Source organism: Cibotium barometz, chromosome 44 (assembly GCF_041138505.1).
Source record: "Cibotium barometz isolate CiBa-2024 chromosome 44, ASM4113850v1, whole genome shotgun sequence".
Taxonomy (NCBI): Eukaryota; Viridiplantae; Streptophyta; class Polypodiopsida; order Cyatheales; family Cibotiaceae; genus Cibotium; species Cibotium barometz.
Window position 1 is genome coordinate 47,474,278 of NC_141089.1, and position 144,179 is coordinate 47,618,456.

Here is a 144,179-nt window from a genome sequence, read left to right on the forward strand (position 1 = left end):
CAACAAATCAAGTGTACCATATGATGGTAGAAGATAAGCGCTGGATCACTAAGAAGGCTAATAGGGTATATGGAACATCAGGAAGAGTAGGGCCTGGTGGAAAGAAGTAATCTTATAAGGCTGGTGGTCTAAGATTCCATATCAAGGGAAGGTGTTTCTATGGTGCATGCTAGTTGGAGGTCTACCATTGGGGGACCAATTATGAAAGCGACGAAATGCTTCCAGTAATTGTGTGTTTTGTACTACATGCTTGGAAACGTGCCCGCATCTTTTCATTTCATGTCCGGTGGCAAAGAAGGTGTGGGTTTTCCTTTCTCGCATATGGACTCCGTTGATAGATAGGCCGGTACAGGTTAAAGACTGGATTTTTGGCAAGATTCTAAAATGGGCCAGATAACCTAGAACATTTAGTTTTCTTTCATTTTTTCAGGTGGACAGGTTTGTGGGGGCATATCTAGTTAACTAGGAATGCCTTCATATTTGATGCAAAAGTTGATATTGCAGCTCAAATAGGTCGTATAAAAGGGCTACTATTGTGGCAAGTCTCTTCCTTTTGCAGACACAGCTCCTTTGGTTGACACAGCTATAAATTGGATGAGGGTACTCTGAGCTAAGCTTGTGGTTCAGAGTAATTAGTGAGGGAAACCTAGTACATCACATGGTGGTCATGTGGCCATTTGTAAAGTAATTTTGGTAGTATATCTTCTATTACGAGAGAGAGAGAGAGAGAGAGAGAGAGAGAGAGAGAGAGAGAGAGAGAGAGAGAGAGAGAGAGAGAGAGAGAGAGAAATGAAATGATATATTAACGTCTTTAGAAGGCCAAAATGACCTATGAGACCAAAAAGGTTACAACAATTGGTGGATCTGATACAATGTCTGTGTAAGAAAAGCTAAAAACAACTAAACAACTAACTGAAACTGAAACAACTATGAAGAAAAGTACGGTACTAGGAGCTCCTAATGGATAACATTTGGGAGGAAAACTCCAGCAACAAAGGTAAGCCTCATACACATCACTATCCAAAGATGTCTCTCATCGGTCGATGGCGGATATCCTCAATGTCCTTTATGGTGAGTACTTTGACTGGACGTCTCCCATGCCGTGCTAGTATGGTCCTGATCCTCTATTGTAGTCTCCGCCGATATCAAGATGGGCCTCTCATCTTGGGGCGCCTGGACCGCCCCAGCTCTATCCTCTGGGGCTATCTGCAATGCCTGCTGGCCTGACTGCTCAATCTGTGGTCGAAAGAAGTCTGTAATCTACCTCAGTAGGTGTCTCTCCCTCTCTGATCCCCTCCCTCTCAAGAGACCCTCTCTATGTCTATGAAGCTCCAGCAAGTATAATCCGAGGCATCTCTGATCCTGGTATCTCATGACTCTAGAAAGTGGTCCGAAACCCTCTCTAAACAGGCAATGAAAACTCTCATAATATACTGGACAGTGACATATGTAATGTAACTCTGTCTCTGGTTCCATCTGGCACATCTGACCAATAGCACACCGTACCCCATGAGAAAGATGAGTATCCATGTAGCTGGGTCTAATCACAAACCCATCCTGCGTGAGCTGGAGAAGATGATCTCTATAGAAAGCCATCTTCGTACCAAGCTCGTGTGTCGGCTGTATCCATGTCCTAGTGTCCAGCTGAATCAAGTCCTGCCTGATAAGTCTGGTAATCTTTGCCCATGTGAGAGAGAGGGAGGGTGCATCCAGGGAGTACTGAAATGGAGGTAGCTTGTCCATACTAAAGCCATGCAGCTGGAACCAAGTTGTCATCTGTGCATAGCAACATGATCCATCTCCCTCCTGTGATGCCAACTGTCGTGAAGACTCCAGGGCTAACCGAGCATATCTGTCTCTAGGGAGAGCCCAAGTGCTATGCATAAAGGAGACTGATCGAGTGAGTGCCTCTACTACCAATGGGGGGGCAGCCATCTTTGCACGGATAATATCATGTGGTACAGAGGCCTTGGCCCTAATCATCCGAGAAATCATAGAAACCAAGGGCCTCTCCATACGTCTCCATCCATCAGTGCTACACTTGAACATGCCCCAGAACAGTTGGTATGATGAAGAGAGATGAGGATCAAATTACAGAGAGAGGTGCTCATGGGTGTTACCACTCACAGACAGTCGCGGATTACCTTCCGGCACCTAGTGCGACGGAAGAAGAGGGCTTATCTTGTTCAGTTAGAGAGGGATTTGTATCAGTTATTTATGAGTCAGGACTCAGGCAAGGCATGGAGACTATTCCATGAGCATTCACCATCACCAGCCCATTACCTCCACAGAGATTTGGGGTGAGTATGCAGCATCCCTGTACACAACACCAGGACAGCCACCCCTGCCAGACCCATCGGAGCCATACATGTGCTTTCTTTACTGCTGAGATGGTAAGGAAAGCTATTGACAGGATGAGGACTGGGAGAGCATATGATCATGATGGTTTGGTAGCAGAGCACTTTATTCATGCTAGAGATATGCTTGCAGAGCTTATTGCTATGATGTTTAACCGAGCCATGTGTGAGGGTTTTCCTGAGACTTGGAATATGTCCACGATTGTGCCTATCTTCAAGTCAGGGGATCCCATGCTTCCTGGGAATTATCATACCATCATGATTGGTCACACATTGGCTAGATTATATGCATCTATTCTTGAGCAAGAGTTGAGTAGATGGGCAGAGAGAGAGGGCAAACGTGTGCATCAGGGCAGGCAGGGTTCAGGAGAGGTTTCTCCACTCTTGACCATATCTTGATGCTCGGAGCTATTATTGAGGAGGATAGATTATATGGCAGGAGGATTTATTGTTGCTTTGTGGATTTCTGCAAAGCTTTTGACACAGTACCGACTGATGCGCAGACTACAGGAGATGGGAGTGCCCACAGAGCTGATTTGGGGAATCATGGCCTTATAGAGGACAGTTGTGGGGCAGGTACGTACTACTCAGGGTATATCTAAGATGGTTCACTCCACTATTGGGGTGAAACAGGGCTACCCCCTTTCTCCCACCTTATTTGGGATGTATGTGGATGAGATTTCGGACTATGTAGAGCAGGAGGGTGACAGAGGAGCACAGCTAGCAGGGACATGGATTCCGCTGTTATTGTATGCTGATGATATTGTGCTGATCTCAGATTCTCCAGAGGGGATCATTTGGATGCATTGTAGGAGGGTGACAGAGGGCCACAGCTAGCAGGGACATGGATTCCGCTGTTATTGTATACTGATGATATTGTGTTGATCTCAGATTCTCCAGAGGGAATGCAGCATCATTTGGATGCATTGCACACGTTTGCATTGGATAGTGGATTGTCTGTTAACCTTGGTAAAACCAAGGTGATGGTGTTTAACACCACAGCACAGTGGGTTAGGAGGTTAGTACCCACCTTTAGATATGGTCAAGAGACAGTGGAGTATACAGATGCATATACTTACCTTGGTGTGGTTTTTAGTGGCACACTATTTTCCTTGAGGAGAGTAGCGGAGACCAGATTGACCAGAGCTTATGCAGCATTGGGGAGACTAGAGAGTTTTAGACCGGACACTCGTACATGTAAGGCCCGGGTCTTCCTTTCCCTTTCCCTTTCTTGGCGACCTCGATCCATTTCTCCGCCTCGTCCATCTTCTTTTGTGTCTTTGTGATCACCTCCGCCCATAAAGATGTCTTCTCTTTATGTTGCTTCTCCTCCTCTCGAATGATCCTCATTTGTTCCTTGATGGTATTCAACTCTTCAATAAAGGAGGGCTGAAATTTTCCATCCTCAAGCTTGCTTTTTGAAGTGGCTTCCAACTCCTTTTTGAGGGCTGAGATTTCAGCCGCTTGACTTTTAGCATGCAATTTGACCTCCACTAGTTCCTCCTTTAACGTTGAAATCTCAGCCTCTTGCTTGGATGTTCTCTCTTTGGGCTCTTGGATTTTGTCAAATCCCTTCTCGAGTTTGGAGAGGCGGTTTATGATTGCGGTAACTTAGGAGTCGACCATCTTCTTGTTTTCTTTGATAATTGTGCCGACCACTAGTTCCTCCTTTAAGGCTGAAATTTTCCATCCTCAAGCTTGCTTTCTGAAGTGGCTTCCAACTCCTTTTTGAGGGCTGAGATTTCAGCCGCTTGACTTTTAGCATGCAATTTGGCCTCCCCACTAGTTCCTCCTTTAAGGCTGAAATCTTAGCCTCTTGCTTGGAAGATCTCTCTTCGAGCTCTTGGATTTTGTCAAATCCCTTCTCGAGTTTGGAGAGGCGGTTTATGATTGCGGTAACAGAAGAGTCGACTATCTTCTTGTTTTCTTTGATAATTGTGCCGAGCTTGTCCTCCACCTTCACGAGCTCCTCTTTAAACCCGGTCTTGGCCATAACTTTTTGCAGAACTTCCCACAGCCAATGGACTGAAAATTAATCCATGACACCAGCGCGAAATAGCAGCAACAACAGGGAGGGGGGGTTTCAAGTCATGCAGGGGAAAGGGAAAGAGAGGAGATTCAGCAGAGAGAGAGAGTTATGTTGCCGCCTTGGGGGCTTGAGGAAGGGTGGGTGGGAAAAGGGAAGACGAGGAGGCGGAGGGCAGGCAGCGGGAGAGAGAGCGAAGGGGGGCGCAGGTAGACAGGCAGCGAGGGGGGGCGAAGGGCAGGCAGTGAAGGGAGGACGAGGAGGCGAAGGCAGGCAGCGAAGGGAGGACGAGGAGGCGGAGGCAGGCAGCGGGAGAGAGAGCGAAGGGGGGCGTAGGAGACACGCAGCGAAGGGGGGGCGAAGGGCAGGCAGCGGGGACAGGACGAGGAGACGGAGGCAGGCAGCGGGAGAGAGAGAGAGAAGGGGGGCGCAGGTAGACAGGCAGTGAAGGGGGGCGAAGGGCAGGCAGCAGGGAGGACGAAGGGGGGGCGAAGGACAGGCAGTGAAGGGAGGACGAGGAGGCGGAGCCAGGCAGCGGGAGAGAGAGCGAAGGGGGGTGCAGGTAGACAGGCAGCGAAGGGGGGGCGAAGGGCAGCAGCAGCAGCGGGGACAGGACGAGGAGGCGGAGGCAGGCAGCGCGAGAGAGAGCGAAGGGGGGGAGGACGAGGAGGCGGAGGCAGGCAGTGGGAGAGAGAGCGAAGGGGGGGAGGACGAGGAGGCGGAGAGAGAGAGAGAGAGTCTCAGAGGACCCTAGCATGGATGAATGTGATGACCAAAAAAGACACCAACATGCATGAATGGCATGGCCAATGAAAATTATGGGAACATGAAAGGAAAATATATTTATTTTTAAATCTCAAAGGTTTAAAGCTCAATATAATTGAAAACTAAAGTTACAAGCTTATAACCGGATCTCCAACAAGCAATTATTGCACATCCACCAAATACAGATTTGGAAGGTACTGTGGCACTGGTTTCACTTTCAACGATAGTTAGTTATTGCCAATTAAAGGCTCATATTACAATGTTTCATTAGGAGAGCTTGATCCATAATTTCAACATACAATAGCCTGTAGTAGATGATTCCAGAAGTCACGTCAACAATTTGCTAGCCTAGCCAAAACGATCCAATTCCAAGGGTTAGATTGGGCGATTCTACTTCTAGGATTGAAATGATCCGACTCGATATGCCCGATTTCACTTTACATCGACTGTTTTCCTTGTATTTTCTTGGCTCTTTGGTACCTAGCTTACTAATGGTTTCAAAATGGTTATTCTACCGTGCAAACATCAAAATGAATAATAATCGGGGATTTATTGAAAGAATGGGCTAATTTTTACGCTTTGAACATAGTGAGAAAGTTCCTAGTTTATCCTTGGTCCAGTCTCTGTTGGCCTAGTAGAAGGGTGAGGTGCATCCACTCAGATAGCATGGTGAGGTCAAATGAAGCTTATTAGAACTCAACATTCACTCGATGTTATTAATTAATTAATGCAAAAAAACATTTTGGGTGTCCATAATAGCTAAAATCTAACTTGGGTGCCTAAGATGCTTGCTTCACACGTGCATTAATTAATGCCTAAAGATAGACGTTAGCCATGTGGCTTTCCTAAGGTTGACATAAAATGTGTCCACATTTTATGTGTCTATCCGTGTCTTTGCTAAGGTAGACATAAAATGTTTGAACCTTTCAATCTCACAAGTGGCAACACAACTCTTCTCCTCTTATGTCATCACCCTCCCTACCTCAACCCTCTCACACCTTGCTCATGTGCTTAGCTTGCCTATGCCTGCATCATCAAGCTCATTGCCATGCTTCCTCCATCCACCACTGCAAGGTTGTTGCAACCTACTCCTCACCTCCTCCTCTGTTCTCTTGTATGGAAAATGAAAGAGAGGCAACTAAAATACTTTTTACACACTCTTCGCTACATTCCCAAGCTTATACTTAGCTCTACATTGTACTAAAACCAAAGAGAGAGAGAGAGAGAGAGAGAGAGAGAGAGAGAGAGAGAGAGAGAGAGAGAGAGGAATGTGGTGCATTGACGACAAAGAGATGACATAGGTGACCTACTTGCAAGGATGTGAGCTATGATTTTCCCCAGTAACCCTCACACTCATACACAAATATGAGAGACACAGAGTTCCATACTCTTGTTGTGCACGCCAACCATTGGAGTCTCTACGCTAGGCTCCTTTGTAGAGAAAGAGAGAGAGAGAGACATACATACAACGATAAGAGAGAGAGTCAAGTTGCATGGATGAATGTCTTGGTTTATCTCATGGTGAGATTACTTCCCTACCATTTCCAATTTTAAGCATGGTTATTACACAATAATCTTCTTCTTACTACTTTCCTATGGATTTTGAAAGAGGACTATAACGTTTCCCATTCCTAACATGTCCAATATTGCAAAAAAGGAGTGGGTTTTATTCTAAAAAAAATTGTGTGCTTGAAATATACTCTTCTAATTAATTGAGGAAACAACATTTCTTTTTCGATAAAATTTCATTTTGCACTTTGATCGCTGAGGGGAAGTATGAATCCAGCGGGACGTAGGAGAAGATGAGGGTGAAGCTCAGGAAGTTTGGATGCAACCCGGCAATCGGGCTTTCTCTTGCCATCTCCATCTGCGGCCTCCTGCTCTTCCTCGCCATCCTCACACTCCCAAGGCCAGCGATCCGTATGGGTAAATATCATTTTTTTTTGAATGGCCTGTATGTATATAACACACACATACGCGCATTTATGCATATTGTATATATGTGTATGTATGCATGGTCTCATTGCATGCGCCTACATCGTTTTGCTGTTTATTCCCTCTACCGTCCTCCCTTTTCACATGGCAACCTTTGAAGGAATCATTGGGCAACAAAAGGACTTTTCTCAGCCTTGGAAATGTTCAAGGCTTTAATGGGTTTGATCTTGATCCATGAAAGCTGGGGGTGTCCCCGTGTGCAAGCCCAGCTTGAGAATTGTGTGCCCTCGCTGTGCGAATTGTAGTCTGAAGTGTTGTCCTCTGCAATGGACCTCTTGGAAAGATGTGTTAGAGCTTGGACCTATCCCTCCACGAGGCGTTGTCAACAAGTCAGGCTGTTTTGGGAACTCTAAGTGGGTGGCAAATTCCATCAGGGGCGAAATAGACTTCAAAGCACTTATAGATGATGCAGCTTTTATCATGCACCTTTAGAGTGTGAAGAAGACATGTAGCTACTGCGTCAGGTGTTTGGTCACCACATAGTTCTCTTCTAGTAGTATACTATTACAAAGTACGCCAATACAGTGCAGAAGAGTTCTTTTATCTTTCATCTATAGCCACAGTCCAGCCCCTTGACCAAGCTGCATCCAACTTGAAGGAAAAAGAGTGGATGACAGTTACATAACTGTTGAACACACTCTGCTTTATGCAAGTTGGAGTCTCTCTCTTTCAACATATTATCCCTTGCACCTCTACATCTCATTCTACTGATGCAATTCGGATTTACTCTATGTGCCATTAATACGCTCTAATCTAAGAAGGGACCATAAAAAGCTGTGTGTGAATGCAGGTAACACAAAATGCAAGTTACTAACACAAATTTTGTGGTTCAAAATACTTTAAAGAATCTCACATTCGTTAGTGTTATCGTGACAAAGAAGCATGGCTCATGACACGAATAGCTGACCTCACTTCATTTAGGATAGAGAGTCAATTACTGTAATCAATTCCTTCTCTCTCAGAGGTCAGAAAAACGAGTGTGGCTCCTTACAGGTACCAAGATGCTTGGTCTTAAACAAGCACCAAGACACGCCACCTCATGCTTTGTGCTAAACAAGCACCAAGACTCTTTTCTTGCTTGGCACCAAGGCTATATTTTTCATGCAAACAGCTCTACATGCATCCATTTTTGGGAGTCATGTTTGCTCTTTTATAGTGGATCATGTGTTTTGGTGAGTTGTGACTTCCTAAATTAATTTCTCACCTTATGGGTTGAGTGGAAGCTCATCAATCTTCTAAAAGTGATTTCTCACAATTTGGTTCTTAAGAGCACACATCAAACTCTTATCATTATCTGATGTCACAAAAGTATCTCCAAATAAAGAAATCCTGAATAGTTATGAGTATAATTATGATATATCAAAAGAGTGTTCTTTTGCATTGGCTTGATTTGCTCATTCAATGAATATTCAAGAGAAAATCTCCATTCTTGACTTAAAAGACATCCATAAATTTCATTCATTGAGAGACATTTGGCCTCCCTTAGTCACGTTCTTTGACTATTCTAGTGCCATAAGAGTCGCAAAAGATTAAGCAATTTGCAGAAGCTTAGTCTTGCAAGGAAAGCAATGAACTATTTATGGCGTGGGCAGTTGTATGTGGTTGATATTTTTGGGCAGAGAGCTGAACATGAGTTGATGTTACATGCATTATCTACATTCATTTAATGTATGGGTCATGCTAGCCCTACTAGTTAGGGTTGGGGCTTTGTACCTTGTTGTGAGAGGGACAAAAGCGGCTGTGAGTGTGAGGTAAATTGCCCATAATGGGTAATAGTGGGTTGTCTACCAAATTGCAAATACACAAACTAAAGCAAAATGGAAGTTGGCCTACTTTTTGGAGGCCTATATATTGAATCCTTTATCACTTGACACATCGTCTATTAGATCCGAGTCTGCATTGCCTCCTTGGAGGATCTTCCACCAGTCATTGTGCCCCCGAGCCTCCAAGTCAACCCGAATCTTTAGTGGGTAGAGTACTCCGGTCTCCTTGGCTACAAGGCAAATGGGCCATCTTGCTCGATCCTGCCCTCGGCGACGAGCCCCCAAAGGAGTGCCTGCCATGTGCAAGACATGCACTGGCTGAACTTAGAGCTAATCCTGAGGAGAGCAACCAGATAAAGACAGATCAGAACTAGGTTTTTGGAGCATGTGATGCTGATTTGGCAGGGAATATTTGATGGAGTTTCCCTGGGTTGCTGTCGGCTAGTTATGAATGAGAAGATCCCTGCTGGCTGTAGTACAAGAAGGGAATTTTGTCTAGGACCTAGTCGGCCGGTCCATCAAGCCATTTCTAGCCTATAAAAGGCAAATATTGCTCATTGTTTTAGTCATTCAGCCCTTGCTTGGGGGCTGGGTCTAGACATAGGCTTAGAGTAGGTGTTATACCTTTTATGGAAGGCAGCCAAAGTGTCACGTGCATCCCACACTTGGATGCCATGTAGACATCTGCAGAGAAGGTGCAGGACCTGGGATGGAAAACTGGTTCCATGTGAGCGCAGTCTGGGACGAGTCAGCTAGGGTTCCATTTCAGTCGTCTGAGGTCAAGTGTGTATTGTCCTACACATGCGTCCAAGGTCAGGTGTGCATTGTCCTGCATATGAAACAGTGCCAGTTCGTGAAACCGGCCTTCAACAACTTGACGGGCGGTGAACACACTTAATCACACTTTAATCACTTTACGAACTAGAATAATAAATTTGAAAGAAGAAGAAAATAAACAAGTGGAGCTAGAGTGCTCCTGCACAAAAGACCAATTGGCCCCAAAGCGTGGCGTCCCTGCAGGTATTTATTTATAACTTAAGGTCGGCGTAGCCCTTGTACAATTCTCGAGAAGATGCCTCCTTGATCCACGGGGAGGAGATCTCCTCCTAGCTTTCACCCAAGATGTGTTGTGGGATACAAGAGCCTTGGTCCCTTATTTATACAAGTTTGGGGAAAAAAGCATAGGGGGGAAAAAGCTATGCTTTTTCTTCTTAGAAAAATCTACTAGAAGAGCTTTTCTCAAAAACTATCGAATAGATCTTTATTTTCTTCTTAAAAAAATAAAATAAAAAATAAAATAAAATAATAAACATGGGGCCTAGCATTTTCTTCTTTTCGAAAATCCCACGCTGCTTCTCTTTTCGTGTTTTGGGCTGTCGGCGCTTTTCTCTTGCGCCTTTTTTTTCCCTACGCGTCTTGCTGGCCGGCGACGCTTCGCTGCTGCCCACGCTGTATGCGCTTGTCCACCTGCGTGGCAGCTAGCCGCCAGCGCTTGAGCCAGCCGCCATCGTTGCTGCCCACCTTGCACTTGTTGCACAGCTTCACTTCTCTTTGCCTTTGCTACCCTGCTATAGACATGGTAGCGCTTCCTTCTCACTCAAGCTTGTGCGCCTGCCTGCCTACGTGGCAGTACCTGCAGCCGCCTAAGCTCTTGAGCAGCTAGCCAGCCAGCCTGAAACCGATCCCGTCAAGTGGGAATAGATTCCGTTGGACGCCCACACGCGTAATAGCACAACTTAAATATCACAATTTGAATGGACAACTTAATAACAACTAAAAACTGAAATGAAATGAAATGTTGATCAATGGACACCAGCACTGGGGCCGGAACGGGCCGACCCCCCCCTCAATATATGATATATTATTGGGAGTATTTAAAAGATACAATGCTCCATGGGTTCAACGAACCAGATGATGTCCATGTACTACTGAAATGAATACAGTTACCAAACAAGGGACTTGGAGTAGTCGTTTGAAGGAGAGCGATCCACTTGAAGAAGTCTAGTCTCTACGGTCCCGTGCCTTCACTGGAATTCGCAGAGCGCGCTCCACTGGTGTTCCAGGACCACGCACAAACAGGCGCTCCCGTACTAACGCCTGGCTCTCTCGATCTCAGCACCCATGGACCGTGGTTCTCTAGAAGCTTGGACTACCCGGCACCGAACGGGTGTTAGCAGCAGAGAGTATCCCTTATCAGATTTACATCAGAGTCCTTTGCTTAAATCTTAATCCACTTACTGCTAGAGATGGACACCAGGGCGCAGCAGCCTACTGGCAAGAGGGAAGAGTGCGCAGCCGCCTGGAGATCTGAGCGCAGCTGTCAGCAAGTGGAGAGGTGTCTGGGCACAGCCGCCTGCAGAGTGGAGAGGAGTCTAGGCGCAACTGCCTGCTATCTAGGCGCAGCCGCTTGTAGAGTGGAGAGGAGGCCTGGGCGCAGCTGCCCGAGAGTGGAGAGGAGGCCTGTGGGCGCAGCCGCCTACTGTCTGGGCGCAGCCGCCTGCAGAGTGGAGAGGAGGCCTGGACGCAGCCCACCAGCGTGCAGCAACCCGAGGGCAAGCGGAGAAGAGGCTTGTGCGCAGTCCACCAGTGTGCAGCTGTATCTAGCAAGATGATAAGAGGCCTGTGCGCAGCTGATTATAAGCAAGAGGAGGTTCACTCCTAAGCGATGGAAGGGGGTGCATGATAAACAGCTGGCCGGCCCACCACAGTTGCATGGAGGCGGCCAATTCCAAAGTCTCAAGGTGAGGGGTGGGTAGGTGGTCATGCACCCACCCCCACACATAAGATTAAGTGGGGTTTCCCTCCCCACCTTGACCCATACGTGGGTGCCCATAATGGGTGCCCATCCTACCAAGGACATCATGAAATATTTGGGAGGGTGCCCACTCTTTAATGAATGTGAACTTGCAACGTTATAAAAAATAAAGCTTAGAAAGAAAGCTATAAAATAAACAATTGCAATACACTTACCACCTGTTCACACGCAACAAAACTCGTCAGAAGACAGAGCAAACTTCATCAGGCGTCCCAGCTCAGTAAGTGGCACGTCAAACAAGCAAACACAAAAATACAAGTCATGCGAAAAAAGTTCCAAACATGCAAAACATGGAATGCATGTGCAAACAGTATCATGGACATATCCCCCGTTCATGGAACAAGTACTAAACATTTCTGTCGGGCACAATGATGGCACGACAGAAAACATAAATCCCGGTCTTCCTATGGAGTGAGTCCCATAGGTACGACACAAATCCAGGCACGAGCCTCCCTATGGAGTGATAGTCCCATAGGCAAGACACGGCACAAATACTGGCTCTTCCATGGCGTGACAATCCCATGGATAGAACACAGTCCAGGTCATACACGGGTGGCACCAGTCTGGCTCCCGTCCATGTTGTGCAAAAATATTGGCCCCTTCACATGAGACACCGGCTTGGCCTCAAGTGAACGAGACAAATTTGGAGATGGACCAAATGGTCGGCCAATTGGTGACACAGCCAGCCAGCCAGCCACACGTGCAGTCTAGCCTATGTGGCCAACCGTACGTGCATACATGTCAGCTGCCACGCTCTCGTATGCTTAGTACTATTATATGCAAATTCTAACATAGGAAGATAATCCTCCCATGAACTTTGTCTTTTAGAGACATGTGCTCGAAGCATATTCTCCGAAATTTGATTCACTCTTTCAGTCTGGCCATCAGATTGAGGATGATCTAAGGAACTCAAATTCAAAGTTGTTTCCAACTTCTCAAAAACAAGCCTCCAAAAGTCACTTGTAAACTTAGAGTTCCTATCATTGACTATGTCCTGTGGAAACCCGTACTGTTTAAACAATTGCTCGATAAACTGGCTTGCTAATTGCGTAGCTGTAATGGTCTTCCGTATCGGTAAAAATCCAGCCATTTTTGTCAAGCGATCCACCACAACCCAAATAGAATCGTGGCCTTGACGTGTTCTTGGCAATCCAATAATAAAATCCATGGAAATACTTTCCCATTTATTACCTGGGATTTGCAAAGGATGCAACAGTCCAGCCTGTCTAAAGCGTTCAACTTTATTTGCTTGACAAACTTCACACTCGAGAACATAATCTTCTACATACCCTTTTATCTTTGGCCAATAAAAAGTGTGTTTCACTAACGATAATGTCCTGTGTACCCCAAGGTGTCTAGCATAAGGAGCGTCGTGACACTCCTTAAGAATCTTGGACCTAATGTCCGGGATTTGTGGTACACAAATTTTGTCATTACGGAATAGTAAACCATTCCGAATCATCCACTGACCTAGCCTGAATGGTAGGCTGCTCAATCATTGAGTCTTGGTCAATGAATGAGCTCCCGTCTTGGATCTTCTATCAAAATGGACCAAAATAACTATCAGTCCTGCAAAGCCCTCTCAATGACTGAAATAAGTCAGTAGAAGTCTGGGTAAACGACAAAGTATTCACCTCTCTAATTCGACTAAGCGCATTTGTGACACTATTCATGGACCCTTTTCGATAATGAATCTCAAAAACAAAATCTTGCATTAACTCAACCCATCGAGCTTTCCTTCCTCTCAAATCATCTGCATCACGCACATACTTGATTGACTAATACCACAAACTTGGAGCCATATAAATAATGTCTCCAAACTTTGAGAGCGTGAATGATAGCATAAAGCTCCTTCTCAAGGGTTGGCCAACGAGATTCAGTGTCGTCTAGCTTTTTACTCTCGAAAGCAACAGGTCTACCATCTTGGAATAGAACAGCCCCGATTGCATAGTCATTGGCATCAGTCTCAAGAACATAAGGCCTACTAGGATCGGGTAGTGCTAAGATAGGTGCTTCCTTGACTTTATCTTTTAAAAGTCTGAAGGCCATATCTAGATCGTTATTCCAAGTGATAAGCTGATTCGACTTACGTCCACGACCTTTCAACAAGTCGGTCATTGGTAGTGTGAGCTGAGAGTACTTCCGCACAAATTTTTGAAGAAAAACATCAAAACCGAGAAAAGAACGAAGTTGTTTCATAGTCTGCGCGGTATAGGCCAGGCCAGAACCTTTTGAACTCGGTGATAGTTAATGCTCAACCCGTCTCTAGTGATCTTGTATCCCAAGCAAATGATTTCTGTCATAAAAAACTCACATTTACTTAATTTAGCATATAGTCGATTATGTCTTAAAATAGTTAAGATAGTCGTGAGGTGTCTAACGTGATCCTCAAGAGTACGACTATATATTAAAATATCATCCAAGAACACAATCATAAATTTTCCCAAATGTTCACGAAAAAGATCGTTCATTATTTGCTGGAAGGTGGCTGGAGCATGTTCTTTCGACATGCCTTTCATGAATACGTATCTGGTGATAGCCAGTACGTAAATCTATCTTTGTGAAATACTTCGCTTCGGGTAACCGGTCAATCAGGTCATTTGATCTAGGGAGAGGATAACGGTTCTTAATTGTTAGCTTGTTCAATCTCTTGTAATCTATACACATTCTCTAGGTGTTGTCCTTTCTTCTCCTGAGTAACACAGGTGCACCCCAAGGTGATTTACTTGGACGGATCTGGCTCATCCTCAAATAATCTTCGAGTTGTTTTGCCAACTCATCTTTCTCAGCTTGGCTCATCTTGTAAGGTGGAATACTAACAGGGTGAGCACCAGGGAGCAGGTTGATACGATGATCTACTGCCCTTTCAGGTGGTAAGCCTGATGGCAGTTCCTTAGGAAATACATCTTGAAATAAATTAAGTATCTTCTTTAATTCGTTGCTTTCAAACACACTTAATTCGTTAACATCCATTGTAGGTATGAGAAATGAAGAAAGTGGAATCAAGACACAATGGAAAGCATTATACAAAGAAGAATCCATTATATTTCTAAAATCAACTGTAATTACAAGAGGTCCATGAGAGGGATGTATACAATCACCTAAGATACTATACTGGGTGTTCCTATGTTCAAAAGAAAAAGTGTAACTAGACCAATCTATCTGGACTTGAAGAGTCTTAAACCACTCAATCCCTAATAACAAGTCTACATGCTCTAGATGCATAATATAGCATTCCAGAGTATCTTCGTATTCTTGAATTCAGATCGGTAGATTCTCCACCTTTCGATCCCATACTTGCCGACCTGCAGGTAGGCGTACCTCACAGGTATGATTGCTAGGTGTTGTGTTAAGACTCAATTTCTGCATAAGTTTGTAATTAACAAAGTTGTGTGATGTCGCATGCGGAAGCCTCTATGGCCAGATCATCACTCATAAGAAAACGCAGTACTCCCACTGGATGCTTGATGCACAAACAACTGGATAAAAACACAAGAGAGGAAGCAGTAACCTAACCTACTCAAAATCTTATTCATATACCTGTCTGTTACAATGCCATGTTGCACTTCTAACTAATGACCCAAGTCCCAAGTGGGAACTTGAATGAATGACTAAGAGACCTGGCCCTCTTTATATAGCCCCTTGCAAAACTGGCCGATTGGACCAAATCTGGCCGACCAACATTTAATGCTGCCGACCAGCACAATTCTGGCGTTTTCCTTTTGTCGGGTTGCTGCTGGCTACCTATCGACTGCTGGCTGCACTAATGAAAGCTCCACTTCACAGCCTTGTGAGGCTGCCGCCTGGTCCATGCCTTCTCATCCTGTGTTGCTGCAGCCCTCTTGGTCCCACTCAGCCCTAAAAAGGTTTCTGACTCTGTCCAGATCAAGGCGGAAGCATGTCCATGTGGCATGCACGTGACATCCCCCCTGCTAAATTTGATGGCGGGGATCCAACCTACCTCTTTGGATGACTGTCATCGTCCCTCATTCCTTGCCATGTCTCCTCACTATCATCCTTGGACATCTGGCAACTTGACTTCACCTAGAAAACATTGCTATCCTCCGAGATGGCTCCACTTGAAGAACTTGCATCCTGATCCACTGAGTCCCCTTGCCTTCATGCCCTGTCCCTTGAACACGAGGTCTTGGTGTCCTTCCTTGAGGCTGATCACTGGCATCTTCGCTCCACCCTTGGATGACTATTATCCCTTGGAACCAGTATTCCTATGGGCTCACCAGTATGCCCTTTGGCATCCACCCACGGATTGCCTTTTCCCTATGGCTTTGCTGAACACCGACCATCCTCCTTGGAGATCTACCCTTAGCTGTGTTCCTTGCCTCGGACTATGCACCTTCTCTTGGGACTGCTCTTGGAGCACTGGAAATCCTGCTGAGTGCTGGCGCTCTGATACCAATGTCACATGCGGAACTCTCTGTGGCCAGATCATCACTCATAAGAAAACGCAGCACTCCCATTGGATGCTTGATGCACAAACAACTGGATAAAAACACAAGAGAGGAAGCAGTAACCTAACCTACTCAAAATCTTATTCATATACATGTCTGTTACAATGCCATGTTGGAAGCTGAGCTTCCCTTGAAAAGGTTCTTGCACTTCTAACTAATGACCCAAGTCCCAAGTGGGAACTTGAATGAATGACTAAGAGACCTGGCCCTCTTTATATACGCCCTTGCAAAACTGGCCGATTGGACCCAAACTGGGATGACTGGACCAAATGTGGCCGACCAGCATTTAATGCTGCCGACCAGCACAATTTTGGCGTTTTCCTCCTGTCGGGTTGCTGCTTGGGCTGCTGTCCGCTGCCTATCCGCTGCCTATCGACTGCTGCCTGCACTAATGAAAGCTCCACGTTGCCCTTCACAGGCTTGTGAGGCTGCCGCTTGGTCCACGTGTCACCAGCCTGGACATTTCCCAGTATGAAAGGGGTCTGGTGGACTCCAGGATGTCTAAATATTTGGAAAGTACAAGCTTTGGAAATGGGAGATTATCCTAGAATACAAAGGACCACACTCCTAAAATTTAGGAGAGTTGCTATTTTTGGCCTGACTCCGATGGAAATTCTGTTCGTGTCATTACATCTGGAATTGAGCAGATACCAAGAGTTGGCAAAGTGCCTATGACAGAATGTCTACCAGTTGAGATATTTTTAGAGATAAAGTTTATGGAAGGACCCATCTCTTAGATTGGGACATGTGGCAAGAAAGTGGACCAAAGTGAGACAAGTGGCCTGACACTTGTTAGAAAGTGGATCAAAGTGAGACAAGTGGGCTCACACTTGTCACTTCAGCTATTGTGTGGTTCTCCACTTGTCATTGTAGTCTTCTCTTGCAATTTCAGCTCATGGGAGGCCCAAATCTATAAATTGGAGCCCTCTCTCTTCATTAATGGAGGCTCTCTTGCTGCACACTAGCCTCTACCACCGTTACAGGCTGCCCTAATGATGGCTACTCTCTTTCTCTCTCTCTTGAAGGCTGCTCATGAAGAATACCGGCTGTTGGGGACTATTTTGGAGGCTTCCATCGCGAAGAAATACTGAAGGCAAGGGTATTTAATCATTTATTATGATTTCTAGCCATTGTACTTGTTGTACCAACCTTTGTACGTGCTCACTGCTGTACCAGCCATTGTACTGGTTGTACTAGTTATTGTACCACCCATTGTACCGGCTATACTAGCTTTTGTACTTAGGAAGAAGAGTCCATAGTCTTAAGGGCTGAACTTACTCGTATGCAAGCTCTTCTCCATGCACAACAAGAAGAATTGAATCTCTACCGCCGCGAGGATCCATTGGTACATGACCGTTTGAAGGCCAAGAAAGCTGAATCTTATATGGATCATACAATGGCAATGATTGCTCACGAGTTGCACATGCAACCGAGGGATGCAGCACGTGCATACTTGGCTCGTACCGAGGATGCCTATGCAGAAAAGGCAACCATCCCACATGTCTTGGAATCCCCACAAGTGCTCGCACAAGAACTTATGTCTAAGAGGATGAATCTCCATGCGATGGGAGAGGAACAATCAGTGACTTCACGCCATGCAGGAACACCTTATGTAGCCCGTGAAGGATACAATGTTTATGGCAGTGGTCAAAATGTATGTCAAATGCCATTGCCGGCTGAAAATGTGCATGCACAACACATGCAACATGGGCTGCAATTTTCTGTTGGTGCAGGTATTCCGCGTATCTCTCATACCACTCATGCCTCGAGTGTGTTCGTGAGGGAGAAGTTATGGCTGAAAATGTATCAATGCATGTTGAGGGGCCAACCATGCCTTATGCTTACAGGGCACATGTATCTATGCCTTATGCATCACCTTTTGGTCCTAAAATGATGCCAGTCACACAGGGGCTGTCCCAATGGACAAACATGGGGAAAAACATGTTGAGATGCACACACATGCATCAAAGTCGTGACTTCAAAGCCGGAGACAAATCTGTGAAGTTTGACACATATCATGGGGAATATGATGCATCAAAGGCACTTGCTTTTATTGCCCAGTTTGATATTGCTTTCAGTGATGAGGATTTCACTCAGAAATCCATGATCCGGCATGTAAGCATGTTCATGAAAGGCACTGTTGTCCATTGGTGGCTCACGGAGAAGCTCTCACCGAATCCTGTTAGATCATGGGAAGAGTTCAAGGAGAGGTTCTGTGCTCAATTCTTGCCTCCCAATGCATTGAATGAGATAACAATGAAGTGGGATTGGGTAAAGCAAAATGAGAGGGAATCGGTAAATGCATATGTACAAAAGTTTTGGAAAGTGCTTTTGGAGGTGTCTCCATTTATGCATGTCACTGAGGCGGAAAGGAAGAGAAGGTTTCAATCGGGATTGCAACCCATGTACAAAGCGGGACTACAAATGTATCCTCGTCATACCTTACACCAATTAATCGCAGCCGCCACTGCCACCGAGCAATTGGAACTCAAATTGAGTCGATCCAATAAGGCTAAACCCTCATTTCAAGGCAAAGAGAGGACTGTCCAAAACCTGGAAAATGATGGACAGCCACCTAAATATTGTGTAAGTGCATCCCAAAAAGAGGAGATTATGAAGCAAGTGAATGAGCTTCTTGAGAAGGGTTTGGTTCAGCCAAGCTCTTCCCCATATTGTTCACCCGTCCTCTTGGTTCAAAAGAAGAATGGATCCTTTCGTATGTGTGTGGATTATAGAGCTTTGAATAAGCTTACCAACAAGAATCGGTTTCTGATTCCACACATAGACGACATCCTTGACAAGTTGGATGGATCGGCATGCTTTAGCCGAATTGATCTCAAGAGTGGATATCATCAAGTGCGTGTAGTGCCTGAGGATGTACACAAAACTGCTTTCAGGACAGCATTTGGGCTTTATGAGTATCTTGTTATGCCTTTTGGTCTTACAAATGCCCCGGCTACATTCAATAGAATGATGGATCGCATATTCCGTGGGTACAGGAAATTTACAGGTGTCTTCTTTGATGACATCCTAGTCTTCTCGAAGACCGAAGAAGAGCATAAAGCTCATTTGGCTATTGTTTTTGAAGAGCTCCATAAGCATAAACTCTTTATAACTGCAAAGAAGAGTGAGTTCTTCTTATGAGAGATACATTATCTTGGGCATATTGTGTCCAAAGATGAGAGTGCGGATGGATCCTGCAAAGATTGATGCAATTCGGAATTGGCCCGAATTGAGTTCGGTGCATGAGATTTGTAGTTTTCGCTCTTACTACCGCAGGTTCATTCGGCACTTTGCATGGATTGCTTCTCCTTTACATGATTTGACAAAGAAGAAGGCCGTGTTCAAATGGACTACTGTAGAGAGAGATGCATTCTTCAAATTGAAAGATGCAACTACTCATGGTCCAGTGTTGATCATTCCGGATTTGCAAAAGCCTTTTTGTGTGGAATGTGATGCATTTGGAAATTGCATAGGAGCTGTCCTTAATCAAGAGGGACATGCCGTGGCTTATGAGAGCTGTAGATTGCATGATGCAGAGCTATCTCTTGGCATCTATGAGAAAGAGCTCTTGGTTGTAATTCATGCACTTACTATATGGAAACATTACCTTCTTGGGGCTGATTTCACTGTGAAGATAGATCACCAGAGTTTGAGGTATTTTCTTACTCAAACTAAGTTGTCAGAGAAGCATATGAGGATGGTCAATTTTCTCTCTATGTTTCATTTTCAGATCTTACACACCCCGGAAAAGAAGAATCTAGTGGCCGATGCATTGTCACGAAAGCCGTATGTAACAGCTATCTCGGTTGCCTCTCATGGGGACTTGTCTACCATGCGTGATTTGTATCATACGGATGTTGATTTTGCCACTATTTGAGATGATTTGATGGCTGGTCATGCACATGCCTCACATGTGATCAAAGAGGGTTATCTCATGAAAGATAATTGCTTATGTGTGGTGTCTCACATGAGGCAAAAGGTTTTGGATGAGTGCCATGCTCCTCCATATGCTGGTCATAGAGGCATAATGCCTACTACGCACATGATTGAGCGGTATTTCTTTTGGCCAGGTATGCGGAAGGACATAGAGGCACATGTACGTGCATGTATCACTTGTTAAAAAGTCAAATTTGATAGGTAAAAGGCACTAGGTTTGCTTCAGCCATTGCCTATTCCCACGCAGCCATGGAAAAGTATTACAATGGATTATGGACTTGCCACGTACCCAACAGGATAATGATGCAATTTGGACAATTGTGGACAGGTTTAGCAAGCAAGCTCATTTCTTGCCGGTCAAAAAGACCATTAAAGTTGAGCATATGGTTAAAATATATCTTGCACAAGTGTTCAAACATTATGGAATGCCGAAGTCCATTGTGGGGGATAGAGATCCCAGGACTACAAGTGTCTCTTGGTGGGCCTTATTTGATAATATCGACACCAAATTGGACTTCTCATCAGCTTATCACCCTCAAACGGATGGGCAAAGTGAGGCTGCAAATTCAGCCGTGTTGGATCTCTTGAAATGTTATGTGGCGGATCAGAAGTCTTCTTGGGAGAAGTACTTACCGCTTGTGGAATTTGCATACAACAACACGGTGCATGCATCTACGGGAAAGGTCCCGTTTGAGATTGTTTATGGTAAGGTGGTTCTGCCACCCATCCTTCGCACAAAGGATGAGATATGCAGCTGATGAGTATGTAAGAGACTTGGATATTACTTTTACTCAGGTGCGGACAGCCATTGCAAGGTCACAAGACAAGCATAAAAAGGCTGCCGACATATAGAAGGCAATTGGATATTAAAGAGAATGATTGGGTATTGCTGAAATTTGAGAAAGTAAGACTTGCAAAGAGGCCTGGCAAAGAGGGTGCATATTCCAAGCTTGCAACCAGGTACTATGGGCCTTTTCGAGTGATCGAGAAGATCAATAAAGTGGCTTTCAGATTGGCGTTACCTAGTCATTGGCACATACACAATGCTTTTCATGTGAGTCTCCTTCGCAAGTATGTAGGGCCGGAGCCCAGTGAAATGGTCATTGAGGATCCACCAGAAGTGGATGAGCTTGAGGAGATCTTGCAGCTAGAGCAGATTGTGTATCACAAGGAACGCAAGCTTGCTGAAGGCAAAGTTGTGAGATGTTACCTTGTGAAGTTTAGGAACTATCTTCCCATTGATGCTAAATGGGTAGATGAAGAGTTCTTCAAAGATTGCCCGCATGTGCTTCAGATATATTTGGATGCTTTTCAGTTGCGGACAACTGTTTAGAAGCCGGGAGGGATGTCCCCCTGTGCTTTCTTATCATGTATGTACATTGGATTGGTGTCCATGGCAGTTGTTTATGCCGGGGATTGATGCCACTCATGTGATACTATAGACTTGGCTTTCCGTTGGGACTTGTGCCTCCGTGTACATGGCCGGAAATGCTTGGTGGATTGGTGTTCCATTGGGTCTCGTACCTCATGTACTTGCCTGGAGCACGTCTATTTTGGTATAGTCTCATGAACGGGGATTGTCCATACAAATGCTGCATTGCATAGCATCTTTATGTGCTTGCTTGCAATTGAAATTGCATGCTGTTTTCATGCTTGCTTGACCAATGTGTAGTTTGCGGGTAAGGGGACGCCCGCCCGCGAACCGTGCGTGTGAAACTGTTTGCTGACATGGTTATGTGGCATGTGACAGGTGGTAAGTGTTGGTCATAAACTTGGCCTTACGAGTTAGCACTAATTTATAAGTGAGTGTGTACACACTTCATTAAGTTTTGGGCCACCAAAACTCACTTATAAATTATGACCAGCCCAGTGTTCACACACTGATGTCGCGAGGTGGACATAACCCAATGTCCACCACCCAGACCTTATCCCCTTTGTACAAAGGGAGTAACCAGTTATGTGTCCACTCTAGCTTGCTCCACAAAGCACCTACTTGCCACCTACACTAGACAACTCACCACCTCACTCCTCTTCCTCTCTCTAGAGTTTGGCGCCTCCTTCATGAGGGCTGTAGGGGCTGCATTTTCTGCACATTCTCCTTCCTAACTCCATTTCCAAGCTTGCTAAGGTGATTTTCAAGCTTCCTAGACTGTTTGCGGATGCTAATCACTCTCCTACACACTCCCAATGACTGAAATTGCTGTAATTTCTGGTCTTTTTACTGAAAACCCTAATTTCAGCTCTCCTTTCTCAAGTTGAAGCATAGGGGAAGCTTTCCCAAGGTTCCCTTCATCCTCTTGAAGACTTTTGTCGCGAAGAAAGGCGACAAATCAAGATCTCAACACTCCAAGGACTTCCATCGCGAAGACTTCCGCTGTCATCGACTCTACTTGTTATTGGTAAGCTTTTATGCTTAAATATGGAAGCAAGTAGCAAGAGGGAGGAACCAGATTACAAGATCACATACCCTGTGTAGTGTTCTCTTGTCCTACGTGCTCTCTTGTAGATTGTTGCTACCATGTGTTGGTGGAACAATACAGAGCAGATGGTAGGGAACATGGGCACTTGAGAGGGTAGTGTGGGTTGCAAGTCTACATCGACAACCACTTGTGTGAGTAGATGGTAGGGAACATGGGCACTTGAGAGGGTAGTGTGGGTTGCAAGTCTACATCGACAACCACTTGTTTGCAATACTGCATTCATATGCATTGGTATGGAAATCTGGTCAGAAATGCCCATGACACTATGTACTTGATTCTCCCAAGATCAATATACTTTATTAGAGGGAGGGGTCGGCCGTTCCGTCTCATTGTGTGTCTCTTGTCAATTCAGCAATTTACTTCTTGTATTTTGAGCAAGTGTCCATTAAATCTTAGTGCATTTAAGTGTATTGATTAGCATTGTGTTCAACCAAGGCTCATTGTGTGTCTCTTGTCAATTCAGCAATTTACTTCTTGTATTTTGAGCAAGTGTCCATCAAATCTTAGTGTATTTAAGTGTATTGATTAGCATTGTGTTGTGCATATGAAATGAATGCTATGCACTGTAGACCATATGAAATGAATGCTATGCACTGTAGACCATGATCTAAATGCAAAACGGATTCTACTGACTGCCACATACATGAATGATTCTCTTCAAGTGGGTTAAGGGACTGGACTGACTGACCTTCTATGGGTGAGGAAAGACCTATGTAGCTCGTGCTTGACATGTCCCGGATTGGGGCTTACAATGGGGCCAAGGCATACGACAAAATCATATCCTAAAAGGGTTACTACTGATATACAAGATGCACTGATGATGAGCCAGCTTGTCACCATGCACTACAATGCAGTGCAGAGTGCATGCGACAGTTGAATATGAAAGGAGGATGATGTCAACTGCAAAAAGTAGTAGGGGATCGATATGTCTGCCAGTGTGGAGCGAGCCCCACCTAATCTATCAATGAAGCTCGAGATCTCATCGATGTAGGGGCCAAAAAGAGTGCGTGATAGATAAAGGGCGATGATGCTCCAAACCATGTCAGATGGAACTCCTATCTCGTGTAGACGTTGTAGGTGGCGGGCTTGGGGGTAAGCTTTGCGGAAATCCACAAAGCAAAAAGTAAATCCTCTGATGTCATGCTCTACCCTCCTTGATAATGGCACGGAGAGTGAAGATGTGGTCAAGGGTAGATAGCTCCTCCAAAAGCTTGCCTGTCTTGAGGTTATGCATCCTTGTCTCTTTGCAAATGAATTGAGCTCTGGCTCTAGCACCGATCCATAGAGTTTGGCCAATGTGGTCAATCAGGATCATCTTGTAATTATTAGGATCAAGCGGATCTCCGGCTTTGAGGATGGGGATGATGGTGTTAGCGGACCAAGAGGGTGGAAATCCTTCACAAAGGGCTCTATTGAACATGTAAGCTAGTAGGGGTGCTAGGGTATCATCAGCATGTGAGATGTACTCGGGAGTGAGTCCCATTATGTAGTCTACGGATGGCCTTGAGGACCATGCCCTTTGGGAAGAAGGTGAAGGTGGTGTGGTGGGGGTAGAGGTGATCGATGGGGGATATGATAGAGGGAGCGTGCATAGGAGTGCCATGTGTTTGGGCATGTGATAGGTGTGGGGGGGGCGATGTTCTGAGAGGTTCCTCCAAGCCTCTTTGTAGTTGGGTCCTAAGAAGAGTGCGATAACTCATCCTCTTTCCGAGCTTAGAACTCTCCTTTCTTGGGTTGGGTGTGGTGTTGAGAAATCTGTTGCACTTCGTGCTTCGTGATTTGCCCAATCCATACCTATTGCTTAAGATGGGAGTGTGTGGCTCGGTGTTTGTCATCATACCAACAGTTTTCGGGCATGGAACTGCAAGGTGTCTTGGTGGTAGACCGCCACGTGCAGATGAAAGAAGTGGTGGCAAATGTGTGGAGTATGGTGGTGAGCTATGATGTGAGGGCGGGTTAGAGAAAGAAAGAAAGAAAGAGATAGAGAGAGAAATGAAATGTTATATTAATGTCTTCAAAAGGCCAAAGTGACCTATGAGACCAAAGTTACAACCATGTGACATCTGATACATTGTCTGGACAAGAAAAGAAAGAACTGAAGGTAAGTTTCTAGTCCTACAATACATCAGCAGGGAGCATCCGGAAGCAGCAGGTGGGAAGCTAATGCTACTAGTCAAAATGGGGTACATGAGTACATGGATACTTGAATACATGAATATGGGGGAGTACAAAAATGACACTGAGTACAACAATATATGGCTGGAGTGGTAATCATCCTAGGAGCTCTAGCATGGGTCTGTGCCGGATGGCCTAGATATATGCCATAGTGAGATGCCTGGTCGGACGAGCCCGATGCCTTGCAATGATGCTCTGAATCCTCCGGTGTAGGCACTGTCTCCGATGTGAGGATCCGCGAACCCTCGGGCGTCTGGATCTGCCCAACTGGATAGCGCTCTCAACTAGAGTCCCACGGCCATGAGACAGATGGGTATCCATGTAGCTCGGTCTAAGTATAAAGCCATCCTCAGTGGTGCGGAGAAGATGGTCTCTATAGAAAGCCATCTTCGTCCCCAACTCCTGTGAGGGCTCTAGCCATGTCCTCCTAGTGTCCAACTGAATGAGGTCTTGTCAGATGACTCCACTAATCTCAGAATGTGTCAAGGCGAGAGAGGGTGCCTCCAGAGAGTACTGGAAGGGTGTAAGTCTGTGTAAACTGAACCCGTGGAGCTCAAACCAGGATGCTATCTGCGCATACCAACATGAAGTGTCTCCCTCCATGGCTAGCTGATGAGAGGACTCTAAAGCAAGTCGTGCATACCGGTGTCGGGGAAGCTCCCAGGTGCTATGAATGAAGGACATTGATTTGGCAAGAGCCTCGACTATGATTGGTGGTGCTCCCATCTTGGCTTTGATAATCTCATGGGGTATCGAGGCCTTAGCCCGAATCATCCTGGAGATCATGGACACAAGTGGTCTCTCCATCGATCTCCATCCATCGTATGTGCGTCCTGATCAATTGTGACGATCTAGGCTAGGCCCCCAAATCTGTACTCCATATAGCATAGCCGATGTGACCAACATGTCAAAAAGCCACAGCTTAGTGCGTGGCAAGGTGGTACCAAACGTTATGTACTGTACGGATCCGTACGAACTGCACGTTGTTTGGTACGGAAAAAATTTTTAAGGTACGTAAAAATACGTACCATTGGTAAAAATACATAAAATCTCACAGCCACCTACATAAAATTTCAGTCCATGTCCACATTGACATATAAAACTTTCGAAATAGAGACACAACAAGGTCACAAACCTACTAATTCAAAAGTGAGAAATTAGAATCACAAGTCGTCAATCATACTTAATAAGTTAATCATACTTAATACTTAATACTTATTACTTAAGACAAGTCACATTGTCACAAGTGAGTTGTCCACAGATGGTGGGCTAAGGCTCAGAGAGAGAGAGAGAGAGAGAGAGAGAGAGAGAGAGAGAGAGAGAGAGTTATGTTGCTGCCTTGGGGGCCTGAGCAAGGGTGGGTGAGTTATATTGCCAGCCGTACTGGGCGCCAGTGGCGAACAGAGAGGGGGCTACGCACAGAGGCGCGAAGCGAACAGGGGTGGTGAGGGCAGAGGCGAACTGAGGCGGCGGTGAGTAGGGGGCGGCCCAGGGAGAAGGCGGCCGCTACAGTAGCGAAGAGAGAGAGTGTGACTATAGAGAGGAGAGAGCATGGCGGCTAGCCCTTACCGGAAGGTTGAGGTCGTACGGCCTCCAGAGTCCAGATGCAGACACGCCACCCCAAAAAAAAAGTACGGATCCCCGTACTGTACGGATGTACGGTACGGATTGGTTCCGTACGTACGTTTTGATCCTACCTTGGTGCGTGGCTCCTGAAACTATACCTGTGAGCACATCCTCTCTCGTCAATCTGGCCTCTGTTTCCCCCCTCATGGAAAATGTGGGCCCAGTGAACACCACTCCAAGATATGTGTATGAGTCAACATACTCCACTGTCTCCTACCCATATGTGAAAATAGGTGCTGATCTCCAGACCCACTGAGCTATAGTGTTAAACACCATAACCTTGGTCTTACCAAGGTTAACTGAGAGCCCACTATCTTGTGCACAAGCATGTAAAGTATCCAAGTGCCTCTGCATACCCTCTGGTGAGTTTGCTATAAGCACAATATCATCAGCATATGAGAGCAGAGGTATCCAAGTGCCAGCCAACTGGGCTCCTCTGTCCCCTTGTGTCCCAATATAATCAAAGATCTCATCAATGTATAGTCCAAATAGAGTCGAAGAGAGCGGGCAGCCCTGTTTCACCCCTATAGTGGAGTGTATTGGCTGGGAGAGACCCTCTGAAGTCCGCACCTGCCCAACTACTGTCTCATAAAGTGCCATAATACCCCAAATGAGCTCACATGGACTCCAGAGCCTTGTCCACCCACTTCTACCTTCTTCACAGCAGAGATGGTGAGGAGGGCCATCAACAGATTGCATACAGGGAGGGCACAGGATCATGAGGGCATTGTAGCCGAGCATTTCATACATGCTCGAGATATGATTACAGACTTGCTAGCTCTCATGTTTAATAGAGCCATGTGTGAGGGGTTTCCTGGGACTTGGAGTACTTCCACGATTGTGCCGGTACTCAAGTCTGGAGATCGGAGCCTGCCGACTAACTACCGCACCATTATGATTGGTCACTCGCTGGCCAAGCTATATGCCTCTATTAGGAGTTGAGCAGATGGGCAGAGAGACAAGGGGTCCGAGCTCGAGGACAGGCCGGTTTAAGGAGGAGATTCTCTACTTTGGATCATATCTTTACCCTCAGGGCTATCATTGAGGAGGGCAAAGCACATGGGAGGAGGATCTACTGTGGCTTTGTGGATTTCTACAAGGCCTTTGACACAATGCCCAAAGCTAGACTGATGCGCAGGCTGCAAGACTTGAGGGTGGTTCGGTAGTGGTGGCTACTCTGGTACTGTGTAGAGGGAGGCTGCATACTTGCCCCATGTATCTGGAGAGGTAATGGCCGGAGGCGAGGGGTGCTCTCTAAGCAATCTCTAGGCCTCCCCAGAATCCTGACTCAAAAACAGCTGATACATGTCTCTCTCCAGCCGAGCTAAGAATGCTCTCTTCTTCCGCCGAATGAGGCATCGGAAGATGATGCGTGACTGTCTATATGTAGTAACACTGTGGCCACCTCTCTCTGTAGCCGGGCTCTGAGCTCCCTACAGTCATCATCATACCAACTATTCTGGGGCATGCTCCCAGGACGTGGTCGTACTGTGGGCTGCGTGTGTGGGAAGGTCGTCGCTGCAGCTGCATGTAAAGCCTCTGTCAAGATCTGTGTGAGCTCTGCTAATGGCCTCTGTGGATCCTGTGCACTCAACAAGCTGTTGATCTGTGCGGTGTATACTCCATCAGTCTCTCTACAGAAGGTATATCTTGGGTGATAGGAGGACTGCCCAACCTGGCGGGTACTGTAGTGGAAATCCACCGTAAAGGAGAGAAGTGCATTATCCACTGTAACTCCGATAGGTCTGGGGCCAATCGCAAAATCCTGGATACTCGGGATGAAGGTTGGCGAGGCTAAAACATAATCCACTGTGCTGTCCCCATGTCTGTGTGGAAAGCAAGTAAAGCCACTGCCAAGTGGATACCTCTCTAGGCCATTTAAAATGGCCAGCCCATGTGCAGTCCCCATCTCCAAGAGGTATCTCCCATACTCAGTACACTCCACCTCATCCTGTGATCTCTGAGTCAAACACATCTCCTCCACATCTCTCTCTCTCAACATCTCCTCCGAAGTGTCAAAGAAGGAGGTCTGGTACTGAGCCGTTTGAGCATTAAAGTCCCCAAGTATGATAACATCTCCCTCCTTGGAGAACTCCCATATGTCCTCATCTAGAATCATATATGGAGATTGCCCCTTGGGCGCTGCATAATGAGATGTGCTGGGTGGAAAGTAACATATAGCAATGTATAGGGGTCTACCCTCATCTGCCCTCACTCTGACCCACATGTACCTCGCGCTCTCATTACGGCGCATAACATGGATGAGTGGCTGAAGCTCCTCACTAAAAAGAATTGCAACTCCTCCAGATCCGCGACCACCATGCTTCGAACGGGCCTCCTGTCTATAAGTCGTCTCCCATCTGTAGCCCGCCACTCTCGGTAATATGCTGCCTGGGGCCTGATGTCACGATGTGTCTCCGAGTAGAAGATGATGTCCCTATCTCTGAAGCTGTCCTCAAAGGCCCCCACATCTAGTCTCAATGCTCCGTCGCAGTTCCATACTGCAAGTCTCAGACTGGTCCACCGTCCCATAGGTCTCGCACCGTCAGGTGGTGCGTCTCTCTAGTATCACCACTTTGCCTCCTCTGTAAAATGCTAGCTTCCCTTTTTCTCTGGCTGCCCTAATCTGCAGCATGCACTCCCTCATATGTGCTACTTGTGCCAAGGTGAGGTCATCTCCTAAAAAGATGCTGGTTTTCTTAAGGGCGCAACGCTTGGCCAAGAAATCCTTCTTGGCCTCCAAGGTGGGAAAGCGTAAAATGAGAGCTCTCTCCTTCGAGCTCTCTCCTCCATTCTTGTCTTTCTTGCCCACTCTGCAAGCTCCCGTGTGTGTAGGCCTCGGAATGCCCATGCGTGTGTATAAATCTTTGGCTTCCTCTACATTGTCACCGTCCTTAAGACCCGTGATCCGCACATGAAGTTCCCTTGTTTTTCTTCTTTGTTCCTCCTCAATGGTTAGGTTGATAATCTTCGAGGTAGATGTGCTTTCGGCCTCCTTGTTCTTACCTTTCTTGACCACTTCTATCCATTCCTCCGTTTCATCTACTTGCTTTTGTGTCTTCGTGAGCACCTTCACCCACGAGGAGGTCTCCCAGGCCTTCTTTTCTTCTCCCTCTTGAAGTGTTCTCACTTGGGCCTTGATGGTGTTCAGCTCCTCATCATGACGGGCTGAATTTCACCTTCCTCGAGCTTATGTTGAGCACGTGCTTCTTCTATCTCCTCCTTGAGATTTGCGATCTCTGCATCTTGGGCTGCTATCCGCGCTTCAAGCTTCTTGACTTTGTCAAGAAGGCTCCGGTTGACCATATTAATTGCATTGTCCGTCTCTTTCTTGTGTTGTTGGATGGTTGCCTTGATTAGGTCTTCAATGTCGATCCTCTCCATCTTGTCTTGGGCTGAAAAAGGCTGGTTTTGGAGAGAGAGAGAGAGAGAGAGAGAGAGAGAGAGAGAGAGAGAGAGAGAGAGAGAGAGAGAGTGGCGGGAGGGGGCTACGAGGAGAGAGAGAGATGGCCGAGTCCTTTTGGGGCGAGCAGAGAGAAGAGAAGAGCTTGTGGGGGCGCAGTGAGAGAAGCGAATAGAGAGGGGGAGTTGGCGGAGGGTGGTGTCGACCAGCTAGGGGGCGCACAACAATCATGCAGCAGTCGCACGGTGGGCAGCGAGCAGGAATGGAGCGGCGGCTACACAGGAGGCGGAAGGGTCAGGCGAAGCGAAGGAGGGGACAGCGAGGAGGGAGGCGGTGAAGGAGGGGAAGGCGAGAGAGAGAGAGAGAGAGAGAGAGAGAGAGAGAGAGAGAGAGAGGAAAGAAAGAAAGCTGTATTAACATCTACTAGAGGCCGAACTCGACCTATGAGAAATCAATGTACAACTTTCAGTGTCTTCTGGACGTCCAGAAAAAAAAAGGACCAAATGAACATGAAATAAAGTATGAAAGTACTGAGCTAGTGGGGGGAGGGGGTGATGGATGGAGCACTACTGCTAGAGGCTCAGTATGCAACCTATATGCATAGGGTATACAAGAATGCAATGCAGATCTGTCTAGCTCCAACCGGTACCATAATGGGGGTGTAATTTGTGATACATAGGCGATGGCGAGGCAAAAATACCTCGGAGCATGATCTCCGGGTGTGAGTGTAAGTGAGCTAGCTGCTCCTGGATATGGTGCTGATGTCGAGCCCGTATCTTTGTGATCTCCCTCTGATGTAGTCTGGGAGTCTGGTAGCTTGGTGCTCTCTGTCTCCGTTTGGCTCGGAGGTCCGCAGCGCACTGAAGTGTAACCCCCTCTTGTGTCAGGGTAGGCACTAGGATAGATCTCTGGAAGAAATCAGTGAGCTGGAGCTATCGCCCACCTCTCCCTGTGGTATGAGTCCGTATCAGTGTCTCTCTGTGGTGCTGTGTCTCTAACAAGAACTGGCCAAATCTGCTGTGGTCTGCGGACTCCATGATCTGGCGGAGTGAGGGATGTCCACTGAAGATGGTGGTATATCTCTCTCTAATGACACTATATGCTCTGCATTTGCATACATAATGTTTCTCACTCTCAACCTCCTCTTGGCATAGTCTGCATATCCTCTCTGCTCTAGGGATCTGTGCTGCCCTACTTGCCTTAATCTCGAGCTGGTGTGATGACACTCTGAGGTGGCCAATCGTCACTCGGGCGTTGTGAGGCATGTACACATCCATGTATCGAGGTCTCTGTATGAATCCATCCGTTGAGATACGCATAAAGTGATCTCTGTAGTATAGCATCTTTGGCGATAGAGGCTGACTGGGTGTAATCCAAGTCTCTTGAGTGTATCGCTGCCATAAATCCTACCGAAGGACTGTGTTCCTCTGACTGTGAGAGAGTTGGATGTGTGGTGCATGTTTATCATACTGGAAAGGTGGCAGGTGATCTATGTCGAGACCATGCTGAGTGAGCCACTCTATCATCTGTGAATACCATGATCTCCTATCTCCACTCTCTGCGAGCTACTTGGACGTCTCAAAAGCTCTATGTGTGAGTCGATCTGATGGCATATCTTTGATCCTCTGAATGAAGCAGATCGTCTAGAAGAGGGCCTCTACTAGCATAGGAGGTGCAACAAACTCCGTCCGGACAATGTCATGTGGGACGGAGGGTTTGTTGCGGATCATCCGTGAGAGCATGAGAATCTGAGGCCTCTCTATCTAAGACCATGTGGAGGTGGCGAGCCCAGGTGCCCATACTGCTGTAGCATTCATCAAAGCAGGGGTGACTAGTATGTGAAACCACCACCCCTTCGTGTGGGGCTCCTGGAAGTGTGCTTGGTGACACTGTCTCTCTAGCATGGCCAGAGTTGCATACCCTTGTGTGAGTCTATCCCTGGTTGCCTGTGCCATAGTAAATCTTCCTGGCAGAGTTGTAAATGTAATCTCCAGGTACACATATGAGTCTACCACCTCTACCTGTCCTCCTGCTAGTGTGAAGATGGCCTGTCGTCGAACCGGCCCTGAGGTGTGGAAAATCATGGCCTTGGTTTTCCAAGGTTCACTGTAAGCCCCCTCTGTGTGCATAAGTCATCGAGTGCATGGAGATGGTGTTGTAGTCCCATCCGCGACTTAGAGACCAGAATAATATCATCTGCATATAGCATAATGTGGACTGTGGTACCTGAGATGTATACCCCGTCCCCACCACCGGGACCAATGAAGTCAGCCACCTCATCGATGTATAGTGTAGGAGAGAGTGGGCATCCTTGCTTCACACCTATGGTGCTAGCAATAACATCAGATAGCCCCCCAGGGCATCGTATGCGCCCGAGGACCTGCTCATACAAAGCATAGATGCCCCAAACCATCTTTGATGGGATCCCCAATGATTGTAGGCACTGGAAGAGTCTCTCTCGTGGCACCGTGTCAAATGCTTTGTGGAAATCCACAAAGCAACAGTATAATCTCTTCTCCCGTGCCCTAGCTTGGTCAATCAGACATTAGTGAATATATGGTCAATAGTGGAGAAAGCTCATCGGAATCAAGCTTGCCCTGGTGCTCGCAGTCCCTCCTCCTCTGCATATGAGCTCAACTCTGCCTCGAGCAGTGCGCCATAAAGTCTCGCCAATGTATGACCAATCATGATAGTCCTGTAGTTGCTGGGGTCTAGCATGTCTCCCGCTTTGTGGAGAGGCACGATGGTGTGTGTCACCAATTGGCCGACCATTTGGTCCATTCCTAGTTTTTGGCGTCTCGTTCACTTGAGGCCAGGCCAGTGTCTCATGTGAAGAGGCCAGTATTTTGCTGACATGGACGGGAGCCAGACTGGTGCTACCCGTGTGTTAGCAGGATGGTGTCGTATGGACGGGAGCCAGATCAGTGCCACCCGTGTATGACCTGGACTGTGTTCGATCCATGGGACTGTCACGCCATGGAAGAGCCAGTATTCGTGCCGTGTTTTACCTATGGGACTGTCACACATTTTGCATGCTTGAAACTGTTTTCGCATGACATGTATTTGTGTGTTTGCCTGCTTGACGTGTTACTTACTGAGCGGGGACGCCTGCCAGTGAGTCGTGAAGTCTGCTCTGTATTCTGACGAGTTTTAGTGCATGTGAACAGGTGGTAAGTATGTTGCACAAGTAGTTTTTAATATTTTATTCTGACCCCTTTGTTTTATAAGGTTAGGTGTTCACATTCACTTAAATGTGGGCACTCCCTTTGGGCACCCATTTAGGGGCCAAGGTGGGGAGCCCCACTTAAGTGAGTGTGGGGGTGGGCATGGGCACCTACCCAAACTCCCCACCCACATGCAAACGTGGGTATTATCACCTAGTTAACTACACATTAATTTTATTAAAAAAGGCTTCATCCATGAAGTGAAAATTATCAATCGTTTTCTCTCCTTGAAGCGTGGGCATCCATCGCTTCCTTCTAGCGTTGAATTCATCAACCGGCTGCTCTTCCTACGCAAAGGCGGCTGCCATCTTTTCTTCTGTACGGCTGCACATGCTACTGGTGGTTGCGCTAATCCTCCTAAGGCGGCTGCCATCTCCTACAGAATAGCAGCGCATACTCCCCAGGCGGCCATGAAACTGCTGCGCATGTTTTCCACAGGCAGCTACTACTGACAGGCTGCCCTATCCTCTACACTACAGGCTGCAGTCAAGCCCCTCTACATGCTCCTACAGGCGGCACCATATTGGCAGTAGGCGCTGCCTGTTTCTCTTACAGGAAGTCGTGGGTCCTCTCCAGAAAATCTGCGCTTGTTTCTCCAGCAAGCTACCTTCTACAGGAAGCTACGCAGGCTGCAGCCAAGTAGCTGTGCACAGCAGCCTGGTGCCTCCTCTATACTCGGTGGTTTCTTTTCTCTCTCAGGCGGCTGCAGCTTACAGCAGGAGGCTACCTTCAGTTGGCAACTACACAAGCCTCTCCTACTCTCAGCAGGCGACTGTGGTCTTTGCGGTGGTACCTGTCGTGGTGGCTACAGTAAGTTTATTTACAAGGCGGCTGTGCCATCTCAACAAGGTTGCACATCTTCTCCACTACAAGAGGAATTCACATCTATTGGGTGGCTACATCTTCTACACAAATACCACGGGTATTGGTCTTCTATCGGCCATCCACAAGTAAGTGAATTTCAGATTTGAGTAAAGCATTTTATGTTTAAATCTGATAAGGGATTCATCCCTCTACGGCCACACCCGTTCGGTGCCGGGTTGTCCAAGCTGTATTGGCAAACCTCGGTCCAAAGGTGCTGAGATCGGGAGAGCCAGGCGTTAGTACGAGAGCGCCTGTTTGTGCGTGGTCTCGGAACACCAGTGAGGCGCTCTCCGCGGAGTCCAGTGAAAGCACAGGACCGTAGCGATTGGGCCACACTAGTGGTCGTTCTGCTTCGAGTTTTCTTCATCGAAATCCGAGCCTATTTGTTTGGTACTGTTTTCATATGTACATGGACATTATCTGGTTCTCAGAACCCATGGAGCATTGTATTCATTAAATACTCCCAATAAATATATCATATATTGAGGGGGGGGTCGGCCCGTTCCGGCCCCAGTGCTGGTGTCCATCTTTCCATTTCTGTTCATTTAAATTCAAGTTGTTTTTAAGTTGTCCATTTCAAATTTGTGGTTTTAAAGTTGTGCTATTAAGCGTGTGGGTGTCCAACGGAGTCCTTCCCACTTGACGGGATCGGTTTCAGTGTGCATAGTCCACTCAGCTGGTAGGCCCTCAACTAGTGCCCTATTAAAGAGGTGAGCAACAAAGGGTCCGAGTGTGTCAGCTGCATAAATAAGATGCTCACTTTGTATACCTGTGTGGTCAGCCGATCTCCCATGCTGTAACGGGCGGATAGTCTCTCTACCATCGAGGCGGTAAAGAAAGTAAATGTGGTAGGGCGGGACTCCTGTGGCTGTGGTATGGGCGGATGCTGAGGGATGTGGTAGAGGCTCTTTGCATGTGTGTGCCATGTGTGTGGATCCTCAATCGGGGTACGAGGGTGAGGCTCTCTCATCCTGCGCCATGCAGTGGCTGCATCTCTGCTCATGAGTAGGTGGTATATATCCCAGTACTGTGCCTTCTCATATACATGCCTCTTACGGCTGTGAGGGTCCTCATCTGTCGGCTCGCCTGTCTCTGTGTAATGGTCCCCAGTGCTCTCTGGGCACGGAGGTGTCTATATAGCTCTCTACACTCATCATCATACCACCGATTCTAGGGCATGCTCCCAGATCTATCTGTGTGCGCAATGTGTGTATGATGGGGGAAGCTGCGGGTGGCGGCCGTATATAGTAGAGATGACAGCTGGGTGGTGAGTGTGTCTAGAGGTGACAGGGGATCCATTTGGAATAGCACATCATATACATGATGCTCATATATGTCGGCCAAGTCAGGGGTGAAGTAGAAAGTTGTATGCGATGCCTGTGTGGGCTGTGTGGGTGTTGGTGTGGAGCTCGCCAGTGACAGTAAGAGGTACGTGTGATCCGCACCAATAGGACAGGGGGGGATGGTGAAAGATGTCATTGCCTGTGTGGTCTCCATGGACCCCATGATGTAGTCCATTGTGCTATATACACCCCCCCCCCCCCCCATCGTGGAAAGCATGTCAGTGCTCCTGAATCCTGCCACTGTCTCATCCTGTTATAAATAACGAGATGGTGTCGTGCTCCCAGCTCAAGTAAGTGATGACCATATCTGGTGTTAACCGGCCCCATGTCCTCTGACACCCTGCAAGCTCCCGTGTCCTCCACCTCTAGTGTGTGCATCACCTCGGGGTGCCTGAAATCATAAATGTCGCATTGTCGGGTCTGTGTCAGTGCATTGAAGTCCCCCATAAGGAGGACTTCCCCCAGGTTGGAGTAGTGTATGATCTCATCTGAGAGAGAGAGAGAGAGAGAGAGAGAGAGAGAGAGAGAGAGAGAGATATTAACGTCTACGAGAGGCCAAAGTCGGCCTATGAGACAAAAAATAATACAACTGTGTTCTTCCGGTTATCGGAAGAAAAGAAAGAAAAGAAAAAGTGTGCATGTGTCTGGATACAACTGTGAATCATCATGGATCGGTGGAGCCCATATATAAACAATATATTAACATCTACGGAAGGCTAGATTGGCCTATGAGACAAATCTGTATACAACAAGTCCATGTCGTGAGTATCATGGAAAGAAAAACTGAAATGAAAAGATAAACCTAGTCATATGCAGCTCATTGTGCGGTCACCGTCTAGCATGCTATAGATGTACAATCAAGTATTCATCCTTCGTTGTCTCTACCTTACTAGCTTAGCATCTGGCTCTAAGTCAATGTGGTTCTGGCATATATCTAGGGATATTTCTTTCAAGTCTCCGTTAGACCATGCAAACACATCAAGGTTTCTTTCCAAGAGGTCCTTGAATCCTTGTATCTCTTTTGGAGTTAGAGATTTTCCCACCTTGAGTACTCGTTGTTGTCCATCTTTGGTCCTCAAGGTTAGCTCTTGATGTCCTTCCACTTCTTTGATGAAAGTGCCTTTGGCTGGGGAAGGATTTAACTCATACTCCTTGGGAGAAGGGCCTGCTTTTTCCATTGAGTCTTCGTCGTCTTCTTGATCTTCCTCGTGATCTTCATCTACTACTTCCTCTTCTTTGTCAGCTGTTTCTTTGGACTTTGTCTCAAGGACAAGTTTTTCCTTTTCCTCTTCCTCAATAGTTCTTGCATGTGGGAGTATTATATCTTTCTCACTTAGGGTAAGAGAGGATGAATCTGTAGGCATATGCTCACTTATGGTAGTGCTATGTGTGAACAGGGCTTAACCAAGGGCACTTTTTCCCATGTGGTTTTTCCCCTTGGACATCAAGTGTGAAAGGACACTCTAACATATAATATTTTGTACTTCTATATTATATGGATGTGGCACACATGCAAGGGTTGACTTGCATTTTGTGGATACCACACTTTTGGCTCTCTCTCTCTCTCTCATTTCTGTGTGTGAGCTTCTCTACCTTGCACCTAACCCTAATGTGCAGGTTTGTGTGTGTGAGTGTGTGAGTCCAACACCCAACATACAGAGAGTGATCTGCTACCTTGTACAGGTTCACACTTCCACTACAGGGGGGATTTGTAGGCATATGCTCACTTATGGTAGTGCTATGTGTGAACAGGGCTTAACCAAGGGCACTTTTTCCCATGTGGTTTTTCTTTCTTTATTTTTTTTTTTGACTACTCCCTCTGGAGTTTTATGATCCGTAATTTGCTGGTAGCCAAAGGGCTTTGGGGCATCGTGTGTGGTGATGACACACGCCCACATACCATTCAGCTTGTCCTCCTGGGTGAGCACACCAAATACATCCGTAGCATTCTGTGCCATGTCAACAAAGTATAGCTGCAAGCAAACCAAGCACCAATGTGCACTGCCAGGCAACCAAATGTCCTGCGCAAATGTATGCCTACAAACCAAAGCAAGTGTAAACCTGCACCAAATTGGCCAATTAGATGCACATTGAAGCGATTGGAGTGCATAAAAATTGGGGATTTTCTGATTGGAGCATGTAATTGGGCATTACAGCTGCGATTTGTCGCGTATGTATACACATTCAGTGTAATTGGACAATTTGGTGCAGGTTTACACTTGCTTTGGTTTGCAGGCATACATTTGCGCAGGACATTTGGTTGCCTGGCAGTGCACATTGGTGCTTGGTTTGCTTGCAGCTATACTTTGTTGACATGGCACAGAATGCTACGGATGTATTTGGTGTGCTCACCCAGGAGGACAAGCTGGATGGATCTAACTACTCCCTCTGGAGTTTTATGATCCGTAATTTGCTGGTAGCCAAAGGGCTTTGGGGCATCGTGTGTGGTGATGACACACGCCCACATACCATTCAGCCAGCCACGCCTCAAAGGGGAGGTGCTCAAAGAGCTCCTGATGTAGATCCTGCTCCCACACAAGAGCAGAAGAGATGGGACTCTAGAGATGCACAGGCCATGTCATTGATAGCCCTTTCAGTGAAAAGGACTATTATTCCACACATTCGTTCATGCAAGACATCGAAGCTTGCATGGGACACATTGGAAGCAATGTATCAGGTACGCAACGAGGCAAGAGTTGCCTACTTGAAGAGGCAATTGGATCTTCTTTCTATGGATGAGGGTGACTCCATGGCAGATCATCTCACCAAAGTGAAAGATTTGCAGGAACAATTGCTCAACATTGATGAGGTTATCCCAGACAGATAGATGGTCACCAACACTCTTCATTCTTTACCGCCTTCCTACTTGGGCTTTCACACCTCTCTCAACCTCTCAATGAGAGGAGGTGGTGATCCCGTCACTTTTGAAGAGCTCGTGGGTTTACTCTTGCAGGAAGAGCAAACAAGAGCAAACATATCGAGCAACCGTGGTGGAGAAAAGGCATTTACAGCCAAGGATAAGGGTAAAGCAAAGAGCTTTAAGCATGGGGGACAACAGTCTAGCAAGGCTGGTCATGGACAGCCCTCTTCTAGTGGTGAAAAGTCTGACAAAGGGGATGCAAACAAGCCCAAAAAGAAGGGCAAATGTCACTACTGTCATAAGCCTGGACACTACATCAGTGAATGTAGGAAAAGGATTGCAAAAGAGAAAAAGAAAGAAGCAGGCAATGCAGTAGCAGACTCTTCGGATGACAAAGCAAAGCAATCAGCTAATGTAATCCAGGAAGAGTACACTTTTTTGGTCACATGCACTAGTGACACACCAGGTGCTTCAGACACTGATATGTCTTGCATTGCATCTGACAGACAGAATGCATCATGGTATTTTGATAGTGGTGCTTCGAGCCACATCACTTCATGCAAAGATGTATTTTAGCACTTGGTTTATGCTTCAAATGGCCGCACTGTATCATGTGCAGATCATACCACATATCCAGTAAAGGGAATTGGTAATGTCATACTTATTGCAGCCAATGGTGCCAATATATGTATGAAAAATGTATTGTATGTTCCAGGAATAAAGAAAAATCTGCTCTCCGTCTCAGCCATAAACGACCAAGGTTTAAAGGTTGAATTTGAAGATGGGAAGTGTTTGGTAAAAGACCCATCAAAGGGTTATGAAATAGTCACTTCTGGAACACGATACAAAGGCTTGTATAAGCTGGACAGCTATGACAAGCGCACTTATGATGCAAATACGGTGGCTGCCCACACTCCTGCTATGCATGATGCAGAGCTATGGCATGCTCGTTTTGGGCATGTAAATTTTCAGAGTTTGATGCTTTTGCAGAAGCATCATATGGTTGATAATATGCCGCCTCTTGAGTCTCCGCCAAGACATGTATGTGAGGGGTGTATTTTGGGAAAGATGCATCGGAAACCATTCCCCAAAGATGGAGCTGTTAGAGCTGAAAGTAAATTACAGCTCATACATAGTGATGTATGTGGTCCAATGCGGACACCATCCATAGGGGGGCATCTTTACTTCGTCACATTCATTGATGACTACTCCAGGTTTGCTTGGGCTTACCCTTTGAAAGCAAAAGAAGATGTGTTTACATGCTTTCGACACTTTGTAGCAATGGCTGAAAATATGTGTGCATGTAAAGTCCAAACACTTCGCTCAGATAGAGGTGGAGAATACATGTCAAATGCATTCAAGGATTATATGCTTCAAAAGGGCATCAAACACCAATGTACTGTGCCTTATATACCGCAGCAGAATGGTGTAGCTGAGAGGAAAAATAGATCTCTAATGGAGATGGCAAGATGCATGGTGAAAGCACAAAAGTTGCCTCACAAATTCTGGATGGAAGCTATAATGTGTGCAACTCATGTGTTGAACAGGTGTCCAACAAAAGCTTTGAAAACCATAACACCATTTGAGGCTTGGTATAGCCGAAAGCCAACAGTGGATTATATGCGTACATTTGGGTGTTTAGCATATGCACATGTGCCAGAACAACTCCGAACAAAGCTTGATTACAAAGCAATTAAATGCATTTTTGTGGGCTACAACAATGAAAGCAAAGGATACCGTCTTTATAATCCAACTACACGAAGGATTTTTGTGAGTAGAGATGTGATATTTGCTGAACAGCCCATGGTCACCTTGTATAAAAGCAATGATACAGGCATACAGGACATGTTTGATGGACTTTTACCCATTGCAATTAGGGGGGATTCAGATCAGCCAGCCCCTACACAAGAAAATCCACATGTAGAACATGTGGAACAGCCAGCCATTCAGCGCCCTTCTGTAGAAGAAGTGGAAGATCTTGTCAGGGAAGAGCAAACAGCCATAGACACAGCCAAGTCAGTGCCAAGATGGTTGCTGAAAACTTTGCAAGAAAGCAAACTTGCAGCTCCACTCACAGGTAGAACAAGGGCTAGTTCCAGCCATGCCTTGAATGTACATCGTGGGGAGTCTGCATTCGCAATGGGTGGTCTCTTTGATTCAGAAGAGCCTTCTTCTTATGAAGAAGCACATGAAAATGAACATTGGTTGCAAGCTATGCAAGCTGAAATTTCTTCTATCATGAAGAATAATACATGGGATCTTGTGGAATTGCCTAAAGGCAAGCATGTAATTGGCACAAAGTGGGTGTACAAAGTCAAAAGAAAGTCTGATGGTACTATTGACAGGTACAAAGCAAGACTTGTGGCTAAAGGCTACTCCCAGAAAAAGGGAATAGATTATGAAGAGACTTTTGCTCCTACTTCGAGAATGACCACAATAAGATCGGCGATTGCATTGGCTGCCCATAAAGGATGGAAAGTGCATCAGTTGGATATCAAAACTGCATTCTTGAATGGGGATTTACAGGAGGAAGTATATGTAAATCAGCCCATTGGTTTTGTAGTTCCTGGTGAGGAACATAAAGTATGCAGGTTGCACAAAGCATTGTATGGGTTAAAGCAAGCTCCAAGAGCTTGGTATGATAAGATACATGCTCATCTAACCAGCCAAGGTTATGAGAATAGTCCAGCTGAAAGCACATTGTATGTGAAGAAAACCGATGCCGATATTCTCATAGTCATCTTGTATGTAGATGACATGCTCATTACAGGTACAAGCAAAGCACAAATTTCAGATTTCAAAGCTGATTTGAAAGCTGAATTTGATATGTCAGATTTGGGGCCTTTACACTACTATCTCGGCATACAGTTTATGCATACAGATGATGGCATTGTTATGCAGCAAACTAAGTACATAAAAAGTTTGCTAAAAAGGTTTCACATGGATGAATGTAAGCCCATTTCTACTCCAGTAGAATCAGGTGTACGGCTTACTATGCATGATATTGGAGAGCCTTTTGAGGCCGGCCTTTATAGCCACCTCATTTACTTGTGTAACACGAGGCCAGACATGTCTTTTGGGGTGTCTTTGTTGAGCAAATTCATGCACAGCCCAGGCACAAAGCATTGGCAAGCAGTCAAACGCATTTTTCGTTATCTTAAGGGTACCCTGGATCTTGGTTTGTTCTATCCCAGGGGGGCAGCTTGCAGCTTTATGCATACAGTGATTCAGATTGGGCTGGTGATTACGATACCAGGCAATCCACCAGTGGGAATTGTTTTTTTCTTGGCAGCTCATGCATATCTTGGTTAAGTAAAAAGCAACCCACTGTTGCTACATCTACTTGTGAGGCTGAGTACAGGGCAGTGTTTACAGCTACAGTAGATTGTGTATGGTTGAGGAGACTATTGGCTGATCTTCGTGAGTGTCAGCAGACACCCACCACCATTCTCACTGATAGCCAGAGTGCTATGGCCGTGGCACGAAATCCAGTATTTCATGCACGTACCAAGCACATAGAGATTCATTATCACTATGTCAGAGAGAGGCTACATGCAGGGGAGATCAGTTTATCTTATTGCCCTACACAGGATAATGTTGCAGATCTATTCACAAAGGCTTTACCTCGAGAAAAGTTTGAAGCTTTCCGCAAAGCTTTGGGCTTACTCTCATACAGAGAGTGATCTGCTACCTTGTACAGGTTCACACTTCCACTACAGGGGGGATTTGTAGGCATATGCTCACTTATGGTAGTGCTATGTGTGAACAGGGCTTAACCAAGGGCACTTTTTCCCATGTGGTTTTTCCCCTTGGACATCAAGTGTGAAAGGACACTCTAACATATAATATTTTGTACTTCTATATTATATGGATGTGGCACACATGCAAGGGTTGACTTGCATTTTGTGGATACCACACTTTTGGCTCTCTCTCTCTCTCTCATTTCTGTGTGTGAGCTTCTCTACCCTGCACCTAACCCTAATGTGCAGGTTTGTGTGTGTGAGTGTGTGAGTCCAACACCCAACAGAATCATCTTCAGTGGAGCTTTCTTCAAGGATTGTAACATATAATTCTTTGGAATTCATCCAATCTTCAATGTCTTGGTCGGACTCCACTTCAAAGCCTTAATTACTTCCTGTGAGGGCAAGGTACTCCCCTACAAAAGTGGAGTTAATTTGTATTTCTGAATCTAACAAAAGGCCATCTCTTACTTGTGCATGGGCCTTGGGCAATCTCCCATTCAGTCTGTGATCTTCATAGTATGTGACATGAAGAGGATTGACCGTAGTAAAACAACCTTAGGCTTAACTAAACTTCACTTAATGATGCTTAAGAGAGAGACAATGGTGTCAATGCAATGCAATGCAGCTATATTAAATGCAACGGTTACAACTGAGATCTATAAATAGATCTATGCTGAATATCCTTCTTGGAATGAGAGAGAGGTGCTGAATGCTGACGGAGAATGACTGATTCCCTCTTCAATGCTGAGGTCCACCCTTGGATGCCGGCTTTCCTCTATGTAGGAGGTAGGAATATGAACTAAATGCTGAATATGCTGACTATACTGCTGATCTGCTGTCTCCCTTGCTCCATGGATAGAAAATGCTAAAGAGAAGATGAGATTTGATGCTGACTGTATGCTGAACTGTATCCCCTTGTCTCCTAGGAATGAAAACGTTGAGAAATCCAGATGATATGAACTGAATTGATGCGTTGCCTTTTATATGCTGATCTGATGCTGGTCAGGCAGATAGGCTGCTGTCGGCCTGATGTAAATGCTCACGACTGACAGAAATGCTCTATTAATGCTGTCGGCTGGTCACAAGAGTCCACAAACTTATGTATTTAAATGTCCTAAATGCTCATGAAGACTTATGTGCTGATGATGGTGTTGACACAGCCCCATACATATGCTTATGCTGTGATTAATGCTTAAATGTCCTGCTTAATGCTTATGGATACTAAGATATGCCATATCATTGGTACACCTGATGGGTGTGCACGTGACATTGGAAGTGTCACTTGGGGTGACATCTTGGCCAGCATCGCATGAGTCTTTTATGGCTGTGGAGCCTTTTCCCTTATAACCAGCATACAATTTCAAGACAACTCTTTCTATTCCTTTTCCAATGGTAAGAGTTCCTTTGAACCAATCCGTCTTTGCTCTGGCCTCGTACCACCATGGTCTTCCCAAAAGAATGGGGTAGTAAGTACCATAAGAGATTGGTCGCACCATCAAGAATGCCAATCAGTAATCCTTCCCTGCCATGGTGGTCTTTACATTGGGAAGAATACCCAAGGGCTTTATCCTACCTTGATTGGCCATACGGATGAGCCAGTTGGTGGGCTGAAGTCCTTCCAATCCCAAGTCTTTCATTGTTTGATCTGTCATTATGTTGACTGCAGACCCTCCATCTACCAGAGCATCTAGTATGTAACAACCTTCTATCCATACTCCTATTTCAGGAGTGCCAGGGTCCACAAAGGCATCAGCTATATGTACTCCCTTTTCTTCCTTTGAAGGCTTCTCCAAATCTGGTGTCATGGATGGTCTCAAACCCCTCCGTTTGGAGAGAAGAGTTTTGAACCTCTTTCTACAAGGTGGAGAAAAGACAAGGAGTTGCCTGAAGGTAATGTTGGTTGGAAAGTATCCAGGCCTTTGACAAGATCTTATTCCTTGACTGGATCTATTGGTTTCTCTAACCTTGTTGGAAAGGGGACAACTCCTACCTTGATGACTTGGGGGTTTTGCAAGGGTAGGACAAGAGTTGGATCCTCTCTAGAAGGAAGAGGGGTTTGGAGAGGCTCTTCTTGGGTAAGCTCCTGGACAACACTTTCTCCATGTTTAGCATTTGAGGGATCTCTTTCCTTGGTCTCGGTTTCTCCCATCAATGGTGGTTTTGGGATACTTCCTTCTTTCTCTTTTCCTTTAGGAGGTACTTGAGAGAATTTTACCCTCTTTGGAGAGACTGTCACCTTAGGGTTGGAAGTATCTTGGGAAGTACCTTTGCTTGTCTTGGTTATTGCCGCCACTTCCATTAGTTCCACCAAGTTGGTACTTGTTTCCGGTTTTGGATTGGCTTCCTTTGCTAGGACAATCTTTGGCCGTATCGCTTTCTCCTTTGCATCTTCCACATAAGGGCTGATACCCTTGCTGCTTCCTGGGATTTGGACAATTTGGAGATATATGGTCCTTCTCCGCACACCTGAAACATTCCACTTGGCTTCTTTGATTTATGTTTTGGGCTCTTCCTCTGTACATTTGGGATGGAAACGTTCTGGGGCCAAAATTGGAACCAAATTCCTGGGGTTTAGGACCAATATCTTGACTTGACATTTTGGCTTCTAAAAGGTTGAATCTTTAATCTTCTGCCTTCTTTCTCCTATCATGCATTTGTTTAAAGGAGAAAATTTTCTCGGTATGGTTCTTTCCGAGGCAATAAGAACAAAAAACTCTTGGGATCATTGGCTTCCTGGTACACTCTGCGGCTAAGTGTCCTGCCTGATGACTTTTTCCACACCATGTGTTGGCCCTTAGGGTGTCTCCAACTAGTCTTGACAGGTTCAAGGAAGTAGCGTTGTTGACACTTACTGAATTCATTTGCTCCAACATGGCATCCATTAACTCCTCCTTCATATTGGCCAGGGAGGTTGCAAGGTAACCTTTAATGTTCTCCTCTGGTGCACTAGGGGTAGGAATCGGGGATTTTCAGTTATGACTGCATAAACTGGTCCAGATGGAGTGGAGTTCTTTTGTACTGGATTTTGCTGAGGTGGATGACTTTGTTGTTGATTCCATGAAGGTTGGTTCCATTGAGATTGAGGAGCCACAGGAGGTTGAGATTGTGACCACGATGGACCCCAAGTATGGAAATATGTTTGGGGAGGAAGACTTTGGGTTTGCTGGAGTCCACGGTTGATGATCAGATTGGCATAAGTATTCCTTGTAGAGGGGGTGGGGGGGGGTGTAATGCTCCTCTTCGTGTTGACTGTGCTATCCTAGTCTCCACTTCATCATACAATCTAGTTGCTGTAATTGCTTCACGTAAGCTAGCAACTTATTGGAAGATGATTGACAAGATAGAATTTAGTACCATTCATTTTAACACCCTTTCAGGGTACTGGCAGGGACAAACACCAACAATTGACATTCCTTGCAAACTCAACTTTGATAGCTTTAGACAGGATTGCTTACCATTGTGTAGTGGGATGAAGGTAAGTTTTTGCCTTGAAATTAAGAAAGAGTTGGAAGATCTTGAAACTATGTGGAATGAAAGAGCCTCGCATGTGTAACAAGGAACTTAAGGAAAATAGCAAGAAGATGCAAGGGAAGAGTGATGAACCAACAAATCATTGACCAAGCCCGTCAAAGATTGCGAAGGTTCCTAAGAAGAGAAAGACAAAGGTTAGCCCAGGAAAGAGAAGAAGGTGCAGAGAGAGCCCTAGAAGCTCTACCCTTACTGTTCCCTAACATGGCATACCAACGAGCACCCATAGGTGCTATCCCAATCCAGATAGCTACTCGGAATGTGACTGACCACCCTATGAATGTTGTCCCATTGCCAATCTTCAAAGGAGAATATAATGAAGACCGTGATCTTCATGTAGCAAAGTTCCTAGTAGCAGGAGTAGCCAACAATGCCAAAACTCCAAAGCATTGGCTAGCCATTTTTCCCGCCACCCTAAAAGGCATGGCATTTCAATGGTATGAGAGGCAAAATGATGGAATATTTGGCACTTGGGATGAGTTGAAACAAGAGTTTCTTACACATTTCAGGAGAGGGATTTGTGGATCGCATGAGACATGAATTTATGAACTTGGGTCAGTTAGAGGGAGAAAGGATTGAGTCATATGTCTTAAGGATGGAGTCAATCTTGAAAAGATGGGGAAACCATAACATAGATGATGGGATTCAAAAAGGGGTATTCTTAAGAGGGTTGCACCCAATTATCAAAAGATTTGTGGAGTTGGAAAATAAATCATTGGGGGTAGGAGAAGCATATTCTAACTCCCAAAGATCGGCCCAAAGGATCCATTCATATTTCACTTTTTCTTTCTTTCTTGCTTCAAAGGAGGTAGAAGCTTGAATTGAATTCTTATCCTTGATCACCCTTTGATGTATGTACACATAATCACGGTCCTTCACTTTCTCAACTATTATCTTCTTTGCTTTTGCTGGGAGATCATCAATCCATTGTAGTTCCATCCAATTCAGCAACTAAGAGATTATAAGCTACTTTACGGGGAATTGAAAATTGGAATTCTTCTCTTCTTAAGACTTCTTGTAAAGGGATTGCCAAGATATCAAAGTGAGGAAAGATTCTTTTATAGTAATTCACTTTACCCAGGAAAGAAAGTAACTCCTTTCTTGATTGGGGATGATGAGGAACTTTCATTTTGCATTAAACATATTTCAATACTTTGTGTGAAAATAGTGACAGTGATTAGGGAACCTATTCCCACTACCCATCCCAAAATAGGTCTCAATGGTGCACACAAGTGCTTGTGTCTATCCTAAGTCCTAATCCTAGGACACTAATCTAATTCTCACAAGGCTTGTGAAAGAAGAAAGAATATGAATAAGGAAAAGAAGAATGAAATTTGGTGTAGATGGATTTTGGATTTTGGATCTATTTTTCATGATTAAGTTTCAAGATCTTGATAATAGCTTATTTCCCTAACTGCGCACCAAAAATGGGACTCTATAGAGCAACATCTAAACACAACATATTTAAGCAGGAAGTTCTATCTTATATTATCATCAAGATGTTGAAACATTTAATCATTTGAGCTTTGTTTAGAAAGTCACAACTTTTATGTTAGTCCCTCCCATGGATTTTTAACAAACATTGGATTGAAGACAATATTTTGGATCAAGGGAACTTTGTATTTGATTGATGAACGTTTGATACATTGTTGATAGAATTCCAAAAAGGAATCACAGATCTCCAAAACTTCTTCATGATTAAGACTTTGATTTGTTTCTTCAATGCTTTTTTGGAGTCCTCGTCTTTAAACTTTGCTATTCTTCATCCTTTGACTTTGTTTTTACTCTCTTTGATTGATCTTCATAAGGAAAACTTGGTTAATCCCATCAAGAATGAGAGTAAACAAGAAAATAATCATGGATTGTTGAGGGAGAGCAAGAGCTTATGGGCTAGACTTATGGCTGCGAGGCTCTCTTGTGTGGGTATGATGTGTCAAATGAACTCATTTCCTCCTCTATTTATAGGTTTCCAAGGAAGATGCTAAGGGGTGTATACACCCAAGATGTGATGGGACATTGTTTTGAATAGGCACCTTTTAAGATCTTCCAAGAACAGTGTATATTGCATGATTAGTCAAGTTCTTCACTTCACAAGTGTGAGAAAAATGTGATAATATGCGTAAAAACAACGAAGTACAGACTTGTACAGTGTAATAACAGTGTTGAGAACAACGATGCATAGTGATAGGAATGATTCATGAAGGTATAAGGACTATAGGAGTGTATATGGATAGTATAGACTGAAGTGGAGGGAGTTGTAGGTGGATGTGTATACAAGGAATGAAAAATAGTGAGGAAAAGGGTTGGTACAAAGGGTTGGTACAATGAGTGTATAGAGAGGGTAGTCACGATAGTGAAATCTAATGCTGGGTAAATGATGTAAAATATTTGGAAAGGATTGTATTAAGGATAAGTATGTGAGAATGGAGCACTCTTGTATCACTGTTTATGGGAACAGTCTCAATATAGGCTCAAAACAACGTGAATATAGTAGAGGTATATGGGAATGTGTGGAGGTGTTAGGCTATAGTGAGGACTATATTGATTTTATGAGAGGAATATGGAGGTTTGTGAGTGTAATAGGATGGATCTTGGTTAAGTATCACAACTATAGTGATGACTATAGTGACAAAAACAACGAAGAAACAAGGAGACTAAGTGTGTGGGACTAGAGTATTTTTGGGAGTTTTTAAGGTATGTTTAAATTTTGAACATGTATTTAGGACACATATGTGCGTTTATTGGTAATAAAATGACATAAGAAGTGTTTGAAAATGTGATTATTTATGGTATTAACATTTTTCCCACACTTGAAAGGCCAAAATGACCTATGAGAGAGAGTGAGTTGTATTAACGTTTACAAAAGGCCAAAATGACCTATGAGACCAAAAGGTTACATCATGTCCATGAAATATATCATCATGGGTACTAAAAATATAAATCAAAGAAAGTAATAAGAGCTGAAATGTCAGATCCGATCCCAAAACAAAAGGTGTCCAACTCTCATATCACCATAAAATATCCCACATAGGACGCTGCAACATGGCACCCAATGTAGTAAAGCTGGGCCGGCGGGAGAAAGTCCTGTGGTGGTGGGAGATGATGGCTCTGATCCTCTTGCAGTGACGCGGGGGTGGGCGGGGACCACAAGGTCGGGGGCGCCGGGCTCTGCATAGGTCAGTGGCTGTGTCTAGTGTCACTTCTCTCGGCCGAGCTTTTACATCAGCCTGAAGTTTGGGTGTAGTGGGTCTGGAAGAAGTCGGTGAGAGCTCTCTCTACTGGTCGTTTCACGGATACCGCTGGTCTAGGTCACAAAAGGGACTCCCTGTGCCTATGAAGCTCTAGGAAGAAAACTCCCAAGCATCTCTGGATTGGGAAATCCATGATCCTAGAAAGTGGTCCAAATCCATCTTGGAAGAGGCAGTGCACTACATATTGAATGTATTTTGAGGGACTACCATTGTCTCATGGACCCTTGTGGTCTTTTGCTAGATGTTGATAAAATTCTCTTTCCTTTTTTTCTTGATAGTTACGGGTTTTTCTTTTTTCCAGAGGGAACATCCTACACTAGGAGGAGAAGTGATCTTTATGAAAGCATGGCAACAGACTTGGAGAAGCATGGGGCAAGATTTTTGGATGGAGGGACCACTTCACAATCACTTGCTGTGTGTTTTCTTTAATTTGTATTGATAAACTTTATTTTTTTGCTAAGATTGGTAGCTAGAACATTAAAAGCTTTATTTTTTAGAATTCTGCAATTCATGAAAATTCTGTTTAAATACACCCTTTTTTGTTCAATCCAGAGTTGATTGTGTAATGCATTGTTAATCAAACAGATGGCTACTAACATATGAGCTCTTGGAGAGTGACAGCAAGGAGCTCCGCGCTGTCTTGTTTCCTCTTCCTTCCCCACTCTCCCCCCCCTCCCCTCCTTTCGGGCCTGTGCTAGCCTTGAGAGGGATGCCATTTTTTATACAGAGACTCATCAGAGCCCTGAAAGGGGCTTACCATACATAGTTGGGTATGAGAGGAAGTCAGCTTTCCGAGGCGAGACCCGCACATCAGGAGGAGTACAGATTCTCAGCATCGTCCGGAAGGATGAAGATGCACGGTATAGATCCCATCTTCGACAAATTCTCAGCATCGTCCGGAAGGATGCGGATGCACGGTATCTTTGGGTATCTTTTGTATACAGTTTGGAAGTTTCATAAGAATCCTATAAAGCCCAAGTTCATAGCTGCTTCTTACAATACATCTTTGACGGATGTTTCTAAATGGCTTAGTCATTGCTTTAAAGCCATTTTACCTAGTGTCCATGACCTTTGGAAAAATCTTCTTAGAGATGCTGACGTGCCTACAGACATGAGTTGGGTCTTAAAAGACTCTGTAGGAGTAGTTCTCGTCTTGATATTCTTAAACTCCTCTCGGAGCTTGGCTGAAAAGTCGTCTCCTTTATGCCTACAAACCTTCGACTTCACGACCTTATACACCAAACTAGACTTAAAAGACTTACGTGTAAGGATTAGATCCCTTATGATGAAAGTTTTTGCCTATAGATTAGAAAAGGATAGATGCAAGGCTTTATTAGTAGAAAAGTCAGCTTTGCATTTTGATTTTTCTTGGTTAAAAAGTAAAAATCAAGATGTAGATAAGAGAGAGAAAAGATTCACCAAAATTGTAGACAAAGATGACATTTGTACTTGGTTAGATTTTCTTCTAGATAACCTTTATATATCCTTAGGCGATTCTTTATTTAAGCAAGCAATTGGTATTCCCATGGGTACCAATTGTGCCGTCTTTCTTACTAATTTTCATCTTTTTACTTTTATGAGTTTGATTTTATGGAACGTCTTATTTCTGCTAATACTTGTCCAGTCTTTCTTCACAAACTTTGTAATGTGAGACGTTTTGTAGATGACCTCTTAGTTCCCGACATTCCTTCAAGAGTTTTTGTATATCAGTCCAAATTCCTTAGGTGGAGGGATCTATCCCAAGGAATTTTGTGAACTTAACCGCACCTCGAGTAGCGATAGTTGTGCTTTTTTAGTCCTTAAGATCACTCAATCATCTTCAAGCTTCATAGTAGATATTTATGACAAACGCTTACAACCTAAATATGCTAACTTAAAGATCATTCGGATGCCACACTTTTCTTCGAATATTTTTGATACAGCTAAGTATGGTGTTATCTGCTCTCAACTTTTTAGATTCTCTTGTCTTTGCTCTACTAAATTTACCTTTATATGTCAATCATGCCGTCTTATTTTACTGCTTATCTAAAAAGGTTATAGTTTCAATAAGATTTTGAAAAAGATTCGTTCTTTCATGAATCGTAGTAAGTTTATCTTTGGTATTTCAGCTGTGGAATGTTTAAAATGACAAGGAGTAAGTTATATAGAAGTGGGGAGCTGAAAAGTCCACTTATTTCATAATTCAATGCTCTTTTTTGTAAAAGTGGCTTGTTCTAGCTTAGAGTAGGGTTTGTTGTTTTAACTTAGAGTAGGCCTTGTTTAGTCTTTTTGTAATTCCTTCTCGCTCTAGCTTAATGTAGACTTAGTTTGGTTCTTTCCTATGTTTTGTGATTCTTTCCTATGTTTTGTGATTCTTTGTTGTTATATCTTAGAGCAGACTTTGAGTGCTAGTCTCTATCATGGCTGAGTACGCCCATCACCTCCGGAGAGTGATAGAAACTCAGTTCACTGGTTTTATAAAGCATGTTCTTTGGACTAACCTTATATAAACCTCTAATGACATGAGTAGGGATGTCATAGCTTATTGTCCACGCTATGCATGATATAGTTGATGAACCTACACTTCATGTTCGGACAGACATTGGAGTTAATGGTTGCACTTTTGAGTCGAAGTCTTTTTTAAAATTTAGCTTAATGTTTGGTTCTGGCTCTTAAGTGCTTCAGGTCTAGAGTTTACAGTTCTCTGTTTTGCTTTTTTGTGTTGTTGTTTAGTATCTCAGCTCAAAAGGTTTAAGTTCTTGTTAAGAAGAACTGTGTGTATGCTTTTTTGTGTGTGTTTTTTTTATTTTTTATTTTTTAAAGTTTCTTTCATTCATGTAATTGTTTTGTTTTGTTTTTTGTTTTTTGTTTTTTTGTCAATGTCTTAATTAAAAGTCTTCGTTTGATATTATCTTTTGATTTCCTCTCCTTAGTAGCTAGGTTTGTTAGTTTATTTATTTTTGATCTTTCAAATGCTTTGTTTTTGTCTTTGTCCTTCTTCACTATTATTTCTTTCTCAAATCTCTCAATTCGTAAGCTCAGATTTTTCTGACTTTATGAAGGTATATCTTTGGGTGCGGCTACAGCTTAGCAGTGAGAGAGTCATCCACATTGCTGTGTGTTATTTTGCACCGCACCACTCCCCTTATGCCGCATAGCATGGCCAGTCACTGTACTTACCATTATATGGGGATATTATGGAGTTCTCACAGTTGGGGGAAGTCCTCTTGCTCGGGGATTTCAATGCCCGGATGGGAAGTTAGCAGGTCCTACTAGATTTGGATGACCCTGTTAGACTACAGGAGCTGGACATCATTGACACAGGGCTGCAGAGATCATCACAGGACCGTGAGGAGGTTACCGTGTATGGGAGATATTTCTTAGAGTTGGGAGTTGCACACAGTCTCGTTATCTATAACGGGATGTCTTGATGACCCTCCTCCGACACCCTCACCTCCTTCCCTCACTCAGGAGGTGCTAGCACTGTGGACTACCTTATGGGATCTCCGGCTTTGGCACATCTTCTCCCTGACTTCTCCATCCTGCCACCCCCCTTTGAAGTTGACCATGCCTACCTCTCTTTCACTCTTACCTGTACACCACCCGCCCCTCCGCTACCACCCCCTATCTCACATTACACTTAGCTTGACCTTGTTTACTCCAACCACATCTACCGCCAACTCCAAGATGTGGAACCTACCGCCCCCCTATCCACCCTCACATCACAGCTCACCACCATACTCCACACATCCACCACCACTTCTTTCATCTGCACGCGGTGGTCTACTACCAAGCCACCTTGCGCTTCCATGCCCCATAACTATTGGTATGATGACGAATGTTGGGCCACACGCTCCCGTCTTAAGCATACGGATTGGGTAAATCACGAAGCGCCAAGCGCAATGGATTTCTCAACGGCTCAGCCAACGCAAGAAATGGGAGTTCTACGTTGGTAAAGAGGATGAGTTATACCGACTTTTCTTAGGGCCGGATTGCAAAGAGGCCTGGAGGAAACTTCGAAAACATCGCCCTCCCACACCTATCACCTGCCCGAACACATGGCACTCCTATGCACGCTCCCTCTATCATAGCCCTCATTAGCCACCCCTACCCCCACCACTAGATCCCTGTCCCGCCACCTCCACCTTCTTCACAAAGGACATGGTCCTCAAGGCCATTTGTAGACTACGCAATGGGCGAGCCCAAGATCACGAGGGACTCACTGCCGACTACATCCCGCATGCCGATGATATCCTGGCGCCCCTACTAGCTTACATATTCAATAGACCCCTTTGTGAAGGATTTCCATCCTCTTGGTCCACTAACATCATCACCCCCATCCTCAAAGCCAGAGATCCACTTGATCCTAATAATTACAGGACGATCATGATTGGCCACACATTGGCCAAACTCTATGGATTAGTGCTAGAGGCGGAGCTCAATTCATTTGCAGAGAGCTAGGGATGTAGAGCCTTAGGACAGGCTGCCTTTTGGAGGAGCTACTCTACCCTTGACCACATCTTCACCCTCCGTGTCATCATCAAGGGGGTAGAGCATGAGATCAGAGGATTTACTGTTGCTTTTGGATTTCCACAAAGCTTTTGATACTGTACCCTGAGCTTGTCTCCTACACCGTCTACAGGAGATAGGAGTCCCATTTGACATGGTTTGGAGCGTCATCGCCCTCTATGAGTTCGTCACCGGACGAGTGAGAGCCCCAGGAAGTACATCACAGGAGATTTCTAGGACTATTAGGGTGAAACATGGCTGCTCTCTATCACCCACTCTTTTTGGCCTCTACATTGATGAGATCTCGAGCTTCATTGATGGATTAGGCGGGGCTGGTCCCACACTGGCTGTCATGACCTTGTGAAATTGGTGCAGCATAAGTGTGAGCATGGTGGTAGGTGAGCAAGTTATATATATAAGGGTTCATACTTGGGTGGCCGGACAAAAAGGAAACCCATGTGTGGACAACCCCAAGTGTGAAGGGGACAAAGGAATTAAAATTTAAAAGGTTTTATAACCTTTGGTGGCCAAGAATTAAAGTTCAAAAGGTTTTATAACCTTGGGTGGCCCCTAGGAAGGTTTTATAACCTTGAGTGGCCCCTAGGCTATTTATGGCTGCGATTCAGGCTTACTCTTGCTTTTTGGAGAAACCAGGTGCAGGCGGGTCTGCGCAGCTGAATAACCTTGGCTTTTTGGAAGGACAGCAGGCAGGCTGTGCTACAGAAGTTACAGGCGCAGCTGAATAGCTCCTTAGGCATGCTTTTTGGAGAGTTAAGGGCTGGCTGCTGTGCTGTGCTACAGAACAGAGACACATGCCTTCTTTCTCTCTCTCTCTCTCTCCCTCCCACCACTCTCTCTCTCTCTCTCTCTCTCTCTCTCTCTCTCTCTTTTATTCAGTACTTTTTCATTTTGTTGGGATGACAGAGGATACCCCATACAGGTACTCCGATTTGTCTCATAGGCCGAGTTCGGTCTTTTGGAAGACGTTAATAAAATCTTTCTTTCTTTCTTTCTCTCTCTATGGCACAGGCAGCCAGAGACAGAGTGACATGAGGGTACGCAGCACTAGCAATTTTGGAACGCCAATGTCACCAGGCACACTTCCAGGAGCCCCGTACTAAGGGGTGGCTATTTGATACACTAGTTACTCCAGCATTGATGTATGCAGCAGCAGTATGGGCACCAGGTTTGGCTACATCCTCATGGACACAGATAGAGCACCCTCAGATTTTTATGCTCTCACGGATGATCCGCAGCAAACCTTCAGTACTACATGATATCCTTCGAGCGGAGTTTGCTGTACCACCTATGTTAGTAGAGGCCATGTTCCAGACTACATCTTTTATACACAGGATGCGGGAGCTCCCACTAAATCGGGTATGTCGGGCTGCTTTTGAGGCATCCAGACAGCTTGCTGAGGAGGGACATACATGGTCATGGTACTCCCAGGTGGTACAATGGATATCATCACACAGGATTGATATTGACAGATTACCACCCTTACAGTATGACCTAGTTGCACCACACAGACCCCTCTCTCAGACAGAGAGGAACAGAGTCATGAGACATGACATTTGGCAGGGCCACATACAGGAGACTTGGCTATCTCCCAGTCAGCCACCCCCGACGAAGATGCTCTACTACAGAGACCACTTCTTGAGCACCTCCACAGATAGCTTCATCCAACGACCACGATACTTGGAGGTCCACTTATCACATGGAGCCAGAGTAGCCATTGGGCGACTAAGGGTCTCATCACACCAACTAGAGATCGAGACTGGGAGAGCAGCACGCATCCCTCGAGCAGTGCGCATTTGCAGATTATGCTAGATGGGGGTAGAGACAGAGGAGCATTTTGTTTGCCAGTGTGGTGCTTTGCAAGAGATCAGGGCATGCTATTCTGAGGTTTTTAGAGGGACCACATCACTTAGACAGATCTGGGAGAGATCGGACCAGAGACAGCTAGCCAGACTACTACTAGCACTACAGAGACACAGGGAGATCTTACTTCAGACACCTGCACATCATAGCGGAGGAAGACAGTCCCAGTTGACTGACTTTTTCCAGAGATTGGCACCAGTAGCCCAGCCACACACATTGGGAGTGACATCTTAGCGAGCGGAAGAGATTCGAGCTAGGCGACGACCCAGACTAGCCGGCTACCAGACACCACGGCCACACCACAGAGAGATCGCGGCCATCCGGTCTCGACACCAGCAGGAGGTCCAGGAGCAGCTGGCACATTTTCGCTCTGATCCAGGACGCATGTTCTAGACATTTACGGCATCCTCAGATCGGATGTATGACATATTGTACCCAGACTATGGGACTGGATGGAGTTAGGAGTAGATAACATATCATACTTGTATCACCCCTTCAGCATATAGAGATGCATTAGTAGCCCTAGTACTCCATCCACACCCTCTCGTTTGTACACCACCATTGAGTCCCCTATGGTCGTGTTGTCATACTTGTACATTTTATTCTCACTCCACATTTTCCTCTTGATGATTGGAGGAACATCATTGTACTACTTGTTTGTCTCATAGGCCAATTTTGGCCTTTTGCAGACGTTAATATATCTTTCTTTCTTTCTTTCTTTCTCTCTCTCCCCCGCCTGCTTTCCTCTCCCGCCTGCTGCCTATCTTTCTCTCTCTTCACAACAGCGCCCTCTGGCCACTCTCTCTCTCTCTCTCTCTGTGGGAAGCGTTGCAGACACGCACGGAGCTCTTCCTATGGCCAAGGGTTAATTAATTTTTAACCCGAAACTAGCCTTTTTCAGCCCAAGACAAGATGGAGAGGATCGACATTGAAGACCTGATCAAGGCAGCCATCCAACAACACAAGAAAGAGACGGACAATGCAATTAATATGGTCAACCGGAGCCTTCTTGACAAAGTCAAGAAGCTTGAAGTGAGGATAGCAGCCCAAGATGTAGAGATCGCAAATCTCAAGAAGGAGATAGAAGAAGCATGTGCTCAACATAAGCTCGAGGAAGGTGAAATTCAGCCCGTCATGATGAGGAGCTGAACACCATCAAGGCCCAAGTGAGAACACTTCAAGAGGGACAAGAAAAGAACGCCCGGGAGACCTCCTCGTGGGTGGAGGTGCTCACGAAGACGCAAAAGCAAGTAGATGAAACGGAGGAATGGATAGAAGTGGTCAAGAAAGGTAAGAACAAGGAGGCCGAAAGCACATCTGCCTCGAAGATTATCAACCTAACCATTGAGGAGGAACAAAGAAGAAAGACAAGGGAACTTCATGTGTGGATCACGGGTCTTAAGGACGGTGACAATGTAGAGGAGGAAGCCAAAGATTTATACACACACATGGGCATTCCGAGGCCTACACACTTGGGGGCTTGGAGAGTGGGCAAGAAAGACAAGAATGGAGGAGAGAGCTGGAAGGAGAGAGCTCTCATTTTACGCTTTCCCACCGTGGAGGCCAAGAAGGATTTCTTGGCCAAGCGCTTTGCCCTTAAGAAAACCGGCATCTTTTTAGGAGATGACCTCACCTTGGCACAGCTAGCACATATGAGGGAGTGCATGCCGGAGATAAGGGAGCCAGAGAAAAAGGGAAGCTAGCATTTTACAGAGGAGGCAGAGTGGTGATACTAGAGAGACGCACCACCTGATGGTGCGAGACCTATGGGACCAGTATGAGACTGCAGTATGGAACTGCAACGGAGCATTGAGATTGGATGTGGGGCCCTTTGAGGACAGCTTCAGAGATAGGGACATCATCTTCTACTCGGAGACACATCAGGCCCCAGGTAGCACATTACCGAGAGTGGCCGGATACAGATGGGAGACGACTTGTAGACAGGAGGCCCGTTCGAAGCATGGTGGTCACGGATCTGGAGGAGTGGCAGTTCTTTTTAGAGAGGAGCTTCAGCCACTCATCCATGTTATGCGCCGTGATGAGAGCGCGAGGTACATGTGGGTCAGAGTGAGGGCAGATGAGGGTAGACCCCTATACATTGCTATATGTTACTTTCCACCCAGCACATCTCATTATGCAACGCCCAAGGGGCAATCTCCATATATGATTCTAGATGAGGACATATGGGAGTTCTCTAGGGAGGGAGATGTTATCATACTTGGGGACTTTAATGCTCCAACGGTTTATCACCAGCATAGCAGCCAGGTACGGGATGGGGCGTATAATACGGCAAAGTATAATACGCATATTATACGTCTGCCGGCTTGCGAGCATGGTCAAAGGGCACATTGCACTCGAAGAAGTATTGCCGAACTCTTCGTCTTGCATTCTCATGCTTGATTTTGGCCCAACTTTGTTGAAGAGACTTCTTTGGCACATTTGGAGGTGGAGGGCTTGTGGCGAAAGATGGATGTGCACCACCGCTATGTGGATGAGAAGAGGCTGGAGCTCGAGAAGAACCGGAAACTGATGATGCGGGAACATCCCGTTGTGGTGAAGTCTGGGAGGAATCTATGATGGAAGGTGTTGTACCTTGAACCTGAACTCGGGCTCTCTTTCTGGCACGAACAACACTTGGATCTTCACCCAATTTCTGAATGACATCGTCGGGAATGTCGTTGGGACACACATCAATTCCCTGGCCAGTAATGTGGAGAAGGTGAGCTCTAACATGCGGTGCACTGCCGGTGTAGACAATGTTGCAATGCTTGTGCCACCAATTTTTGTCAGCCTTGTTCTCGATCACTTCATCCCATACCGCTAATTTCTTTCTCCCCATGTTGCGTCTCACACGAGTGCCGCCGCCCGCGTAGCGTGTAGGTAGTAATAAGTATGCGTGTGTGAGTGTGTGTGTAGATAGTATGTAATATGTATTGAGAGAGAGAGAGAGAGAGAGAGAGAGAGAGAGAGAGAGAGAGAGATGAAATGAAATGATATATTAACGTCTCTAAGAGGCCATAGTGGCCTATGAGACCAAAACTGAGAGTACATCTGAAGTTGGCGTCTCATCAAAGAAAACAAGACTAAAAAGTACAATAATTTGATTGTCCTACAATTATAAGAACAAAACTGCAAGACTCTGAGATGATACTGAGTAGAAAATACTGGAAAATACTGAAAAATGTATATCAGGTAGATCCATGTATGGTGATCAGTTGAATTGTTGCCCTCTCCTTAGATCAAGTATCTCCGCCATGGGGCTGTCTAGAATGGAGAGGTCGTAGAAGCGAGGTAGGTGCCTCCGATGCCGAGCAATAATGGCTCTGATCTGGCGATGGTGAGGATGCCGTGGTCGGGATCTTGGTGGGCATGGCCGACGAGCACGACATAAGATAACTGCTCTATCAGTGGTGACTCTCTGGGAGCGTGGTCGGTGCCCTGATGGCCCAATGGAGGAGGTATCAGGAGGTGTGTGGGCTGGGTTGCTGGTGCTGGTGCTGGTGCCAAAGAAATTTGCCAGGGTCCTCTATCTAGGTACATCATGGCTCGGCCTCCTGTCTGCCAAGAGGGTCTCTCTGTGTCTCCTAAGCTCAAGTAGAAATAATCCGAGGCATCTTTGATCCTCAAACTCCATGACCCTGCGTAACGGCCCAAAACCCTCTCGGAAGAGGCAGTGATATCTCCCTCGGATCTCATAATAGACTGTACATCGGCAAATGTAGTGTTCCTCTGTCTCTACCTCCTGGTAGCATAGCTGACAAATGCGGTCATCCACGATCTGATGCACATATCGCCCTGTCTCAATCCGCAGCTGGTGTGATGAGGTCTGGATCTGTCCAATGGCACAACGTATCCCATGTGATAGGTGTACATCCATGTATGCCGGGCGGGTGATAAAATCATCCGGTGAGAGGTGTAGAAAATGGCTCTTGTAATGAGTCATTTTCTTGCCCAAGGGCTCAAGGGGGCTAGTCCATGTCCTCTCTGTGTCCACTCTGATGATATCCATCCTGATCACGCGGTTTTGCTCTGAGCGGGTGAGATCCAAAAATGGACAATCCAGACTGTACTGAAAGGGTGGTAGTGCCTCTATCCGCAAACCATGTAGGTCAAACCATGATCTCATCTGAGCGTACCAACAATGAGTATCTCCATCCTCTGCCAACTGTATGGATGAGGTCAATCCCAAACGGGAGTACCTCTGCTGAGGGAGCTCCCATAGCCGCTGTAAAAAGGTAACTGCCTGGAATAGGGCCTCGGTTACTACTGGTGGGGCACCCAGCTCAGCCCGAACAATCTCATGTGGTACTGATGATTTGCTCCGAATCATACGAGCAATCATCATAATCAGTGGTCTCTCCATTTGCCTCCATCCCTCATCTGTCCCTCTCTGAGATCTGTGATGTATACTGGGCCCCGAAATTGGAGCTCCGTACAGTAGAGTCGGTGTGACAAGCGTATCAAATAGCCACAATTTGGTGCGTGGCTCCTGAAACTGTATGTGTGCATATTGCCTCTCAAGTGCCCCCAAGGCTGCATGCCCTCGAGCTAATCTAGCTGCTGCTGCCCCCTTCAGGGAGAAACGCGGTCCTGTGAAAGTAACTCCCAAGTAGACATATGACCTGACGTACTCTACCGGCTCCCCTCGGAAAGTGAACTGAGGCTCTGATCTCGTCACCCATGCCTGTGTGGTGTTAAACACCATAACCTTGGTTTTCCCAAGGTTCACTGTGAGATCTCTATCCGCACAGAAAGCCTGGAATGCATCCAGGTGTCTATGTAGTTCCTCTGGAGAGTCTGAGATTAGAACAATATCATTAGCATATAACAAGATGGGTATCAACACCCCTGCCAGGCATGCCCCTGGGCCTCCCAATCTGTCTACATAATCAGAGACTGCATCAATGTACAATCCAAAGAGGGTGATAGCGGGCATCCCTGCGTCACCCCTATCGTGCTGGTCACCCTATCAGATAGTCCGCCTGGAGCTCGGACTCTGCCTGTCTCACCATACAAAGCATATATCCCCCACTGCATATCCTCGGGTACCTCAATGTCATGCAATTTGTGCATAAGCCTGGCAAGTGGTACGGTATCGAAGGCTTTGCGGAAGTCCACAAAGCAGCAATATATCCTTCTCTTCTGTGCCGTGCCCTCTTCAATAAGTGCCCGAAGTGTCAGTATGTGATCCAAGGTAGTAAATCCTCTCCTGAAGCCAGCCTGTCCATGTGCTCGATGACCATGCCTCTCTGCCCATCGGCTCAGCTCCGACTCCAAATGAATCAGCTCCCCAAGGAAGGGCTGGATCCTCAAACTCAAGGCCTTTGCCAGGACCTTGTAGACAGTATTGAGGATCGTAATAGGTCTCCAATGCCGAATATCATCAGACACTCCCTCCCCCTTGGGGATAAGAAAGATCAAGCCCTCTGAAAAGCTCTGTGGCATCACCCTAGTGTCCAAAACATACTGAAAGCCCCTGCGGAGGCCTGGTCCCAAAAGGCCCCAAAAGATCAGGCCCTCTGAAAAGCTATGTGGCATCACCCCAGTGTCCAAAACATACTGAAAGCCCTTGCGGAGGCCTGGCCCCAAAAGGTCCCAATAGCGCATAAAAAAGGCAGGCGTCAATCCGTCCTTCCCAGGGCAACTATGGCGCGGAAGGACCCTCAAAGCCTCAACAAGCTCATCCTCTGAAAGAGGCTCACCCAGAACTGTGCGCATACGATCTGTGACCCTCCTCTGCACATGGGCCCCCACAGTCTGTCTGCAAGCGTCACGTGCCTCCGTGGGGCTGGCTCCGCTGAAAGTAGGTCTCTATAGAACTCAGTGGCAATGGCTCTAATCTCCCCGGGCTCAGTGGCTAACGATCCGTCCTGTCTCCTGAGCTGGCGTACACCTGCTCGAGCATGGAGGGGTCCGGTAATCTCAAAGAACTCCCCAATCACTCTATCACCAAGCAGCGTCCACTGTGAGGCCTCGCGATGATAGTAGAATTTGGTGACTTGTAGAAGAAGAAGGCCTTCCTCTCCAAAAGGATGGCCCTTAAGGGGGAAAAGATTTATTTGGATGAGGACCTTACACTGGCACAGATAGCACACCGGAAGGAACACATGCCACGTGTGCTTGAGGCAAGGAAAGAGGGAAAATGGGCGATATACAGAGATGGTCGAGTCATCATTACGGAGAGGAGGCCTGCTTGACGGTGCGCGGCCTATGAGACCTTGCGATTCACGGTATGGAATTGCAACGGAGCCCTTAGAACAGATGCAGGATACTTTGAGGATACTTTCAGACACAGTGATATTGCTATGTATACGGAGACCCATCAGTGCACAAACAAGAGGCTTCCTGACGTCCGGGGTTATAGATGGGAATCAGTTTTCCGCCCTCAGCCACGCACAGAGGGAGGTACCAGAGGATTTGGAGGAGTGGCAATACTTTACAGGGAGGAGCTTCGTGACAAAATACATGTGGTACATAGAGATGCAGATGCGAGGTACATGTGGGTCCGAATATGCAGAGGGGGGCTCCGCGAGCTATATGTGGTGGTATGCTACTTTCCCCCAGCCCACTCCAGGTTTGCACCATCAGGAGAGTCGCCCTATATACCACTATATGATGATATCATGAGGTTTGCCAGCATGGGAGACATACTACTATTGGGAGACTTTAATGCACGTACAGGCACAGAGCAGATCGCGACAGAGGATGTAGGGTTGCAGAGATCAGCACAGGATGAGGGGGAGATTACAGATTATGGCAGGCATTTTCTCACACTCGGGAGTGCAAATGGGTTGGTCATATACAATGGCTTATTGAGATGGCAAGGATCAGATGCTCTCACACACTGGAACTCTAAAGGGGGAGCAAGCACAGTGGACTACTTAATGGGATCTCCTTCATTGATACCTGATGTGCGGGGTTTCACGATTTCCAATAGGCCCATTGGCATAGCAGCCGATCATGCATACCTGAGTTTCACACTAGTAGGTAGATCCCCGAGAGATGGGCCAGCCACTTATCTACCTAGGTACCCGAGATATCAGTTTACACGTGAGACAGTTGGGGTTTATCGGGATGCAGTATTTGATGGCTTGTTCGCTTTAGACCCGCATAGCTCTCTGGACGAGATCACTAGAGGATTGGCAGGTATTCTACATGCATCCGCCTCATATGCTTTTCCCTGCACTATGATCCCTTCCACCCACCCCCGCAGCATTGCCCCACAGAAGAGTTGGTATGATGATGAGTGTCGTGAGACATGAGCACAGCTACATCGTGAGATTGTCATTGGGTCTCACACGCATAGACAGGCCAGGATGATCTTTCGGCGCCTTGTGCGGAGGAAGAAACGAGCCTATCTGGCTAAGCTAGAGGAGGAGATCTACCAACTCTTCCTAGGGAAGGACAGCAAGAGGGCATGGAAGATGTTTCAGGAGAGACAGCTTGGTACTCCGATTACTCCACCTGAGGCATGGCATACTTATGCTAGAGAGCTATATGATGCACCAGGATAGCCCCCCACCCCCCCTCCACTGGGAGCTAGACCGGCTAGCAGCACCTTTTTTACTATGCGGATGGTGCTAGATACGATAGACAGGTTACAGAATGGAAAGGCACAGGATCATGATGGGCTAGTTGGAGAGCACTTCTCATATGCACGAGACACTTTGGCTCCGCTCATCGTACATGTGTTTAATCGTGCCATTTGTGAGGGTTTCTCGACAAGCTGGACAGAGCATATCATTGTACCACTCTTTACCCAGATAGGATTTGTCAAGGAGCTCAGTATCCTTGACATCAATTTCACCTTCTGGGAGGCGACGGCCTGAGCTTGATTTCTCGGTGAGGACCTGGTCGTGATGCTTCTTGATTTTGAGAAGGCATACGATAGAGTCGATTGGGGTTTCCTAGAGGGCACTATGCTTCGCCTAGGTTTTGAGCCAGTCTGGATTCGAGGAGTGGCGGCTCTATATTCCATAGCTCGTAGCCAGGTGCTGATGGCAGGAGGATGGGGGCCGAGTTTTGAGTTGACGAGATCAGTTCGTCAGGGGTGCCCTCTCGCCCCGTTTCTTTTTCTCTTCTTTGTTGAGGCTATGAGCATGTATGTGACAGCAGAGGAGATTGGTTTGAGAGGACTCCAGCTCCCAGTTCGGGGTGAGGACCTGCTCGATTTTGAGTTTGCTGATGACACGGGATTGTTTTTGCATGGCGAGGAGGCCAATCTTTAGAGGGCAGAGCAGTCGCTACAGGTTTTTGGTGCAGCTTCGGGAGCATTGATCAATTGGCGCAAGACAGTGGCCTTTTGGATCAGTAGCGCTCCTGCTCTGGCATGGAGCCCAGACCCGAGTTTTAGATGGATTCCTCCTGGCACAGCAGTGCGGTATTTGGGATGCCAGATTGGACTTGATTTGTCACCTGAGTAGTAGATCGCCCCGCTTCTTCTGAGCATTCGGAAGAAGCTTTTGTATTGGAATACAGCTCGGCTATCCTTGGCTGGGAGGGTGGTGGTGACAAATCAGGTGCTTTTAGCAACCATGTGGTACATCACGTCTTGCTGGATCTTCTCGAGCTCTTGCATCAGCCAGGTACAGAGGCTGATCAGGAACTTTCTTTGGTCTGGGTGGGATGGTCAGCCAGCCCGAGCTAAGGTTGCTTGGGCAGTTATTACTCTTCCGTTGGCCCAGGGGGGCTTGGGCATTATAGATCTAGTTGATCAGAGTAGAGCCTTATTGGGGAAGCTTATTGTTCGGGGGCTGCTTCAAGGCGCTGAGCCTTGGGAGGAGCTTCTTTTTTAGCGACTGTAGGCTAGGGCTCCCCCAGCAGGGGGCACTTGGGCACCAAAGATACGATGGATCTTCATAGAGATGAGGAGGACATGCCTCAGTAGGGGATGGGAGGACACATTTGCCTTGAGCATCCTGCGAGCTTGGGAGCTGTTGAGACCGGGGCTTTCTCAGAGACCTCCTACTTGTGATGAGGAGCGGGCCAGACAGCCGCTCATCTGGAGCCCCGCAGTACGCACTGAGTAGGGTCATATGCTGGGTTCTCGGCCTTGTCTAGCCTGGGGACCATTGGCGGCAGGCCCAGCACGCAGTTTTGGAGACTGGCAGGCCTTCTGCAGTCTCCCAGAGGAGGTCCAGGTGGAGAGGCTGAGTCACTTCAGAGGGGGGCTGATTATGAGGGATAACATTCAGGAAGCACTTACTGAGGAGTGGTTCACGCCTTTCGAGCCAGCGGCCCCACGGTGGATGGGAGCCTTTACACAGTTGGAGATCCTGATTGCTGTCAGAGCTTGCACTGAGGATGGTAGATGCCTCTACTATGAGATCCAGGATGAGGGCAGACTTCAGAGAGTGGAGGCGGAGTCGCCTTTGGTTGCAGAGTGCATCTTTCAGAGGATACGGGTAGTGGCCACCGCTTCCCGGAAGTGGCATATTGATCCAGACCCTACAGATGTGGACTCTGATTGGCGCATATGGGCATATGCTGCGTGTCCCTTGGCCCGGCTCCAGTGGGACCCTGGCGAGTACGAGTGGCATGATCTTTATGCGTCCCCCGAGGCCACAGAGATTACATTTTTCCAGTACACTGTTCGGTTGGGGAGGCATATTTTGACTGCGAGGAGGATGGTCTCTCCAACTGCATCGGAGCATTGGCGGCTACAGGGACTCTCACAGGAGTTCCTGGAGGATTTTTGGACCAGGCTCTAGGCTAGTTGACAGGCACGCAGGATCTCGACTTTCCAGTGGTTGGCTGGTTGCCCACAGGGGCTCTGCAGTTGGCACCTGGCTTGTCTACAGTGGTCTTCCGGCGGCCTGCATCCGATGCGGCCACCCATTGGAGACACAGAGACATTGCCTATGGGACTGTCCACAGGCGCAGCAGATTCGGCTGAGGATGCCGCGCATTTTGACCCCCCTCTTTCCAGAGGGCATGTATACATGGGGTGTTGTTGCTTGGTCGACTTCGTCAGGGCCTGCGCTGGGATACGAGACGGAGCAGGACAGCCATGCCATCAGATTCATTAGGGGCCAGCCTCACCTTGTTCCTTCACCGGATTTCTCATCCGCCGACTGGACACAGGAGAGGGATCTACGATGGGAGCTCCTCAGCAGCCTCACCATCTGGTTCACTTTGAGAGCTCAGTGTTTCAAGGCCTTTGAGGGGAGATTGGAGCCACCAGAGCAGAGGCTCTGCGGGGGATTTGGCAAGAGTTGATCCACACCCTGCGAGGATAGTATGACCGCATCCGGGGCGACTCAGATGCGGCGATCTTGTGGCGCCAGGCCTTTCACACCACTTGGCGCAGCGGCCCCTTCTATACACTACACGCGGGTACCCCCTGCTGGCATTACAGGCCACCTGTTTGGCTTTTCCCCCCTCCTATTGTATGATATAGCCTCTCAGTTATTTGTACTGATATTTGTACCTTTTTTCATCTAGGGAGAGTCTCCCTAGCTGCCTTGATTGGATCTCTGCTCTACCTTCTTATGAGCAGGAGAGTTTTTTTTTTTGTAGCCCAGCGGGTGTTTTTTTATATAACTAATGAAAGGATCTTTTCTCGGAAAAAAAGAAGAAGGAAAAGCACATGCTATTTTTGAGGTAATGGGCTTCATAAAAGCAGGGATTTGCAGCTGATTTGATGCTTATCCCTTTGGGGTCTTTGTCTCTGCTGGCCGCCGACTACAGTTCTCTCTCTCCTTTGCTGGTCGACTTCCTCCATGGCTCCTATAGGCTACAGGAATAGCCGACTTGCTCTATGCCTTCTACCGGGATGGTTGACTTGATCCATACTCTCTACTAGGCTGGTTGACTTCTTCCAAACCTCCCATAGAGCTGGTCGACTTCCTGCAGGACAACCACATGGCTCTCTCTCTCTCTCTCTCTCTCTCTCTCTCTCTCCACCCACAAATTGTGTGGTTTACATTATGCCATGTGGTCGATTGATTTTTTTTTCTTTTGATTCACTCTATTTTCTTTTATTATCACTGGTTGCTTTCTCCCAGATCTTGGCAGGGCTGATTGGACTCCTTTTTGGGACTATTTTTAGGAGGAATCTGGGACAGTTTTGGGAGCTCTTCTGGGACTGGTTTATGGACTATTTTTGGGGCTGCTTTGAGAGCTCCTTTGGGGCTGATTTGAGGGTCAGTTTTGGGGCTGTTTTGGCGCGGAGTTCGGGGCTGCTTTTGGGCTCCGTTCCGGACTATTTTATGGACAGTTTATGGGCTGATTATGGGACTGTTTTGAGATAGTTTATTAGATGGCTTTTTGGAGCTATGTTTTGTCTTGGCTTTGGATAGATATCTGGGCAAGAGATTTGTGCTGATGTTTTGTTGAAAATCCGGTGCTGTATGCACTTGCACCTTGGTATCTTGTAAAAGCTTCTGTGTGAATAAAGAAGTTCCTACAGGGGGCCGCCCGTTCTGGCTCAATGTGGTGTCTTTATGTTATATGGTTCTTCCGTTGTATTTTCATGCTCTGTATTTGGTATTTTAAGTGGTGGTCTTCCGGGTCCCCTCCGCAATTTGTGACAACACCCCTCTTGCCACTATTGCTCGAGAAGACTTTAGTGTCAGGTACGGTAACCGTGATGAATCCATTGCATTTATCCTCTGTATGTATGTGACAATTTGGAATAAGGCCTCTACCACCATAGGTGCTGTACCAAACTCTGCTTGAATGATATGGTGAGGGACAAATGGTTTGCTTCGCATCAATCCGGATAGCATCAAAATTTATGGACGCTCTATGCGTTGCCAATCTGTCGCTGATAAGCTTGGTGCACAGAATGGGGATGCATACATCATTGTTGGAGTCAGTAGTGTGTTAAAAAGCCAGCCCTTCATGCTGGGCTCTTGGATATGTATCTGGTGGCACTGTGTATCCCCTAGTCAGTCTGTCCTGTGATGCCTGTCTTATAGAGAAGCGGCTGTCAGAGCTCATGAAAGTGAGCCCCAAGTAGACATATGAGACCTTGGTCTTCCCAAGGTTAACTTACAAGCCTCTCTGCAAACAGAAGTCCTGTAGGGCATCCATGTGTTTCTGTAGTCCCGAATGGGAGTCTGCAATAAGCACTATATCTTCAGCATATAAGAGTCGACTCAAGTATGCCTACCTCCACGTCCCTCTCTATCAATAAAGTCTGAGATCTTGTCAATGTATAGCCCAAAGAGGGTGGAGGATGGCGGGCAGCCCTGTTTCACCCTAATAGTACTAGATATCTCCTCTAAGAGTCCTCTAGGGCATCTCACCCTCCCAACCACTGACTCATATAAAGCAATAATGCCCCAAATCATGTCTGATGGAACCCTAAGGATCTGTAGGCGCTGTAGCAAGTGATCATGTGGCACCGTATCAAAGGCTTTGCAAAAATCACAAATTAATAGTAGAGGCGTCGGCCATCGGCCTTAGCCTGCTCAATGAGGCTCCTGAGTGTGAAGATGTGATCTAGGGTGGAGAAGGTCCACCTGAACCTTGCCTGGCCTCGTGCTCTATGCCCCTCCCTTTGCCAATGAGCTGAGCTCTTTCTCGAGCATGGATCCATATAGCTAGGCCAAGGTATGGCGGATCATGATGGTCCTGTAGTTATTGGGCTCCATAGTGTCCCCAACTTTGTGTATGGATGAGATGATGTGTGATGACCAAGTGTGGGGAAAGCCTTCCACTAGTGGCTTGTTAAACATGTAAGCCAAAAGGGGTGCAAGGTTGCCAACTGCATGTGATAGGTTCTCCGATCTGATCCCCTCATGATCCTGCGAGCGACCGTTTTGGAGTTTTCGGATGGCCTTTTCCACTATGGTTGATGTGAAGAAAGTGGATCTAGTGGGGCGAGGTTTGGGTGGGTGTGGGAGTGGAGGCTGATTGGGAATATGGTAAAGTGAGAGTGTGTAAGTGTGCTAGATGTGAGGATCTGTGATGGTGTGGGTGGGCGTTGCTCCCTCAACCTATGCTAGGCCTCGGCAGAGTTGCCGCTCAAGGAGAGCCAACTCTCCCAGTATTGCTTCATTACATATGCTCGTTTCTTGTGGTGAGTGAGAGAGTTGCCGCTCAAGGAGAGCCAACTCTCCTAGTATTGCTTCATCACATATGCTTGTTTCTTGTGGTGAGTGAGAGAGTGGTCAATCCTTTGTGTATCACGCTTGAGGATTTGACCAGTCGCTACCTCTCGCTTGCGACTAGTGTGTGTGGTGCAGCACTCGTCGTCATACCAACCATTATGGGGCAGAGGCCTAGCATTAGAGTAGGGGGTGTATGGAATGGCTATGGCTGCAGAATGTATGGTGTTGGTGAGTTGGGAGGTGAGGGTGGCAAGGGGAACTGATGGGTCCATATCTACCAAACTGCGATCAATGTTGTTGGCATATATGTGGTCACATTCATGTGTGAAGTGGATTTTGGAATAGTGGGAGGTGGATGGCGGTGGTGGTGAGTTGGGTGGTGTACAAGTAATGGTGAAGGAGAGGTAGGTGTGGTTGGCTCCAAGAGGGCATGAGGGGATGGTGAACTTGGAGATGAGTGAAGCAAGCTTAGGGGGTCCCATAATATAATCTACCGTGTTCGATCCCTGATGATATGGAAAGCTTGTGAGTGGAGGGTGTGAAAAGGAAATGTTTAAATGTGTACAGTTCAACTTTTCTAGGCCTTTGAGAAAGATTTTAAAATGTGAAGGGTTGAAAGACTAAGGTCGTACTTGATGTAATGGGCGTGAAGCATTTATGATTGGGGTACAAATGTACACGAGTGGTATAAGATGCTTAAGGGCACGTATGTTCACAAGAATCTTCAACTACTTTGTGAACAACAATATAATCGTGCAATTCTAATGATAATAGAATCATCATTCATCTGTCTCTTGAATCTGTGTGTGTTTAGTTGTGTGAGGGAGGGCTTCAATCTCTGCCAACACTAAATAGGGGAGCGGGGTCTATGAGACTACACACATCAAGATGGCAGCCTGGAACTGTAATGGGACTCTGTGATCAGATGTGGGAGGCTTCCAGGAGACATTTACAGCACGAGATATCGTCTTCTATACGGAGACACACCAGAGCCCAGAGAGGGGATTGCCTCATATCACCGGATACCAGTGGGAGTAAGCTTACCATGGGAATACCCACAGGACAAAAGGAGTATGAGGGTCAAAAGGAGTAGCAGTCGCACCTTTAGGGTATGATCAGCATAGTCAAGCGGGATGAGGATGCCGGGTTAGGCTCAGCTTACACCCACTAGATACATACACGTGGGGGTTTGCTACTTTGCACCAGATACTTCGCGATATGCTATACAAGATAGCATCTAATGAATTTGAACTTTGTTACTCTCATACTAGGAATCATCCCTTCTGTGTGTTCCCTTCTATGTGTTATGCTCTATGTGTCATATTGCATCCGAACCACACGTAGTCCAGACAGCTCATTGAATGCAAGATCAGGACCTGCACTACCTCTTGCACATGTGGACTTCATGCGGTCTGGTATTGCACACTTAATGCCTTTTGATCACATTGGGCATAATTATACGGTGCAGCTACTAGGAGCTAGCCAGGTGGTCGGGCCATTCCGTTATAAATAACGAGACCATGCGGAGGATCCAACTCCAGGAGGTGCCTCTCATATCTAGTGACAGCTCCAAGGTCCTGAGAAGCCTGTTGCAATCCTGTTCCCTCTTGGTCAAGTGCATGTAGTCTGATAGGGTCCTCAAAACTTTTTAACTGAGATTGCTCACTCTTGGTCCTAGTGTTGAAGTCCCAAATGAGGAGAACTTCACCTAGTCCCAACATGACACAGAGAGATCTCATTAGACAATGATGCATAAGGGGACTCCTTCCTCTCCTCTGCCTGAGTGGTTAGGCTTTACCCAGTCATTGGAAGATTCACAATGCTTTTCACATGAGTCTTTTGTGGAAGTATGTGGGGCCAGATCCAAAAGAGCCTGTCACAAAAGATCCGCCCAAGATTGATGAGCTTGAGGAGATCCTCTAGCTAGAGCAGATTGTATTTCACAAGGAGAGAGAGTTACCACATGGGAAGCTTCCCAGGAGATACCTTGTGAAATTTAAAAATTATTTGCCAATTGTCACTCCTACTCTTTGGAGTCGATCATCTAGTCACAAGCTCTCCATGGATGTGTCTTGCACACTTCCTTTTGGAAACATCTTCATCTCCTCGTCGAGGAGTCTTCACTTCATCATGTCACCAACTTATTAGAATTGGATGACATTCGAGGAGCTTTCCTCCCCACATATCGTCTTGCATCTTTTGACACCTTTGTCTTCACTTCTTATCTCTTCGAGATCTTCTTCACTTACTTCTTTGCTTTGACTTTGAATATGATGAATGCTGAAATTCACCACTTTCACTTTGCATTTGGGCTTCCGACTTTGACCTTTGACTTCATGAATGTAGTTGAACACTTCGCCTTCATCTTCCACTTGTTTTATTGCTTCAACAGACGCATCCTTAATGTTGAATGCTTCATTTTTCTTAAATTCTTTAACCCTTATTTGACTTGTATGTAAATTGTGCTTCAGATTTGATCACAGGGAATATGGGTACTTTAGTTTTGAACAGAAAATGGTGATTTTCCTTTGAGTCTATTTGCCGCATGTGAACAAACTCTTATGTTGGTTAAGATTTCTAACCTTAGAAAATACTAAGATTTTGTTATTACCAAAACCTTTCATTTTTTTTTCTTTCTGCAAGCCGACAGGTGTTGTTTTTTTTTCTCTCTCTCTGCCTTCGTGTCCCATGCTATGAGGATAGCCATTGGCTTGCTTAGGGTATCATCCCATAGACTGAGGATAGAGACTGGCAGAGCTGAGTGGATACCCAGAGAGGACAGGACATGTAGACTATATCAAATGGGGGTTGAGTCAGAGGAGGACTGTGTTTGCCAGTGCCCAGTCTACTATGAGATCAAAGGGAAATTTTACTGTCTATTCAGAGAGGGCTTTGGACTCTTATCCCGGATCATGGAGTACCCAGATCAGAGGTGCCTTGGACTCTTTCTACTGGAGCTCAGCAGACACAGAGAGTCACTACTCAGAGATCCATGCCCCCAACAGTCCTCTCAGCTTACCATCACCGGTTTTTTCCAGCCTAGAGGGGAGGATAGGGAGGCACAAGAGTCTATCATAGTGGATATGGGAGCCTATACCACAGTGCGCCCTTGCAGTAGGCCCATGGGAGGAACATCAGATTGGGCATGCACACTGTAGAGAGCTAGAGTCCTTCGTCCTGTCGGACCCCGACCACCCCTAGCTCATCAGCCCCGGATTCAGGAGATCATCGAGCAGCCTCATCCTCACAGGAGACTATCGACATCTCTAGCCTTTTTGTACCACCCATGATGGACATCTGGATGGGCTCTTGCTTGACATACGGGGTTGATCGACTGTATCCCATATCCCATCACTTATTGTACCCTATACATGGCATAACAGGATCTAGATTTTTCATTTAATCTCAGCGATCTTAGCTTTCAGTTTTTAGATTTAGTTTGCTGTTGCTTTTTCTTATTTCATCCATGACAATATTTCATGGACACTATGAACACATCGCTTTGATCTCATAGACCTTTTTGGTCTTTTGAAGATGTTAATATAACTTCCCTTCTTTCTTTCTCTGTCTCTCTGCAAATTCGGGTTTGCTTCCTTTTGCTGCTAAGCTGATGAGAAAGCCCCCCCTTTTCTTTTTCTTGCACTGCTGGGCGGCCTCCTTTCTCTTATCTTTGCAGGTCTGCACTTTCTACTGTGCGTAGACGATGACGATGAGCTTCTCGTTTTTTTAAAGGTTTTATTAACCTTTGTATATTAAGGTTATATTAATAAACCTCTTTTTTTTCTTTCCATTTTTTCTTTTTCTACAGGTTGAGGCGATGGCTTCTTTTTAGCGAATTGGTGCATGCTGTATTGGCTTCGACCTTCTTTGTTACTTTGTTCGCCACCTTGCTCACATCCAGCCAACCAAGTCATGGACTCTTCTTCTCTCTCTCTGACATTAGCAAGCGCGTGAATGCTTCTTTCTTTCTCCCTGTATTCCTCTTTCATCCACCTTGCTCACATCCAGCCAACCAAGTCATGGACTCTTCTTCTCTCTCTCACATTAGCAAGCGCGTGAATGCTTCTTTCTTTCTCCCTGTATTCCTCTTTCATCCGACTATCGATTCTATCTCTCTATCCAGGATCAAACAGGCGATTAGCCATTAGGCTCTAATACCAATATGCTGGCGGAAATTGAAGCCCTCCCTCACATAACTAAAGACACACAGATTCAAGTATATGCACAGGAGAGGAGAGATGAATGATGATTCTATTATCATTAGATTTGCATGATTACATTGTTGTTAAGGAAGTAGTTGAAGATTCACGTGAACATACGCGCCCTTCAGCATCACATACCACTCGTGTACATTTGTACCCCTTTAAATTATAAATGCTTCACACCCATTACATCATGTAGGAACTTAGTCTTTTAACCCTTCACATTTTAAAATCTTTCTCAAAGGCCTAGTAGCAAAGTTGAACATTACACATTTAAACATTTACTTTTCACATTTTGAGGCATCTCTCTGTAATGATGACTCTCCCATCTCGGTATACTGTCCACTTACGGGGTCATTATCTTCTCCATCGAGGCCTTCCTGTGTGCCACCTGTGTCAGGGTCAGATTCTCATCCAAGTAGATCTCTTCCCCCTTCAAGGCTACCCTGGTTTCTAAAAATGCCTAGCGACTCCCTAAGCCCGGCAAACGGAGGACAAGTGGACATGGTCGGATGGTATCCTTTCCTCATCCACAAATGGGGAACCTTCCACCTTCAGTTTCTTGCACAGCTCCAAGGCATTTTCTTTGGGTGAGCCACCCACCCTCTGCCGTTCCCGTGACACGATGTTTCTTGACCTTTGCTGTCCACTCCTTCTTGACTTCCTGTTTTACTAAGTCAGCATTCTCTTGAATCCTTGCCTCGATACTCTTGGTAAGCTCTTCCATGTGTGTGAGTTCCCCCTCCTCCTCGGCATTCTTTGAGCTCATATGTGAGGCATTCCACTTGCTCTCACCTCACTGGAGAGCTTCTCAACCTGTATGGCGTGGGCTTCCTTCATTTCCTCCAATGCTTTCTCATAGGAGTCCTCTTGGATCGCCATTATTTCTTGGATTTCCTTACGGCCATCTTTGAGTAGTGAGCCCAGAACTGGTTTCTCCGTGCATGCATTTAGGTGTGTTTCCATCCAACCGATAAAAACTGTTCAGCTGCTGGGATAGGCCATCCCATTTCCCTGACCTTCATGGGATTCTATTCAACTAGGTGGGCACAATTGGGTGGGCAGTTTCAGAGCCCCATTCAGAGAGAGAGGATTATGTTGCTGCCTTGGCCCTTGGGGGCCCGAGCAAGGGCGGGTGTTGGGAGAGAGAGAGAGAGAGAGAAAGATATTAACGTCTTCAAAAGACCAAAGGGTCTGTGATACCAAAATGATGTGTACATATTTGTCCATGAAATCTCGTCATGGATGAAATAAGAAAAAGCAACAATAAAAACTAAAAGCTAAGATCTCAGATTCTGAGATTATACAAGATGAAAAATCTAGATCCTACTTTGCTAGGTAGAGAGAGAGAGAGAGAGAGAGAGAGAGAGAGAGAGAGAGAGAGTTATATTAAACGTCTTCAAAAGACCCAATGGGTCTATGAGACCAAAAATGATACAATAGTGTAGACATCATGGTACAAAAGAAAACAAAGACTAGAGCTTTGAGTTGGGAATGTCAAATTCGAGCCATATGATACAAAAAGGATTGTCATCATTATACAGCCTATGGAGCTAACCCCTTGGTCGGAGGAGGGGCCATCAAGGATATCAAGCATGGGGGTAGCCTGTAGAAGGCTTTGCAGCATGGGAAGGTGGCAGAGAGAGAGAGAGAGAAAGAAAGAAAGAAAGATTTTATTAACGTCTTCCAAAAGACCGAACTCGGCCTATGAGACAAATCAGTGTACCTGTGTGGGGTATCCTCTGTCATCCCAACAAAATGAAAAAGTACTGAACTAAAAAAGCTGAATCTGGGTGTGCAATAAGTACAATGAGTGGGGGAGGTGATGGAGCTCTACTACTAGGAGAATGCACAGCTATATGCATGGAGTATACAATCATGATATGCAACCTAGCTAGCTCCATCCTGTACCATATTGGGGGTATAGAATGGTATACATCAATGAAGGGGGTGTCCACAGCTCCCTGAAGAACATGCCTGGGTCTGCTCTGAAGCGAGCCAGTCGCTTCGCACCCTCTCTGTGAAACAAAGCTCTGATCTCTGTCATCTCTCTCTGGTATAGGCGTGGTGTCCGAAAGCCAGGTGTCCTCTGTCTCCTGCGGACTCTGAGTGTCTTTGCTCTCTGGAGAGTAATTCCCTGCTGTGTAGGGGCTGGGAGTGGGGTGGATCTCTGAACAAATGTAGTAATCTGTGTCTGTCGTCCCCCCTCTGGAGCTGTTTGAGCCTGTAGTGATGTCTCTCTGTGACGTTGTTTGTCTAGAATGAATCTCCCTAGTATGCGCTGGTCTGCTACCTCAAAGATCTGGCGTAGGGAATGTGGCTCTCTGAATAAAATGGGATATCTCTCTCTGATGGTTGTATATGCTCTGCATCTGCATACATAATGCTCCTCACTCTCCACCTCCTCTCTGCACAATCTGCATACCCTCTCCTCTCGGGGGATCCGTGCTGCTCTGCCAGTCTCGATCTCCAATCGATGTGATGAGACTCTAAGCTGACCAATAGCTACTCGGGAGGCGTGTGGTAAAAAGCCCTCCATGTATCTAGGCCTCTCTATAAATCCATCATCAGTGATACTCATGAAGTGATCTCTGTAGTATAGCATCTTTGGTGGAAGAGGCTGTGTAGGTGATATCCATGTCTCTTGTGTATAGAGCTACCATAGGTCCTATCTCAATACTTTGTTCGTCTCACTATGAGAGAGACGGATATGTGGTGCATCCCTGTCATACTGGAATGGTGGTAGATGATCCATGTCTAGGCCATGCTGTGAGAACCAATGTGTGACCTATGCATACCATGATCCTCTGTCTCCTGCCTCAGCCAGCTGTCTAGATGCCTCAAAAGCTCTGTATGACAATCTGTCCTGTGGCATCTCTCTGAATCTATCAAGCAGGCATATAGTCTGGAATATGGCCTCTACCATCATAGGAGGCGTAGCAAACTCTACTCGGATAATGTCATGAGGTACTGACGGTTTGCTGCGTATCATGCGTGCCATCATGAGGGCCTGTACCGCTGCTCCATACATCAGTGCCGGTGTGATTAATGTGTCAAATAGCCACCCTTTCGTCCGGCGTTCCTGAAAATGCACCTTGTGGCACTGTCTCTCTAGCATAGCCAATGTTGCATATCCCCGTGTCAATCTGGCTCTGGCTGTTGAACCCATGGTGAGGCGCGTGGCTGTTGCAGAGAAGGTAACCCCTAGGTACACGTATGATGTCACCACCTCCACCTGGCGTCCTGCGAGAGTGAATGTCAGCCGACTCCTGCCCTGTCTCGATGTATGAAAGACCATAACCTTGGTTTTCCCAAGGTTCACAGAAATCATCGAGTGCATGTAGATGCTGCTGTAGACCTCCTGGAGACTCAGACACTAATACAATATCATCAGCATAAAGCATAATATGTACTGAGGTACCTGCTAGATCAACTCCATCTCCGCCTCCCCGTGTAATGAAGTCAGCCACCTCATCAATGTATAACCCAAATAGCGTGGGGGAAAGTGGGCATCCTTGCTTCACACCAATGGTGCTAGCAATAGTCTCGGACATACCTCCTGGGCATCTGACTCGCCCAAAAACCTGCTCATATAATGCATAGATGCCCCATGTCATATCTGCAGGTGTGCAAGAAAAGGAGCCAAAGAATCTAGTGCATATATGAGATGCTCACCCTGTAGGTCCATATGGTCAGCGGCCCGTCCATGCTGTAGGTGGCGGATAACTTCCTTTACCATCGAGTGGGTAAAGAAGCTAGCTGAGGTATAGGTGGTTGCTGTGGGGCGTGGTATAGGCCCTCTGCATATGTGTGCCATGTCTGTGGGTCTGCAATGGGTGTCGGTGTCCGGGGCTCTCTGAAGTGCCGCCATGAGATAGGGCTATCTCTTCTCATGAAGAAATGAAAGATCTCTAGCTCCTGTATCTCTGCGAAGGCCCGCCTTTTGCGGCGAGTAAGTCTCATCTCTCTCCTCGACTCCTGCTCTGTGATGGCTCCCAAGGCTCGCTGTATGCGGAGCTGTGAGTATAGGGCTCTGCACTCGTCATCATACCATCTGTTTTGGGGCATAGTCCCAGATCTCGCAGGCTCTCCTGAGTGGACACGATGTGGGAAGCTCTGTAATGCAGCCGTGTGTAGGAGTGATGCCAGCTGGGCTGTAATAGTATCCATAGGTGCCAAGGGATCCATGAGTAGGAGCCCATCCTCTACTCTGCCAGTGTATATGTCTGCCATGTCATGTGTGAAGTAGATGGTAGTGTGTGGCGTCGGTATGTACGCCTGGAACTGGGCAGACTGGGCCTGATGGAGTAGTGGTGGTCTGCGTCCGGGTAGTCGCGGTCTCCTGGGAGCTCTGATCTTTGAGGCTCTTTGTAGTGTGAGCCCTCGTCGGGAGGTAGATGATACAGGGGAGGGGGATGTGGCTCGCTGATAGGCCTAAAGAAGCTGATGATTTGTGGCTGGGATCTTTGGTTCTGTACCTATAGAAGCCTCTCTCTATGTTGGTGTAGCTCAAGGAGGAAAAGGCCTAGGCATCTCTAATCAGGATACTCCATCACCTGGCTAAGTGGGCCAAAACCCTCTCTGAACAAGCAGTCGTATCTCCCTCTGATCTCATAATATATAGGGCATCTGCATATTTAATGCTCCTCTGACTCTACCTCTCTATGGCATAATCTGCATACTCTGTCCTCTCTAGGGGTCCGTGCTTGTCTCCTTGCCTCAATCTCTAGAGTGTGAGAGGAAACTTTGATCTGACCAATAGTCACCCTCATAGCGTGAGGACATGTGTACATCGATGTAGCCTGGTTGTCTAACAAATCCATCCTCTGTGAAGCTAAGGAAATGATCTTTGTAGTACTGCATCTTGGTGGGAAGGGGACCCGACGACCAAGTCTCCCTGGTGTGCTTTTGGATCAAATCCTGTCTGTGAGAGAGAGAAAATGAAAATGAAATGAAATGATATATTAACGTCTTCAAAAGGCCAAAATGACCTATGAGACCAAAAAGGTTACAACAATTAGTGGATCTGATACAATGTCTGTGTAAGGAAAGCTAAAAACAACTAAACAACTAACTGAAACTGAAACAACTATGAGGAAAAATACGGTACCAGGAGCTCCTAATGGATAACATCTGGGAGGAAAACTCCAGCAACAAAGGTAAGCATCATACACATCACTATCCAAAGATGTCTCTCATCGCTCGATGGCGGATATCCTCAATGTCCTCCATGGTGAGTACTCTGACTGGACGTCTCCCATGCCGTGCTAGTATGGTCCTGATCCTCTGTTGTAGTCTCCGCCGGTGTCGAGATGGGCCTCTCATCTTGGGGCGCCTGGACCGCCCCAGCTCTATAGCCCGATCAATCAGTGTACCTCTGGTGCGGCTGTACTCTGGGGCTAGCTGCAATGCCTGCTGACCTGACTGCTCAATCTGTGGTCGAAAGAAGTCTGTAATCTGCCTCTGTAGGTGTCTCTCCCTCTCTGATCCCCTCCCTCTCAGGAGACCCTCTCTATGTCTACGCAGCTCCAGCAAGTACAATCCGAGGCATCTCTGATCCTGGTATCTCATGACTCTAGAAAGTGGTCCAAAGCCCTCTCTGAACAGGCAGTGAAAACGGCCTCGTATCTCATAATATACTGGACAGTGACATATGTAATGTAACTCTGTCTCTGGCTCCATCTGGCACAGCTGACAAATCCTGGCCTCAGCTGGTACTCCTTTGAATCTGCCAGTCTCAATCTCTAGCTGGTGTGAGGATGTGCGCATCTGACCAATAGCACACCGTACCCCATGAGAAAGATGAGTATCCATGTAGCTGGGTCTAATCACAAACCCATCCTCCGTGAGCTGGAGAAGATGATCTCTATAGAAAGCCATCTTCGTACCAAGCTCGTGTGTCGGCTGTATCCATGTCCTCCTAGTGTCCAGCTGAGTCAAGTCTTGCCTGATAAGTCTGGTAATCTCTGCCCGTGTGAGAGAGAGGGAGGGTGCATCCAAGGAGTACTGAAATGGAGGTAGCCTGTCCATACTAAAGCCATGCAGTTGGAACCAAGCTGTCATCTGTGCATACCAACATGATCCGTCTCCCTGTGATGCCAACTGTCGTGAAGACTCCAGGGCTAAGCGAGCATATCTGTCTCTAGGGAGAGCCCAAGTGCTATGTATAAAGGAGACTGATCGAGTGAGTGCCTCTACTACCAATGGGGGGGCAGCCATCTCTGCACGGATAATATCATGTGGTACGGAGGCCTTGGCCCTAATCATCCGGGAAATCATAGAAACCAAGGACCTCTCCATACGTCTCCATCCATCAGTGCTACCAGCTCGGCTGTGGTGATCCACTGAGGGTCCCCATATCTCCACTCCATACAGCATGGCTGAAGTGACCAAAGTGTCAAAGAGCCAGAGCTTTGTTCGAGGTTCCTGAAACTGAACCTGCGAACACATCCTCTCTAGTCTCCCCAATGCTGCATAAGCTCTGGTCAATCTGGTCTCCGCTGCTCTCCTCAAGGAAAATAGTGGGCCACTAAAAACCACACCAAGGTAAGTATATGCATCTGTATACTCCACTGTCTCCTGACCATATGTAAAGGTGGGCATTGACCTCCTGACCCACTGTGCTGTGGTGTTAAACACCATCACCTTGGTTTTACCAAGGTTAACAGACAATCCACTGTCCTCTGCAAACATGTGCAATGCATCCAAATGACGCTGCATCCCCTCTGGAGAATCTGAGATCAGCACAATATCATCAGCATACAATAACAGCGGAATCCATGTCCCTGCTAGCTGTGCTCCTCTGTCACCCTCCCGCTCTACATAGTCCGAAACCTCATCCACATACATCCCAAATAAGGTGGGGGAAAGGGGGCAGCCCTGTTTCACCCCAATAGTGGAGTGAACCATCTCAGATATACCCTGGGTAGTACGTACCTGCCCCACAACTGTCCTGTATAAAGCCATGATTCCCCAAATCAGCTCTGTGGGCACTCTCATCTCCTGTAGTCTGCGCATCAGTCTGGCTCTCGGTACTGTGTCAAAAGCTTTGCGGAAATCCACAAAGCAACAATAAATCCTCCTGCCATAGAATCTGCCCTCCTCAATAATAGCTCTGAGTGTCAAGATATGGTCAAGACTGGAGAAACCTCTCCTGAACCCTGCCTGCCCTGATGCACGTATGCCCTCTCTCTCTGCCCATCTACTCAACTCCTGCTCAAGAATAGATGCATATAATCTAGCCAATGTGTGACCAATCATGATGGTACGATAATTCCCAGGAAGCATAGGATCTCCTGACTTGAAGATAGGCACAATTGTGGACATATTCCAAGTCTCAGGAAAACCCTCACACATGGCTCGGTTAAACATCATAGCAATAAGCTCTGCAAGCATATCTCTGGCATGAATAAAGTGCTCTGCTACCAAACCATCATGATCATATGCTCTCCCAGTCCTCATCCTGTCAATAGCTTTCCTTACCATCTCAGCAGTAAAGAAAGCACACGTCTCTGGGCATGGCTCCGATGGGGCTAGCAGGGGCGGCTGTCCTGGTGCTGTGTACAGGGATGCTGCATACTCACCCCAAATCTCTGTGGAGGTAATGGCTGGTGATGGTGAATGCTCATGGAATAGTCTCCATGCCTCGCCTGAGTCCTGACTCATAAACAACTGGTACAAATCCCTCTCTAACTGAGCAAGATAAGCCCTCTTCTTCCGTCGCACTAGGTGCCGGAAGGTAATCCGTGACTGTCTGTGAGTGGTAACACCCATGAGCACCTCTCTCTGTAATCTGATCCTCATCTCTCTGTACTCCTCATCATACCAACTGTTCTGGGGCATGTTCCCAGATCGTCTCTGTGTAGGCTGACTATGGGGATATGCCTCTGATGCTGCAGCATGAAGCGTCTCTATCAATATCTGAGTGAGCTCATCTAATGGCCGTCCCGGCTCCTCGGCACATAGGCGTCTGTATATCTCATCCGTGTATACGGTGTCAGTCTCCCTCGTAAAGGTATAACGAGTGTGTGTGGAGACCTGTCCCAATGGAGCGGTGCTGAACTGAAGGACAAGATAGCATGGTCCACTGCTATTCCAACCGGCCTAGTGCCTACCATAAAATCCTGAAAAGAGGGAATGAGACTGGGCTGAGCCATAACATAGTCCACTGTACTAGCACCATGCCGATGTGGAAAGCTAGTGAAACCGCCCGATGTCGGGAATCTCTGTAGGCCATTCAGGATGGCCAATCCATGTGCAGTCCCCATGTCTATCAAATACCGCCCATACACTGTATGTTCCTCATCCTGTGAGAGTCTGGATAGGCCCATATCCCTAACATCAAGCTCCCTCAACATCTCCTCTGAGGTATCATAAAATACTGTCTGGTTATGGGCGGTCCTGGCATTGAAGTCCCCCAAGAGAATGATGTCACCATCCCTGGAGAACTCCCAAATGTCATCATCCAAAATAGAAAAGGGAGACTGCCCGCTAGGTGATGCATACACTGATGTACTAGGAGCAAAATAGCATATAGCAATGTAGAGATATCTGCCGGTCTCTGCCCTCAGTCTAACCCACATGTACCTAGCCTGCTCATCTCTGCGGACTATATGTATCAGTGGCTGTAGCTCCTCTCTAAACAATACTGCCACTCCTCCTGAGCCCCGTCCTCTATGCTCTGAACGAGTCTCCTGTCTACAAGCTGTCTCCCATCGGTATCCATTAACATGTGGCATGGACTGTCCAGGAGCCTGATGCGTCTCACAGTAGAAGATGATGTCCCTCCCAGTGAGACTATCCTCAAAAGCCCCTACATCAAGGCGTAGAGATCCATTACAATTCCAAGTAGCAACTTTGAGTGTAGTCCCATAGGTCTCGCGCCGTCATGAAGAGCGCCTCTCCATAATCACCACTCTACCATCTCTATAGAAGGCCACTTTCCCTTTCTCTCGGGCTGCCCTTATCTCGGGCATAACTTCTTTCATGTGGGCAAGTTGCGAGAGTGTGAGGTCATCTCCGGGCAAGTTGCGAGAGAGAGAGAGAGAGAGAGAGAGAGAGAGAGAGAGAGAGAGAAATACTGAAAGTAAGTTATATTAACGTCTTCAAAAGACCCAAAGGGTCTATGAGACCAAAATGATGTGTACATATTGTCCATGAAATCTTGTCATGGACTAAATAAGAAAAAGCAACAGTAAACTAAAACTAAAAACTGAAAGCTAAGATCTCAGACTCTGAGATTATACAAGCTGAAAAATCTAGATCCTACTATGCCAAGTATAGCCTCAGGAAAACGCAGATCGGTTCAGTTCCTGTTTTTGGGCAGATTCAGCCCCAGACAATTGCATTATTCCTGTATTGCAGCAGTAAAGCAAATACCCCATCCATGGTTGGTGATTTTCAGTGGGTATTGGGACCTCCAACCCAATCCCGTGTACTGTGCACTTCTCTCTTTATCTCTCTTGTCAATCCCTCTTGCATGCAAAAATGCACTTCTATAAGCAAAACTGACAAGTCTTTAAGCTTCGGCATGTAACATCATGTATGTACTCAGCTGCGGAAAGCTTTTACATGGTTGGTGTTGGTCTTTCAGATATAAATATGTTAAAGCAATGAATTAGCGACATAAATATTGATGTTAAAAATCTTTCTTGTTACGACAACAAATCTAAGTCTTTGATTCTCGTATCACCATACAGATAACAGGTCTTGTATTAACCATGACAAATAAAAAGTAAAATGCATGTCGCACAAAGATTCAAAGTTAGTTTCATTTTTTAATTTCCATGAGGTTTAATGCATAGTAGACTTGAAATTCTTTATTCAGGTGGCATTGCTTTTGACTCAAAGTTTTTGGTCCTTTCTTACAGCTCTCAGACATCTTTATTGTTAAGGATGGAAATGTGCAGCCTATTTTGAAGGTACTCCAAAGCTTAGGAGTGCATAGGGTAGCTTTTCGAGTTGAGAAAGTGTGGTCGTCGCTGTTATTCAACTTGCACTCAAGAATCCCCAACCTGGTTCTTTTGAACAGCCCGCAGATCCTGCAGTTCGAGCGACTGTTTTATATCTTGACCCTAGTTATGCCAAGCCCATCTCGTATGTTCTCAGAGAACACCAGATATTGAGATTACTGCACACTGTATGGAAAACGTGTCAGAAAAATACTAACTTTTCAATATTCTACTGTAACAACACAGGGTTATAGTAAGAAGGATTCTTGCTCCTCATTTTCCAACAGGTAAGGTGGTGTCAACTACTACTGTTGTGGTGTCTTAAATGACATGGTATAAACTAACTCCTTTAAAGGTCGTGGGGAAACCTTCTGCAGGAGTCTGGTATCAAGATCCGAACCTCTATCATTTCAGCATGTTCCATGCATCCCATCATCTAGACCCTGTAATGGCAACACCACTTGAGGTGAAATACTTTTGTTCTTTGTTTGAGAGAGACTTATTTATAGATACAGACCGCACCATGGCTGTAGGCTAAGATGGATTTGATCCTTGGGTCCCTGCAGTGGCAGCCCTCACTTCCATCACTAGGCTATGGATCTTGTTCACATATTCTATAATACAAATTGGAGACTATAGGAGATTGACTGTGGGGCTGCATGTGTTTGGATGACTTATGACAAAGATTGATGTGGAGGCAAGAGAGGTGGAAATTGTGGCGAGCCGATGCTGTGAGCTCTCCATTGTTCTAGAGAGGGTGGTCTTGACATCGACTGGTGTGCTGCTTGGTTGTTGGCAGGTAGGTTTTTTGCTTTATGTAAGCAAGTCATGCCAATATCTCCTTTGTTGGCTCCAAGTGAGCTGGTGGTGCCTATTTTTAGTGCAGGTTTTGAATGGAACAGATCCGGCCATCATCCGAAGAGAATTGCAAAAATCTCTTCCTCACGCACCTGCAAAGCAACTTGTAATTTAACTGCCCTTGGACCTGAAATAGTATGAATCTTTAGAGTGCTAAATTGCTTGGTCACTCCAGCTTCTTACACCTTGATGATTTGGCATAGTACAATGAGGTGATGCTCCACACATCTTTTGCAAGACTATTGGGATCTTTGAAAGCAACTCAAGAAGAGGTCCAGAAAATCATCTTAATGCATTATTTTCAATGAAATTCGTTTTCTTTGCTGTATGAAATGTGCTTTGATGAGTGGTTTTTCTTCCTAGGATTCGATGGAGGGTTCACTTTCTCTGTTTCAACAGCTGGTTTCAGAGCTGAACAAAGAATTACACCAATATAAGGTGCATTCATCCCCTACTATGGACATGTTTTCTGAGATTAGGGTCTGGCAAGAATGTGTGCAACTGCAATCTAGCCTGCTTTGAGGTTTTGAGCATCTTTTGCTTCTTTTGAAGCCCAACTGGTAGTTTTATTCAAGTATAGCTTAGTGGAATCTAATAATGCCCTCCACTTAAACCTCATTGAACATTGAATGGTTGACAGGCAATGGTTAAGGAGTTATGGTTTGTTGAAGAATTGGATGTTTTGGCTCTAGCTTTGAAGGGTCGTATCAAGAACCGCAGGTTTTCTTTGGGATGCCATAAAGACTAGGTATGCCATCTTCGTAGAACCAGCGGATTTTACTGCATATATGTTTCTGATGGCTTTTCTTGAAGGGGGCCATAATAAACCTGCAGTGATCATAATCTTCACAGCATCATTTTTTGTGTGAAAGCCAGCATATTGGCCAGGACAAAAATTGAGCGCTTCCAAAAAAAAGGTTATGTAATTGATCTGATGTGGCTTCTCAATTCAAAGAAAGCAATAGTAGAAAGAAACAGGCTGCTCATAGAGTGGTGTAAAAAGCTGTTAGGTTGAAGGGGATTCACAAAAAGTAGGGCCATTAGTGAATGGTCAAGAGAAAGTTACCCCATGATTGCATTTTAGCTACTTTAGCTAGGCTTTTTGGGGAGAAGCGTTAGTGTGAAAGATATTTAAGATCATGAGGTCAATATGTAATCATTGTCTTGGCAAAGCTGAGGCCATTCAATGGGTGCTGATTGTCCCTGGTCATGAAGCAAAGGTTTCTTGAGAACCAGGAAAATACAAGTGGTTACAGAGTGTCATATCTTTGATATTTTCTAATTATGTCCTGTTTGCTTGAATGTCACCCAGCCATCTTTGTTTTTCCATTAAGCATCTCTCTTTTGTGGTTGTCACCTCCGTGTGTCCACACTTCCATACAATCCATGAACTTTCTTTTGTGATTGTCAACCCATGTGTCCACCCTCCCATGCAGTCTATGAACTCACAACTCTCTCTCTCTCTCTCTCTCTCTCGCCATGCGTTCTGCTGCACGAATTAGGGTTTTTCCATCTACTGTACTGTGCGAAAATAAAGTTTTGCCATCTTCTGTACTGTGCAAAATTAGGGTTTGGCCATCTCTCTCTCTCTCTCTCCACTGCCCCCACTCTCTCTTCGCGCAGCACACCATGCCCATGTAACAGTCTGCCTGCACACACTCTCTTCATTGCCCACTATGCCCGTGTAACAGTCCTCCTGCACCTTCTTTCTCTTCGCTGCCCATTTCCTCTCTCCTTGCTGCCCACCATGCCTGCATAACAACCCCTCTGCACCCTCTCTCTCCTTGATGCAAACTAGTCCCCTCCTCATAGATGTAGATGTGGACGGCATGGACACACCAGCTACATGATGTGCACATGCCCCAAGGCCCAAAGACAAAAAAAGTTGCTGAGCTAAAGCCCCAAGGCCCAAAGCCTTGAGGCTTTAGCTAGGCAGCATTTTAACCAATTTTCTGTTTACCAATTTTTTTAAAACACTAATCTTTGTAATCCCTTATGTCTCATAGACCTTACGGTCTTTTGAAGACGTTTAATATAACCTTCTTTCTTTCTTTCTTTCTCTCTATCTTCTCTACACTCTCTTTTCTCTCTCTTTGTTGTTGCATAGCCCACGTAACTCTCTTTGCCCTAATCTTAGCCTGCACAAAAAAAAATAAAATTTCAGATCATCATAAAAACCCCTTGTTAATCTGTCTCTGACCCTCAATTTTATTTTATTTTTCCTTCTAAATTTGTCAAATTTTCATCTTTCCCCTTTCAATTTTGGATTATGCCCTACTCTTGGCCTGTCTCCACAAACATCAGAAAATCAGTGCTTCCAAGCATATTCGGAGGAGCCCAGGCGGAAGGGTTCGCACCAGCCTTGATGTATGGAGCAGCCTTCTGGGGGTCAGATTTATCCAATGAGACACCACTGTCTAGAATCCACTCAAGAGTATCCGTAGCGGCGAGTCCTCCAATCTCCTCCATGCCCGAAGAAAATGAAACATCGGTGTCTATCACCTCCAGGTGCACAAATGTTGTAGTCTTCACGGTTGTTGCTGAGGATTCTTCACCCTTCTTGGTGTTCCGCTTCGGACACTGCCTCCAATAGTGGCCTTCTCGCCACAATCATTACAGGTCCTCTTTGCCTTCAGTTTCTCGCGGTCTTAGTCGGACTTCTTCCTAGAAGACTTCTCCGATGAAGCCTTCCCTTTGCTCTTGTTACGGCCTTTCGATTGTTGCCCAGTTAAGGCCTCCGAACCTCCGCCCTGTGGAGGGTTCGAGAATCTTTCCTTCTGGTCCAAGACCATAGGCACAAGCTCCTCCCGAGTGATGGTGCTGAGCCTGCCGCTGGTAATCAAAGACGAGTAGAATGCTGAGTACTGAGAGGACAAATGCGACAGCAACGTTATGGCTATATCCTCCGACGATATCTCCTTCCCAGCCTGAAGAACTTCCTGCTAAAGAGCCTGCAGCTTGTTAATGTGCTTCCGCATCGTTGATGACTTTGCAAGGTTCATAACCCGCATCTGTACTTTCAAGGAAATCCTCTTCATGGGCGATACCCTATTATAAAGAGAAGACAAATGCTGCCATATACCTCTGGCCAGCGTCATATGCTTTATATGATTGATTACCTGCGGTGTGCAGTTGAGGAAGATGAATGAACGGACCCTAGCATTGACACGATCCCACAACTGTGCATGTGGTCCTTTCGAATCGACGGTAACTCCCCTTCCTCTACCTCCGGCCGTGGAATCCCAACAACAATGAAGTCAGCAAGGTCATAAGACTCCAGAAACAGATTCCATCATTACCTTCCAGATGCCGTAGTTATTCCCGTCCAACTGACAGTCCACTGGGAACGAGGGGAGTGTCGGGATCTTCACATGTCTCTCAGCCATCTCAAGCAGATCTGCCATTGCGGGGATGTAACTGAAAAGGGTGGGTGGCTGGGAACAAAGAAGAACTTAAACCTGCAAGTGGTTGTCCAGCAAATCAGCCCGCCTTTCTCTTGCTTCTCCTCTTCCCGAACAGTCCAAAACAGTCCACCAATCAGCAACACAAAAGTCCACCTCTTGCTCACACAATTCCCAAGATCCATCAAGAGCCTAGGACTCTGATACCATGTTAGAATATGCAGCGGAGATGAAGACAAAATCTGAGAACACAAGAGCAAGTGCAGAAAAAATACAGCAATGGAGAGAGAGAGAGAGAGAGAGGCGTGTAACTCTGCTCTATATACACAAGGAAAATCCCAAAAAACATGATGTAATGGCATGTGGGCAATGGGGCCATTTTATATGGCCCCAAACATGCAGTCGGCCTGCATCAAGGACAACCGACAGGACAAGAAAACCCATGACCAGCATATGTGAACAGTCCGCCAGCAGAAAAGGTGTCGGCCTGCATCTGAGAAGTCCACGACTAGATCACAACAGTCGGCTTGCACGAGAATATGAACACATGCATACTGATGCAGTCGGCCAGCAACTTGGTCCTCCTGCCATCACAGGGCAGCCACCCAAGCCATGGAAAAATAGGGAAAAATGGGGAAAAATTATGGAGAGTGGGGAAAAATGAGAAAACACCTAACAAGGGCGGGCACACCCACAACAGAGGCCCCGGTGTATATGTATAGACAGGAGATGAGTTCTAACAGGGCAATGCTAGAATGGACACGACAACAGTATGCGTGATTGTATGCACAGATAGTTGACGATGGACAGTAGGTAGTCGACTAGAAGTTACATGAACAGAGGTCTGTCGTGAACGTTGCACACAAGTGATAGCTACCAATAGGTACACCTAGGCTCTGATACCAATTATTAAAATAGCAGTGCACAGGCCAGGGTTTACACATCTATGGAGGGTCATAAACCACAGCCATGGCTACTGCGATGAAGCAGTCACTTGAGATAGAGAGAGAAAGAGAGCTAGAGTGAGAAGACAATACACGACATAAGTGATATTGATGTGAATGTATTATATTTTTTCTTCAATGAGTACATGCACCTTTATAGGGTACAAAGGTTGCCTCCTGACATCACTGCTTATGTCACTCACACACAAATATGTAGATATTATTTGATACCCCTCTAGGAGGTGGTTCACACGCAGACAAGACACTACTACTCTCTAGTAGGTGGTTCACACACACACACACACACACACACAAGAAATACCTTGATCCCAACAATTTTTTGGATCAACAAGAAACAACCCATTGTTGTACTCTCATTGACAGAGGCCGAGTACAAAGTTGCATGCTTTTCATCATGTGATTCCATGGACACGTTGTACACCTTTTGTCTCATAGACCCATTTGGTCTTTTGCAAGACGTTAATATAGCTTATTATTCTTCTTCTTCTCCACTCTAGGTTGATGCAGGAGCCCGGCCGAGAGGAGTGACACTAGACAGAGCTATCGAGCTATGCAGAGCCTGATGCCTCCGACCCCATGGTCCCCACCCACGCTCGCTGTCACCACAGGAGGATCAGAGCCATATTTCCCACCACCATAGGACTTTCTCCTGCCGGCTCAGCTTTACTACATTGGGTATGATGATGGAGCACCCTATGCGGGATATTTTAGGGTGATGTGAGAGCTTGATGCTCTTTGTATTGGGATTAGCTTTGGCATTTCAACTCTTGTTCCTTTCTTTTATTTTTAGTACCCATGATGATGTATTCCATGGACATGATGTAATCTTTTGGTCTCATAGGTCATTTTGTCCTTGTAGACGACCCCCATAGCTGCCTAGATCACACATTTGGTATCAGAGCTCATTCTAGGGTTTTCACCGCCACCCCTGGTAGAGCTATTCGTCGTCCACTGTCATCACACCTGCCAGTATTCAGCATGTGACTTCGCCACCGACTGCATCCCTCCCAGTGGCACCACCTCCACCAGTTGCTCTGCCATCTTGCCGGCACCGCCGGTGGAGCTTGTGCCAGCCTCGTTGGGATGAGCTGGCTGCTCATCCGACTAGACGGACTAGGGCTGTGGGGGGAGGGCGGAAAACACTGCAGCTGAGTCACCGCATTCCTGGGCAGAGCACCGCCCTTGTTGGCCTTCCCGGACGAACACAGATTTTGACCACCTGAGACCTCTCGTGCCCACCTGCCCTAACCATTGCCGGCATTTTGTCATCTGCTCCCGAGCACATTGTCTATGCCCAGCTTGCTTGTCATGTGCTGACCCACTACATTTCTCATCAGGGGCAACGAATGAACATCTGGCCGCCGCCTCTTCTCAGTTTCAACTTGCAACCACCTCTGTTTGCTAGAAAATCCATATTTTGAACCTGCTGTACAGCCAACCAGTCTTCACTACGTATATGATCAAACCCATTGGATTCAACTTTACCCATGAATCATCAAAACCATTGTACGACCAAATATGTGTACAAGCAATTTCAAATCGACATGAGTAAGCTTTGCTCATGGGTGAGGAAAGTGATTTTTTCGAGATTTCGTCAGTGAGGTCCTAGGCTTTAACCCACATGCTGTAGTGCAGCTAACCACACTTATTAAAACCCACCCAACCTTTGGTCTTATCAATTGCCAACACTCAATAGAGTGCTTACTTCTAAGAAGGCAAGCTTCCATCAAGACTACCTCGAGCGAGGAGTCTGCTCAATGAGCACCCAAAAATGGGAAATCCCACAACCCAAGCAATCTCAAGTTCACCTACTGGCTCAGTCAATAGTACAATGACCTTCATGAAAAGGGTGTTCTTGCATCCTATCTTTGGAAGAATCTCTAGTCTTGGATTAGGATCGGAAGCAAGAGCATTAAGATTTTGCTCAATTCAGAGCACTTAGAGACAATTCGTAATTCCCTAGTGCTCCGCACATAACAGATCCCAAACTATCCCTGAGTAGCCTAGGCTAGCAAGCCCAAAACCTGGCCCAATGACAGAAGAGAAAGGTAACATAAAATAAAAAATGCTTCAGAAGTGAGCAGAGCGCAAGAAGTGCCACCACCATATACAACACAGAATGGTTAACCACACCTTAGCACAATGTTCACTTTGGAAAAAAAAATATAGAATCTACACTCTGTTGGGAGCAGAGCTAGCTCTAGGGAATTACACCTCAAAGTAGAAATCCGTAAGGAAAAAAAGCCCCTATTAAATCCCTAGCAGATGATCACTTGAAAATTTTGGACCAGGTTGACGAAGAACATGTGCCATTGTGGGCATGAAAACTCAAATCCTAGCGTAGATTTACATGCACAACCACAACCCTACGTCCCATTTCCCATGAGAACATCTGAATACATGTTAAATATAGAAAGGGAAGTAGAAGGGGAATTCCCATGATAATCGCACCTTGCATAGATCCCCATAACAAGGATGAACTAAGCTACTCCATATCTTTAAGCTGATAACCAAATTTAATGGGACGAAAATCATGTTTAGCACTTGGAAAAATCTGATCAAGTCTTTGAATCTTTGAGGAGAGTTGATGACCATACAAAGATGAGTGATTTTATTCATTACCTTGAAGGCAAAGTCGGTCGGTGGTTTAGATCCCTAAATCTATTGGAAAAAGCCACCTATAAGATCCTTTGACAAACATTCATTGTTGGATTCTCTCCAAGTGGTGCAAGAAAGATCCCTAAATCTGTTGGGAAAAACCACCTATCAGGTCCTTCGACAAACGTTCATTGTTGGTTTTTCTTTAAGTGGAGCAAAATGGAGCCCATTGCTCAAATCTACAAGCTCAAGCAGGTGAATGGAAAAACCAAGAGAGATTATATCGCTAAAGCAAAGTATCTCCACATGAGATGCAATCTACAAGAAAGGCTTGACATGAGTCGCTCATCTCATCATTTCTAATTGGGTTGAATATCAACAAACTTCGTCTAGACATTACGTGTTTGACGAATACTACCACTAGGCATTTGACATAGTAGACAACTTTTAGGACCAAGATGTGGGAAATTATCCATCACACTCAAGAGCTCAGAGGTACATCCTCCAAAGCATCCATGTCGAGAGGTGCAACCCAAGCAAGAAGGTGCTCTAGTCAAGGACACGAGCATCAATGAGTTGGAAAAAAATATGCTCAACCGTCTTAGCCAACATTGGCGGGAACAATCTCAAAGAATTCCATCCTCACTTATACCCACAAAGAGTTATAATTTGGTGTGTGGTTTTTCGTTCAAAACCATACAAGCACTGAGTGTCCCCATTGAGACCAAGAGTCCCACTGTAGTGTGCTGTTGTACAGGAATCATGACACTTCAGCCAAAGAAACCTGCAAAGGTGGAACCATAGACAATGTCCTATGCTTCTTGCACCTAGGCAGCGTTTAGCTCTACTAGCACCTTTGAATGTTGCATAACAGGCATCGAACGTCATGCCAATTCTACAAGTCGAGAGGTATGTACACATTGTTGACCATGCCATTTCCACCTTAGGTATTACCACCTCAATGTATTTGACTAAGAACCGTGCTAGTTCAACAATACTTTTTATTATTACCGGCCGATTACAAGTGCCTAGAATAGGAAAGCCATGAGTCTTATGAGCAATAAGACCAATTTGGGTATCCCAAATAGAGAGAGCCCGTAGAACAAGAGACCTCAACAACATGACGTGTAGGTCACCACTTTAACGATTGCATTGCAGAGGCCCACACCATGTTGTTGATGAACTCCCAATGCCAAGCGCTCTAATTCTTATGTTGCCGGATTTGAACATTGTCCTTTATAGGGGAAACATGCTACAAGTGTGGATTTGAGCATACAAGGATTGTCCTAAGAAACTAGCAATTGACCTTCCCCTTAATGTTGTGGCTCCAAGAAAAATCAAGGATAGTGGCCAAGGAAGTTTCCAAGATTGTGTAAAAGAAAAAAGCCCAATCTTCAACTTCAAAGAAACCTATCTAGAAGCATGAGGTGCAAGCCTTGACGGCTAAAGAAGCCTCGAAAGTAAAACAACCAAAAAAAAAAAGACTAGAGGATCATATCCAAAAGAAGAAAACTTTGAAATATGCATAAAAATATAGCTTGTGACAAGTTGTCAAGGACGACGATGTCATGACTATAGAGAGTGGTTTTGATGAGAGTTTCGAAGTTGCCTTGGTTGGTGAGACAATGAAAAAGCTCCAACTCAAACCAGCTCTAAATAGGGGTGGAGGGATCCATAGACTATTCTAACATCCTTGAAAAGCTGAAGGAGTATCCCAATCTCTAGTGTTGGAGAAGGCACTAAGCAAGCTCGATAGATTGTAAAGAAAATGCATGCTATATTGGAGCCAATCTTGAACAAGTGGATGAATATGATTGCCAACTCTTCTTGAGTGCAACTAAGACAGTGCAACTAAGACCCAATTCTAGAATTGTTAAAGGAAGCCTCATAATGAAAATCAAGCCTTACTAGAACTAGTGATTTCCCTTGAGAAGGATCTTGGAAAAGAGCCAATCCTAGATCCCCTTGCTCCAAAACTAATAAAACCAAACTAAACATTACTTGATGTAATTGTCCTGGATCGAGAGGAGGGCCACAACATACCTTCAATGGGTCTTCACACCATGTTCTTTGAGGTCATTGATGACGACTTCATTTTGTCCCCTTTAGAGGCACGCTCTCAAAGGGAGAAATCAATGTGTATCCCATACACGATCATAAGTCTTGGTCAATATGGCGAGGAACATAACATGCCTAACCACCTTCTTGTCTTTGGAAGTTCAATTCTCAATAAGTTCTCTTTTAGAGACTTATTTGATTGTATGCATGAGAATCTAAAGATCCACATCAAACAACTAGAAGAGATTGAGCCATTGCCAAGTGAGCACTCTCCTTTTGAGCCAAAAGACAAGCAAAGATTGCCCAAAGTTCCCATGAACAAACTGAGACACTATTTTGAGAGCAACAAAATGAACGTAGTGCTCCGTGTGTGTATACAGGAAAGCAACTCAATTAGAGGTAAATAAATATCCTTAAATCCATATATTTTTATATTTATCCATAACAGCTCTTAGAAGCTCATATTTATAGTCTTTGAAACAAGGTTTACTGACCTTGTATGGTTAAAATCACCATTAATAGTGGTCGTAGGTGACTAAACGTCATTTGAAGGAGCATTCTTAAGATATACTATAAGCAAAACTTTGGGTTTATGACTTTATACAACTAAATTCGCTTGATATTATCCAAAAATATATACGTAGTATAGAGAGCCCTAAGAGAGCATAAGTTGATGCAAATTTACCGATGCAAAATAGTTTTTGAAGGAATATACAATGGTCAAGATGTGCCACCTCTAGAAAGAATACAAATCAACATCAACGAAGAGAGATAATTACACGTCTCATCCACAAACTCAAAAGTAAATATTCAACACCAATGGATCGTACACGAATACTCTGAAAGAACCCTTGCTCCCCTAATAGAACAATTAGGAGAACATCTTGCTTGCTCTTAATATGCAAATTGAACCCTTGGTAATCTTAATGCATACCAGTATTTCGACACCACTTCTTGAAGGATGCATTGAGCTAAACTCCTTCTCGTAGACCCTAGATCTTATACACAACATGGTCGATATGATATTGCATGAGGTTATGGACACCATCCAAACTATTGTCAATATCAGACTCATTACAATTGCATTACAACTCATTACATGGTAAAGATATGCGGCTTGAGGTTTTGGACAACATTTAAACTCTTGTCAAAATTGGATCCATTACAATTCTGTGTATTGGCTAAATGTAATGTTAGACCAAAAATGAAGACATATGACATGACTCACTCTAGCATGGTGAGCTTGAGCACAATCACGCTCTCCACACATCAGGAAAAATTGGTTCGTATTTGAATTCTCCTCTTGGTTACCTTGCTAAGGTCACAACCATTGTAACGAAAAAAATTGATCACGATCTAGATGTTGCCCGACGGGGTATTAAAACCTTTTTTTTCTTAGTTTGAAAAAAAAGTGAACGAGGAAGAGGGGGTGACTTTGTGGAGGCGGAGGTTCTATGGGATTTAAGGATTAATCCTAAGGTTCTACCTTGGTATTAATTAACTAGTGATAATACATCCATAGCATATGTGGGTGAAGAGGACATCCATGCCCAATTTAATAAAGCTGATACACCACATAACAAAGAAAGATAAAACCCATTGTTGAGTATTTGCGAGGGAATTTAGGCCTTTAATGCATCAAGTACATGTGGACCCCTCTTGTTCTAGATACCTAGCTCCATTTGAGATAGTGTATCATTGCTTATGGGGTGCAAAGGAACACAAAGAATCTACGTATATCTAGAGCCCAGCTCCATCCAAGATAGCGTATCATTGCTTCTAAGAGTTTAGAGAAACATAAAAACTAGGTATCTCCTACAGCCATCTCTTGGGCAAATTTCTATCTATATTACTTGGGGTACCATTGCATGGTTGACTTAGTCTAACCCACTTCTTTTTATAAGAGAGAAGATCTTGTTATGTTTGTCCATAAGGGCATAGCTCATAGATGTTTGGTTCAAGATATCCCTTAGTCATGATACGCCCTTAGTCATGATACGCCCCACCTTTGCTAAGTATTAACACCACCTAGGAGCTAATTGCTAGTATCACATGGCATATCTAGAAGGCAAGATGCTTAGAGGTCTTCTAGGGTATTCAAGTTTGACATTACTTGGGGTGCTATTGCATGGTTGACGCAATGACATGTCTTCTTTTTGAGGGAGGGGAGTAGATCCTGTTAAACTTGTCCATATGGACATGTCTTAGACGTTTGCTTTAAGATGTCTCCCCAATCAAGATACACCACCTTCGTGGAGCATTAACCACCTAGGAGATTATTGCTAGTATCCCAATGTGGTTATCTAGAAGGCCAAATAGTTAGAGGCCTTGGAGAGTCTCAACTGATGTATTATGTCATTCACTCTCTTTTTCCTAGCTAGGTCCACATACAAGGATCTTCTAGAGTTGCACAAACAAAGTGCAACATATTTGTGAGAGAAACCATGGTATTTATTTTTGTCTCCTCCAGTCTTCTCGGGCTTTCATGGCAACATAGTGCCCTCGATTGGTTGAGATATGACAAACTTTTGGTTTGAAATCTCTCTTTGTATGATTTTATTTTACTTAATAGAAGTCTCCTTTAAAAAAAAAAGAGCGAATGCTTTTTATATGCAATGGTAGTTCTCTCTCTCTCTCTCTCACACACTGGTCTTTCCCTCCCATGAAAGGAGGAGGCTTTGTTTACAGCTTTTGTACTTACTTCGTGGGGGTCCCACGGGCCGTTTTTCAGCCTCCCGAGGACGATAATATATTCTTCTTCTTCTTCTTCTTCTATGTGCACACACACAAACAAATTACTCTTAGGAGAAAACAAAAGGAAATAGATATCAAAAGCCTATCTTTAATCTCGTCATTGATCATTTCTTAACCAAACATAAGCCTAAGCTAATACTTCGTAGGAGGCTCTAATACCAAGTTATGTGATGTCACTACTAGTGACTCAATCCCCATGCACTCACACAATGAGGATAATGTGGCCTTATGGTTAAATTTCATTTTTATCAATTCAATTTTCTAAGATCTCTATTGATAATTTACTTTAAAGTCTCAAAGTAGTTAGTAAATTAATTATAAAAATTTGTTTTTATGTGATTATGCAATAATTTTATGTGAGATAGTAATGATAATCATGGTGAATCTATGGAAAAAAATTTAGTTTAATAAAAGGTTTATTTTAATCCATTTTATGTAAAGATAAATCTACTTGAGTAGTTTTTTCCTTCCAAGCCTAAACATAAGCCTAACTAGGCTTGGTAACATAGGTTAGGTAATGTACTAAGCCTATAGACGTGTCACCTACACATGGCATGCATTTCATCTCAATGTGTCACTTCATTATGTCACCTCATCATTGACATCGTAGCATGCCACCTCACTCTAATTACCACATCATCAGTCCATACATCCATTATGTGGACATACGACATCATCTTGGAGTTGGTGCCACATGTCACACGTGTGTATGTCACATCAATAATCCACCATGTCACATCATCAACTCGAGTTACCCTGGCATCATCATTCCATGCACGTGTGCATGCAATCATAGTTTCACATACATATAAAACATATATATTTAATTAACGGCATGATTTTTTCTTTAAATTAATTTTAAAAATAAAAAATAAATTAATTAAAATAAATTTTATATTATTTAATAGTTAAAAATGTTTAATTTTATTAGAAATATTATTTTAAAATATACACTTTTTTAAAATTATATAATATTTTAATTTTTTTAAAATAATTTCAAGCGTCTAACCAAAGATATCATGTAATTTTTATTTAAAAAACTTATCTATCAATGCATAATCATCCAATTGAATAAGGAAAATGTTATGAATTTAGAATATCCATTATAATAATGCAAGATAAGAGAGTGTTCTTTTTTGTAAATGTACACTTCTATGCTCATTTTATTGAACCAAAAAAAACTTATGAATTTGGAACATCCAATATAATAATGTAAGATAAGAGAGTGTTCTTTTCTACAAATACACACACTTTTATGCTCATTTTATTCAGCCATAGTTTGGTGTCTAGTCTTGATAGCATTTTAAAGAATGGACTCACAAAGTCGTAGGAGTAACAAATCTGATAAGAATAAGAAACTCCTCGCTTCTGAGGCTTAGGAAGTTGAGAGGAAGAGGATAACTTTTACGAGTGGAAAAGAGACTGGAGAGTATGCCAGTGGGAAGCCTCTAATGTTGGTGGGTCAACACCACCCTCACCTCCTCCACATGAGCCTCACCTATCTCTCCCTACTATTTTTTCCCTTGGTTTGAATGAGTCTCGTGAGCCTCTCTTTCCTCCTTGTGAGAGTATGGATCCAAGAGGCACCGCAGGCAAGAAGCTAGCCATACATCATCGTGTGTCCAAGGTTATTTGTAAATTTTTTTAGGATCTCACACTCTTGTCATAATATCTATTGTTCTCACATCCCTTATTGGCCATCTTGACCTAGCCAAGTGTAGGGTTATTACTGGGATTGGTGAGAATCAATAGAGCAGAGCGAGCACCAAGGTTCTCAATAGTGTTTATTGCTCATATGCATTGATCAAATAGAGGAATACTTCAAATGCATTGGCTACTTGTAGCACTATTATAGCGACCATATGTAGACTCCACATAGAAAAGCGAGATGAGAGCTACATCTTACATTATTTGCATAGCACCACATACTCTTAGAGGTGGTTTTTTTAGGAGTTAAAGTCTAGATGTACATAATGTTGGGGTATTATGGGCTTCTAGTGGTTGTGCTCCTACGTGTAATTATTTGATTTAACGATAGCACCAAGGCACTACTAGAGCAATTTTGTAGAGAAGAATTATAGAGTATACATGTTCAAGAAAGCGTTAAAAAAAAGTCTCAAAGCGTGTGTTCATTGAACATGGCTTGATGTCTTAAGGTGAGTCAAACTGATTTATTTACCTAGTTTATGGAGGCATACTCTCACATAAAGATTGGCTAAATATTTTGGAGTAATGCAAGCTATGGTTTATGCCTACTTCCATCACAACATGACACATATTATTGTTGATGCCATGTGGAGTTTTTAACTCTATGATATGTTTTGTTCCCTAGTGGAATCCATTAGCCTGCACGATTTCATACACCTCGTGTGTCGAGGGGATGTGTACGGTGTGGTGCGTGTGGGAGATAGTGCTACCTATGCTTGACGGAGATGGCAATGACATAGAGGTAGTGCATTGGCAGTGATATGAGTATGTAGTGTGCGCCAGTCGCGATGGTGGGGGGCAGTCTAGGAGGTTGCAACCCATGGAGAAACATACTCCACGTACATCTTTAGAGAATATATCCACCTTGAACACAAGCCCATGAAGAAAGGGATTCAACACATAGCTTAAGGATATTTGACTTTCGCGCCCAATCTCTAGAGCACAAGCTTTTTAAAGTGGGATTGTGCATAGAAGAGATTGAGGAGATTTGCCCATGGGGCCAAATAAGACTTTTGAAAATGCATTAGAATTAACCTTGAGGAGATTTGACTATGTTCCATAGCCAAAGGTATTGATGAGAATAAGCCTTTTAAAGGAAGGACATGAGCATAGAGATTGACGAGATTTGGTTGCATGTCTAAATCTCCAAAAAAAAGGGAGTTGAACACAAGCCTGTGGAAAGAAGGGGTAGAGCATATAGCTCGAGGAGATTTGGTTATGTGGCCAAATCTTAAGAGAACATGGCTTTGAGCATATAGCCTGAGAAGATTTGACTGGGTGGCCAATTCTCCAAAGCTGAGCATAAGCTTTGAGCATATAGCCTTTTAAAAGAAGGGCTAGAGCATAGAGCTTGAGGATATTTGCTAGGTGGTGAAATCTGCAAAGTTGAGGATAATCTTTGGAGAATTTAGAAGGGCTTCAGAGTAGAGCTTGAGGAGATTTAGTTGTGTGGTCAATCTCCAAATAACAAGAAAATGAACACAAGGCTTTGGGAAGGCTTTAGCGTAGAGGTTGAGAAGATTTGTTTATGTGGTAAAGAATAAAATAGAATACACACGTCTTTGGGAGAAAGTGTTTAATTCACGAGATTTGGTTGTGTGGTAGTATCTCCTAAGAATAAGGAGTTGAGTACAAGCCTTTTGAAGGAGTGGCTTGAGCTTACAGGAGGTTGAGGAGCTTAATCTATGTGGCCAAATTCTCCATGAATAAGGTTTTCAAAAAATAGCCATTTGAAAGAATCACTTGGGCACAGACCATGAGGAGATTTGGGAGATTCGACTGTGTGACCAAATCTCCAAAGCATAAAGCTTTGAAGGGAAGGGCTTGAGCACATAGCTTGAGGAGGTTTTACTTCGTGGCCAAATATCCAAAACACAATCCTTTTGAGAGAGATTAAGCATAGAAGAGCTTGAGGATATTTCCATGTGGCCAAATCTCTAGTGCACAAGGCTTTTGAAAATGTATGAGCATTGAGCTTGAGGAGATTTGGTAGTTATGTGGCCAAATCTCCATAGGTCAAGGCATTGATGAGCACAAGGCTTATGAAGGATGTGATCATAATGCTTTAAGAGATTTGTCTATGTGAAAAAATGTTTAGAGGAAAAGGCTTTGATGAGCACAAACCTTTTGAAAGGAAAGCTTGAGCATAGAGCTTGAGGAGATTTGGCTATGTAGCCAAATCTCTACAACACAAGGCATTGAGTAGAAACCTTTTAGATAGGTCTTGAGTATATATGTTAAGGAGAAGATCTTCAGGATATTTGGTTGTATATCCAATTCTCCAAGGAATCAAGAATTAAGCACAAGTCTTTCAAAGGAATAAGTAGAGCATATAGCTTGAGGATGGCCCAATAATCAAAGAACAAGGTATTGAGCATAAGCCTTTGGAAGGAAGAGTAGCTTGAGGAGATTTGGCTCTATAGCCAAATATCCAAGAAAGAAGGAGTAGAGCATATAGCTTGGGAAGGAAGGGGTAGAGCATATCGCTTGAGGAGATTTGAAGTTTAAGCCTTTTGGGGAAGGGCTAGAGAATAGAACTTGAGGAGAGCACTATATGGCCAAATCTCCAAAATTAAGCACAAGCCTTCAGGGAAGGAAGGGCTTAAGGAGATTTGGTTGTGTGGCCAAACCTCCAAATAGAAATGAGCTGAGGGAAGAAGAGCTTGAGGAGATATGGCTATTTGGCTAAATCTCAAAAGAACAAGGAGTTGAACACTAGACTCTGGAAAGGACTTGTGCATAGATCTTGAGGATATTTGGCTATGTGGCCAAATCTCCAAAGTACATGATTTTTGAAGGAAAGGCTAGACCATAGAGCATGCAAAGATTTGAGTGTGTGGCTAAATCTCTTTAGAACAAGGAGTTAAGTACAAGACTTTGGAAGGAAGGGCTTGAGCATGGATCTCCCCTCAATATACATCCAATATAATCACCATGATTCTTCAAAAAATCACACCCATAATGCTTATCTCTGCATAATCACGCTCACTTGGGCATCTCAAATTCCATCAGAACCATCTCTAACATGTGTTTTTCCTCGTTCTAAATGTATATAAATCATCATCTGGTGTAAAACACAAGTTTTTTATCACCATGATTTTTCAACAATCATGGTTGTGATTTTCAACATGTAAAATTATGGAGGCTAAAACTCACTCAAGTGTTCAACCATATGGCCACAGTGTTTTCTCATCATATTTCCAATCCAAGAAATCATTCTTCTGCAATTTCATAAAAGTTTCACCATCGTGATTCTCAAAATCATGCTTGTGGTTCATTCCTAAAGAAGAATAGTCTTCAACTGGCCAACCATCTTAGTCTTATACAATTAAAGGAAGCAACTACTTAGTGAATACACTTTTACTCACCCATTGGTGGAAACCTTATTATCGACAACTTCTAGGTACATTTTTGGGATGGGGGGACCATGGTGGTGGGTGTATACATGTTCCATGGTATGACCCATCACCTGGAATTCAGCCTTGCCACCCACCAACACCTAGTGATCTTGTCCAAAATAGCTTCTGACCCTTTACATTAAATGTCTCCACAACCTTGCAAGTCAACTAAATTCATTCAATCCTATATTTTGACGGCAACAACTCCAACAAGAGTTAAAGGAATCATTCTTTTATATTTCATGGTATATCAGTTAGATCAATGGTCAAAGAGTACCTCATTATTCTTAATAGATAAAAAGGCACATGGGAAGTAAAACAGGTTAGGTCACTACAAGATCCTTTGACAACCTGTAAAGGGACACATTAAAATAAAGGGAAAGTAAAACAGATTAGGTCACTACAAGATCCTCTAATGGGCTATAAAGGGACACATTAAAATAAATGGGAAGTAAAACAAGTTAGGTCACTATAAGATCCTCTGAGAGCCATTAAAGGGAGGCACATTAAAATAAAAAAGATGTGCGCATAGGGCTTTCTTGTCAATGCTACTGTGGACTGTTACCTCTCTCCTTCAATTGCTAACAGCTATAGAACCCCCACTTACCTCAATATTGTAGCACACAATTCTTCTCTGCATATCTAGATAGTAAATTACCAGCATCAAGTTCTCTCTTCTACACTATCAAAAGCCTTAGGGGCCATATTTTCATGCTATATATGGCCAATTGTAGCTCACTAATTACCTTCACATGCCATCATCATGTTGGCCCCCACTTACCTCAATATTGTAGCACACAATTCTTCTCTGCATATCTAGATAGTAAATTACCAGCATCATCAAGTTCTCTCTTCTACACTATCAAAAGCCTTAGGGGCCATATTTTCATGCTATATATGGCCAATTGTAGCTCACTAATTACCTTCACATGCCATCATCATGTTGGGATCTCAAGTGGCTCAAAAAGCTCGCCGCCTTCCTATTGCCACTTTCACTAATGTTCACACCTTATAACTTGCTAGGATATTATTGTTACATAAAAGCCTTAGGCTTTTTTTCCCTTCCAAGGGATTGTTTCAATGCATCTTGGAACAATATTTTTTAAAAGCCATATTTTCACTATGTATACAAAATAATGGCTATGCATTATGCACATGTACATCCTCCTTCATACTCACCAAGGTAAGCACACATACATCCTCTTTTATACTCATCAAGTTAAGCACTCCTTCACCATCATTAATGTGTTGCTAGAAGCTGAGAAAGCATCTACTTCTTCTCAAAGTAAACCATATGTGTACACATCTATATCATCAAATTCTTCTTGCTCATTTATACATGTGTAACACTATCCACATACTTAAAACTGTCCGACAACCAACAAGGCTTCATTTTCAGGGAAGCCCAAATAGATAGACATGTGCAAAAGACTTTTTTTTTAAAAAAACACCACACTACCACACCATTTGAGTTGTTGAAGAATTTTTCACAAGATTGGTGATGACTTTGGGGCCTTGTGGTTGGGAATTAAGATAATTGAGTTATCATCAAGGAAGCCTCTAGCTTCTAAGAGACTTTTGGGCAAGCGTTGTTGATGTGTGACATGGGTGTGGCCAACACATCTTGTTATTATTGGGCCTCTTCTTTGAATTGGCATATTGAGTGTAAGGATGTGTGGGTGGTAGGGTGTTGCCTCCATGAAACTTTTCGGAATATAGGGTTTTGGGAACCAATGGTGTTGATTTCCTTGAGCTTGAGGTTGCTTGATCTTGGGTTTGCATGGCCTTTGAGGGATCACTATTATGGGGGGCTTGTTGTTGATGATGAGGGCATACTGCATTCTTAGGTACCATATGAGAGTATTACCCTTATAGTATTACCCTTATAGTATCACCCTCATAATATCCTTCTGCTTATAGCAATAGTCAATCTAAAACTGACCATTGTTCTTAGTTTGTTCTGGTTTTTACCTTTTAGCTTTCTTGTATATCCTTTTGGGGATCCATAGTTCTATACAACCATCATAGTAGCGTTGAGCCATGAGTAGCCTCCTTGCACACACCACCATCGGTTGCATTGGTAGGTCTTATTGTTGATGGTAAGCTTGGCTAATTTTACCTTTTCTTGACTACTATTTAGCTTTCTTGTATATCCCTTTGGGGATCCATAGTTCTATGCAGTTATCATAGTAACCTTGGGCTTGAGTAACCTCCTTGTACCCCCACCCATTGATTGCATTGGTAGGTACTATTGTTGATGGTATAAGCTTGGTTAATTTTCTCATTAGATGTTGAAGAAGTAGTCCTGATGGTTGAGGAAATTTATTTGAAGACAATTGGTGACAAGGAGGTTAGATTAGTGTTGAGAGAGGGTGTTGATATTAAGGCTTCAAATCTCCTTGGTGTACACATTGTTGAAGTTCATGGGAAGCTTCATCTTTTTGGGAGAGGTTGCACAAAGATGAAGCTAGGACTTGATTTGGAGAGAGAGTTGATGGTGAGGTTAGGCCGATTCTTCGTTTTCTACACCAAATAAATCATGGGAGCCTAGTGTTAGTGCTATGTGATATCACTAATTGAGATGGAAATTGATGGTTTCAATCTACTCTAGTCCGACATTATTGCATCTTGGATTGCATTAAAATAATCATAAGAAATATTATTAATTTGCTTAAAAAAAATCAACACAAGGTAGTCTTACTTCATGATTAATAGTAAAACATAAGATTGCCTAAGGCTTTCTAAGATTCCAAGAACATAATGTTATATTTTGGATTGGGATGGGTAATAGAAGTGAGATCAAGCTTGCCTAAGTCTTTCCAAGCTTCCAAGAATATAAAATATGTTCTCAATCTAGATGGTTGTGTTAAATGCAAGAAAGGTGCATGAAGCTTATGCTTCTAGTCAAATATTCCAAACTTCACAATCATTGTCAAGATCTTGCATGCAATCTTATTGAAGCTTCAACTTGTTGCCTTGAGGTTTATCTTACCTTAAGTTAGTATAGAGTTCATTTCTTATGAACTACCATGTATTTAGACACAAGCTATACCTAGACACAAGCTCTTTGATTACCTCATCGACAAAGTGAGTACCCAGATCATTCAGTAACACAAGATCTTGCACACCATCTTACTTTAAACTTCAACTTGTTGCCTTGAGGTTTACCTTGTCTTAAGGGTAGTACTTGAGAAGAATGCAGGGAAGATGGTGAGCTTGAGCTCCTTGCAAATAACCTTATTTCACTCACACACATGAAGAGAGAGCAAGAAATGGATGGTTGAATTTTCTTCTATTCTCTTCTCTTCTTTGCAACCATAACATAAAGAGAGAAGAATAAATACTAGAACATAAAAAGGTTGCTCCATAGTGTAAACCTGACTACATGACCTGGCACTATAACTATGCCATAACTCTAGTACACCAATGTGACTATTGCATCGCCTATAAACCACTAGTGTTATATTTCCCATAATCTCACCAACCTAACTAGTGGCATAAGTGTGATATCACCCAAGCGGGTCATCAATGTCCACATGGCTTGACAGCTCAACACTTCTCATGAAGCTCAACTCCACACATTGCACTCCAAGAAAGCTCCTTAACATATGGAGCTTCTCTATACCTAATGCCTTTATGAAGATGTCAGCCCCACCAGATCCGTTGTGCTTATATATACTAAGTCCACGTCACCTAGAATCTTCTCCCTCACAAAATAATCAATGTGCTTTATCCTAGCATGATAGACTTGGTTACTAGCCAGTTGTATGCTACTCACATTATCATAATAATGATAACAACCCTATCCACGACCTCACCCATATCACCAAGTAACTTCTAACACTAAGCTACCTCACAAGCTACCATAACAACACCCTTATACTCTGTCTTTGTACTTGACAAAGAAATTGTTGGCTGTTTTCTTGTTGCTTCAACTCACAACAACATGGCTAAAAGAAAACATAAAGCCACTGGTAGATCTCTTGTTCGAGACACTACCATCCCAGTTAACGTCTATATACCCATGTAGATATATCTCTCTGCCAGCCTCAGAGAAAAGTCCATAATCAAAAACAGACTTTATGTGTAAAATACAACAAATTTGGTCTAGTAATAGTCATGTAGGATCTAGCTACTCATTATACACTTGCACATATTAGGTTCCTCCACAAGCTCACTTGTATCTACGGAAAGCTTAGTGTTTTGCTCCAATGTCACTGAAATAGACTTATAGCCTATCATACTTCTTACTTATGGACTACATGTCTAAGCCATACTACCTGTGTAATATAAAAAATGCCATCAAGTGATCTTACCATCTTTATATCAAGAAAATATTGCAACCCATCCAAATTTTTCATGTTAAGCTTTTACTTCAAAAGCATCCTGGCATCATGTATGTTAGCATCACTATCATTAGTAATAATAAAGTCATCCACATAAATGACTAACAACATGATCCCTCTATCTATCTTTTTCACATAAAGTGAAAAATCAGCATTGGATATCTGAAATCTAATGGTAACAAGATACTCCTTGATTTTGTTTGACTATGCTCTAGGTACTTGCTTCAATCCATACAAGGCTTTGCACATAACATGTATAAAAAATTTGGATATGTATTGCTCTCATAACCTATTGGGGTTACATCATATAAACTTTATCTTGCAAATCACCATGCAAGAACACATTCTAGTAATGACAACTCTCACAATTATTGTCATTCTCAATTGAGTTGAATGTCTCCTCATGGTAAATGTCATATGTTTGCACATAACCGTTGGCAACAACTAGTCTTGCCTTATACATGTTCATAGATCCAGCTGTCGAGTTATGCTTGACCTTGTACACGGACTTATATCCAATTACCTTCCTATCGTTAGGCAAACGCACTAATTCCCACGTTAAGTTTACAACCAATGTTGCCATCGTCTCATCCATGGAATCTTTTTATTTTTTATTTTCAATTGCCAACTCAAAACAACTGGGCTCTGTTTTTCGTATTGCTTTAACCATGTAAGCATAGTGATGGGTTTATATATCCATTATATCTTAACATGTCAATAGAGACGACATACTTCTGGATCACTATTGTTCTCAAAACAACCCTAGCCTTTGTGCACGAGGAGTAACCATTAACGGAATGCTAAGACCCTCATCAAGGCTCTACTTGGAGCCACCAGTGTCACCATCCACATAAGAGTGACACTGGTAGATCAAGCACAAAAGGTTAATCTATCTTTTTCTTACCTTTGCATGATACATGTGTACAAGCACCTGTAGTACAATGTGAGCCTAGTAAGATGTGACGTGAGGCCAATGAGAAATGATGTAAGCCTAGCCAAACATGACATAAGCATGGTTTAAGACATGATGTGCACTAATATTATATTGGGTAGTTAAGCTCGTCTTCAAGACTTATAAGGTCATATTTACCAAGGCAGTCAAGCCTACCTTCAAGACTTGTAAAGTCATATCTACTAGGGGCAATTAAGCCTAACTTGAAGAGACTTGTAAGGTCATATCTACCCATGTCTAAAAAAGATTTTCTTGTCATAAAATCTATACCAATCTTAATTTCCAAAAAAAATCTTATCCAGGTCTTAATGCTCAATTATTGTGTATTGAGGTCTATCAATGCATGGGGTTCCACTTGTAACCTAGCTTATTAGACCCACCAGACATGAGCCCACTAGATGTGGAGCGATCCAAGCTCACCAAATTTGAGTGAGCCTATTTCATATAAAATCACATGGCCATATTTCATCCATATTTGCATGAGTCCCCTAGACGTGAAAATAGATGTGATGTGAGCCCACCAAAATCATGTTTGTCAAGTTATAAATTCACGTGAGCCTACCAAACATGATGGCATGTGAGTCTAATTAGATGTGACATGTGTTTAATTAGACGTGACCTAAGTTTAAAAAACAAATAAAAAACATTTATTTTTGTAACTTGTGCGCCCGCCAAAATCGTGTTTATCAAGTCGCAAATTCACGTGAGCCTACCAAACATGATGGCATATGAGCCTAGTTAGATGTGACGTGATCTAAGTTAAAAACAAAAAATAACAAGTAAAAATATTTATTTTTTGTAACTTGTGTAGTGTGTGCACAAGTTGTCCGATTTTAGAATTGGTCCAATCTCAAAACCACATCATTTCTTGAACGTGTTAATTTCTAGTAACATTGTTGTCATCCTGCCTGAGAACTTTTTGATCTAGCCACCAATATAATTGTGAGCCAACCATGAGTCCTAGAGACCGACAGAAACTCTTTGAAATGAAATTCGGTCTCTGGGCTAATTATTGCCAACTTGCCTGATCTTTCTAATCTAGCCATCAACCATAGTCAACCAATATAGCCATGAGCCAACCATGAGTCCTAGAGACCGAGAGAAACTCTTTGAAATGAATTTGGTCAGGACTAATTGTTGGAAATCACAATCAAGTTGACTAATTATTGGAAATGACAATTAGATAATACATCAAACTATACTTCCTCAAACCTACCTAGCCCTTGGTCCCATCAATAACAACAATTATCAATGGGAGTGCTTCGCTAATAAGAAAGTAATCTTCCTTTAAATCAGGGCTAATTGTTGGAAATCACAATCAAGTCGACTAATTATTGGAAATGACAATTAGATCATACATCAAACTATACTTCCTCAAACTTACCTAGCCCTTGGCCCCATCAATAACAACAATTATCAATGGAGTGCCTCCTTAATAAGAAAGTAATATTCCTTTAAATCTACCTCAAGCTAACTTAAGTGAGGAACTTTGGGAAGAAATGAGTGAAATAAATGCATACTTATTAGAGGGAGGAACCATGGAATCTTTAGAAATGAGAGGCACCATGGTACTCCAAGCCCTAAATTCTTCAACAAGCTAAAAATAGCGCCATGAATTTTATGAAAAGGCTCAAAATAATTCCATGAGTTTTTTGAAAAGGACGTTCAACCAACTTACCTTTGGGCACAAACAAGTAGAACTAGGACCTTCAAGGTTTGCCTAGCCAAAAGTGCTCAAACCATGTTAGTAAAATGTTAGTAGATACCACACTTTTCTAATCTCTAGGTGTCGATTACCGAGTTGGGAATGCCATTGGTGTGTCCAGTTGGGGCCTCGACCGTGTAGCCCCATTACCTCCCTTCTTATAGAAACTGGGATGACATATTCCTTTTTCAAGGGTTTTTAGGAAAGCCACAACGTAATCCCTAAACCGGTCCATAAGCAAACATAGTGCAAGAAGGAGAACCTCCTCTCAGATCTCATCTTGGACATTATTTTTTTTAGCGTTCTAGCTCCTCTCTCTATTTAAACTCTATTCAAATGACAAGGAATAGGGAATGCAAGGAAAGGTAAAGAACCCATCCTAGGAACCACTCCCAAACCATCAGTTATATAAGGCCTTCCATAAGGGCACACAATGTTCCTTAACCATTGTAGGACCGTCAACCTCAAAGCCAAGTGGATCAATTCCATTGGAAACCATACAAACCAATACCATGGGGCATGAAAATACAAATGTAGAGAGACACCCCATGATACACATAAGACATGGTAAGAATGACATTTAAAATGGGAAGTGCATGAATATAGAACCTAGAGGCCTTGGATTTGGGTAAAACCAAGCCAATCCATATCTCAAGGTTAATGACTAAATTTGATAGAATTGGAGATCCCATTTAATATGTAGAAAAGTTTGATCAAGTTTATGAAAACCATGGGAAGGATTGATGATCCCACCAAGATCTACTCATTCAGATTTTAGTTTGAAAGTAGGCGAGTGGTTTGTGGCACTAAACCCTTAAAAAAGATAATTATGAGGTCTTTAGACACACCTTCATCATGGAATTCTCAACTAATGGTGCCAGATGGAGTCCCATTACTCAAATCCATAACCTCAACTAGGAGGAAACCATTTAGACTACATTAACAGAGCCAACTATCTCCATATAAGAGAAAGGAAGATAATTATGAGGTCTTTAAACACACATTATCATGGAATTCTCAACTAATGGTGCCAGATGGAGTCCCATGACTCAAATCCATAACCTCAACTAGGAGGAAACCATTTAGACTACATTAACACAGCCAAATATCTCCATATAAGAGAAAGGATGGATGACCTCTCTCATTCAGGTTGTGCATTGAGTCATTTGTGATCTATCTCAAGAGCAAGAGGCTTCATGCCCCCACCATCTCTACAAGTCTAGATACTACATCTTTGATGAGTGTTTCCATGAGGCAATAGTAGTCCTAGTAGACAATTTATAATATATGGATGTAGAAGTCATCCACCCGAACCAAGAGAAAGGGGATGCATCCCCAACTATCAGTAGAAAGGGTTCTAGTTGAGGACACAAGTATGGATGAGTTGAGAAGACACTCTGCTCGCAACTGATTAGGTCGAGCCCCCCCTCTAGATTTAGAGTGATCCAAGCACTCTAAATCTACTGTCCTTCTTCCATAATTCAATACCACCATCCTTTGGCAACCATTCAATGGATTTAGGATGCACTTTATATTGCATGATTGGAACCTTTTCTTGCATGAAGAATCTGAATTGTAATAGTTTTAAGTGCCCCACTAGTACATCTTGTCCACCATCAGACAAGTACCCATCAATGAATCCCTTGAAGTTTGGGACATTCATCAAGTTGGGGTTGGAGCAGATACTTGGCTATCCTTGAATATTTTCATTAAATGTGGAAAGGTGAATGGCTAGTCCTTAGTTTCTTAGAAAACCTGCTAAACATTGTATCAATATCCTCATGTGTATGACCAACCATCATAAATCCTAACTGGACCATCTTAAATACTTCTTTGGCAACCAACAATGATAGATATGCAAACAAATACCGAGTCTTGTTCTCTGATGCACAATTGTCCAATTGCGACATCAAATTCTCTGGAAACTTCTTGAATTCTGAACTAGGATTTGTGTTCAACACTTTTGTTTGCTATCCCAACATCATTCAATGTAGTTGAACAAGCACCCATTTATCCACCCTCTTGCGGTGGGTAATGATGATCAAGAGCCTTTCTAGAGTTTACATCATTCAACAATGTGCTAGTAGATTTGGGCAGACCATCATTGAAAAGATCTCTGTACTCATGTTTGTCACACCTCTCAAGGTTTCTTAGACAAAAAGCAAGAGAACCTATTGTGAAATTCGGATCAGATGGCCATAAGTTGATCATAACATCCATGGTGCCCTTGTCCATGTCAATGGGTTATCATTCCCGTTAGTGACACTAGCAATGATAACCCATGTCCATGGGTTATCATTCTCATTAGGGACACTGGCAATTGTGTTGACTTATCAGTCTCCTTGGAACACACCTTCAATCTTGGGATCCCTGTTTTCTTTTGGTTCATCTTATCATGTATTATGCATAAGTATTTATTAGAATTTAATCGTGAGGTCAATCTCCAAGCATAGAAGAGATTTCTACAACTAAGTTGTTGCAACATGTGGGCCTTTCTTTGATGCATCAATATGTTACATTCATCTTGGCACTTTGTGGCTCTCAACTGATCCTTTATTCCATAGCATATAGTGCACTTTGAAAACTCACTTGTTTTGGAAAGGCTAACATGCTTGAGTTCTATATTCTAGATTCTCCAAATATTAATGTTGACATTTCTTTTTGATTGAGATTCTTCAATGTCATATTAACCTCATTCAAAATGTCCACCTGCTTGTAGACATTTGGAATAACTAGTTGGGTTTCCCTAGAACCATATGTCATGATCCTACTCCTATGAGCTCATAATTGTTTTGTATAAATTCTCGAATTATTGCCCTTCCTAGTTCAGTGCGATCAAATCCCTTTCTTATAATCCCCTTGTTTCCATGCATTGACCTTTGCATACCATTCTCAAACTGACCCATGTATCTGTAAAATGTTGTAGTCGGAATACCATACATCTCATACCATGCCCTTGAACATACTTTCATACTATTAAATGTGAAGCTATACTGTCTTGTCCCCACTCCATCAACACGGCATGCCATTTCCATGGAATCATACACATCATCAGTGCAAGATTGAAGAAACGCCCCTAAAAATCTTTACGGAGTCGTATCATTGCATCACGATTCGCAACTTGGCAACATTTTCTCCTACAACAATCAATTGTGCAACAAGATAAATAGCATTTAGTGTTGTCCTCTTTGAATTCCCTGTTATTCCCAACACTTTGGGATGCCTCTTCACCATGTAGTATCTCCTTTTCTTAGTTGGAGAGTAGTGAAGGCCGTCTGGGTTGGTCACTTATGAGCAATACTACCCATTTGGACTACAAGAGACTTTCCACATTCAGGTGAGAAATTGTGTACAAGCGCCTACAATATATGTCTACAGGAAAATTGAGCAAGAAGCAATATATGTCTATAGAAAATTGACCAATAAGCATGTCCAAAAATTAGCTCTCGACTTTGGATTGAATTCTAGACCACCTGTATCATGCGCTGATCTAATGCCTTTTAATGAGGCCACCGGTAAACCTTTGGAGACGATGAGAAGAGACCGTCTTCATAAATACAAGTATTAGATACTTTTTGGTCAACACTCCATTTATGCAGCCATAGTTTTCACAAAGAGTGTGACTGATGAAGCCATGAATCAAAGAAAGAAGTATTATATGGAAAGAGTGGCGAGGATAGTGTAAAATTGCCCTCTAAAGGAGAGTGTGGAATTATCTCGAATGGCAAACCTAGAATCTCAAAATATATTGCAATAATCTCCATATCATGATAATCTAAAGCAAGTAAGGGATCAATGGATTGCATTTAATTGACCTGTAAAGCCTCACTAAGGAGTTGTAAAGGGAAGTGAACATGCCGAATGGGATGTAAGTAATTATCAACCTTCAATATTTGGTTTTTTCAAAAATACCTTAATATATTATTGGTTATTATTGATAAATTAGTTTGTCCTAATGTTGAGAATGTTGTGCAACAATTTATCAAGCTACTAGCACGAGTTACATTTGGTGTGATAGTGTTGCAACAAAGGATGCACACATGATAATATGCCCAGATGACATGTTTGTGACATGGATGAGGATTATGGATGCATATAGATATGGATCACTACCCTATCGTGTTAAGCATAGTAATGATATCAATAAGGGTGGGAGAAAACTGACTGCTGGCATATTCAAGTGTTTACAAGGTTTAGATGAGGAGAATATTAAGATCATTCAAGAAGAAATATTGGATTCCAAGATTGTTCTAGTTAGGGGAAAGCATGATATATACAAGATGGATATGACAAAAAGAGCATGTTAAATGAAGGAGGATAAGGTTTTTTAGGAAGATCTTGTGAAGGAGTTCAAGGAAAAGTCAAGTGACAAGATTGACAGGCCATGAGATCAATGTGTGACTTACTACAACATCCAACCAGAATACTATGAAAAGATAATTGGATCAAGTCAAATATGGCTGAAAAAGAAGCCTGCTCATAGAGATCATAAAGATGCATTGACTCCATCGGCACAAGCATGCATTTAATGGATTATAAACCAAAAGGAGGGAACTAGTTTGCATTTTCATAAGTATCCTTGGAGTGTATACCAGGTTGGACTAGACATGAAAGGGATGGAGTGTATACCAGGTTGGACTAGACATGAAAAGGATGGAGTTCATGTGCAAGACATTTAAGGAACCGATTACCATTGGCACAGTGGTGATTAATGCAGTTCATGGGGTTTGTAGCATGACATGGAGCTCAAACAGGTTTGAGATGATGTTGCATGGATTGTTAAAACTAGCTGTTGAACCTGCACAATTCATCCTCATCGCATTTGTAACATTCAAGCAACTTGTAGCCTTGGAGAGTGCTTTAGAGAAGGTAACTAGGAAATACAAGATGGCAATTGGTAGCATGGATATTAACCCTCCTAATACAGATCATGTGGATGGATCAAACAATACTTTTTTGGCACATGTATTAGTGAGCAAAGAGAAGGAATTCATGGACAATCGTCACTACCAAGATTTGGAGCATAAACCATATTATTTAGATATTGCTAACAATAGTGATAGTGATAGTGGGGACTCAAATGGACATGAAGAGCAAGCTTGTGCACATATACTATTACTAGATGAAAGATGTTATTTCTACAACTATACGATCTTTTTGTAGGGATGATGAGTAAGTATGTTTTTGATGTATTCACATTGGGAAGTGCATGTAGAATGGCTCTTGCGAAGACAGTGGGGTAATGGTTCCAAGTTTATGAGAATTACTTGAGATTGAATCAATGTGTTCAAGATTTGTTGAGGGGAATCTTGAAATCTATTCATGGGCTAGAATCATAAAGCAAGGATATGATTCTATGTTTACAAATAAGAAGCTTCTGAGATAAAAGGCCCCGCACTAGAGCATACAGCTGCACTTACAAAGGAGCATGAAGGGGAAATGTTAGACTTTATTGATCCTTCCTGATGAGCCAGACGCAATAGGTGTTTAAATAGCATATTTAGTTCTCAATTTATTGGTAGGATAGTTTTTTCCATTATGATATGTAAGTAAATGCTCTAGGAATACCATTAGTTGTTAGATTTGTATGTATGGTACTTATGATCTTGACTTAGTAGAAGAACTTTTCTTTCGTTTTGTAAAGTTCAAAAACACTATTATTGAGCTAATGACTGCATCATAATATGTTCATAATGACAAAGTGCCTACATCATAATTTGTTCATTTTTATAAAGCAAAACAATGCCATGCTCATCAGATCAATTAGACCATGTGTTTATGATTTTTTTATTGACACCCCAAACAAAGATTTTGACACTTATTCAAATTTAACCCTTACATATAGTTGATCGTTTGGGTATGTCAATAAGGCCACATAAAGTTTATAGGCATACATAAGATTTGGACAATTGGCCAAATCTATAGCATTTACACCCATGACATAGATTTGAATGAGTGACTAAATCTAGAAATTCACATCCATCTATAAGATTTGACCACTAGCATTATCCACACCCTTAACATAGATTTGGACAAGTAATTGAATCTAGCTAAGAACACCCATGCACAAGATGTATACTATCATCTAGTGAGATTTGGACTACTGACCAAATCCAACATTCAAATCTATCCAAATATGTGGACAACTAACTATATGACCAAATTTATTTCTATGTACTTAGAGATATATCAGGTATTTAAGAGTAATGAATCATGTGTTTGTGATTTTCTAATTGGGTTTTGCTCAATGTCTTATATCTTTTCTTTTCCCTATAACACGCATGCACAAGATAGCTGTTAACCTATGGTGGGCATTGAGACGTATTACTTTTTACGTCATATAATTATTTTACGTATTATTTTGAGTCATGGGCCGGGCTTGTCGGCACCACATGTAAAGGGTAAGGGGATTGGGTGATCGCCGACGATGAGAGGTGCACCTTGAATTTCATCAAGATAAGGGTTAGGATCGGCCGGCCATGTGGGCGCCCATGTGTGAACGGCCAGGTCATATATAAAAGTCAAATGTAACCTAAAACCTCTCATTCTGTAAGTGTTGAATACAAGGAGTGCTCTTGCTTCATCTTCTCCATCTCCTTCTCTAATGTGTGTGTGTGTGTGAGAGAGAGAGAGAGTGTGTGTGTGTAGCGATAGAGCATTGCATGGCAGCAGGGCGGCGACGGCGACGTCGGCTCCTTCTTCATTGCGGCACGAGAATCCTTCACGACGGCGGTCTGAGCGGTGAGTGACACACCATTGCTCCCTGTTTTGAGCTTGCTGGTTTCGTGGTTATGTGCTTGTAGCCATTCGTGGTTGGCTCGTACACGGTGCTTGGCAAGTCCCTAGTTTCGACACGTGCGGTAAAAGCGATGCCACTGCCGGGGAATTGCCCTGCACCAAGCTCCAGATGTAGCTCGGGCTGCTGTTTGAAGTCTATTTTATCCTGCAGGAAAGGCGAAGAGAGGCGTGTTTGTGTGTTTGCTCCATTGTTCTTCAGTCATTTTTCAGAGTTGTTTGTTAGCTATTAGTGTGCGTGCGCGCATGCAGTTAGAGGATAGAAGAGTTGCTGCGCTGCTGGCGCGCCGCGGTGACAAGCGGCAACCCTAGGTGCACATGAGCTAAAATAATAATAATAATAATAATAATAATAATAAATTAATTAAAAAAATAGATCAACCCAACCCGCATGGAAATAAATTTTTTTATTGGAAAAAAAAAATTTTAAAAAGAAAAAACCCCCAACCGACCTCTCCCGACCTTGGTCTTTTGATATATATATATATATAGGAGAGTGAGCCTCCATAGCTTTCTCTCAAGTGAAAGCTTAAGGGGAGTGAAGCTCTATATGTAGTCTACCCCCCAAGGGAGTGGAGTGGGCATGTGGGACAAAGCCTTCACCTTTCCCCTCCATAGGCACAAATAGAGTGTTCTGAGGGCCACGGGAGCTCTGGATAGGCGAACACTGTGCTATAAAGCATGCTAGGATTCCTTGAACGATACGCTCGTCTTGAGCTATCACACGTCTTAGTCCAATTTCGACCATAAGTAAGGGGGTAAAAACGGGTTGAAAACAAGACAAAAACAAGTAAAAACGGGGTGCGAAACACCTGAGAAACCACTTGTGTGGGCTTCAAGAGTAGTTATCAACACCCGTAGGATACCCACGTCACATGCATCTACGCTTTGGTCGGGTGCTAGAGTTTGAGCAACTAGAAAGCGTTTCAATTTACGCAGGCTCACACCATCCTTCCACGTTATCATCTTGGCCTTCAGTTGGAATGCAAGGAAGTGCAACCCAAGATCCACGAATAGCGTCTAGTGTGACTCGTCCTCTGACTCTGAAGTCATGGAAGGGCATCGTACCCAGAACTTTGAGAAAGCAAGCCAAAACGTGCCAGTTTGGGCCCCACAACCCGGATCTAGCATGTTTAGTCATCTAATAGAGACTTTTAGTAGAGCTATGCGCTCTGAACCTGTGACAAGTGAAGTAAACGAAGAAGGTGGGGAAGTAGATTCGCCATTCACATCTCATGTAGACCCTGCCCTCCCAAAGAGTGTCCATGTGGATATTCTACCCACTTCATTTAATGAAAGCCCTACTGAGCTACCACCTTCTGACGCTCTTCCTAAAGTAGAGGCCACTAGAAGTCAAACCACAAGAAGTGACATTGCGTCCACTTCGAGAGAACCTTTTGGTACGCCAAGTTTAGATGGGATATTTCTCAGTGAAAATTGGGAATATGACCTACACACGGAGACTCTGACTGACCTATACACGGGTTACACATACCATGTGGGTTGGTTAGAAGTCATACGATCTACATCTAGTGCCACCAATCTAGATGAACAACAACAAATGATATGTGAAGCTATCCATATAATTATCCAATTCGAGAGGCAGAATAGGGGAGTGAACCTAGTTTCAACGGGCCCTATGAGATTTTTGGATACGGACAAGGCTAAACAACCAACCCTATCGCAATTGGAGACTCCCTCGGTGAGGCCCGTAGATCCTTCATATGTTGTTTCGCCTGGAGTCTCAATGCAGGTTGAGCCCATGAGCAGTAACTTTAGCTTTCCAACTTTGGCTCAACTTTCCATTAAGGAACCCACAATGTCTACTCCGATGATGAGCATGACGGAAAGTGCACCCGCTACCACTGTAGTTAGTACAACACCGCTACCTAGTGGTACAGTACTTACAACAGTGCGTACCAGTGCATATCGATCATATGTACCTATCGCTACTCATGCTCATGTAGCTCCTACACCTCCTATTATGCCAATGGCGCCACGAATGCCTTCTCAGAACACTTATCCAAGAGGAGCTATGCATAGTCACATATCATATTGTATGTCAGCTGCATACATACCAAGACCAATGCCAACTGCTGTCAACCAGGCCATCCCAGAAGCGCCCCCACCAGCTATGCCTGCTCACTTAGGTGATGTAGCAGCATTTGCTCAAACGATCAGACGATCTATTGCGGAAAACATGCGTGGCATACCTGAGAGAGAGCCTAGAAGCAAGGCGGTACAAGTTGCCAAGCTCACTTAGAACTTCAGTGGTGGTAACGAAGATGTTAGGAAGCACATTGAAGTTTTTGAACACGTGTGTGATTCCTTGGAAGAGCACAATGAGCTACATAAGTGTAAAGCCTTAGGCTTAACCTTGAGTGGAAAAGCCAGAGATTGGTATCGAACTTTAAGGGTTGAAGAGCATACTCACTATCCCACTCTCAAGAGATTGTTCTTGAAAGAATACATACATGAGGGTGTGCATTGGGGTATAGCATCTCAACTTCAAAAAGCTGAACGTGAGGAAGGAGAGTCAGTGAGAGACTTTATTAGTCGACTGAAGATAGTTGACTGAAGCATCTAAATTCTCGTTGTATTCTCGATGAGCGCTTTAATAACAACCAACTTCTTGATAGATTCATCTGAGGATTGCGCCACGAGGATATATACAATGGCCTAGTCATTAGAGGTCTTATGACGTGGGAAGCAATCACTGCCAATGCAATCCAGTTCGGAGACAACTTGATTGCAGGTAAAAAGGTGTCTTCGGAGACAAAGTCTATTAGTTCGCAAGTATTTGGGCACGAGCCAATGATTGTAAAACCTATTGCCAAGGAGCCCAAGATATCCGAAATGTCTATAGCTGACCTTACTAAGGCTCTCCACCAAGAATACTTTAGGGGTAATCGAGCTCCTCAAAATAGCCATATATACCCCAAGAAGAGAGCAACAATGGTGTTCGGTTTGCTTAGGACCACATAGCACGAGTGAATGTCCCACATTCAGAGTTAAATTCAATGGGACTTGCAATACATGTGGTAAGTATGGCCATCAATCTAAGGATTGCCTAGTACTTAAGCGTATGTTAGCAAATCAGGCACCACTGGCCTAGTCAAACACACCTCAAGTACCCGCAACACTGATGCTTGCACCACCTGTCGAGCAACCGTCTCACAACACATAGTTCCAAGGAACCCAAATTTAGTCCAATCTGTGTCGTTACCACCACTAGTGCTAGGACCACAACCTCCACATCCGAGGGTTACTCCTATAAACCAGATGGGTTGTGAGTCACATAGTGCATGTGGGGATTATGAAGAGGATATAGACCCCATTGTTCCATATGGGATTGATACGTTTGAAATGACGCCCCAGTATTACATGGAGGATCATTTCGGGCAAGTCAAGCCTGTATATCAAGCGGCTGCTCTTGCCACAAGAGGGCAAAACCTTAATACCTTTGCTAGGAGACAACCTCTTCAATGCTACGATTGTGGTGGACCGCATCATGTAGCGGAGTGCCCTAATAGGCTACAGAAGATCGCTACTCAAATGCAACCAAATCAAGGGAGCACGTCAAGAATGTCGGTACTTACATGTAATCGTTGTGGCATAGATCATTTGATTGCTCAATGTCCACATAATCCAAGTGCACCCAAGATTACGCCATTGAATTTGGTTGAGGTCACCAATGAGGGAATAGGAACCACACCACCTGTTGTACCCGCAAATGTAGTCACACGGTCAATGCTTCAAAATCAAAACTACATTCTTGAAGAGAGGGATACTACATCAATTGCTCGAGCAAAGAAAAAGAAAACGCGACAGAAGAGATTGCTTAATGCCACAAGCTCCAAACCTAGTTTAAAGACTAATATAGGGACAGGAGATGACCCTGTGTATATAAATGATCCTGAAGATGATTCTAATTCAATAGAAACCATGGTGGGGACCAAAGCCACTACTTTAAGGGAGGAACCCACTCGGGAGCACAACGAAGGAGAATCAAGCAAAGATATAAATCAGGGGAAACAAAAGGAAACTCCTCCTGCCCCACAACCAAGTCAGCTACTAGTGCCCTCTCGGCTACCCAGACTGACTGCTGAGACTCTCAAAGACAAGCCACGTGGGCCAAAAACCCTCAAGAAAAAGATTGGGACTTACCCAAACCTAGTAGAGAAGATTGAACGAGTGCAACACTTAAGGGGTTTGGTGGAAGAAACACAAAGAGAACTGGAGCCAGAACCTAGAAAAATCAAGATTCCAGACACAATGTTTTCTACACAAGTTCAGCTTCACAGGAGCCATAAACCGTTAGCTATACCTAGTATCATTTGGGAAGAAAGTGAGGATAGGACATCAAGAAGTGGGCAGACACCCTTCTTGCTTCTTGAAAGAATGTTTAGTGAGGGAATGCTTGATCCCATCGAAGAGGAAGTGATTCCATCTTCACTAGTCCCTAGTCAGGGGCCGATATCTCGAAAAGTACCGTTGAATGTGTCCAAACTAATGGATTTCATGTCCTTTGAAATTAGAACCACGATCATATCCAAGTTATACGAGATCCTGAGCTATTCTTAGCTCTTCGGGCATTTCTCAATGGAGAACTGAAGGCGGGGTTACCACAATTTGCAAATATGGATAGACCCAACATGCTTTGAGATGAGGAGGAACATTTGGATCTACAGCCCAACCTAGATGAAGACTCGATCGTTGAAATACCTAACAAGTTGGGACAGTACTTTGAAGGTGATGAATCTAATGCAACCCTCCCCATTACTACCAAGGGATTGACTCTAAAGGTAATCCTTGATGGTGGCACTAGAGTGAGCATTGTGACTAAAAACTACTGGGAATCTATGGGAAGACCTCACCTAGAAGTCACAAACATAGTGGTTAAGATGGCAAATGAAACTATAGCTAAACCTATTGGAATGCTAAGGGACCTTAAGATCAAGGTTTTGGGGGGCACAAGGTAAGGCATACCTTCATTGTAATGGATTTCTCTAAGCATCCTATGTCATATCAAATGATCTTAGGATGTCCCTTCATGAGGGAAGCACAAATGGTGCATGACTGGTCAAAAAACCATGTCAAACTTACAATTCCAAGACTCTGTCATTCGAGTTGATCTTGAGAATGGTCGCACGCATCCTTTAGGAAGCAAGGTTATCATTGATAATCGATCAGATACCACTATTCACTTAGCCCCATTAAAGTATTGCCATACATGCAAAAAAGAGACCGATGTGATGGGAAAGATTCTCCTTATATGGATGTCTTACTGGGTATGACTGAGTCAGATAATGTAGATTGGGTACACCTAGTGGCAACCATAGACACATGGGGAAATAGAGGCACAAGTTGGGTAACACCTGAGGGGCAAGATATGCCACCATTAGTTCCAGTAAACATGATAGGCGTTATGCACTTGACTTCTAATGGCAAGAAAGTGGCAAACTCCCTTGACATTGAAAGTAGCAAAGGCTCTGACCAATGCGACTCCGAGTCTAAATCTCAAGAAGAAACTGACTCTGAGCCTGATAGGGGGTATGAATTGAATATTCACCCAAGTGTGTAAGCCACGTGCTCAAGGCCTAGGACAATAACCTCTTGCAGTTCATCCGAGAGTGAGGAAGACACAAGTGAAGAGCGATCAAGTGAGCCTGAATCTGATATAAACAAAAATCAGAAACTAGGTAAGAAGAAGACGAGACATAAGTGCGACAACTCTATCGAGCTAAGGTATGAGCTAGAATAAACAAAGAGAGATCCACTCTACAGAATGGCTTAGTTATGTAGGAGCATATGATACTCATCGGAAGTTAGTGGATAATTGGGGAGAACACCTCCAAAGTGTCATGTGGTGTAGTCCGCACCTCATGACATCGCCTAATTAGAAATCGAAGAGAAGCCGAAACTAAGTCATACTGTGATGAGAAGGCATCAAAACCAAGAGTTAGCTCAACAACAAAAGGAAGCGAAATTTAAAGAAAAAAGTATGGCACAACAAGAACCGGTAGACTTACGCCCCGCACCCGAGCATTTCAAATCTTTTACCACGGGGGAACGTAAACTCGTCTACACAAAAGCCCAACGAACGCCTACCACCCCCAATGGGAGTGGCGGTGTCTATGATGGCCCGACAGTAGTTAAGGAAATAGAACTAGCAGATCCAGGTGAGGAGTCTAAACCAATTTTTATTGGTCAAGACCTCACCAAGATGGAAGAAGCTACACTTAAGATGCTTCTTAAAGAATTCAAGGACATATTTGCTTGGACATACCATGATATGAAGGGTGTTCCACCCTCTGTGGTGCAACACACAATTCCAATGATTAGCACTGCTAAACCAGTCCAGCAATGTCCCTACCCAATGAATCCTAAGTATGCAAAGATTGTACACAAGAGGAAATTGAAAAGCTTATAAAATGTGGATTCATATACCCTATTGAGCACTTAGAATGGGTTTCTTTGATAGTCATTGTACCAAAGAAGAATGGGAAACTCAGAGTGTGCATTGATCTCAAAAAGGTTAATGCAGCCACCAGAAGAGATCATTACCCCTTGGCGTATTCGAAACATGTGCTTGAAAGAGTTGCAGGCAAGGAGGCTTATAGCTTTTTAGACGAGTACTCTGGTTATAATCAGATCACAATTATAGTAGAGGACCAAGCTAAAATAGCTTTTATAACGGAGTTTGGAGTGTTTGCCTTTCGCGTCATGGCTTTTGGCTTAACCAATGCACCTGCAACATTCCAACGATTGATAAACACAGCCTTTAAGGAATATCTAAGGGACTTTTGTGAAGCCTTCTTAGATGATCTTTGTGTTCATTCCTCTTGGGAGGACGAGCACTTGATGTGTTTACGAAAAGTATTTGAAAGCTGTAGATTATATCGCATCTCATTTGAATCCTTTCAAATGCCAATTCTGGGTTAAACACGGAGTTATTCTAGGGCATATAGTGTCCAAAAATGGGATTTCCACTGACGAAAGTAAAATCAAGGTCATTCTAGAATTGCCCCCACCCACCAACTATAAGGGAGTCCAGCACTTTATGGGCCATGTTGGTTATTATCGAAGGTTTATTTTATTCTGCGCTGAGATAGCTCAACCATTGTACAAGCTTCTCATCGAGTTTATTTGGACCGAAGATTGTGACCATGCATATGAGTTATTAATTAAGGCCCTGGCGAGTACTCCAATCTTGCGAATGCTTAACTGGGATTTAATCTTCCATGTGCATATTGATGCATCAAACTTTGCTATTTGGTGTGTACTAACTCAACTTGGAGAACATAAACTAGACTACCCCATTAGCTTTGCCAGTCATTCGCCAGTTGAACGATGCTGAAATGAACTACACCACTACGGAGCGAGAAGGGTTGGCAATGATATATGCAGTAAAGAAATTTCGTTATTACCTTCTTGCCACCAAGTTTGTTTTCTATGTGGATCATCAAGCATTGTTGTATCTAGTGAACAAACCATGCTCCACAGGAAGAATCACACAATGGTTGTTGATTATTCTTGAGTTTGATTTCACTGTTGTTGTGAGACCTGGCAAAAAACATGTCATGGGCTAATCATTTGTCTCGCATACCTAATGGTGAAGCTCCTACAGGAGTTGATGATGACTTACGTGACACTTCCTTGTTCATGGTGGAGACAATGCCTGAATGGAGTGAGAAAATTGTTAACTTCTTGGTTAATGGTTTTCCACCCAAAGAGCTTCGTAAAGATCTAGCTCGAAAGCTGATCAAGGAATGTGAACCCTATTGCCTAATGGCCGGGACTCTTTATAAAAGAGGAAAGGATGACGTTCTTAGGCGTTGTCCCTGAGAAGATGAGTATCTATATATTTTGCAAGAGGCACATATGGGCGTAGCCGATGGTCACTTTTCAGGAGACTTAACCGCGCAAAAGATATTGCAATCAGGGTATTGGTGGCCCACTATGTTCCAAGATGTATCACTTTTTGTGAAGGGTTGTGATGAATGCCAATGCTACAAGAAACCTCAGCGGAAAGATCAGATGCCCCTACACCCAATTAAAGTAAATCAACCGTTTGAAAAGTGGGGTTTAGACTTTGTAGGTCCAATTAGCCCAGCGGTCCGTAACACACAATCTCGCTATATTATTGTGGCCAAATGAGCTGAAGCGAAAGCGACACATAAGGCAGATGCGAGGACAATAGCCAAGTTCCTCTTTGAAAATATAATCACATGCTTCGGTTGTCACTTTTGAACTTGTGAGCGACAACGGTACGCATTTTATAAATGAAGTGATTAAGGAGCTCACAACAAATTTCATGATATCCCATTATAAATCTACTCCTTATTATCCACAAGCGAATGGCCAAGCCGAGAGTACCAACAAGACCTTAATCTCTATTCTGACAAAGATAGTTGAGGCTCATCACGGATTGGGATCTAAAGCTTACGTCAGCTTTATGGGCCTATCATACTACGTACAAAGTGGCTATTAATTGCACAGCATTCAAGATGGTACATGGCCAAGAAGCAGTAATGCCGTGGGAATTTGTCATTCCTAGTCTTCGTGTTGCTACTCAAGAGGGCTGGGATGGTAATCCCTTAGTAGAGCATTTGTATATCCTTGAGCAGTTAGATGAAGAAAGACAATTGGCGATGTACAATGCCCTTGTGGAGAAGGATAGAAGGAAGAAATGGTTTGATCGCCACGTGAAAAACAAGGACATCAAAGTTGGGGATAAAGTCCTGATGTATGGAGTGCATAATGAAAAGAAGAAGCTAAAATATTCTGGTAAGGGATCGTACAGAGTATGTGAAATTACCCCGCAAGGTACCATCCGAGTGGAGACTCTCGACGGAGTTGAAACCGTTGGATTCCTCAATGGGAGTAAATTCAAAAGATACTATGACCCCCTAAGCCAAGAGGAATTACATGCAATCCGTCAGAAGAAGGTAGCTAAAGAACAGGCTGAGCTTAAGAAGATTCAAGCGAGAGTTGAAGCTAAAGAACGTCAGCAGGGTGTTAGGCACCAACAAGAGGCCAACTTGGGGATTACGTAAGCATTTTTCGAGGAGGTAGAGGAGGATTCACTAGAATCTGACCCGCCTCTATGATACACAATTGAGCTACAGAGTCCTTATGGCGGGAAGGTGCTATATAATGCATTATTGGATAGGGAGCTCAACACAATTTGCTGTCATATGGAGTGTGGTGTCATCTTGGAAAACCACCCTTATCCAAGAGTACCATCCAAGTTAAGGGTATCAATAAGAAGAAAACCACTGTCTCAGGAATTCTGCACACTCCTGTTGCCTATGTGACAAGGGGACTGTGGTTCAAAGCTTTTTGGTTATGCTTGCTGGTACCATGGAGGGAACTGTAAACTTAGGGCGCAAATGGATGCTAGCCACCAAGTGCAATATTGATTAGGCAACAAGGCGCATTACAATGCAAGAACCAGCTCTCAGCGCCCTGACCACTCAGGGTTCCACACCTAAGCCATCAACTCTGGACAAAATGCTAGATAAGGAAAAATCACAAAGTCAAGTGGCTACACCATCTTTGATTGATTGCCACCCCTCTAACACTTCAATGCCATGAGTAGAGACAGGCAGTGTGGTCCCCAAGGCTCCGCTTACTTTACTGAAGAGTACATACAAATGGGTCCCAAAAGCTTCGTTAACCGCTACCTCTACTGCTCAATCTCGTCAGACAAGAAGCCTCGTAGTAAGAAAGCAACTACTCACCCTAGAAAAGGCAAGGTAACATCACGTTGGATTCCTAAAATATTATTAGCAGCCCAAGGGTACCACGAAGGGAATGACCATATTTGGGTCCCTAAACATAAGCTGAATTCCTCTACATCACCTGTGAAATCTTATAAGCCAAATGTTGCCACCCCAATGACAATTCCAAGACCGTGGTAAGGGAAAGGTAACGAAATACTCCACACCACTTCTTCCAGAGCTAGTTTGGATTCCCAAACGGTATCAATCGATACCACCTAGCTCAGGAAGGGGGGAGTCACAGCAGCAAGCTTCTAGCTCCTCATGCCATTCACACGATGATATAGAATTTTTGCACGATCTACACCTACCTTGTCACCAATACCCACCAAGAAACCAATGAGTCTATGTCTCCCCTTGTAAATGTATCGTCGGAAGCCATATCCTCCGTTCGTTCATGGGAGCATACACTACCATCTCTGCAACTTGGTGTGGCCACAAGGGTAATAAAAAGCTATCTGCACACATCACCACCTATAACCCACTGGACAAATTGGTTCCAAGGGGCTATAACATCATTGCAAAAAAATGATCTACCCAAGGAAGGGGGGAGCATGTACTCACGTTCGACATTCTATTGCTTCCTCCCTAACCTTCTCCCCTGACCATGTAACTTCCAAATTCGAGGGAATGTATATATATATAGCTTCATACACAAAAAAGAAAAAAAATAGTAAAAAGAGCAAGAGCACATTAAGAGGAGAGTTATCCGCACATAATTAGAAATAAGATTGACTTGTCTTCATGAACCTACTGATGCTATATCTGTGTTTGCAGATATGGCAGATGCACGAGCATCACACACTTCATCCACTCCCACCTTTGGTGAGAGGTATCATTTGTACCTTTCTCAGATATTTCACATGTGCTATCCTGTAATTAAAACCGAATTAGGTCATACAGATGTAAGAGCCAGCGAGGGAAATGTTGAGGAATTAGAATGGCTAATTCGCCTATTGACCCACGAACTGACTAACCCCTACTCCGTAGAGGACGTATCCCCGATAGCCCAAGTCTTTACTTTTCCATAGGATGACTATCCTCACATAGTTACATTCTTGACGAGTCTATGTGGATGGGAGGACGAAGAAGATATATCTGACGAGATGAATGGACGAATGAGACTCATGGCACTACCGAGGATGATTTTATTTATTTGGATGATGCGGATAGAGGCTTAGCCTTAGGGCTATAGGCAGGACTCTACAACATCCTCTTACCTCCTTGATCCTCAGTATTAGTGTGGTGACTGGTAGGTAGGTTAGTGTTTTCAAGTTGTTTCTAGTTTTGTGTCCTTAAACAAGTCCTTATTTTTTCCCACTGCTATGCGTCTTGAGGTATAATGCTTGTTAGTTAATTGTACAGGTTGAAAAGTTTGAGGTGGGTTCGCTTTCATAGTCCTGGGACTGCCGCAATGTTTATACATGGATATATACATCAAATTACGGGCATTTCTCATCGAATCAAAGAGATCTCCAAAATACAGGTGTAATTCTTCCATGCCCACTCTCTTTCATTTTTACTGTTCAATTAATTGCATGAACTATAATGCATGGCCACATGGAATTTGTCAAGCACTACTTAGTTTTTGAAGTTGCCTAAGATGTTAGTGTAAATCATTAGTTGAGTTTAACCTTATTTTAGAAATTCTTGGGAATGCATGATGTCTTTAGTTAACCTTGGAATATGGTTGTCTTAGGTCTAGGGTTAAAACCATCTTAATGCTTGAACAACCTGGCCATGTGTGTTAACCTCTAAGACATAGCTTCTACCCCTTTGTCGAAAGGATGTAAGAACTCATGATAATTTGAGAGCGAAAATCCAAAGAGATAAATAAAAAAATAAAAAGAAAGGCCTACAAAAAATGGCAATGTAAGTCTGTTATGTGCTTTCATGTTGGCCTATCGCCCTATTAACACTTGGTAGGCGAGGAGTATTCCACTCCAGACCGATGCCCTGGGTTGGTAGGGGTAGCCTTGCCTAAGGTGAGCTAGTAGATTCCTGGAGAAGGCCTTGTGGTAAACATGGCACCAGGGTCGATGCTAGTTTTGCTTTAGGGAGGTCGCCATTGTTTTTGTAAAAATTGTCACGTGCATAAAAGAAATAAAGGCAAGACTTCTATAACTCTGATGTTTCTTGTGTCCTTAGGCTCTTGGGATTAGCTTGTTCTAAATAGACACATTGTGGTCATCTTGGGATTAGCTTGTTCTAAATGGACACATTGTGGTCATCTGTTTATTTATTAAGCTTGGTAATCTTCCTTAATGTAGGCCAGTTGTAGACCTTGATTAAACTTTGACACCTTGCTTACTCTTGAATTACTTTCAATAATTTTAAACTCCTGTTAATTTGCTACGCTAGCTCCTTAATATGTGACCTCTTAAACTAGATTCTCATGGCATACTTCCATTGTGGTCTAACATGCTTGATTTTATTTTTGATACACTCTATGTCTTTTGAAGACCAAGCATACTTTCACTCTACTTCCCTGTTTTGCAGATACAGTCTACCACAACAAACCCTATTGAGCTTACTATACCATAGCTTCCGAGACGAAATCTACATTAGGAAGGGGAGCATGTTAACCTATGGGGGCGGACATTGAGACGTGTTACTTTTTACGTCATATAATTATTTTACATATTCTGAGTCATGGGCCGGGCTTGTCGGCACCACATGTCTTTAGGGTAAGGGGATTGGGTGATCGCTGATGAGAGGCGCACCTCGAATTTCATGAGGATAAGGATTAGGATCGGTCAGCCATGTGTGGGCGCCCATGTGTGAACAGCCCGGTCACATATAAAAGTTAAATGTAGCCTAAAACCTCTCATTTTGTAAGTGTTGAATCCAAGGAGTGCTCTTGCTTCATCTTCTCCATCTCCTTCTCCAGTGTGTGTGTGTGTGAGAGAGAGAGTGTGTAGCGATTGAGCATTGCGTGGCGGCACGACTGCGGCTGCGACGGCTCCTTCTTCATCATGGCACAAGAATCCTTCATGTGACGACGATCTGAGAGGGGAGTGACACACCATTGCTCCTTGTTTTGAGCTTGCTGGTTTCCTGGTTGTGTGCTTGCACGACGAGGCGGCAGGGCGGCGGCGGCAGCTCCTTCTTCATTGGGCGGCATGAGAATCCTTCACGATGGCGGTCTGAGCGGTGAGTGACACACCATTGCTCCCTATTTTGACCTTGCTGGTTTCCTGGTTGTGTGCTTGCAGCCATTTGTGGCTCTCGCACACGATGCTTGGCAAGTCCCTAGCTCCGACACGTGCGGCAAAAGCGCACAATAGCATGCACAAGATATTATCTAGTGAGATTTGGATAACTAACTAAATCCAACATTCAAAACTATCCACAATATGTGGACAATTGATCATATTACCAAATTTAATTTTTTGAAGTGAAAAATATATATAATATTTGTGAGAAGTTATATGTGTGATTTTTTTTAAATTGAGTTTTGGTCAATAACAAAATGTCTTTCATCTTTTTCTTTCAGCATATAAAGTATATTACATATGTGTTAATGAAGATACCGACAAACATAAGATTGGATACAAGGAATGTGAGAGGCCAAATGTCTGTAATACTAGATTTGAATGGATTATTGTTAGAATGTTGCTTCACAAAGTCAAATAAGCATACAAGCTTACATTGTGGGAAAAAATGGATTCTCCTTTATCTAGGATGCATAGAGTTTTTAGCCAATCTATTCATAAAGTTCCATGTTGGGATATGGTCCACAGCTTTGCACAGAAATGTGGTGCATATGGTGGAAACTCTAGAATTGCATGCAGGGAGGCAATTACCATTTTTTATTGTGTGGGGACAAGAGAAATGTTATGTGTATGATCGTGTGAGAAGATATTTCAGCCAGAAAAGACAGGTGTGGAGGCCATGTTCAAACCACTCAAAAAGGTTTAGCACCAATGTAATGCACAATGCTATGTAACAAGGACAATTCTCAGTGATGATAGTCCATACAAAGAATGTACAAGTCCATCAGAGAATTGCAATTTTTCACCCAAATTTGACATTAATGCATATGACAACACGTTGGAAGACTTATACAGATACTTGTGCCATTTGGATATGGTTGGTGACATTCGTACAATGATTTATTTTGATAGATATGGACAATTGCTAGTCCAACAAGGACATACCTTGTATGAATACTTTTAACGTGTGATTATAGAGTGGGAGGAGATGTACAAGGATGAATCCAAGGAATATACAGCCTCATCATGTGATGAAAATGACGTACTTAGTTCATGATTGAGGACAAGGTGTTATTAAACATGCAACATATGATTATGAAGTTATATTTTCAAGAACAATACACTCCTCCATCGACTCTAAGTACTGCACAATTAAAGATATCGAAAAAAATACCACCAGTGTCAAAACTAAATGAAATGATTGTAATGCACTATGCTGAACAACTAGGTTATAAGAAAAGGTTCATCACAGGAGCTACAGCTAAGGGTTTCATATCACAAGTCCAAGCATACTACAAGTGCAAATACTAATTGGGTTATTTTCTATTGTTTAGCTTAGTGTAAACACTAATGATAATGAATTTTTGTTATTTTCAGCGATACAGATATTTGAAGTTTGCCTTACGATAGCAATGGCAACCATTTACAACCATCTCATTGGCTAGTTCAAAATGGTGAAATCTTTTACATTAATGAGGTGAACTTGACAATTATGGTTAGTCAAAGGCTATTCATCCAATCAAGTGTTCCTCTTGGCCGAGCTTTGTTGCACTATTGTGGATCTAAATTTCTTCATGATGAATGGAAGTTGTTGTGTTCCATGCACCCCAGATCAAGAAGGTATTCCATTCTTGAGGACCCAACAGTTGACATTGAAGAGGATTGAGTCTATATAGTGGGTGACGTTCGAGATAAAAATGTGGCAGGTTACATAAATAGTTATAAGGGTTCCAATGAGAAAGGAAATGTGAGATACGTGTTTTCTCCATCTTTGCCACCTTGGCATAAACAAACTCACATGTTAATCAATAACCTTGAATATGGATATGTTTATGTTGAATCTATATATAACCTCAAGTTAGGAGATGAGCTCTTTGTCGACTATGAGTTTTGATTGCAATGTGTTATTAATATTAAGTTTCCATCATTTTTCATTATGTTTCATTCAATCTATTTTGTAAAATTAGTGTTTGTCCTTTATAGTCATGGAAATTTGTAAGTATCATTGTTAAGGCCTTATCTTTAATGATCAATCATTTTATCTTAGATTTGCAAACGTCAATTTTTCTATCTCCATTATTATCTTTGGCTAACTTACAAACAAATATGATAATTGATACCATATTGGTAATTATATAAATGGACATAAGGATGTCATCAAGTTGACATACTCAATGATGAGTAATGTTCATGGATGTAATGTTGAGTTCATGGAAGTGAAGATATTTGTGAACTAAGGATATTGGTAGCTATATGAATAGACATAAGTATGCCATCAAGTTGACACACTCACTGATTGAGTAATTTTCATGGATATAATGTTTAGTTTATGAAAATGAAGATATTTGTGAACTTTGAGTTTGGACTAGGACATGTTATCCTTGCAAAGGGTTTGTCGTCGTTAATTAATGACTTTGATGAATTAATCAAAGTCATGTTCTATATTTTTTTGATGTATTGATGAGGCAACATGATGAATTTGATCACAAAATTCATGGTATACAATGTGCATTTTAAATAAAGCATTCCTATAAGATTGTCCTTAAATATAGTGTGCTATTTTTTTAAGAATTACATGTTGATTTTTAGGAATTATGAGAAACTTGAAAGTGTCAACTTTATGAATTTCCACAAGTGAATAGGCTCTATATACACCCAAATATCTAGATTAACCCTTTGGCTTCAACATCGAGGGATGATTGGTTAGAAATTGCCCCATTGTGCCCTGGGCACGGTTAGTAACCATAGATCCAAAGCATCCCACGGGGTCCAAAAAACCATCCTCCAAAATAACAAACTTGCAAAACTGGTAGGGGGGGAGGGGCATCCTCAAAAGCATCACAAAGAGAGGCAGAGGTAGACTCCTTACAATGAGGAAGAGGGAAGCAAGAATATAAACTGCAATGGTAACAAGATCCCAAGAATCAACAACAAACAAGTGATCCATGTGAAAGGATCACACTGCACAGGCAAAACACCCCTCCTTTCTCTGCAAACAATGCAAAGAACATAGGCTCGGACAAAATAAACTCTGCTCAGGATCTCTGAAACGATCATTGCTCTCCTCCAAAATTTGTAAAGTCCTATCACATAAGAAAGTCTCCATCGATACAAAAAATAGCTCCCAAAATTGATCCTCAAGTGAAATAGCTGGAGATGAACCCCCTTTGAGTGTATAAAACTCCTTTGGGAAGCAAAATGCTGATAAAACACTACTGTCAGCAAAAAACAGTACTCCACCGCCGCCAACAGAAGACAACGAACATGAAGAAACCGAGAAACCGTGCAGGCCAGGAACAAAACACAGGTATAGATGCTCCAAAATCTACAAAACATTGACTGAAAATAGAAATTCAGTGTTCTCCTCAAGTACCAAATTGCCTCCAAAGCCACTATCCAAATAAGAAACCCCCTCTGCAACCAAGTGATCTGTGTACACTAGAGAAGAAAACACATCCAAACAAACCTGAAAATTCAGGCCAAGTAGTGTCCACACCTCCCCTATGAGAAAAACACTGAAGAGAAGGTACCTTCGGGTCCAATAGATGAAGCCCAGAAGAAGGGAGCTACCAGCAAAATCTGTTCAGAAAAAAACCGCAGCAACAAGGGCTGGAATTCTGAAAACGCAAAGGTAAAAGGGGTTGTAGAATGGGTTGAATATAGAAAAACAAAAGAGATATAGTACCACCAAGCCTTAGATCAACAATAGCATCAGAAAACATGTAGGAGAAGAAAACGCACCATGTAGGCTGGCTGACCTACACAGAATATGCAGCCAGCACTACAGGGGGGTAGATGCTGCTGAATACTAAAGGCTTGCTGCAAAATTGTTGTAGACAACCACCTATAGAAAAGCGCAGCACTCTAGGTGCTGTTGCCCTGAAAACAGAGCAAAAAACATGTGAGTCTCAGGGATCAAAACCTGTAAAGGATGACCAATAGCTGCAATGGAGAAGATGCCTAAAAGAGGTAGGCGACCAAAAGCAACTCTGAGAACAAAAATGCAGATCTATCCATCAGCAAAAAAATGCAGCCAGGAGGGAGAGGAGGGAGCATCTAACACAGCCAAGAGGGAGAGGAGGGAGCATCCAATGCAAAAGATCACCGGCGCTCTGATACCATGATAGAATGTGCAGGGGAAGAAGGGAAAGTGGAAACACAGGATAGAGAGTGAGAGAGAGAGATGGAGAGGAAACACAGGTGAGAACCTGCTCTCAATATCATCATCAAAAGGAATACATGTCCCGAGCAAGAGGGGAGAGAACCTCGTATGTGAGGGACTGAGGCAAACAATGCTAAGCAAGCATTGAAGAATGAGGGAGGCAAGCCAGCTATATATATGCCCATATGAAGGCAACCGACTAGGGAAAAAGTCCTCCACGACTAGCAAGTGCATTGTTTTTGGATGTTGTAGACAAATACGGTGTTAAAGCACACTGGTGTGCTTGCTATAACTGCAAAAAGAATATGACCAGGTAATCAAGTATAGTGCCCCTCCTTCCAGATTACATTCGTTGGCTGCTAAAATAGGCAACCAATTACATACCCAATTTCTTAGCATCATAGATGTGTCAATGAGCATCACTTCCACAGTGAATGGCATCGCAAGAGGCATTCTGGAGAGAAGATCTATACTAGACAACCCTCTAATCTATTGGTTGACTGGTTTTGACGAGGCTCGCATATCAAAAGACCTAGCCTTCGGACTAGTTGCAAGCATACTTGTATACGATATATTGAACAATCCTATCATAAAGAAGTACAAGACACTTGCAGAACGTCCTCACACAAGGCTGGGCATATGTGTACTTTTGCCAGAGGTTGTAACCAACATCATCAAACACCACGAGCAAGATGACCCATTTCAGCTAATGACAGAAGCAGACACATAGTGAACTATCATTTGCTGCAAAATTTAGTCGAGCCTTCAAAACGAAGAGCGTTCTGTACATTTGACAAACATGAATTCGCTTCGATACAATTGCATGATGCCGCTACACTAGCGGAGTGCACTGCAACATTTAAATATAATGGCTTGCCTTTACACCCGATCTGATATCACTGTTGAAACTGCCGTTTTCCCTTTTCTTTTCCCCTTCGGACATGGGAACTACAAAGAAGATGTCTGTTCAGTGACTATATAAGAATGAGGATTGGAACACTGTTCTTGGTCTTCACATTATACAAGCCATACCTGCTAATGATGTATCAACTGAAGCAAGCAATATTGATTGCAAACAGTTCAAACAACATGTTGCTACAACGCGACATACAAGAGATTAAATAAGACAACAAGTGATCAAGATGCTATGAGGAACATCGTGCGCTATAACTTACTAACATCTTTGCCAGGTACACCATCTTGGCACTGAAAAAACTTAAAAGACTTGATTGCCATGGTGGACATGTGGGGTCTCCCAGACTTGTCTGTCACGTTCATAGCAAACGAGGTGTCTGAAATTTAAAAGACTTGATTGCCATGCTGGACATGTGGGGTCTCCCAGACTTGTTTGTCACGTTCATAGCAAACGACGTGCCTGAAATGAAGTGGAAAGAGATAACATTAATTGAGAACATAGTTCGTGAATTCAACCCAGTTTTCACTTGGAAAGACTACCCAGTTGAGTGTGCTCTACTATTCCACACACGGCTTCACAACTTTTTGAATGCAAACATTCTTGAAGGAAATAAACTTTTTGGCCACGTAGAACATCACTTGATCAGGTATGAGATACAAAACAGAGGTTCTCTACATGCATATATCATTCTTTGGGTGCATAAAGACGATGTGCAACGAGTCTCAAATGAGATAGCCGCATATATTCGTGCAGCACCAGACTGTGCATCTAATACCTTCATAATGTGTTTGTGCCAACTCGTTCTGTCCAAGCAAATCCACATTTGCAGGGAATCTTACAGGACAAGGGCTCACAGTTCTTCATGCAAATACGGTTTCCCATATGAAATGCATTCGCAGACGGAGCCTACATTGCACACCCACAAACTTTGAAGTGATTGTATTTCCATCCAAGCCATGAACACCGTAACGTGGTGCCACATCACCCAACTGCATTATTGCTATGGGGTGCACACATGAATATACAAAGAGTGACAAACTCTTCTACCTCCCACTATTTGTTGAAGTACGTGATGAAAACCGAGCCATTATGAACATTGAATATTTCAGCAGGATACTACTAGGCTTGGGCTACAAGGCCTCGACAAAGTGAAGTTGAAGCTCATCGGTGCGGCTGCAATCATGTCGAGACCGACATCAGCTACTACAGAAGCAGCCTTGAATTGCCTTTAAATACCAATAATAAAAAAGAGCGACAATGTGTAGTACATAGACTCATCACCACCACCGAAGCTACAACAAAGGTTGATTTCATGGATGCGGACGCGAACAGAATATTGTCATGCATCGTGTCGATCTGTACTATGCACAACCAGCCAGCTTGGTGAACATCACTTTTTGCGACTACCACAAAGCATACAAAATTGACAAAGATAGCTCGACATCGATAGAAAACCTGTTACATGATGTATACAATAATGTTGTAAGAGAATACAAAAGGCTTGTCAGATTCATAGAATATCATCCAAGCCACCAAATAGAAGGTTTCTTCTTCAACATCCTACTCCGAACAACAGCTTTTGGGAATGAATCAGAGCTATTGTCGCCAGAAAACACATCATTATCATACTTTGTGGAATGTCAACTACGTCGTTTTGTATTATCAGAGGAAAATCTTGAAATGTACGTAACGAGGTACACACAACGGAACATGCTACTTTCTAACCAAATGGGCCACATGCTCAATTTGATTCAGTAGAAAGTGACATTGAATCGTGAAAACCCTCTGACAATAGTGATGCTGAGCCGATGATCAACGAGGAACACAATCGGAGCAAAATGTAGCTTATGCTCCATGAGTTCCGCGAAGTCCAAAATGCAGCACTCACATCAGAGCAAGCAACAATCTACATGTAACTAGCGACCACATGCAATGGGCTACACACATCACAGGAACATCGGGCAGTGGAAAGATGTTACAAAAGACTACAAAAAAAGAAAAGCAGCGCATATTAAAAAACCACCGAATAGAATGAAGAAAGATGCTGAAGCCTACAAACCCTTTCACGAGAATTTCACATTCTCAATTTTGCATTCAACTACAAGCTTAGTTATAGCTAGAGTATTAGAGCAACAACAGATAGCATTAGAAAAAACAGTAATAACTGACAAAGGGTATTACAACTTGAAAGGGCATACGACGTATTGCACCAAATTCTATTATTTGAAGCATCATAGAAAAATACAGAATTTAAATTTTTGAATGTAATCAAAACTTTCTTCAACACTTAATGAGTAAGTTCATCTTTGCAACATGATTAATAAACAATAAACGCAAGGTTTGTTTACATCTTTTGCTTTAGATGATATCTTGACATCTAAGAGTTTGTACAACAATTTATCTTTGTATGTTCTGTGTTATTATGAATTCAACTGCATATTTGCCCATAAGGCTATCCAAACATTCTAGTTAGCTTAATCAAGATGCTTCTTGAATTAAGGCCTAAGAAGAACATTGCCACCCCCCACCACCACCAAAACAAGATGCTTCTTGAATTAAGGCCTAAGAACAACCCCACCCCCCACCCCAGTATCAGAGTTTTTAATCGTCTTTCTGATTGGAGCCAAATTTTCAATGTTACGGCACGCCAACATCGGTCGAGGTCAGGTAAGGGTGGCTCACTTGCTTTTCATAGCAGAAGGGTTTTGTATTTATGTCATCTTCCCCGCGAGCAGGCTGTGTGCTGTGGGAAAACCACCAAGTTGAGCACGAGAGTGTGCATGGATATCCCCTTAAATCCTTGGTTTAAGCCCAACCCTGTTGAGTTCATAATCAAAGGTTGTGTGCCTAGGTTATAAACATCAAGGTCGGCTTACACTAATGTCACTTTTTGATGAGGATTATTGATGGCTGTGTGTTACACACATTGGAGTGGACCCCACCAAGGCATATCAAGGTAGTCTTAGACCTATGCCAAGCAATTCCTTACACACCTCCACCAAATGTATGTGTGGCACATCAAGGTAGTCTTACACCTATGCCAAGCGTTTCCTTATACACATCTACTATTGTTCTGTGTCAGTTGGAACAGCATTGATATGCTTCTTTGTTAGAAGATGGGTTTTTTTTGTGCACTTCCCACATCACTTCTGTATGAGGTGTGATGATGAGGAACCTCATAATTCTGTGTTTAGAGCATCAATTTGCAAGGGTTCGTTAAACACATCAAGGGAAAAGGCATATCCCAATGAGGTCACATCAAGGAAGGTGGCTTATGCCACAACAATTGCATGTTGCTTCATTACATACATCCCGAAACATTGTGTGTCATACCAGGTCAGAACAACCAGCATTCCAGTGGGATTTTGCAACATATTCCTCTCTTTTGAAGAGGTGTGATAGTGTAAAGGCTTTACCTGATGGCAAGTGCATTCATGACCAAATTGTTAGAAATGGACTTGATCAATATATACCTCTTAACAACCTCCTCTTGCAAATGTATGGAAAATGTGATGCTTTGGAGATGGTTTCTGGGCTTTTTTCCCAAATGTGTCAAAGGGATCTATTCTCTTGGAATTTCATGATAAGAGCATACACTCGACATGGGCAGTGCAGGGATGCTTTCCTCCTTTTCCAACGAATGCAGGAAGAAGGTCTGATACCAAACAAGAACATTTTTTCTAGTCTTCTGTCTGCATATGTTGGCCAAGCGGCTCTATTTGAGGGCCAGCAAGTGCATGTTAAGATTGCAAGCAGTGGGTGCCAAGATGATGTCTTTGTTGGCACAGCACTGATCAGTATGTATGGAAAATGTGGCCGTGTTGAAGATGCATGCAAAATGTTTGTCCAAATGCCTGAACGAGATATCATCTCTTGGAATACCATGATTGCCATATACAATGAACATGGGCTTACTGAAGATGCATTGGAACTTTACAATATAATGTCATGGGAAGGAAGGATGCCAACCAATGTCACATTCATCAGCATCCTTGATGCATGTAACAGCAAAGAGATCCTAAGTGAAGGCAGGCGGATCCATGTGCGTATTTTGTCTGGTGAGTATAAAGAAGATATTATTGTTGGGACTGCTCTCATGAATATGTATGGAAAATGTGGCATTTTGGAAAATGTTCAAAGGATGTTTGATGGCATTCATGAGAGGGATAGGGTCTTGTGGAATGCCATGGTTGCAGCCCATGTGCAGAATGGGGAGAGTAAGGCTGCCCTTCAGCTCTTTCACAGAATGTGGCATGAAGACATACTTTCGGATGAGTTTACTTTTGCTAGTACTCTTTCTGCTTGCGCCGATGAGGGAGATGTAAGAGAAGGCAAGAGAGTTCATGCTCTTCTATCTGCATGTGGATTCGATTTGGAAACCATGGTGGGAAATGCCCTTGTCAGTATGTATGGAAAATGTGCCAGTCTAGAGGACTCATGGAGGACATTTTGTGAGATACCTTATCGGGATATCGTTTCATGGAATGTTATGATTGTGGCCTATGCCCAGCATGGAAAAGCTAATCATGCTTTTCAAATCTTTGAGCAAATGCAGCAAGAGGGAGTAATACCAAACGATATAACACTTGTCAGTATATTCGAGATGTGTGGTGGCAGCCAGGCAGCCCAAGCACAAGGTGAACGGCTGCATGCTCGTTTTTCTGGTAGTGGATTTGAGTCAGATACTGCTGTAGGAAATGCCCTTGTAAGAATGTACGGAGATTGGGGAAGGCTAAAGGATGCACAAAGGGTACTTGATGAGCTGCCAAAGAGGGACAAGGCCACTTTCATCAACTTCCTTTCTGCATGCACGAGCAAAGCTGCACTCAGGGAAGGCCAGGAGATGCATGCTCTTGTTGTCACTATTGGGATTGAATCTGATCTTGCTGTGAGCACAGCTATTTTAACCATGTATGGTAGGTGTGCGAGCTTAAATGATGCATGGAGTTTGTTTTACAAAATAACAGAGCAAGATGTGGTCTCATGGACTGCCATGATATCAGTATGCACATATAATGGACAAGCCAAGGATGCTCTTCACCTTTTTGAAGAGATGCAGATGGAAGGATTAAAGGCTGACAAGATTACTCTTGTCAATATCCTTGATGCATGTGTCAGCCAGGCAGCCCTAGCTGAGGGCAGGCGCATGCATAGGCACATTGTGGTCAGTGCGTTTGAGTCTGATATTGTTGTGGGAACAGCTCTCTTGAACATGTATGGCAAGTGTGGTATTTTGGAGGATGCTCACAGAGTATTTGACAATCTACTCCAACGCGATGCAATCACATGGACTGTCATTATTGCAACATATGCTCAGCATGGACATGCCAAGGAATCTCTGAGACTTTTTGACAAGATGAGGCAGGCAGGTGTGGCACCTAATGAGGTCACCTTTATCAGTGTTCTGAATGCGTGCAGCCATTCTGGTTTGGTGGATGAGGGTCGCCAGTGGTTCAGATCCATGAAGACAACATATGGCATTACGCCAGGGGTTGATCATTATAACTGCATGATTGACCTACTAGCAAGGGCAGGAATGGTGGAAGAGGCAGAAGCTTTGATTAATGAGATGCCGCTTACTCCCAGTTCAGTAAGTTGGGCAACTTTACTCGGGGCCTGCAGGCACCAATTTGATGCCTGGAGAGGTGAGCGTGTAGCAGAGAATGTGTTTGAACTGGATCCAGTGAATGCATCACCATATGTAATGCTATCGAATATCTACACTGGAGCTGGCAGAGACAATGATGCAGTGATAGCCTGGCAGAGTGATTGATAGATGCAAAGCTGCAGACTCGCACTTGCTGCTTATATTTAGTGAGGAGTTTAAAGCAAGTGTTGTCCACTAAAGGGCACAAGGGTAGAAGCAAGGTCAATCTCCGAGCAACACCTTGCTAGTATGAACATGCTTTATGAAGTTTTTAATTTTACTTTTGGACTGTGAAGTGTTGGTCGACCCAAAAAACGACCAACAATCAGCCAACCAAGTATCCTGTATAAAGAGTGCTTCAGTTCTTATTCAAGCATCTCTCAGGTTGTTGGCAAGAACCCCACATAGAGGTAGCCTGAGGTAGCTCTAAGTAAGAATGTAAGCAGCTGGAGAGCATGATCAAGTTTGCTCTCCAAGCTAGGGATTCAACAAGACATCTTTTGTATGCACAATAAGGCTCACAAGTATAATCCTCCCTCAATAAGAATCTCACCTTGGATTGCAACCTTGAAGGAAAAGTACAATTGGGAATACGAAGAGATAGACATCCACCATTATTGGTAGAGAGTTGAAACCAAGTAGAAGAGATAAGACGTCGGTCATTTGTAGAGAGTTGAAGAGGGTGTTTTTTTTAGCGAGCATTTTTGGTTTTGAGGCGAGTGGTTTCTCTCTCTACTCTTATTGTCTCTGTCTACTCTTTCTCTCACTACTGTCTTGCTCCTCTCTCCCTCATGTGCCTTCTCTTTCTCTCTCTATTGTCGCACTCTTGAAAAAGATAGCGGGCAACGTTGAAACGTTCAATATTGTCCAATATATTCCAAGGCTTCTGAACACCTACGAGATGTTGAGCACTAGACACCACGGATCACTATCATTACAACTCCTTTACAAAGGCACCATATTATGATCTAAAACTTCCATTATATTCCGAATCAAATTTATAAGACTAGAGCATATTATGACAAACACTTACGAGATGTTGAACACATGAAACAATATATGAAAGTATGTGTGTACATAATGTTGTTTACTTTCATGGGTCACTATCATTGCTACTTTTTCACAAAGACGCCATAGAGAGATGCAACTTTCATTATATTTCAAATTAAAATTACAATACTATAGCATATTATGATAAACACCTATGAGATGTTGAACACAAGCATATTATGACAAACACATATGAGATGTTGAACACAAGCAACAATACATAAAAGCATTTTGGACCTCAACTATCTTGGCCTTCTTGATTGTTGCTTCACCTCTAGCATGTTCTTGTTTGCAAGGTCTATCACTTTCTTTGTTATAAGCTTCTTGTAGAGCTCTCGTACTTCAGACGTTGTTGTCAATGCTTTCATAAGGGCATCCAATCTAGGTTCTTTTTCTTTGAGATGCATGAAAGATTGAAGAGCTTTACTCATTAAGATTCTTGCAAATGTCGTAGTATTAGAGGGATTGGTGGATGAACCCATGATAATAGAGTTTATGCCTAGCCTATTACAATATGAAGATAAGAGGGATGGGTAGGGTGAGATGTGTCCCTAGAATAAGAACAATGAAACATGGCAATCTCTACTCTATTTAAAAGGTCTTAGAAATAAAAATAACTATTTTACGCATAGAAATAACTATTTTAAACATAAAAGTAACTATTTTAAGGTCTCACTCAAACTTAAACGGTTACAACAAAAGCTAAAAACAATGCCATAGATATAATATGAGTGTACAAAAGTGTATCACAATAATGTATAAATCAATATATTTCTATCATTACAAGCGATGAAATACATCAATAAGGGCATCGCGGTTGTTGATAGTAGAAGGTAGGTGGCTGCATGTAGGGTGCTCTACCAAATGGTACAGGTGCAGGTGGGAATAGCGGCCTCGTAAGTTTGGGACAAGGTTCCCATAATGAGGGCATCGTAAAAGAACCTGCGAGGCACATCTATGGCAACAAGTCGATAATGGGGGACTCCCTTGGAACACTAGGTGGCCATGACGAGACATTTGACCTTGTTGGACTCATGGGTACTAGGACAGGTGGAGGATATGGGTGAGGAACATGTGGAGACGATGTCCCCACGTCCCTATACTGCTTCTGTCGAGCGTACTCCACTGACGTCACCCTTGAAATAATGTTGATCCAAATCTTCAGGAATGTATAAAAGTGGTCATAGACACGAACTAAGGCACACCTCGTCGCTCTCCACGGTCCCAGTATCGGCAAAGCAATCTAGGACTGCATCCCCTCGATTGGTGAACGTCCTCAGTCACCTACCATAGTAAAATCTTTCATTAGCATATATAAATGGATGACAATATAAAAGACGATGACTATATAACGATTACACTACTTGAAACGAATTGTAATGAAGTGAGTGCTCTAATTACCTTGCGAAAGGCTCGCTACACACTCAACAACATATCGAATGGGATTCCCATTTGCATCCAACATGTATGGTGAGGTTCCCTCTTGGGCTTTAGGCTCTAGGAAGATATTGTCATCCACCTCGAAACTTGGACAATTTGTAGCTACCTCACCTCCCCGCTTGTCATACTTTGGAGATGACTGGACGTACTCTGATTGGGGTGCGTAAAGATGGTGATGACCAAAATAGTGACCTACGTGTATACACTTGTAAGTACATTAGGAAAATCATGGTTGTTCACTTCAATAAAAACTACTCCTTCACTCACCTCTTCTTGTCCATCTTCTGACATGGCATACAAATATCATAGGAAGCGCAAGAACAAAGTCACGTGCAATGTAAAGTTCTTAGTCTCTGCCTCTTGCACAACAATCCCCAAGTGCTCCGCCACATAGAGTACAAATCATAGTGCCATTGGCATGTAGGAGCTTTGCAAGCAAGTACAAAAGTTAACCCACAAGTACCTCCCTAAATACATTCCATTGGGAAACCACAACCTCGGTCTTGGAGAGCACAAGATTTGTCGGTCTTGGAAAATCAACCCACACCAAGCGCAAGTCTCCAAGGCTATCGAATGCATCCATGCTACACAATGTAATAAAGTAGGAACTTTATTCAATAGGGTTAATAATGGGACAAGTCCATGTATAAAAGAGGGGACTTGGACCATGGTTGTAACTTTTGATGATCATTTTTAGAAATGGAAACTCATGTTTCTTGGAGCTCATGGCTTCTTGGCTTGTGGAAGGCTATTTCCATTCTCTTGGTGTGAGAGACTAAACACACTTAGGCATCATGTTTACATGGTGATTACTCATATTTTCATGCATTACATCCCTTCATTCCAATTGGTATCAGAGCTCTTGATTTTGATCATGGGCATGCATGGGTTGTTGGGAAAATTTGCTTGAAAATTTGAGTTTCTTTTAATTTTTTTTTCATTTTCTTGTAATCCTTGAGTGATTCTTGACAAATCTTCTCTAATCTTGCTTAATCTCATGGAGATGGTGAGCATTTTATGGAAATTGCTTGAATTTTGAGTGATTTTGGCCAATTTTGCCATTTTTGGACCAAATTTTGGGCCTCTGGACCAAAAATTTGGGGCAGTCGGGCCAAAACTTAGGGCAAGTGACTAATTGTAATTAACTTTTCTGTTAATCATGATTAGTAATCATCTTCTTCTTCCTCAAGCTTTCCATAGCCATGGGATGCTCTTCCTTTACCCGTTTTGATGCCAAACCTTAGGGTTTTTGTAGAGCTTTCCGAGATCTTTCATTTGAGCCTCTTCTTGCTAAATTTTTTCTCAAGGTTTGGGAGCTTTTGTTCATTCTTCCATGGCTGAAAGTTGAGCTTAATCTACCTTCCATGAACCATATCTCTCAATTGCTAAGCTTGTACATCATTCATAGGCATCTTTGTGAGCATTCTCATCTCATGAAGGAGGCAAAGAGGAGGGCGACGGGCTGCTGCAGGCTGCCGCCTCAAAACGGCGTTGAAAGATGTGGAGGGAGAGCTAGGGTACCTAGCTCTACTACCTCAAGAGATGGAAGCTAGGCAATAGGGTTCTTAGCCCTTGTTTGGAGCATATTTTCAAGCCTTATTCAAGCACATGGGAGATGTATTTTGGCTGCAAATTTCAGAGCAAAAGAGAGCTACGTTTTTCTTCAACAAGAGGCTTCTTCAACATTTTCTACCATTGAAGCTTTCCGGATGACATTGGTGAGTGGTATGATCAATTTCTTGCAAGTTTGAAGCATTTGGTGGAGCTTGGGAATGGATTAGGGTTGGACACATTCAAATTCCCCTAATTTTCAGAAATTAACCATTAAAGCTTGACCATTCACATGCCAATATTGCTTCTCCATGCATTATTGATGGCAATGGTGAAAGGAATTGATTCCACATGAGCTTGGCCAATTCATAGATCATATTTTTGGAGATTCTCTTCACTTTGATTCAATTGGCATGCCATTGATGGAGTATCAAGTTTACTCAATGCTTTTGGGAGCCATTCATGCTTATCTTTATGCCACATAGATGCCTTGAATCATCTACATAGCCATTCAATGCTATGACTTGCATTTTGGCATAAGAAAGCATAGCTCTTGGATCAATTTTGGGGGATTGAACTCATATTTCACAAGTGTCAATGTGTTGTTGGATGTTGTTGATGTTGGAACTTGTTTGATGGATGGTGAACACTTGGAGTGAGGAGAATGAGCATGAGTTCATGCGTATTGATTCATGAGAAAATTGTAAATGGCATGAGTCATGCCATATACTTGTAAGTGATCTCTTCCATTACATTCACATCATTTTTGTACCTACACTCACCATTGCTACCACTTCAAGTTTTCTAGAATCTAGCAATGTGTGAGGGTACCTTGGCATTGGTTGGAGAGGCCAAGGGGAGAATGTCTTGAACTCTTTGTGCCGTGATTGCCTTGGAAAAGCGGTACAAAGAGGGATTAGGTACACGGAGTGAAGAAATGGCCTCAACCTTCACCTTGGAGGAAAACTTGGTGAAGGGGTGAGAAGGGCTTGGCCGGGAGATCGGCAAGCTTCAACGCGCGTCCTCAACAATCCTCACATCGACTTTATGGATGCATTTGGGCAATGGGGCCCCCTATTCCATCATATTGTGTGGATGTTGCTAATGCCTTGATGGACAAAGATTGCATAAGAGCTTTCATGGCATTGTGGGATGCAAAGAGCATTGTATTTTGATTTCAGAAATTGCATTTTCAGTTGAGATTTGGCTCCATTTACAAAGGAGACTATGACGAAATTTTTCCAAAATCTTGGCTATGCATGGCAATTGAGGTTGGTGAAACATTAATTGCAGACCTTGGGATGCAAAGGAAGTGCAAAAGGTGCTAACAAAGGTGTGGGAACAAGCAAGGATCATTGGGGGCACAAAAGGGTCACTTGGGCAAGAAAATTGCAGATTTACAAAACCCTAATTCAGTCCCAAACCTTTTGGACTGAATTAAAGGTGATCATACGAGCTCTTAGTGCTTCCTTAGAGCTACCCAATGAGCCCTTAACCTTTCCGTTTCGATATCTCTTTGGGGTAGAAATTAGGGTTTTTGCAGAAACAGTAAACCCTAATTCAGTCATAGGGGTTTTAAGGTCTTCAAGATCTAATCACATAGGCTCGTAGTACTCATCGAGGGCTTCGATTTGAGCTAAGAAGTTTTGCATTCGGATATTTCTAGCTCAAGTTATGCTCAAAATACTATTTCAGCCTATAACCCTGTAAACCCTAAAACAGAGAATAGTAGCACTTCTCACCTCTTAAGGGTCTTTGTATAGTGGTCTAGTACACCTCATTAACTCTTCAACAAGCTCTAGACCACTTCAATCGGACATCCCTACCTCAAGTTAGAGCCAAATCTTTGAAACTGATACTTTCCATGGGAACGAGGACAAGAGGGCGACCAAAGCATAACACCTTGACTCCCGACGAGGTAGAGGGAGAAGAAGCAATTATGGAGCAAGGAATCTTAGATGCTCCGGAAGATACTTGTGGGCATACTTCAAGGGAAGTGCATGAAGAAGTGAATGTTGGAAGTGCCCACAAGCCCACCCCACAAGCGTCACATACCATCCCCATCGATTCGATCATGCAAATGCTGATGCAAATGAATGCGAAGATGGACACGATGGCTACAAGGGTGGAGGTCAATGATAGACTTGATACTATGGCCACAAGGATGGAAGTCTTGGAAGAGAGGGTGGCTCGGCCAATGAGCCAACCTTCATTTGATAGTGGTCATGGTGTTTCACATGCAGGCAAGCAATATGGGACAGCTTTTGAAGGCCGTAGGGAAGGCAAGCTACCTATGGCACAAGAGGTTTCTCCCAAAGTAATGCATGAGCATGCCACCAAGAATGCTACTTTTGGATTCATGACGGATGCACGGAGGCCCCTTGTCAAGGACATGTTTCATTCTTCTTTTCACTCGGGTCCATCTAATTCCAATATGCACATGATTGATGAAGAGGTGGTACTCGATTGGAACCAATTGTTCTTTGCCCAAAGACAAAGGGATGCTCATGAGAAGTGGATGGAGTTACCAAATGACATCAAGAGGGACTACAAAGACTTTGCGCAATTCATGGAATCGTATATGAAGATGCAAAGGTTCAAACCCTCTACCCAACATGACAACCCATCCTACACAGCTTCTAAGGATGTCAAAGACAAAGTCTCACTATCA

General features: G+C 43.9%; 2 protein-coding genes and 1 pseudogene across 4 annotated transcripts; 2 read left to right on the forward strand and 1 right to left on the reverse strand.

Moving 5' to 3' along the window:
• The first annotated feature begins 6,876 nt into the window (after positions 1-6,876).
• LOC147613373 (uncharacterized) lies at positions 6,877-88,072 on the forward strand. 3 transcript variants are annotated; one of them, XM_086782709.1, is made up of 12 exons: positions 6,877-7,074; positions 48,928-49,040; positions 82,125-82,175; positions 82,286-82,350; positions 82,452-82,492; positions 82,583-82,671; positions 82,891-83,004; positions 83,092-83,169; positions 83,267-83,335; positions 83,427-83,501; positions 83,704-83,811; positions 87,927-87,966. In XM_086782709.1, exons 1-11 carry the CDS (start codon positions 6,951-6,953, stop codon positions 83,809-83,811), a joined length of 927 nt encoding a protein of 308 aa, XP_086638835.1. In that variant the 5' UTR covers positions 6,877-6,950; the 3' UTR covers positions 87,927-87,966. The 3 variants fall into 3 exon arrangements, with proteins under 3 accessions (XP_086638835.1, XP_086638834.1, XP_086638833.1); XM_086782708.1 differs by having other exon boundaries at positions 6,878-7,074; positions 87,937-88,072; XM_086782707.1 differs by lacking the exon at positions 87,927-87,966 and adding an exon at positions 83,940-84,326 and having other exon boundaries at positions 6,878-7,074.
• On the reverse strand, positions 30,392-31,339 carry LOC147613374 (uncharacterized; annotated as a pseudogene).
• A 46,173-nt stretch (positions 88,073-134,245) lies between the features above and the next one.
• On the forward strand, positions 134,246-138,084 carry LOC147613375 (pentatricopeptide repeat-containing protein At4g13650-like). Its single transcript, XM_086782710.1, has one exon. The coding sequence runs from the start codon at positions 135,068-135,070 to the stop codon at positions 137,591-137,593; it is 2,526 nt and encodes an 841-aa protein (XP_086638836.1). The 5' UTR covers positions 134,246-135,067; the 3' UTR covers positions 137,594-138,084.
• The last annotated feature ends 6,095 nt before the right edge of the window (positions 138,085-144,179 follow it).

Excerpts from the sequence above, each read along its gene's own strand:
- LOC147613375 (XM_086782710.1), top strand. The coding sequence starts at position 135,068 with ATGAGGTCACATCAAGGAAGGTGGCTTATGCCACAACAATTGCATGTT.
- LOC147613373 (XM_086782709.1), top strand. The coding sequence starts at position 6,951 with ATGAGGGTGAAGCTCAGGAAGTTTGGATGCAACCCGGCAATCGGGCTT. Across the intron at positions 82,672-82,890 it reads TAATGGCAACACCACTTGAG|ATTGATGTGGAGGCAAGAGA; the intron begins GTGAAATACTTT and ends CTTATGACAAAG. Across the intron at positions 83,336-83,426 it reads TGAAAGCAACTCAAGAAGAG|GATTCGATGGAGGGTTCACT; the intron begins GTCCAGAAAATC and ends TTTTCTTCCTAG.